The sequence below is a fragment of the Microchirus variegatus genome, assembly GCF_963457635.1.
Source record: "Microchirus variegatus genome assembly, chromosome: 8".
Lineage (NCBI taxonomy): Eukaryota > Metazoa > Chordata > Actinopteri > Pleuronectiformes > Soleidae > Microchirus > Microchirus variegatus.
This window is the reverse complement of record NC_139809.1, coordinates 6,365,585-6,509,763: the sequence shown is the minus strand read 5'-3', so window position 1 is coordinate 6,509,763 and position 144,179 is coordinate 6,365,585. Positions and strand designations below refer to the sequence as shown.

At 40.9% G+C, this 144,179-nt stretch overlaps 2 protein-coding genes across 3 annotated transcripts; one reads left to right on the top strand and one right to left on the bottom strand.

Annotated features, from left to right (window-relative positions):
- Positions 1 to 36,872: 36,872 nt before the first annotated feature.
- LOC310930678 (T-cell surface antigen CD2-like) lies at positions 36,873 to 37,910 on the top strand (the record flags this gene model as incomplete). Its single annotated transcript, XM_083893720.1, has 1 exon — positions 36,873 to 37,910. One exon carries the CDS (start codon positions 36,873 to 36,875, stop codon positions 37,908 to 37,910), a length of 1,038 nt encoding a protein of 345 aa, XP_083749846.1.
- Positions 37,911 to 57,638: 19,728 nt separating this feature from the next.
- LOC310930547 (A disintegrin and metalloproteinase with thrombospondin motifs 20) lies at positions 57,639 to 136,280 on the bottom strand. 2 transcript variants are annotated; one of them, XM_083893573.1, is made up of 39 exons: positions 136,126 to 136,280; positions 135,558 to 135,964; positions 130,529 to 130,697; positions 121,813 to 122,060; positions 118,571 to 118,654; positions 117,328 to 117,452; positions 117,186 to 117,226; positions 116,786 to 116,891; positions 112,975 to 113,121; positions 109,994 to 110,135; positions 109,440 to 109,544; positions 101,706 to 101,851; positions 101,217 to 101,398; positions 100,318 to 100,454; positions 99,872 to 99,989; positions 96,200 to 96,295; positions 93,571 to 93,737; positions 93,247 to 93,376; positions 92,564 to 92,690; positions 92,272 to 92,482; positions 91,705 to 91,869; positions 91,121 to 91,291; positions 90,127 to 90,246; positions 88,710 to 88,817; positions 87,090 to 87,254; positions 86,298 to 86,567; positions 85,187 to 85,348; positions 83,908 to 84,084; positions 71,878 to 72,045; positions 68,201 to 68,374; positions 66,627 to 66,803; positions 65,325 to 65,531; positions 65,026 to 65,155; positions 64,118 to 64,212; positions 63,908 to 64,002; positions 63,050 to 63,183; positions 61,017 to 61,108; positions 60,764 to 60,868; positions 57,639 to 60,526 (listed from the first exon to the last, which is right to left on the bottom strand). In XM_083893573.1, exons 1-39 carry the CDS (start codon positions 136,214 to 136,216, stop codon positions 60,437 to 60,439), a joined length of 5,784 nt encoding a protein of 1,927 aa, XP_083749699.1. In that variant the 5' UTR covers positions 136,217 to 136,280; the 3' UTR covers positions 57,639 to 60,436. The 2 variants fall into 2 exon arrangements, with proteins under 2 accessions (XP_083749699.1, XP_083749698.1); XM_083893572.1 differs by lacking the exons at positions 130,529 to 130,697; positions 135,558 to 135,964; positions 136,126 to 136,280 and having other exon boundaries at positions 121,820 to 121,935.
- Positions 136,281 to 144,179: the final 7,899 nt, after the last annotated feature.

The window sequence follows — 144,179 nt, the reverse complement described above, 5'->3', positions numbered from 1 at the left end:
CTCCGTTGTCCCTTGACGGAGTGACGGACACTTAAAAAATATTTCGTGCAGTCGGAGACGACGTGGAGACGACGTAGAGGCTCTACGACAGGCTCTGCGACGACGCAGAGTCTCTGCGTAACCTACGCAGAGCACTTTACGCAGAAGTATAAATTGAGCTTAAGCTGGACCCTGTGCATGACTTCTGTGCTACTCCTAGTGATGGAGCTATAACTGTTGTCATGGCACTTCATTACCATTTCCACTGTGCGACTTCTATTGCACACTGCTCTCATTAAAACTATGATCAGAGATAATTCACTGGTTCAGCTTAAAAAAAAAGAATCAACGTTGTGACCTTTGAGGCACAGCTCTATCTAATCACAAAACACAATATACATCATTGTGAGAATTACTGAAAATTTGATATCCAATTAAAGGGGAAATAAGTAGTTTATAGTGCCATCTAGAGGAGAGGCTGAAATTTACAACAAAGACCTGCTGCTCTGCTCACCCCCTCCCTTCCCTGAGCGCTACGGTATCCGCAGCTGGTCAAATGTCGTCCTCGTCGTCTTTCTCCGTGTCAGCAGATGAGGTTCGTGAGGCGAGGGAGAGGGCGAGCTACCGCTGCCGTAGCAGACGAAGCGGAGAGAGAGGAGGCGGGACTTCCGCTACAAGTAAAGCGACGCTTGTTTTGTTCTCTCGCGTTTGTCCTTACAGGCTCCGGTAGAAACATGGCGTCTCGCTGCTAACAGAGGCTATGCAACCGCGGTCCGCGGTCATGTTATTTTACATGACTTTTTGAAACACTACGAAAATGAAACAAAAACTATTATACAGCGACTAGACAATGCAGGAGCACATAATATGTATAAAAAAGTGGATTTTGGGTTATATAAACCCATAAATACTACATATTGTACCTTTAAAGTGACGCAATGACAGAGTGAATGGCACCTCTGCTGAATCCTGACCGGGTCTTTATCACCTGCATTGGCATGACGTAACTTCAGGTTTCAGGTCCGTGCCACAAAAAGATCTCCAACATTCTAATTTACGGCATACGTCACAAAATACTTGAAAACGTCATCTATGCGTCATCTATGCAAATTACGGCACTATTTTTCTTTTGTCGTTTTTGGGGGGGTTCATTTTTTGTTTCTAATTCATTGGAAAATAAAACTATGTAATCATATTTGTATAAAATGCTATAACACGGGCTACTTTACCTGTTCTGAAGACATGTGTGTCCGTTCATATTTAAGTTTTTACATCAAAGTGACGCTCCATTTAAAGATGTAGGCTGAATGGTGGTAGTTGTTGCTTAGCAGGTAGAAACACACAGACACGCACATGGTTTCCATGACTTCAGAGGACATTACTTTGACTTACATTCATTTACTGGCGACTTACACTAACTTTAACCATAATTACAACTGGCCCTAATCCTAACCCTGACCCTTACCTCAGTAATTTACATTATGGGGACTTGATTTTTGTCCCCATGAGGAAGACAAGTCCCCACAATGTGACTGTGAAAACAGAGTTAGGTCCCCACAACATAAGGAATACCAGGCACACACACGCACATGGGCGCTGATTGCACTGGTACATTAACAGTCGTTCGTCTGTGATGTTCAGACAAACACTATTACAATATTTATGGCTCATTATCAAAAGCTGCCATGTGCAGGAGCAAAGTTAGATAAATGTTTTCAGGTGAAATGACTCGTGACTGAGAAAGCACTGATGGATGGTGACCATCTGATGAAACGCATCAATCAAACGCTTGTTATCTGCGTTTCTACATTCAATATTGTCCGTGAACTGCAGCCTTGAGCAAGACGGGGGCTGCGATTTCTGGAACTCGCTTTTCATTCTCTTTAAATATGCCTGGTCAAATAGGAGAATTGTCTTATTTTTGTCACTCAAGTCACAAAGCTGCACTTATTACTGAATATTTTGTACCATTGTGACAATATTGAACAGAAGTGTAAATGCGATGTGTCTCTGCTCCACACAACAACAACTACGTGACTGGAAATACGTTGGTGGTTGGGAGCACTGCTAGTGTGAAAGTGCTGGTTTTCCAGTTGTTGTTGGTGATATGGCAGCATACAGGAAGTGACACTGTAGTCTGCTGCTGGAAATCATTGCAGAAGAAGAGGGGGAGCTGACTTAAAGCGGAACTAGACCGGATGTTCCTATTATCGCTGTTTTTTTTGGTGTGTATCTGCGTCATTACCTTGTTTATTAAGCCCTGATGGTTCGAAACAAACAGTTCAGCCACTGCTGAGAACGTTGTGTTTTATGTAATCTCGGGGCTCAACGAGATCACTGAAAATCCTGTAATAGTTACGTAAGCAGCGGTTCTCCTGAACAACCGATTGTCCTGCTCCGGACGGTAGTCCGGGCACATCCGGGTTACGTACATTGAACCGCAGAAGAAGAATAACGTCCGTTGTGGAGGTGTTTCACGAGCAACAGTGTCTTCTGACTCTGGGTCTGACTCCGGTTTAAAGTCATAAAAGGGACTGCGGCGGGGAGTCGTGAAGAAGCTATTTTTAAACACTGTTAAAACAATGTTTTGATAATGAGGAGCAGTGCATCCGCCGTTCCAGAGGGGGGCGCTGCGCTTCTGAGAACGGATGTGCTGGATAGTACTGGCCAATCACAAGACTCTGTCTTCTGGGGGTGAAAGTTCACTCTGAAATCTCGCAGCAGAAAAACACTGTCAGAAAAGAGGATTTCTATCGGCTAGTTCACAGCAAATAGGAGGTTTTTGACCATAAAAACAATTTAATATATGTAAGTAGACCTCCATAACTAACATATATGTGCAACAGGACCACTCTATGTGACCTTTAAAGGGGGAATGACCGTGATTGGATAACGATCAGATCTTGATGTGGACACGGGGAGAGTCAGAAAATAAGAGAGACAGAGATAAAAGAGACAAGAGAGTGAGAGAGTGCTGGCGCTAGGCCTGTGGCACCATAAATAAGCAGTGTTGTACTCCGAACCAGCACCTAACTATAACTTTATTAAAGAGGAAAGTTTAACTTTAACTTTACATGTAGGGACCCAAAGTGGGAGCTGGTATTTCAGGAGAGGAGCTTGGTAGCTGAAAGCTATTCTTCTCTTACAGACTCTGGGAACCACAAGCAAGCCTCCATTTTCAGAGTGGAGAGTCGTCTATTTTGGTAATGAGGAATAATCGGCCCTTTGAGATATGACAGTGTCTGATCACTGAGTGCTATTTATGGGTATGTATAAAGAGGTTTTATTTAGGCGTTCGCTGGAATCGTTCATTTTCTTTTCGCTATGTCATTGTTTTGTGTTTTTCTAGCTCGAGGGGTTAATCCTAACAACATTTCCTAACTTGACTCATAAATCCATGCGATTTGCATAAAGTCCTGCTTCACCGCTCGCGCTCAGCGAATCTCACTTTGCTCTTAAGTGTTGTTGCCTTTCTTCGTAAGCTCGTCACACAAAAGAGGCAGCAACCACTTGGACGTCAGTTTTCCCAAACTGCCGAGCAGCTGTCAGTGGAACAAAAGGGTGTCGCCGCTCAAGTGCTATAGCGTAACGTCTGTGTGTAAGTCCCTGCCAGCGTCTCCCTCTCTTGTTCAAGTGCATATCCATCATTTTTACCCCTACACTCCTTCATTGTCTCCTGCACAATCAGAGTGGCGTGGAGTGATGCGAACACCCAGGAGACTGACGGCCCTCGAGCAACAACTGAGGCTGTCATCACCCTCCATTTTTTCCTACTTCAGGAGCGAGGCATTTTTAGACACTTGACTATGGGTCACGTGCACAGTCACAGTCATGCAGACACGCAGCACAGTGCACGCTACACCTTGAGGAGGTGTAGTTGTCTGTCAGGGATGTGTTCATCATCGCGGATATAGTCTGTCACCATCCTAATGGAGTGGGATTTGAAAATATGCCAGGGAAAGAATGAATAAGTGCTCTCTCTCCAGCTCAGATGGAGGGCGCTTGTTTAAGCGTGTGCATTTTCTACAGACACTTTCTGGTGTGGACAAATCATTCTCTTTTAGCCTGCAATGAAAAAGCAATTGAGTTGGACGATCAGGCCGAGATATATATATATACGTGGTTAACTAGGAGCATGATTCATTGTCAGGTTTAAATGTTATTCTGGGTTATATTAGGCAAAGGTTTACGCCAGAAAGGGAGCGCAGGCCTGGAGAAGATCACACGGCAAATAAATGTTCATTTCCAAAAGGTATATTATTTCATAAAAAAAACAAAAAACATGTCTTAAAGAATATTACTCATTTTTTTGAATTGCTTGAAATGGAAAAGCTGACTTTAGTCTGAGACCTTAGCAAAACATTTGTTTTTCTTTTTTTTAAATGACAAAATAGAACACAGCATTTCAACTGATGTGATCGTTTACAGACCGTTATAAAGCTGTGTTAAACAAACGGTCAAATAACTATGTTTACTGCTCTACAATAGGCCTTATTATTATTATTATTATTATTATTATTATTAACTCTGTTAAAGTCACTGTACACTGTATCTGCCCAGGACCAAAAGGCAAACAGACAAAGCAAGCACAGTAGCAGCAAGTATGCTTGTGACTTTGTGTCACATGTCAGTGACTGGATATCTTTCTCCTGAGCCATTGTTAACCACACACTTTCCAAATTAATCTCGTGTTCCTGCATTATTCTTAAAGCGGACCTAGACCGGAAGTTCCAATTAACGCTGTTTTTATAGTGTGTATCTGCGTCATTACCTTGTTTAAGAAGCCCTGAAGGTTCGAAACAAACAGTTCAGCCACTGCTGAGAACGCTGTGTTTTATTGCAATCTCGGGCTCAGCGAGATCTCTGAAAAAACTCCGGTCCGGTTACGTAAACACCGGTACTAGTCGCGTACATTGAACCGCAGAAGAAGAATAACGTCCGTTGTGGAGGTGTTTCACGAGCGACAGTGTCTTCTGACTCTAGGAGGTTTTTGACCATAAAAACAAGTTAATGTATGTAAGTCGACCTCCATAACTAACATATATGTGCAACAGGACCACTCTATGTGAGCTTTAACTCATCTCTTGTTATATAAAAAGGTAATGTTAGCTTTGAGCAGGTCAGCCATAAGGAAGAATTATTGACAGGGGGGATAAAACTTCTCAAACCCCTCTTTAACACGCACACCACCCACACTCCCTTAGCTCTAATACCAGCGTGGTCAATTTCAAATAAGCCCTCGGCTCTTTGCTCTGCAATAACACAGATGGCATTTTCCAAATCCTTTCTAGACACATTAATGTGCTTTGTTTCACATAAATGTGGGAAAATACAATTGTAAAAAAGCACAAAAGGAAAACTACCTGTACTTAAAAGGGAGACATAGACTCTCTTTTAATCTGGTAAATGAATATACCAATGTTATCCACAGGTAAGGTTCTTTGAGCCCCAGATTGTTGGATATATTGACCAATATTTTTTATTCAATTTATCAAGTGTGATTACATGTAAATACATTTTACTGTCAGTGATAAATGACCGCATTTGTCACACATGATCCCATTAGGGGGGGGGTCATATAGACTGCATGACCGGTACATGGGCCCCACCTGAGCCTGGGGCTGTGGGTCATATCGTCTCTCTCTCTCTCTCTCTCTGCTGTCGAGTTTTGAGATGATGCGTAAGGCTATTCACGACTCCCCCCTCAGGGCAGTTAAACATAGGTTAACGCGACAATGGAGAAAAAAAAAACACACGAGACTTGTTCCAATCTGTTATTATGGTGATATACCACAACACAATGCCAGACAGATGTCACCGTGTGTGAACGAGACAAATGCGACGGTGAGTGGACTGACGGGCTATCATGAGGAGACGTGAGTCACTCTCTCAATGCTCTCTTTCATTAAAAAAAAAAAAAAAAAAAAAAAGGTTATTTGCCCAAGTAGGAGATATTAGCAAAATAGTTATGGGCTAGCAGACTAGAGGAGTCTCTGTATGTGTGTGTGTAGAGAGAGAAAATATAGAAATGCAGGCAAGAATAACAGGGATGATTGTGTGTAAAATGAATGCATGGTCTCCACCACCATAATGACTAGACTGCAGACTTAAATAAACAGCTGTAAACGAGGTAACCAGCACCATACTGTGAGGAGAAACTAAAAAAGTCACATTGTTTAGTCTAAATGATAGTAGCTCTTGAAAGTGTTTTTTTTTTTTTTACAATAAAAGAAATAAGGTCTCATTGTCTCTCAGACATGCGATTAATCCAGCATAACCCCTGTTGCGCTAGAGTCCCCGAAATATACATCTGCTTGTCCATAACGAAACAACACACATATCAAGTGCACGGCGTCGTGGAGCCAAATTGGAAACCCGGCAAGGTCTGTACAGACGTATATTGGAATCACGCTCTGAGGATTTATACTCTTTTTACTTGAGCACAAAACCACAGCTGAAATAACTGAAACGGGTCCAAACCCTCAAGCAGTCAGTACCACTCCAAATGGTGCAAGACAGAAGTATGATTTATACGGAATGTCCTCCGTTAAATGTGCTATAACGGTATGGAGAAGGAGACAAAACATGCCAAAACGGTGTAGTCCTTGGAAGACAATCATAATAATCAAGCTGAATAACACATTATTCTGCGCAACACAACCAAATGAGGGTTTATTTGTTTTTTTGCGGGACAGGCAGATCCAGCGGTCGGACCAGTGCTTCTTCATTCTATCTGATCAGAGCCCCGCGGCCTGTCAGTCAGCTGTGTCTAAACAACCCACACCCTCTGTCTGAGTCTCATAGCTTGTGTTGGTGGAAGGGGGGGGTGTGAGGGTTTGGGTCAGCTGAGGGTGTACCAAAGCCTCCCTTTCTCTCCACGGTACAGTAATTTTAGCTTTTGACATGTGGAGGTCCTGGGCCCATCCATCCTCCCCCTGACAGCTCGGCTGCTTGTTCAGGCAGAGGAAAGACGGACAGATCTGGTGTATTATGCTTGCTGCTTGAAAATCCTAATCTGTGACATCATCCCCAATTTATGGAAATGTCTGGTTTGTGTCTTCGCCAGTTTATACAAGCGGTGATTCAGTGCATCTGTAGGTGGAACTTAACTCAAAACCCCTCTGCTATTTTATGTTAAATAAGCCATCCGTGTTCGTTTGCGTTACAAGAGTAACATAATACGACCCACCCGTAAGCTCACACAGAAACCCTTCCTCAGAAACACTCCTGGATGAAAATGAGAGACGCTGCTGTGCAGATGGTGTATATGAGATCAGCCAGCTGTGATAATGGACCATGTCTACTTTGAGAAGGAAGAGCAGGCAATCCCTGCTCATTGGGCTGTGCAGCATCTGCAGCCAGACATTAACAGATTACCGTGAGCGTTTGCCCGGACAAATTGAATGCCATCGATGAGTAATGGCAGGAGATTTGTAAAAAAGGGGAGATTGTCACAGCAAAAAGTGTGGACTCAATTGTTTCCAAATGCACCGGTGCGTGTCGACAATAGAGACGGGATGTCCCGATAAAAGTGAAATTCCTTCTACTTAAAAGGCAGCAGGGTCAGTTATGGTGCTACGGAACTCTTTCTGATAGATTGGAATTATGTACGTAGATTAAATCAACGTATGAAATCCACTGTTTAAACGTGGAACCAAATGAATACAGACAAAGTATCGCCTGAGTCCCACGCTGTATAAGTATACTGAAAAGAAGCAAAGCAACACGTGCGGCAAAGACCACGGTAAACAGTCAGCTGTGTGCTGAGAATGGTTCATAGTTCCCTGACACCTTCCCCCCCCCCCCAACTGGTGATGCTGCAGCTGAAAACATAGCAAAGTGACTGAGTCATATGGTTTCACTTTGAGAAATATACTTTCCTACATGTACTCTGTAAAGCTCAAGTTTCCACTTTTTTTTTTTTTTTTTTTTAGGTGTGGTCTTCTATTTAGGTCACAACAGAACTCATAGGAGAGGAATTCCCTGTGTATCCATGTGAGGGAGGGTTTTTGATGAACTGCTCACTGATTTAAAAAAAAAATGGGGCAAGTGAAGTACATGAAGGCACGGTTGTTCCTGCTTTACCTTGGGAACATAAGTGAGTGCCTTGTGCGCAAAAGAAACCGCCGCTCTAACAACGTCTCATCGAGCAAGTAAGAAATCACAGGAAAATCTCAGCTTCAGATGCGCAAAAAAGCATGCAGCTCATCATCCGTTTATCTTGAGCTGCATACCAATACCAAATCGTATTTCATCTGTGCAAAATATACACGTGTGCAGATTTAGAGGAGGAGTATCCGTGTGTTGAGAGGAGCCAGTCCAGCCAGAGCTCCCACTCATACCCCGGTCAGCTTTCTATGATGTTTAAAGAGAATGCTTTATGGCTGCACGTCCTGCTAAGTCTTGGCAAGTCATGCTCTGTAGCAAGCTTAGCCATCCCAGACAGCTGGACTGCTGAGAGAACTCATTTGAAAGGCCTGCAGAGAGTAAGCAAACTAATTGAATTAAATTTTAGTGTGTGAGTGAGTTGTTACATACAGTATCACGTAGCAATCTACTTTCAGTCGGGGACATTTTACAGTGGCACTTAGCAGATAGGAGCTCGTCTGCGCCCCGTGCCATTTCGTTTCTAACACCCATCAGTAGATCTCTAAGGTGTTTGTGCATGAGCAGGCACTTTTTCTGAGTGTGTGCCTTTGCTTGTGTTCGTTTTTTAACCAGCGGCGTGGATTAGGTCTGGTCTCTGGCTCTCGTCAGCACATGCTGGACACGTTGCTCTGAGGCCCTGCATTCATTCCGTGTTGTTTTCATTCCCCCACCTTCACGAGGTGCACAAAAAAATGTTTTCTCAAGTCTCTGCATTCCAGCAAAAAAAAAAAAAAAAAAAAAAAAAACTGTGCTAGCATTTACTTTTACACACACCTGGATTGTGGCTGTTAATATGATACCCAGCATTTTTCAATTATGCAGCAATGGCCACAAAAATATGCTCGATCTACTCTTTTGCGCTAAGTCGTTCTGGCACACGAGACTAATAAACAAACTGTCGGCGAATTATTGAAGCCATATTTCCTAATCCATCGTTCATCAGAGAAGTGTACATTTGTCTTTGCGATTAATACTGGAAATTGCTGCATGGACGTGACTCTTTACTCTCAGAGAGGCGCTATCCCTCCGTTAGCACTGTGAATTGGAACAGGAAGTGTGTCGGCCTGTAATTACAGTCAAATACAGAAGGTAAGGAAGTGGACTAACATTCCTGATCAGAGTGCAGCCTGGATAGAGGACACTTGAGACTTCCTCCAGTGCACACATTCATTTATTAGCTTTTCATTAGGCACCTTGTCCTCAGTTTGATCCCTCCTCAAATTGATCTACAGATTTTCCAAGAGGCAGCTGTAGTTTTATTTTTTTCCTCTGTTCAAATTGCTAATTGCCCGCTTCCAGAGTAAAACGCACATGCAGCCTTTACCACCATGTCACCACCAGCTGCTCTGTAAACACACAGACCATTGTTTAATCAAACCTGCTTTGACATTGTTATTCCATGTCCTAATGATGCTTTGATGTGTTTTCCCCACTGATTGAAAAGACTCGTCCCTGACATTGTGGTGGGCAGCAGCAGCAGCAGCAGCAGCAGCAGCAGCAGCAGCAGCAGCAGCAGCCGACAGGAAGCAGTTGACATGCTCTGGCACATCCAAGTCCGAGCAGCAGATGTGCACATGGTTTGAGCCGAACGTGTTGTGTCATCTCACAGCCCTCTTACTGGAATCAGACTTGGCTGCACAGCTCGTGCCCTCAGCAAAATAGCACCGTCATTTATTGACTGTCTGCAATTACCCGCGTTATTCTGTTGTGATTTCGGAGACCTGGTTTTAAATTTGAAAATCCTGCCCATGTTGTAAGCACCACTTCTATCCACTTCAACTTCACCACCATTTCAACAACAGATGGTGCAGTATGATTTGGTACAGACATTAAAGCAAGGGTTGGTAATTTGATTCAGATATTTTTTTTTTGCTGTTGAAATCCTCAGTTTTTTTAAATTGAATTTAACCTTTATTTAACCAGGGAAAAGACCCATTTAGATCAAAATCTCATTTACAATGGTCTGTAATAAACTGTAATAAAAATTAGCAATTGGTAGAATTCGGAACAACTTGCTGTGTCTCTAATCAAACTTCCTGTCTGTGCTATTGCAGTTGATGACTAGAGTCGTGACAACAAGCCGTTGGGAGGAGGTTGGATGTATCAGTTGCAATTAAGGTCGTATCCACACGGAAATGGAACAAAAGGTAAACATTATTTCTTCTTTGTTCTTTTGTAAAAGTTTACCGTAAAAAACCCAGCATTCTTTCAGGAAAATGTCTCTATCCACACGAAACCCCCCCCTCCCAAAACGGGTCAAAATGCTGTAGTACATATGCCGCGCCTGTAAGTGGCGCTGCAACGCTACACCAAAAACAGAGAGGAAGATGTTATACACGTTACAAATTGTATGCAATCACAGAAACAGAGACAAGATAAATTAAGCCAGAGGAAAGAAAGGGAAATAAATTAAAGAAAATAAAGTTAACTTAAAGCAAACACGACCAAACAACAGTGTTGGCAACTTGGTGACTTTGTCAAAACAGCGACAAATCAATCATTCAATCACCAGTTCTGCCACACAAGCGCTTAACCTGTCTCTATTTACTGAGGTCGGAGAGTCTGTCTGATGCACAGAGTCACAGACAAGAACGAGCTATGGCTGTTCAGTACAGATGGACGTGTGCGGAACAATCACTCATCTGTTCATTCAAGTAAAAAGTAGTGTCTGCGAAAACAGGTTTTTAGTTACTTTTCATTGACAGTAGTTGGCTAAACACTAATCTCCAAACAAAGAGTTTGGAGAATTGTTGTTTGTAGATAGAATGATGTCTACGTGAAAAACGCAAGGGCAGCGTGTTGAGATTTTCCCACTCTGTGACCCGTTTTCCAAAAAACACCATTTCAGGGCTTCCAAAACACCATTCGCATGTGAATTTAATGCCAATACCATAAAATAAAGATAAAATAAAAACCTATGTGTATTCACTTACACTTGTGTGTTGCCTGCTATGGCGAGGTATTCCAGACTTAACAACCCCAGCTTTAAGACGAGCAGATGTTAAAGCAAAGTGTTTATGACAATCCCCTGACTTTCAAGTGCAATCCTAAGGTTGACCTTCAAAATGTGGATGAACTGCTAGTTTTTTTTGTTGTTGTTGTAGAATTTGGTGATCCCACGACCCTTCTAAACATCATTATTCAAATAATTACAACTTAGCATGCCGTCAATAGCCTTTAAATCAAAGTATTTATTGTTTGCGCAAGTACAGCCTGATAGGCACTACGATGCCAGTTGCCTAAATGCACGTAGTTTACAATACTTTCAGATATTTCACTTCACACTGATAGAATCAGTAATATTTCTTTTTTTTTATTGATACTTTAGTTGTTTTACCCTATTGGATTGTTTATTTTTTAACCCTATATTTTAATAATTTAATTTTGATGTTAATTCATGTAAACTTATATAAACTACCCAAAGGGATGAATACCTATCTACATGCCTACCTACCTATATCAACCTATCTACCTCTCTCTATATATTTTACATCACTGGAGTCCTTTGAGTTTGTTTAAGTTTAAGTCAGAGATTTAGGATGAATTCCAATTCCTTGCTTAACCCTCAATCTTAGCCCTCAATCTCAAAAATGAGCACTCCCGCTAGTGCAAGTGCTGTCCTGATTCTCAGAAAAATTAAGTTGAGGGGTGAGTTTAAGGGCTGTATCGCCCTCAATATTGAGATTTTCCGAGACCACCCTTGGGAGCGAGGGCTACCCAGAATGCATTGCATGTTTTCACATAAGAAAGATGGCGTCGAAAGCAGGAAGGACGTCGAAGGAGTGCGATACAAATTAAGTATTTTCTTTGTTAATAGAGATATAAAAATTACGAAAACCATTGTATTATCTTAGTTTAGGCCCATATTATGGATTACTGGCGTCATTGTTGCGTAACATTTATTTTTATTCTACGATCTTTTGTCAATAGCCGGCCAGTGCGCACATGCGATCGTTTGCTATCGTTTACTTTTCAATAAGCCGTGGTGTGCGGTAACTTTTTAGAGTTGACAGACTGGACGCAGCTTTCGCGTTATTCTGCCCCCTACAGTCTGAAGACGTATCTGCATTTAAGGGGTGTCCCATTTCTAAGTGACAAAATAACCCTCAACACTTGGTTTTAAGGGCCAGTTAAGATTAAGGGTTGAGCTTGAGGGTTAAGATAGGAATTGGAATTGGCCCTTATTCTATCTTGCTTGCTTTAATCTACTTGGATTGAGACAAATAAATAAAACCTTTTGGAAATAGTGACTATGCTAAATGTGAAAATGCACTTGCCAGGATGAGGTCATGCGTTTGTGTAATATGAGTGTATATATTCAGTTATTGAAGTGATTTGTGGTTAGAGATAGGCTAAATGCCTCTGCATATCTCGCTGCCAGGAGCATGCCCGACTGTCTGTCTCATCATAACGGCAGTTGCCCCTATGGCACCCCCCGGATCACACAGATGAACTCATACCAAAGGGAATGCGCTGTCCTGACGAGGAGCTGAGATTCTAGCACCACACAGACAACCCCGACCAGGGCAGGCTTTCAAAACAACAACTCTGCCTGTTCCGTTTCCTGTCGCCGATGGTGTGATTTGTGGATGATCTGAACAAGTCTCCACTGTCCTGGCGTCAAGTTTCAGGAGACCATGTCGCTGTCGGGCCTTAAAAGGGGGAATTCTGGGGTTTTATGTTTTTATATGTGTGAATAGTACTTAAAAAAAACTTGTAGAATCGGTCTGGTGGACAGGTTTGTCCAGAAGCCACAACACGTCTCATCCAACAACTCGTATCACTCAGTGTGAATTCTCACAGACATTGAGTTGTTGCAGTGGTTAATCCTTGCATGTGATGATGCAGTATTGTGTGTCGGAGGTTTCATCCATGAACCCATCGCGACCACCAATTTTGGACGTATTCTCCCTCTCCCCACTGCATATATTTCTCTGTATTGTCATTTTTTTCTTCTACAAACCTTTGTGCGATCACTCAGTAAGCCCATTGTGATGAGCTAAAATACATCTTGAGGGAATCTCGATATGATTCACAGCTCGGTTTCCAGCGGATACGTGCCGGCATAGTTTTTGCTGCAGTATTGGCCTTTGAGCAGGAGGCTTTTGTTGTGGTGGGAAACAGCCGTGTTATCCTAGCAGAGATCTCTCTCACGTGGATTTCGGACAGTAGGAAAGCCAACAAGAGGAGCTTTTACTTGAAATCCTTGAACTGGTTCCTACTGTACCATTACATTTCCCCTATACCTTACCCTGCGGAAACGAGATCCTATCTTCGATTCACTGTGGGTGTAACCTAACCCCTATTTATTCAAGTCCATCATTACATCATATGATCAAGAGAAAGATACATTGTTGATCGTGCATCTTAGAAAAGCTGAAACTTTCCCACACCATGCACAGTAACACTTTCGATACACTGTGTTACATTTGAAAGACAAGATACTCGTCCTTTTAAAAACAGTCATACGACTCCATGCGCTGGATTGTTTAAAATAAGTGAAAGGCACAAGCTGCAGCTCAGAGTGAAGGCAGAGAAAATGGTTGCAACAGCCCTAGACTTTGTCTTGGATTTGATGTGTCGTTTACTGCCAAGAACAACTCAGCTGAGGAAAAAAACGAAAATCATTTTGACACTCTCCAAATGAGTCCCTGGCTCTGGTGGAACAACCCATTAACCGACCAAGTTTAATTAAGAATAAATCGATTTCCAGATTTATGTGGTTGTAACTTGCGCGGACGCGCTACATAAGTCATCGCAAGAGGGGCTTTTGTTAGAGTTGTGCTGCTACAGCTTCATCGATAGGTGTCTGCCCTTGAGAGGATTATCTCTAATGCACAAACGCGAGTTTAAAGGCTTGGTGTTATGGCTCAAATAAAAAAACAAAGTAAAGAAAACACAATAAACCCAAAGTTGGCCCTATGAAAAGTCTCAGCAGTGCCGAACATGTGAGGTTGTCTTTGCCCCGAGAATCGACGCAGCGCTGACTCGTATGGTCACAGCCTCTCCTTGGCCCTCAAGGCGTCTGCTTAGTTCTCAAGCAGTTGAGGGCAGTCTGCACTCAGAGCCACAAGCGTCACCACTCGGTGAACTCAGTGCCCAGGGGTCAAGGGTCGAGAGCCGGGGGCCAAGCAGCAGCCTCAGCAGCTGACAGTTATGCTTAAAGATCATACTCAGCACAATGATTTGTGAGGTTTACATAGAGCATGGGTGGAATTGTCAAACAAAGCTGTTTATGGCCTAAGTGTTTACCTGCGTCCTGTTCCCGGAACGTTATTTACAGCCTATTATTCTGAAACCACAGCACACAGGATATTAAAAAAAAAAAAGCAAAGACAGGAAGCTTTGAGCAACTTATTTACAGCAAAGACGACAAAAACAACTTCATAATCTTCATAAAAATGGGTGCATATGGAAAAAAAAAAAAACTGTTAAACAGACCACTGGAGAAAATAAGCCAATTAGCATTTAAAGAGGGGCCAGCATCAACAAAGTGACCCATTGCAAATCTTTTTGAAGAGCACTCTCATTGTGCCCGCTGACCCTGGGGTAAAGTAAACATTTCATTTGGCCTTCATGACTTGCTAGTAATTACCCAGGCTGCCCCAGGGCCTTGCTCAGTGCCTGACTGGCTGCTTGACTTTCCCAGCAGACAAATATACAGAGAAACATGGACAGGTTCACCCCACACAAACAAGGTCCATTCACAGGAGGGTTGTAAAGTCGCCGTCATGAAAGTCAGACTCGAGAGAGATTCATTGTAATGGAAATAGTTGCATTCTGGTTTTTTTGCTTCTGCATAATAAAAAACAAACCGCTGAGAACTCTGAGGATGTTTTCGTCAAGGTGACTTTGAAAGCTGTTAGGTTCTGTAGTCCTTACTATCTGCCAGTCTTGATGCTGGGTTGTCACACTCACATTGACGGCTACACACACACACACACACACACACACACACACACACACACACACACACACACACACACACACACACACACAGGTCTGACTGTCTCGTGTCCGGCTCCACTCCCTCATTATCTGTATAACTGCATGTCTGAGACCTTTTCCTCTGCGGCCAACTCAAGACTTCAAAATGCAGACTAACATTCTAGCAATGATAATTTACCTATGGGTCAAGCATAAGTCAGGCACGAGTCCTGTTCTGTGAAATCCATTCATTTAGAAGGGAAAACTCACAACAAATATTCCTATGTGGATTGTGCTGCTGATTCAGATTGGATTATTTGTAGAAATGCCACGAAGATTGTATTTCCTGTTAAACACATTAATAAAGGATGTTACACACAGATACACGGACCCATAAAAAGCAAATAAATGCTAATTAGCTACATTTTCAAAAGTGTACTCCGAGCAAATCAATGAGTGTAATACAAAAGAGTAAATAAAAACAAAGAACAAAAAGTGTAAAAGTGTCTGTCTGTCTGAGAGCCTGTCTATCAAGTGCAACTTGAGACAACTTTACAACAACAACAACAACATATCTGTCACACTTCACTTTCAGGTTGTCTCAGCACAGCGGCCATAAACAGCCAATCAGAGAGAGAGACCCAGCCTTCAGCCTAAATGGTAAATGAAAGTGCTGTTAGTTTGATGGATGTGTGTTTCCTAAGAGCCGGGTTTCCTCTTAGCATAAAAACATACATCATTTTTAATTGGCTGAGGCTAGACTGAACTTGTGAACATTTTAAATTGTTAAGTCCTCACAAATGAGCGGCAACTGCGGCAAAACCTCACAATCCTTGAATTCCATGACTTTAAACTATCGATGGATGATTTGGAAGAAATGTGTGGATGATTAAAAAAAAAGGACGGCTAAAAAGAAGATTCAAATGCAGCTGCATGGCCAAAAAAAAAGAAATAAATGAACAAATTGTACTTCCTTGTATGTTTTTAATTACAAAAAAGTTGTTGTAAGACTTAAAAATCGGCTCAAACACTCTGGAATAAATCACATACAAAGTCATGCTACCATGTGTTGTAGCGAGTGGTTTAAAGGGACTCGGGGAGAAGAGAGGCCTGAATGCAGGTACTGTTCACACGAAGCCCTCCCTGAATACATGTTTGCTCAACCAGTCACAAGTACGAATCTATGAAGACGTAGAGAAAAAAAAAAAAGTAATATTACTGCTTTCCAGACAGATTAACCCTAGGATTCAGGTTAACAGCCCTCCAGCACAGGAAATTCCTCTTGCATATGCTTTGGGGAACACTGTCGTCCTTTGCATTAGCCATTATATGAATTTTGATCTGTGCAGTAATGACCTCTATGAATGTAACTGCAAGTTAACGGGATGTCGGGGGAAAAAAACCCCCAGTCATTTAGGTCTTACAGAGGGAAGACTTTCTATGTCAGGCACATAAATGAAACATTGAACCACACAGACATTTACAACCTTTTTTAATGAAATGGCAGTAAAAACATTTAAACTTTGCACAGCTTGTTTAATGGTGGAAACGTACTTGTGTAAATCATGTTCGGTGCAAGAATAGAGTATGGGACTGGTTGTGCCACATTAGTGGACTATTTGACAAAGATAAAGATATTCCTGGAGAAACTGATAGGATTTTCCATGCTTGTGTGCACCCTGTCTGTGTAAATAAAGGGAAAGGGGCTAGTAACACTCTCTCAAGGCTTTGCTCTCTCTGCTCAGGGCCTTATAAGGAGGCTTACTGATCAACAGAGCAGTCGTCAGGACATATGATCCACAGAGACAAATGAGGAGCACTTGCACTGGAAACAGTGGGCAGGCAGGCAGCAGGCAGGCCGGGGGAAGGGGAGCTCTCATGGTTAACCATCCCAAATATCACTGACATCTCACAAGACACTTTCCAGTAAGCAAAAGAAGTAAGTAAAAAATAAAAAAAAGCTGGAGGTGGCGAGCGCATCTGGAAGACGGTATTTCGAAAAGCCATTCATTTTACAATTACTGTCTAAGTCGAAAAGTTTAATGAAAACTTCTGCTCTTACTCGGATGACATTTTTGAACATGCTGGATCAGCTTTCTCTGCTCATGTGCCAAAAAGTGTCTCCAATTCACTGACGCCTGCTGGGATGAGAAGGTGCTGCTGATGTCACAGAGGCGTGGAAGATGAAAGGGATGAAGACGTTCATTCCCAGGAGCCGTCGTTGACAGCGGAACTCACGTTCAGGTCAGGACGGCTAAGGATCATCCACGCGGGGTCCAGACCTTTGCGGTCACAATCAGGGAAACAGCTGCTCCCCCCTCTCCCCCTCTCCACCCATCCTCCTCGCTTGTCACTCACTCTGCTTAGCAAGAGCTGAGTCAACTACACTCCCTTTACCACCGACCACAATCCCAGACAATTTACTGTCACGTCTGAGCTTACACCATCACTGGGAGCATTAGCAGCCTCGGGATGATTGCAGGGTGACTGTGAGAAACCTACGTGATGAGGAGTTTTCCGAGGACATCTGTTTGTGAGATTCTCTGTTGGTGGTATTTTCTCGGTCGTGCAACGGAACACTGAGAGAGCGACGATGAGAAGTCTGATTATGCAGGTCTCTGATGCACGGTCTCGGGTGGAACAGTGGGGGAAAAAAGTCAAGGAAGACGTGAAGGAGGTGTGGGAGGAGAAGACCACCGATTGCACCAGTGGAGTGATGACCCAGCGCCCTTATCAGCAAGTGTGTTTTGATCAGCGATCACTCAGTGGAGCCCCTATAGGTTCCACATCACGTGAGCCCAAGGGGGTGAAAACCCTATGAAGACACGCTGTTAAGACACAGTGAGTGACAGCGCTGTGCTGCAGCTGTGCACCTAGCAGGCCTCGCAATGAGCAAGGCAGGTGTGAGGAGGACCAGACCACCTACACTCTGAGTTAAGAGGACACCCTGTTTGGTGTTCACCTCCCACGCAGTCCCCTCCTAAACTATGCAGGTGGACCAACACATAGCAATCAGCTGCGAGTAAAGTAAACGTGTCCTATCTGTATTATTAGAGTTATCTCAGCCTGTAGCAGTGTTTGACTGGTTGTCAGAATGTGAACTATTAACAAAAGGCCCTAAAAGAATCTACAGTTACAATGTGGGTTTCTATCTGATTCTTCTTCTCTTCTTCTTAAGCCTAAGTCATTTCTCCCAGAAAATGTTTCTCCAGACTTGCTGTTCCCCTTCTGTCCACCAGATGTCCTGGGACTTTCTGCCCCCATTTTCGCTCACTTGTATTTCAATCTTTGTTTACCTGTGTAACAGCTGCAGTACCTTCCTCTTCACAACAAGAATCCAAATGTTTTCCACCCAGAGATTGTTTATTCCATTTATTCTGGACTTGTGAACAGGCATCTGTCGCTTTATATTGGTCCGTATTTATGATGCTTTTGCACTTTGTTTGAATTATGTATTATTTGGTTTTACAGACTACTCTAGGAGGGAATTATAATTTCTAATCTCATGATAATACTGGCCAAGTATCTACCTCTTGCAAAAGGAAAGCTGTGAAAACGTTAAATGTCTGCCCCAAATTTAATGTATTTTTATCATTTTAATATTTATAAATTTACACCATTCTTATTTCATTATTTTTCATAATATATTTTTTTGTCTATAACCTTTAACATTAACATTGTTTATTTGTTTTTGATGTGATGTCTGTGTAAATGACGTTGAATGAATCAAGAACTAAAAAAAAAAGGGATGACAAAATGGCTGCAAAGTACGAAGCCCCCAAAGTGACATGAGAATAAAAAAATGACGGAAAATAAACAACTTGAAATCTCGAGTTTCCAAAAAATTATGACATTTTTTTATTTTTTTATTTTTAAATCTTGAGTTTCAAAATCGAGATCTTGAGTTTCTAAAGAAATATGAAAAAAATGGATTATTTACTTTTTTTTCATAATTTTTGGGAAAGTTGAGATCTCGACTTTGGAACTTGATATTAATATATAAGTTTTATTTTCATCATTTTTTTTCCTCGTCATTTTATAATTTTTTTTTCTCATGTCACTTTGGAGGCTCCATAGCAAGGACTCCGTGACTGTTCATGAAAATTGATTGAACTAATTTCACAATAGGCACTTTGTATTTGGGACAATTTATATTTACATATTTACTCATGAACGCCGTGAAATATGCAGCAAATTGCAATAACCTCTTTGCATCCTCTGATAACAATCATTGACATCCAATCAGCTTCAAACATCACATGTCATGTTGACAGATGATCTTATTATAAGTATATCATTAGCATGATTGGAGGATTGACGAACAAAGTGTCTGAACACAGCCATGAAGTGTTTCTCATGCTTTAGGTCCTAGAAAGGGATTTTGTATTGCAACAACAGGCCAGAGAGTCATGATACATAGGTTCAGCATGTTCTGTAATCTTTCCATGCAACTTTTAGAGACATTTATTTGATAGTTTTCTGCCCTGAAGTCATGATTTACGCAGCTAGTGGCCTCTCCGTAAAACAGAGGGAGCAGACACACACCGCTCAAGGGCTCGTCATTCATCTCATCGTCGCGGGGACACTGACAGCTGGCCTCTGTGACGGGACAATGACTTTGTGGAGGAGCTCCAGCAGTGAGATGTTGGCCAGTGGCCCTTTCTGATACAGAATGAGACTCTCTCTCTCTCTGAAGGGGTTAAAGTCTTAATCCTCATCTATTCTCTACGGCATAAGGATTAGTCAGACAGAGTTAATAAGCACACCTTCAGGTTAGAGACCAGTGGACTATCCCTGCTCTGTGGCTGCTCAGCCTGTCCTTTTTTTTTTCTGTAAACACTGCGGGGCCTTTGCTGCCCTCGTTAGCCAAGAGGCCATTTTGGTCAGTGAAGGCCACATTATACTTCTCCGACTGCTTATGCGTTATCCGTCTGCGTCATCTGTCTGCGTCACCACGGAGACGCCTCGAGCCTTTATACTTCTGCGTCGTGGTGACGGACACGCGCTGCAATTTCCCGCCCGATCAGTAGGGGTCGCTGCGCAAGGTTGTTCTGCTTCAGGCTACAGTGAGCAATGGCGTCCGAGAAAGAAAGAGAGAGAAAGACTGTTGTTGTTGAAACAGTGGCCGTTTCTCACTTTTCTGTGTGACGGAACGCAGTTTTAAGATACTTTGAGGCGAGAAATTGGCCATTTAGAGTCTAAACATGTGCTGTGTGTGTTAAGATATGACGTATTTATAGTTTGGCAGCGGCGTTATCGGCGGGGATCAGCTCCACGTGTGTGGACGCTCGGTGCTCACTGTGAGCCGGCACAGAGCAGCTTAGCTCGGCCTGTCCTGAGGACCAATCGCAGCTCTTGCCGTCTCCGTTGTCCCTTGACGGAGTGACAGACACTTAAAAATATTTTGTGCAGTCGGAGACGACGCAGAGGCTCTTCGACAGGCTCTGCGTCGACGCAGAGTCTCTGCGTAACCTACGTAGAGCACTTAACGCAGAAGTATAAATTGGGCTTGAGTGACCACCCTGATTTGAAAGCGCTTAATGCAACAAAAAAAAAAGAACAGATTGTTTGAATTGTCCCTCTGCACTTTATGCAAATGCATTTGGTCACCACTTAACCTCTGAGCGAGGTCACTGGTGAGATAGAATTTGCACTCATTCATATAAATATTATGCAAACAAGCACACAAATGGAAGGATTTCTCGGCTCACGCTGCTGACCCTGAAAAGGGGGTTTTGTTTGCTGCTGCTCGGCGATGTATAAATATTCAATTGCCTGTTAGCCACGGCTGCTGCTAATCCACAACAGAAGTCGCTGCCAAGTTAGAACATATTTGAGGACAGCTGGATAATAAATCATAAGAGCTCAAACAGAAATATACCAAAGGGCTCGCTGTTTACGCCTTTTGTTCTGGAGCAATGACGGTCGTGACCTCAGGCTCGTGAGACTGGGTCAAAACCCACCATGAATTTCAGGGCCCAGACTGCTCACGCTTTGAAGCGAGCGACATGAAAGAAGAGCAGCAACAACAAATCACAACTTTGATTTAAATGAAACCGCCACATAATGAAACGTGTGATTGATTTTTGCTATTTTTTTTTACCAGTTTTTTTTAATTACAGCGAAACATGTTTTTTATGTGGTGCTCATTTTGATGATTGAAGTGACTTCGGCTAAATGTGCACTTCAGTCTACTGTACTGTACACACTGTGATCACTATCAGGCAGTTTAAAATAACTTTATTTATTGTAACGGTGGAGCAGTGTTTAGCACTCTCGCTTCACAATATCATTATATTCTTGTGTAGTTGAATGGATGGATGGATTCTGTATGTATATACATTCTTCTTCTTCAAGAGCTTTGCCTGCAAACATGCTTGATTTACAAGCTGTAATCACAAAAGCTGACATTTATTTGACCATTTTTATAATGCAATAAAATATTAAACTGTTCAATGGCGCAAGCCAGTTAAATCTGGTATGCTGTTGGCTACTATTGCTGGAAATAAACTGTCCATCTCTTTTCGTCTACGACCAAGACTGCCAGTCATAACATGACTTGACCATTGACTATACTTGAAAAAGAAAAACGTTGAAATAATAAGAAATAATTTGTTGATCGAGAGCATGTGTCTGCGGAGTCATCGTCAAAGTGCATCATCATCAAAAACAGCATGCATTCTGATTGGTAAACTGTGTACCAGTCGGCAGCCAAAAATTGACATTGGTCCAAAAAAATAAATATCACAATATAAATATCACTCTGTCAAATTCTGTTGCTGATAAGAAAGCTCACGTTGACGGGATTCTGGTTTGAAAAAAAAAATATTACTAACAAGAAATGTGCACCAAAGCCATAATGTAGCCCTCCAGGTATCACTGGAATCTGTGGAATGGCTAAATGGGTTTTTTGAGGTTGTTTTGAGCTTGCCTTGATGTATCAGTCATCCCACTCAGTCGATGTAAAAGAGTAGCCCCGTTTAACTTGTCAATCGTAAAGGATTCGGCGTAACTGAGAAGTACTTTAACTGAGAATATCCATCACTGGTCATTTGGACGTGAGTGGCCCAAAAGGAAAGATCCAGGTGGGACTTGAGTGCTGCTCAGGTCAAAGTAAGTTAATCCTCAATTTATGTTCTGTCAGGGGGCGAAATACACTACGCAGGATGTCAATAAAAGATGCTGTGGGCTTTGCGGGGTTGCGTTAATCCACAGTGAAACCCAAGAGGCCTCTGTCACCGAGCCTTGTTTATTACTGAGGCGATTAAGGTATTGCATTGGAGAAACTTTGATCATGACTGCTGGCTGCTGCAAAGCACAAAGGCTTGAGCAAAAGCCAAGGCAACAATTATGTGCCGACAGAGGGTCATTAGATAGAGGGCTGGTTGCCTACATTCCAGATACCCCACATCCCTGACCAACCACGCAGGATCTTTGATGATATCATGCCCAACTCTCTCTTCCTCTGTACTTTGCCACAATCATGCCAAGCCATTCTGCCTATAATGTGCTGGAAAAACCACCGAGAGCCACAATTCTCCCACAACTGAAGGAAAGGAGTGACTTGACAGGAAGTAGTGTTCACGGTGAACTAAAAGTAGGAACTACTGTGAGAATCTGGGTGGTTTGGTCCAAGGAGAGTGACTCAGATACACAGATACTCAAATACACTCTGACCTAAAATAGCTGCAAAATGTTTTGTGGCTGTTTTTTATTGCGGTTTTAATGCAGATATATAGGCATCCAATTACAACATTAATTAATTGAATTAGTGAAATAAAAAAATATGGGCTCATATGTTCTCAATATGTACTTTGTTTTTGATCTCATATAGAGTTACTGGCACTAATTACAGATATTCGTGATATCTGTTTGGTCAAATTCGAGCTTAAATAACAAATCAATACGGCAACTCGTCTTCAATAGAGTGTCTGATTTGACATGAATTAACTCATTATTTTATTGAACTTATTTAAAACACATTACTATGACTGGCATCAGAAAACAGGCAGGTGAAAAATGATCTTTTAAAAGATTATGACAATAAGCAAAAATGACGATAAAAGCGGTCATTGTAAAATGACCAATTTTCTTCTTAACTTTTTCCTTCAGCTTCCAAACTGCCGCACGTTTAATGTTTATATGGCCAAAGTACAAAGTACTTAAAGTAGCAGATACATTTGTTTTGCATTAGCTTCTTTTTAGTCCTACCTTGAGCCAGCGCCTTTGATGACCTTGACTGTTTGGTTAATTTGTGAGATACGGTTACATGCCTGGTGACTCTGCTACGGGTCACGGGGATTAATGATTTGATATTGAATAAGCCTCTTAAGTTTACTCTGTCTCCACTTGCAGCGTGTGTTCCTGTGTGTGTGTGTGTGTGTGAGAGAGAGAGACAGTCAGTCTTAATTAGAGCATGAAATCAACAGACTGACCTTTGATCTATCTGTAAATGTTTGCCCTCTTGACTCTGGTCCTGAGGTGAACTGGGTTCAGAGCATGTCAGCGCAGGGTCAACGTAGGGAAGTGGAAAAGAGCGTAAAGGTTCCGTGCTTCTTTTAAGAGTCCAATAATTTCTGACTTTTGAGTGCTGAGGACCGTATAACTGTTAAAATGGCTCTAAATTCACCAGATAGGACAATGAAAAAGGGACAGGAGGGGGAAAGAAAAACATCCATCATTAGCTTTAATGTCTTCACCTTCACCTTGTACAAAGTAGGGTAGACTGAATCTTAAGCTGCAGTGAAACATTCTCGACCTCCTTCCATTTTTTTCTTGCTAGTCATCCGCCTCGTATGCTTCTGTAGGATCTGTAGTCTCATAAATCTTTAAGCCACCGACAAAAGTTCCAACTCAGCAGTGATTGTTGGTGAATAAGCAGCAGTGACTTACTAATCAACAACACTCTTTGAGTCTGATTATGACACAGTATTATTCAGCCCCTGCAGTGTTATCCACCCACTTCGTAGTTATTGTTTTCAGCTGGCCGGGGCAACAGCGATCCAAAATCCTGAGCATTCATTATAGTGCGTCTCACTATAAACAACGCAGACAGACCCACAGTGTTTTGGTTAAAGACGGGACTGTGACATGACTGGCGGTAAATCATAGCTCGACTTTAACCCCGTGCTCTTCCCCAGAAGCCACAAAAGCCGACAGTTTGACGAAATTTAAGGTAAATAAATACAAAGTGTCTCCAGACAGTTTGTTTGTTTATCTGCAGCTGCACCAGTAAACATTTTGCAATACGTGTCATGTCTGGGGACAGATGAGGGACATTAGGTGCGACAGATCAATCCGGTCACAGAAAATCTTCACTCCCACAAAACTAAATTGCTTTGTCCAAATACGTCTTTTCAGTCATTTCTAGTTTTGTGTTGGTAGTTTTGTGTTTTTAGTGTTTTTTTAAATGTATTTTTTTGATGGGTACTGGAGTAAATGGAGATGCATCAACACAGATGTTGGCATGAGATGTATCTCAGGCCAAGAGACAACTATGGACAAGTCAAATGTCCCTTAAATTTCCCTTAACTCTAGAACACTATCGCTCAAATTCAAAACACCATCATTAACGCCGGGTGATTTTTTACCCAATTTAATAAATACACCCAATAAAAATCACTTGTCATCAAAATATATCAAAACAATGACAATACGTGACACATTTGAGTAGTGCTCTTTTATTTTAAACTGTGTCATGTCTAACAAAATGAAAGAACATTATCATCAAAATGCTCCAAAATTACTGGAAAATTAGGAATTTGGGAACAAAAAAAAATAAAAAAAATAATGAAGATGAAAACTTGGTTTTCATGAAAATCACATACATTTATTTGCTCGGGTGAAAACCACCAGGCAATGGTGTTCTAAGGTTTAATATCTTCATTCCATAAGCAAATGTTACTAACGTGGAATAGCTTGAACATTGTGCATTTGATCCGTATTTTATTGCATCTTACTGCTTTTTTATTCTTGTGTGTTGTAAATATTTTTATATTTATCTGGAAATTATTCTAAATTTAAATTTAAATTTATTTTTATTTTATTTTATTTTATTTTATTTTATTTTATTTTATTTTATTTTATTTTATTTTATTTTATTTTATTTTATTTTATTTTATTTTAAATTTTATTTTATTTTATTTTATTTTATTTTTATTATATTTTTACTCTACTTTACTTTATCTTATTTTATTGTATTTTATTAGTGCTTCACAGTTGCACAGAGGGGCTTGTTTTGCAATGTCATTTCACTGGGGTGTACTTGTACATCCACATGTGACAAATAAAAATCTTGAATCTTGAATCTTGAATCTAAGTAAGTAAAACAAAAACAGCTAATGAGCCTTTACACTAAAACACAATATGACCATACTGTGAGTATCCTTGAGAGCTGTTCTCTTTTGCACTGAGCAAAGAAAAACAAATTTACTTCAAGTCGCTCTATAGGCCGATGTTAGAACCATAGGAGATATTGTGTCAAGGCTTTTGGGAATGTTTTCACAAACACGGCAAGATTATTCTTGAACTCTAAGTTACCTGTGCTTGTTAATCTATACTTGACATTACCACAGGTCGCATGAAAAACCCTCTGCCCTTTCCGTCATTGTTATTTCGGATTACAGAGGGGATTTTATTGGGTTTAATGCTATTTATTAGTTTTGGCTATAAATGGCAGGCATAGTTCCCATCCAGATTTTTCTTTGAGAGGCATGGCAGTACTAATGTGACCTGAATCCAAAAATCATCGAGGATCTTTTGTGAAGTGTCTACAGTAACAATAAATCTGCTCCCTGCAGACATTTGATTCCAGGCTGAAAATATGTACAGTGTTGGAACAGGTTATTTTTGTCAATAATGCTACGCTTTATACCTCTATCTCCATTCCGTCTCGCTCCCTCTCTTCTTTGGCAGATGGACAAAGTGCAGCCTTATTTGATCAGCAATGGTTCCAAGGCCTTTGCCCCATGGCGTATCCGGGCTTTACAGTGTGGCTCAGAGAGAGAGTCACATTTTTCAGCTCTCCATTAGACACTAGATTTACTATTGTACGCATTTTACTCTGATTTGTAGTTACAGCCCACTTTGAAATTCTCCAAGTCTCACACAAGACTGAAATAGTAGTGTATTTCTTCTGTTTCTTGTCGGCTGTTATGGTCAAAGTTGTTCGTTTCTCTTCAGTTTTTTTGGCGTTTTGCCTCAGTAGTCAGCTTAAATTTGTCAGCTTATATGGTCTTGTTATCGTCAACACAGAAACGACCTGGATTTTTTTTTTTACCATATTATATTTTATTTTTATTCTATTTTTTACTCTTATCTTACATTTTACTTCTTTTTACTTATATTAGCGCATTTTGTATTTTATTTTATTCTATTTCTTACTCTATCTTACATTTTACTTCTTTTTACTTATATTAGAGCGTATTTTTACCTTATTGTATTTTTATTTTATTAGAGTCTTACTTATATTTAGAGTGTGATTTGTTTACCATATTGTATTTTATTTTTTACCTTATTTTAACTCTTATCTTTACGTTGTCTTTCTTCTTACTTATTATGCCCTTGCACATTTCTGCACCTCTTGTCGCCTTAATTGAGCTGTTGTAAATGTGTGTTTCCCCCCCGGGGGAGGAATAAAGTCATTCAATTCAATTCAATTCAATTCAATTCAATTCAATTCCAACGGACCAGGGTTCGAACCACGGTTCTTATTGCTGTGAAGCAACATCGATAACCACTGTCCAATCGCCGTGCTGCATGTGTAAGTGCAGTGCAATACACTGCTGCACACACATCAATGCTCTTAGTAGCACGGGGCACTTGTTTAGGCTGCACCATAGACCAAGCTTTAACTTGGATGTTTAACATGCTCCAATATGCTCCTGAGATATTTCAGTTGAGCTGTAGTGAAGACTTTCAAATGGAATTGAAGGGTAAAAAGCTGTTGTTGTTTTTTGTTTTGTTTTATTACAAATAAATGTCTTTATAGAAATTATTATTATAGAAAGCAATGTGACACATTCAAGTCCATGCACCAGCCTCATTATCATTTCTTATGCTGAAACATGAAGCATTTTGCCAATGTGCTGTCAGAGGCAAAAATACAGATTCTTCTGTATTCTTTCTGATGAGCTCTGGACCGACATGTTATCCTCTTCCAAGACCTTCAGTCGGCCAGCTGGCCCTTCCTCTGTCTCTTCACTTTACCTGCCACCGATACACAGAAGCTTCTTCAGTAGAGGAGAAATACTTGGCAGGGTTTTGTTGCCGTAGCTCGGTTCCAACCCCGCGAGTTAAGAAGCACGAGGATTACAAGGAACTGACAGAACGGTTCCCTACATTAGATTTAATCCCGCCTTTCAGTGTCTCTTTGTATCCACAGACGTGCCAAGTCTGTGCCGCTGCCGGGGGGCAGGACATCATACCAGGGTGCCCGAAATCTGTTCAGCCTACATAAAAGTGATGCAGCCGAAGAAAAAAGGTGACCCCTCTTCTCACTGGTCTTCGTATCCTTTAAGAAAAGCGTTTCGACTGCAGTTCTATGGTAAATGAATCTCTGGTTGACAAAGATAAGGTTCTCTCCACAGGAGGCTTTTTAAAGTCTTTCTCTTTGTGTGTTTGGGGATAAGATTCGATGGTAAATAACTCTTTTTAAGCTAAATGAGCTTTTCTGAGAAAATTTTGTGTGACATTTGTGAGTAATTTTATTTTTTTTTTTTGGTGCGTGAGAGAAGCAGATGGACAATTGAATCATCCTGAAACACACAATTCTGGGAATCGTCCACACAGCGTCCATGCGGACGGTTGTGAAAAGTAACTCAAGATCATTAAATGGCTATCATCGTGGAATTCAATGATGGTGGTGTGTTATTGAATCAAAGGGAGTGTTGTCATACTGCTTGCTCAACATCAAATCAACGTCTGAGGGAAAATTGTAAATATTGAATAACATGCTTGTCAGTTTGACAAAATAGAAACACAGAAAGGCGGGGGGTGTCTTTTTGGATCGGAGCTGATGCAGACAGATTTCTGGAAACACCCGTCGTTGTCTTACTCACACTGCAGACGTGTGCAGACAACTGGCCAAACGTTTTATAGCACTGGGAAGAAATAAAGATCACTGTCAGAATTACTGGTTTCCTTTTTGCTTATCCTGTTTCGTAATCCAAAAAAAGTCGCCTGTGCAGATTTGATCATGGAGACCACACCCGAGCATCAATCCAGCTAAAAACTGTCCGGCCTCAATGGCTTAAAAGCAACCTTATCACCAAACCAAGACCACCGCATGTCTTTGTTGACTCAGATTCAGCAGATATGACCAACAGCTTTATCTTTTGGATGTGAGACAGTTTGCCGATCTCCTGATCTTTTTCTCACATTTGAAACCACATCAGAAGCTGCAAGCTATTCAAATCAGGTCAAGATTACGGCGTCCTGTCTTCGTGTGAGCAAATCAAAGCCAGGCGGAAGCAGGAGAGAGGAATGATGGATGGCCCGACGTATAAACATGGCATGATATTTCCAGAAATCAAGGGCTGTGAAGCCTGTTTACTCCTCCAGCTTTCAGTGCTTCAGTGAATTGGATACTTTAGTTATTTTCGTACCTTTTAAAAACATGGATCCAGCCGATTATCAGGAGACATTTAAGGTGATCGTTGTGTTTGGGGTCTGGCTGCTTTGAGACAGATTTAATACCAAAGCTTCACGTTTCAAATTTGATAGCAAATCTAATTTTATACCAACGTTGTTTGACTCATTGTCAAGAGCTTAAAACTAACCAAAAAACGATGTTTGTTCAGCAGCTAACTTTCACATCTTCTTCTGCAGACGTGAGGGTTTGTTCTGACTCAGAGCTTCAATGAAGAAGTACAGGCACAACCAAACTACCCTTTTTATAAAAACTTCATTAGTGGGCAGCTGTTAAAGCTGAGTCATTACACCAGCTGTTGGTGACGAAGCAGCACAACATTTCCTCTCTGAATGACCCCTTAGTGTAAGGAATAAAGTCAAGGTTTCAGAAATACTGTTTATCTTTACTTTCATTTAGTTTTACATCTATACAGTATTTAACTTTTATTTCCCATTCATGGATATTTAAACTTATTGTCTCTTAAATATCTATCATTGATATGTTTCCCAACTTAAAACACGATGCTATTCACACTATGATGAAGCATTGCTTAATTTTAGTTTGCATCATTCCCAGACATTTGAATTCAATTTGTAGTGACACGTGATAAAAAAAATGAAAATGTGTTCAACAAAGCAAAAGGCTTCATAAATGGGCTTAATCATTTTCCACCACTGACAGAGGGGCCGAGGAAAATGAAAAAGGGGTCAAGGAAAGAATGAAACATTAGAATCACTTAGCAAAAGATGTCTTTCTTATAACATCCAGGTTTGGCAGGAACTTAAACACAAAGAAAGACAAAAGGAAATACTCTGGAACAAGTGGGATGCATCATCTGTTGGAGATTAACTGTTCATCCATCATAAAAGAAACATGTACACCACAGGATGACCTTCAGGCGAGCGCAAATGACATAATCTATGGTGAAATCTCACAAAACAAGTGTTTGTTCATTCTCCCCAGCTGTCTGACAAACTCTGTTTTAACTGAATTTCTCGGGCTGCCTTTGAACTAAAATCTTGTTTTGATAAAAAACAGGCAAGTAATTGGTGTTTTTTTTTTGTTTTTTTTTTAAACTTAGTCATGTTGAAAATGTAGTTTTTCATATAATACATGTAATTAAGCACATCTACAGCAACTGGACGGAGAATTCTCCATGTCTGGCACTTTTGATCAGCTTCAAAACGTCCATCCATCCATTGACCACTTTTTTAGTTTGGAGCTAGTCCCAGCTGGCATGGGGTGAAAGGCAGGGTGCAGCCTGGACAGATCAACATGTCCATCGCAGAGCCAACATGCACAACAACATGACAACCATTCACTCTCTTAATAGGAGTGACTTTCTAGTAGAGAAACCTTTAAGATGTTCTTGCAACTTCCTTTCCCATAGGTGACCCTCCAACCAAAAATGATACATGACAGTGTCCCAAAGGGTGTCCCTTAAAGGAAATGACATTCAGTGCAGTATAGAAATGGTCCATCTCCGTGATATAAAGTGATGCTGTGCTGTAAAGGATATTCCTATATACAGTAAGTACACAGTACACGTGTGAATGTGAGAAATTACATACTACACCGCTCTGCAGTAGGTGCCCTTTTTATCTTCCCCTCTGCCCTTCCAAATGTCTGTTCACGCCACTGCATTTCAGTCTAATATGCCCCTACAGTTTAATTTGGCTTTCAGACTCAAGTCATTAATGCATTCACTGCTGATGATGAGTGAATGATAGGTCTATCTTAAATGTTTGTGACTTGGCTTTCATCTGACTCCCTTTGGTCAAAGTATGAACATTGACTCTTGAGTGTCTGTGTTAGCACCAGCTCAACTTTGTTAACATGATCTTTCAGTTATATGTGTTTTTTTTGTGTTTTTTTTTTAAATTCCCTGTACATTTTGTAGATGAAATGTATGTGCATGTTGAAACCTGCCTTGGAAACTGTGTTGTATAAAAATAGTCATGGCCGTTGAAACTCAGGTTTGGATGGCAGAAGCTACTGTCAGACGTTTCTTATATTTCCACAGAGGATTGTGTTACCTCATGGCACATGCTGGAGAAATACTGTGTTGCAAAGAAATGTATGTTCATGTTCCTACCTATGTTTGTTGCAGCTCATTCGGCTACTCTGCGTGCCAAGCTAAAAATGGCCTAAGAACCTCCGTAGAAAAAGATTGAATTCTGTCTAAACTTTTCTGCCACTCAGCTCCCTCTCTCTCTCTCTGTTTGGTACTTGTAGTGTGGTTGTGCAGTGTTGTTGTCAAGGTGCTGTATTCAATTCTTTCACAGATGTCTGCGAGTGTTCCCCGACAGCCAAAGGGCCTTTCCCCATGGTCACAACATAATGATTGGAATAAACATCAGAGATGCTGCGCTACAAGCACAGACTGTACGAACGACTATATACGTTGGCAGCAATGTTTCTGCATCTTCAGAAGGTGCCTCAGGGTCATGACCATTTCGCCCCATGGCCTGGAGGCCTACAAATATAATATGACATAGCCTGGGATTTTAGGCATAATTTGAAAAAGTAATAGACACTAAACATTGGATTTTTCCATAGGCCATATATTAAAAAAGGTGGACATACTGTGGGTGGTGAAAAGTTTCCCCACTTTGGAGCTTCAGGAAATTGTAATACATTTTGTGTACATTTAACACTCTCTAAAGGCCCTGGTTGACTTGTGCTGGCACCCGATGGTGAAGTGGGATACTACAGTACCCTGACGCGTGAGTATACCAGTATAACACGGGCTTAACACTGGGGAGTGTAAATCTGACTGGAAAGCTTTTTTTTTTTTAACAAAAACAAATGATTTCAAAAAGTTATGAATCAAGGTTTTTTTTCAAAATAAAAATTATGATTCGAATGTAACACGTTTTTTTTTTTTTTTTTACAGTGTAGCCACAGAGGGATTTTTTTAATCCCGCTAACATGTTGGGGGTAGACAACAGAGAGCAGATGCCCCGCAGCCATAAAAAGTAAAAAAAAAGTAATGAAAACAATCTTCTTCTTTTGTTTACATTGGAACTCCTGCAGGCTGATGGGAGGTAGGTTTTGGGGGTCATTGGTGCCCCAGTGATTCTTTTCTAAGCGTCGCCTCCATGTGCACATCAAAGGTGCAAAGCATCAGCAGATAGAACGGTCACAGTGAGCAAAAACAGCTGGGTCCGAGCAAAACAAAGATGATATAAGCAGCTTCCTCTTTGGTGTCGGCACCGGAGAAGTCAGCAGTGATAAGCCTCAGCCTATATTGTTTTTGAACCACAGAATCCCCCCCTCCTCCTCCTCCTTCCACCACCAAAACCAGACAATTTAGAGACCCATGTAATGCAAAAGGAAATATAAACTGTGATCTCTTGAACTCTGCCAAAAGGAAAAAAAGGCCTGGCTTTTGTCTATGGCCATTTTTGGGAAGTAGTGGGAGTGACTTCAGCTTGCAGGGACTGTGATCTTTGAAACCATTTTAAACAATGTCGATGTGTCAGCGGCAGAGAATGATGGGAAGAATAAAAGATTCATCTCATGTGTGTGAAAAATCGAGCACATTTTCGTCCCTTTGTTCTTTTGCTCATGAAGAAGATATGCAGAGTCAATTTCAAAGTCGGGCCGCAATAAAAAAAAACGACCGTGATTAAAGTGTACACTTCCTCAAACAAATAAGACCGAGTTGTTAACATCTGTCATGTTACGTCTGATCTGAAGCGACTCGCGATGTTTAAACCCTCAAACCAGGACGCGTTGGACAGCAGTGGAAATAAGACAACACCGAACTTGATGACAGACACCGCAGCATGCACACGACTCCCTCTCAGCTGACTCAAACAGAGAGAAGCAGAACAGACTGAATGGTCTACACAGCATTTATGGGACAATTTCCCGTTGGATTTATCTCACAATGCTTCAGGCCTGAATGACGAGGGGGAAAGCAAGGATCCATTCCATATTCAGGGGAGCAGAAGTTCTCATTTTATAGTCTTGGTAGTACATGAGAGATATTTACTTTTTTATTTACTTTTTACCTTGTTCCTCTAAGTCTGAAGCTTGAGTCAAAATGACAAGAATTGGATGGAAATTAGCTTTTAACATAAAAAAGTGAATGTGTTCCCTTCTGTCCATCTTCACTGGATTATAGAGATCTGCTCTTCAATGACCAAAAGATTGGACCATTATCTGTATTTATTACTTTCACCAAGGATGACAACTAAGACAAGTAGAAGGGTGAGGTGTGGTGTGAAATATTGGAGCAGAACCGATTGAGGGTCGACATATGATTCTTTTTTTCCCACCTGTTTTAAAATTGAAAGATGTGTCCAAAATTGCACAGATGAGTATGAAAAAAAGTCAATTTGATGCAGATCCGAATAATGTATTGAATATGAATAATTGTAATTTGTTATATTTGGGAACAAAATGTTCACAGCTGGTGAACACTTATAGCGTGCCAAGATTTATGGCTATTACTTTATCCCAATGTCGCTGCCCAAATGATTTGCATATTAATACACGTGTTTGCAGTGACTTGCACAAAGCTTCTTTCCCTCCAGATCAAGGTACCAGCACTTGGCTCAGAGTGACATCACTGTCCTCCTGATTACATCGACTTTGGGGAGCTAACAGGAGGGGCCAACCAGACCCCGCTCATCCCCCGCGGCCATTTAGAGCCAAAGCCATGTCTGCTGAAAGTGTGAGTCAAGGGTCTCACAGCCAGGCCGTTACGCCTCCATCTGGGCCCCTGAATTAAACATCAGCGAGGCAGATGGGCTCCCAGCCTCAAAGCTAGGAAGACCTGGACCTGAGGCCAATTAGTCCGGGCCAGGTCTATTCAGACTTACTTTGTAGCCAATTAGGAGGGCAAGTTACAGAAGGGGATCAAGAGGGATGAGAAAATAATTGGGTTTGATTTAACAGCATGTTCTATTGTACTGTTTGCATTAAATCAATGAGATTTATCCTCAGCAATGATGATGAATTCTAATTGTATATCTGCTTCTGAGCAACAAGAATATTTGCTCCCTTTGTTTATTATATGAGATAAAACGGAGAATAAACTAATAAATAATCATTATTATTATTATAATAAAAAATATTCCATTGGATATGTTGCCAAATAGTGGGAGTAAGCAAGCTGCCATTGCCCAAGACCTTGCACCATTTTTGGCTACTTCTACAGTCGTAATAAAGCCATTGCCATTTTGCCAATTTACACTCTTTAAAGGTTCTGTTAGTAAGTTTCAATCATGTCAGTAATGAAACGATGAGGGGAAATTGTTATTTTTCCTGTATTTTCTCTCTTCTCTCTTCTATCTCATAGCTGTAGATACTGTAGACACAAACCTCAGCTCACTTCCTCTTCTCCAACTCTTACATCCATCTAGTGTGAGGAAACAGTGCAGACAAGAAAAGGACGTGAAAAACTGACCAATAATAGAAGTGAAGAGAATCAGCCGAGTTGTTTTCCTCTTCTTTCACTGAACTGAACTGAATGTGACCTTGCATTGTAAATTTCTAATTTTTCTTGTGGAAAAAAAAACTATAATGGTAAATATTTCACTTGAATTAAAATTGATCCGTCGAGAAGTTACAAGGAGAAAACTTAATCTTCAGTAAATTGTGACTAGAAAAATAAAGAGTATAGTATTATAATATAGCCCTTTTTTCTATTGTGCTGGCTAGCCCACATCATTCTATTTCTATATCTATATGTGTATATATATGTATACTTTGGACCGTAGGGATGTTTAAGAATGTTCATAATGTTATTGGATAGGACTTTTTTATTCTTGTTGGGAGAGCAGTGCGATACACTATATGAAAATGGTTATAATTCCTGCATGGTGCATTCATCAGATGCGAATGCAAAGTTTCTTGAGTTAAACACTAAAGTCAGTGCTTTGATTAAATTAAAGCTAACTCTAATGTAAAAGGCAATGTGATGAATCAGTTGGAAAACAAAAAACAGCCCTAAAACATAATAAAGAATGTATTATCCCCTGCATAGCAACTTCCCCCATAACGTGCTGTTATTTATGAGTGAAATCTGAGTCCACCGAAAAAATGGAACCATGTACGAAGAGTATTTCTCAATCCATTTTTCTTGTGTGAGTCGCGCTAACTCGATTAGGAAGCGGGGGAAGTGCTGAAACAGTGAAACGCCGGGTCATGAAACTGTTGCGTCTGACGACCTTTGTTGCATGTGTGTTAGCTTCTGGTTTCAGGTTCTGCACGACGATAGTGGTACTTTGGATGTTGATTAAAGGTCACATAGAGTGGTCCTGTTGCACATAAATGTTAGTTATGGAGGTCTACTTACATATATTAACTTGTTTTTATGGTAAAAAACCTCCTAGTTGCTGTAAACTAGCCGATAGAAATCCTCTTTTCTGACAGTGTTTTTCAGCCGCGATGTTTCAGAGTGAACTTTCACCCCCAGAAGACAGAGTCTTGTGATTGGCCAGTACTATCCAGCACATCCGTTCTCAGAAGCGCAGCGCCCCCCTCTGGAACGGCGGATGCACTGCTCCTCATTATCAAAACATTGTTTTAACAGTGTTTAAAAATAGCTTCGTCACGACTCCCCGCCGCAGTCCCTTTTATGACTTTAAACCGGAGTCAGACCCAGAGCCAGAAGACACTGTTGCTCGTGAAACACCTCCACAACGGACGTTATTCTTCTTCTGCGGTTCAATGTACGCAACCGGATGTGCCCGGACTACCGCCCGGAGCAGGACGATCGGTTGTTCAGGAGAACCGCTGCTTACGTAACTATTACGGGATTTTCAGTGATCTCGTTGAGCCCCGAGATTACAATAAAACACAACGTTCTCAGCAATGGCTGAACTGTTTGTTTCGAACCGTCAGGCTTCATAAACAAGGTAATGACGCAGATACACACTAAAAAAACAGCGTTAATAAGAACTTCCGGTCTAGTTCCGCTTTAAAAAAGGGCAGAGATGGGAAAAGGAACCGCCTGTGACCGAGGTACATCTACGATCTAAAGCACAAGCATGTCGCAGGTCTGCGCCTCTTTTTAAAACTTGGATTTGTGAACCTGCTGCTTTCAACTCAGCACACACACGTTCCCATTTGAGTCGGAGGGGGGGGGGGGAAATCCTTTAAGATATAATCTTTACAACATTTGTAAGTAGGAATTCATTGCACTCAGCTCTCGGTTCTCCAAATAACTGGCATTTTACATCAATCTATTCCCTTAGGGTTGGAAAAAAGTGTAATGATGGTGAGGCCCGAGAGAAACAGGTGTTCTTCTTGTTGTGGGTTTTCTTTGAAGGTGTTGAGAGTCGCAGAACAGTGTGAATCACTGCTAATAGCATGGAATTATAGTTGTGGGGATGCAAAAATGAACTCATCGTGGTACCTGAGCCAAGTTACATTTGTACTTTACAGGGTTGTTTGTGCCACGAATTGTTTCACGCAACAATGAGAGGTTTACTGGAAAGGCTGTAAGGGATTTACTGAAAGCGTACTTGATTATAATGGTTGGGTACATTTTAAAGTAAAATGTTTATTTAATAATTTAAAAAAAAGTTTTAGATTCAGTCAATTAAAAACCTGGGAGAGCTGAAATGAACTGTCACTTGCAGACTTTCTGGATTATACCAACTGGACTATTGATATCAGAATTTGACTGTATTTGTCTGAGAAGTACCACCAACAAAATATCAAATCTAAAATTAACAAACAGGAAATTTAACATAAATACAAGCTGCATTTCATAATTTGTGAACATGAAAATGTGCTTTTTAAAAACAGAAGTTAAACAAAATGTCACCTTCCCTTTAGTGTTGTTGTTTTTTTTTTTTTAGCAATCTTTTGACCACAACTGTGTTGTCATCGGGTCACACTTAATGAGACACTGACTTACGTACATCAGCCATATCTATTTCTAAACACATAGTCCTGTGATTGTAACAGCAATGGAAAATGATGACATTACACATGACATTTATCAACTTCAGGGAACTGAAAGCAGACTCTTGGCTAATAGAGTTTCCTTCCTGCTGAAGGTTTACTCCTCTTGGTGGGCATGACGTTTATTATTCGAGTGACAGTTGTGGGTGAAGTAGCAAACGTGAGGTCTCGTCTTGATAGGGTCCGCTTCTCGAGCACTGCCTGAGTAGATTTGTGTGTGTGTCTAAATTAAGGACATTTGGGTCTCTCCTGGTACATCATCATGGCGTGTTTCGCCGCCACGCTCGGCATCGTTATTCTTTCAGGACTCGTCGAGCTCTCTGCTGCAAACAAGGAAGCCTGCGACGTCTATGCTGCAGTTGGACAGAGTCTGACTCTGCCTTTCGCCTACAAGGGACTGACAAACAGCTACGTGCTGAGGTGGACTCACAATACCACAATAATCTTCTACAGACAGAACGGCAGAGTGTCTGTCGGAAAGACGGAGGATGTTTCAGCGACTGGAGCTCTTCTGTTAAAGACCGTGCAGTTCTCGAGTGCAGGAGATTACCGCGCCCATCTTCTGCATCCAAACGGCACTTTTGCCCAAACGTGGAACGGCCGTCTCTGTGTCTTGGACAAGGTATCGAAACCTAAACTCACTTACGTCTGTGACTTCAAGTCCAGTGCTGTTAATTTAAATTGCAACGTGGCCAAATCCCCAGGTTTGTTGTTCTCGTGGACACTTGATGACAAGACACTGCAAAGTGAAGAAAGACAAACGTTGAGTATATCACTGGCACACCTGAGAGGAGAGCGGAACTTCACGTGCAGTGTGGCAAACAGATTCAGCAAAGAGAGGAGTGACACTGTTCGTCCAGCCTGTAAAAGTCCATCACCATCACCGCAATCGAAGGTGCTTTGTTTTAAACCTGCGGTTGTTGTGGCAGCCATAGCAGGAGGAGTGACTCTGATTCTGCTTTTGCTCGTCGTCATCATCGCGTTATGCTGCTGCCGCAGAGGTAATAAAACACAGTTGACACCGACAGGAAAAGGTAACGTCAGAATGTTCTCTCTAAACAAGCAAAGGTCAGAGTCCATCGGCCCCGACTATGAGACCATGCACCCGACTGAGAACAACTCTCTTCCGAGGCATCAGCCTTCTTCACCGAGAGCCTGTTACCAGGAAGTGTCTCAGCCTGATGCGACGCAGAGTGGAAACAAACCTCTGGATCTGCCCACGGCTGCTGAGACAAAACAACCTTCACCTGTGCCCAAACCAAGGACCAAGAGTCCACATCAAACAGCTGAATTGACCTGAAACATGGACCTGTTATTGTGACCCAATGTAACTGAACCAAAATCAAGAAACTCATTTGCGTCTACATGTTTAATCTATGTCATTTCATCACTGTAAAAGTATAGTGACAATATAAATCTTTAAGCGTGATGTGACTTATCTAATATGCTGTGTTCTTTTTAAGTCCACAACCAAAAGTGTTATTTTTTTCCTTCAACCATGTCTGTGCAACTGGCTTAAAAATAAGCTTTTAAATTTTGTATTTAAAAAAAAACACATTTACTAAAACAGTGCGACACATCTTCATTTACGGAGAATTGGACTGCTTTGTTGCTTTAATGACTACCTCCGCCTGCAGGACTATGAATGTGGGGTTGACTAAAAATAGTGTTAGTGGCTGTGAGAAGCTGTGTGCTGATAGTTTTGAAAAAGCATTCACGGTCAACATTTTATTAGCGCTTGAATTTGAATTTTTAAATTCAACCTTTCAAAACACATACGTCCTTATCTCGTCTGAACAATTCAACAACACATTTCTGTAATATAATGGCTTGTAGTAAATAAATGCGAGGAATGATCTGTACATCTCTCATTTGTACGGCATCTACTTTAAGCGGCTCGTCTGTGTCAAACACTGCCTGTTGTTCCAGCGTTTTACATGTCAGCATTCTTGCGTTTATTAAAATGTGCTTGCTTGCAAGAAGTTATTACAGAGGGGAACAAAAAATCAATAGAGGAATGGATTAGCTAAGGCAAATATCTGTTATCTCCGACGGGTAAGTGGTAATCCACACATGAAAGTGTTTGCTCTCTCGCCTAATGCTGTGTGACAGCCACATAATGGAATACCCCTGAGCGTCATCGCCCAAAACTTCCAAGCCAATGTCATCTTTTGTCAGGCCCTGCTCTGGCTCCTGCTTCCATTACATGGCTGAAATTTCGGTCCAGCTGGCAGGGATCTGGCACTAAAGCTGGTATGTTGCATCCTGGAACAATGTCGTTTGTCTTTCTTGAGAGACGCTGAGACTTGGCAGGCAACGCGCCAACTCGCTTGAACCTCACCACCAGCTACAATTCCGCAATGATATTCGCAGACAGAGAAAGCAAAGTACACACGTGCACATGGGCGTGTTTGTGTGCTCACCCACAGGTTATACACAAGGGAGTGTGTTTCATGACACAGCTTAATGAAACATATCTCATATGTCATTGCCAGATCTGTCCTGCTGCGGGGGGAAATGCTTGTGAAATGTGTCTAATCAGTGGCTCTTGGAGTCTAGAGGATATACCCTTTTGATCTTTAAGTGTGTGTGTGTGTGTGTGTGTCCAGGAAAGGGGTCAATTACCCACGGAAAAGTATTTATACTCTTGTTGCCAAGTCTGGGGAGGAAATACAAACCAAATCAGAAAATCAGAGGTCAGCCAGCACAGTGGGCCTTTTTCATCAGATCTGTCTGAACGTACAGATACGACGATGACCGGTTAGCATTCTTGAGCAAATTGAGCTCTCTGTGACCTCAGTCTTTTTTTCTGAAACTTGTCCAATGTCCACTATGTGTCATTCAAGATGGCAGAAATGTAATATTTTACCCATAATGTTTGGTTTTCCTAGCCTGAAAATTGTGTACTACAGGCTAAGGACTGTGCTTTAACAAAGTCTGCTGTCCTATGCTGCTAAGTCTCATGTATTTTCCAACGCTTATACACAAAATAAAGAAAAACAACAATGTCCTTTCTGGTATGCAAAGGGATTATAGTTTCCCGACATGGTTGAGAAAGGGAGTCAGTGAGCGGAGGATTCCTCCATTTATTACAATCTGCAGCCACATCATCAAATGTCACTAATTACCTTTGACGACCACTTGTACTTTTCAAGTAACTTCTGTTCTTCAAAAGATATTCCATAGGATGATTTAAAAAAAAAAGCTGAGGTTATAGTGCACGAAATGGTGTTGATTCAATTTTCAAATATCTATTTAAACTCAAAGTATCAGTGAATACTCCAGTCCAGATTATTTTTCTCCTCCATCTGTGCACCTCACACGGTTTTTCGCACCTTTTTTTTTTTTCATACAGCGCATGTTAATTTGCGGTCTGGCTCTGCACAGTCTGTGGCTGTCTGCTACACACTAAATTAATTTGAGGAATCAGGCAGCACTAATTATTAATGGCAGCAGAATATTTTCCAGACCTCATAAAGATTTAGCTCCTCACAGATACTGGATGTCTGGGGCCGATGCTGAGAGCCCAGCAATCGTCAACATTTTACTCCACTTAAAGGTGAAGTAAGTAGTTTATAGTGCCATCTAGAGGAGAGGCTGAAATTTACAACAAAGACCTACTGCTCTGCTCACCCCCTCCCTTCCCTGACCGCTACGGTATCCTCAGCCGGTCAAATGTCGTCCTCGTCGTCTTTCTCTGTGTCAGCAGATGAGGTTCGTGAGGTGAGGGAGAGGGCGAGCTACCGCGGCCGTAGCAGACGAAGCGGAGAGAGTGGAGGCGGGACTTCTGCTACAAGTAAAGAGACGCTTGATGTGTTCTCTCGCGTTTGTCCTTACAGGCTCCGGTAGAAACATGGCGTCTCGCTGCTAACAGTGGCTATGCAACCGCGGGCCGCGACCATGTTGTTTTACATGACTTTTTGAAACACTACGAAAATGAAACAAAAAACTTTTATACAGCGACTAGACAATGCAGGAGCACATAATATGTATAAAAAAGTGGATTTTGGGTTATATAAACCCATAAATACTACACAGTGTCCCTTTAAGTCATAGATTGTGTCTCTGAATTGTGTCTTTGTCTCTGAGTGGCAGGTTTATTGAGAGATTTGTTGTTATGCTAGGATGAAGCAGCTGATTTTGTTAGTCATTTTGAACGCAACATATAGAAGCTACAATATTTCCACACGCTGTTTTACAGAAGCTTTGATGTGATGAATGGCAATTTTTCAGTTTGTTAGCTACTGACACTAGTGCGATTACATGCATGTTAAAAGTCCGATTTTAGTCTGACTAAGACTAAAAATCGTCTTTTTCTTAACGCCATGTAAACATGTTAGTCCGACTAAAATCGAGCTAGTCTTAGTCGGACTAACATACCTGGATAATGCGATTCATAGTCTGATTACTCTTAGCCAGACTGGAGTTGGACTAGGTAGGTCTGCACATGCACCAACATTTCCGGAAGTAGAAGGTGACGATGTATAAACTGCGCTGTAAGCACACTAGCTTATAGAGAGATACAGCGCCGCCTTTAGAGGCACAGTCAGACATACACAGCCAATAAATTGATTTTCTCCTCTGCATTTATACTCAGACTCGGCAAGTTGCCCGTCTTACTCAAACTACAGCCTGAGCTCGATTAAACTGTGTATGTAAACTGACTGACTTAGCGTGAAATTAAAGTGAACCCACCAATGAACTGCATGGTAAACTATTTCAAACTGTCACTCGCATCAGATTTTTTTTTAAGACAAAGTCTGTGCTTTTACTTATATACTAAGTTTAGCATTTAAGCAAGTATGTTTTTGCAAGTCTTTTGCTTCACTCAGTTTGGCTTTGTTTTGCAGGTGAAGGATGTCGGGAAGGTTTTACAGTGTTTTTGTGTCCATCTTGAAGTGGAATGAGGGAATCACTCTCAAACATTCCAGCAGAATTAGCTGCAGACAACAGAGGGGGGGGGGGGGGGGTCACCTCCAGTTTACAGATTCTGTAAAGCAAGCCTGTCATTTCCACCACAACCACAGCTCTGTAATAAAATGCTTCTATCAGCCAAATTACCCATCTACAGCCTTGCACCTGATATTAATCAGATGGATGGAAGAAAAATTCCAGCTCTAATAAGCATCCTGTGAGCACAGACGCCATGTGCCTACAGAGATCAAACATTTCTCCAACATTCTTGGCTATTTTGGCAAAAAGAAAAAAAAAAGAAAGAAACAATCTACCTCCTGCTGCTAAGCATGTGCATTATGCACAGTAAGACCCTCTGGTTTGACATGCAAGGCAAAAACATTTAAGATGATGCTCTCAGATACATTCTCTATACAACACACCAAGAAGACATCATTTGGATAGTCGGACGCCTTTGTCTCCTCTCAGAGAAAAAACCATCCGTTCAGCCTTATTGTGTGTGTGGATTCATGCAGCGATGACAGCATGTCAGTGAAGAGCCATGCAACAATAGGACAAGATGAGAGAGGTGTAGAGGTGCGACAGAGGGGCCATCAGCACAAGCTTTTGCTTTGGCTATGTCGTGTCTATCTAACTAAGATCATCAACACAACACAACGCTGGCCTCGCTGTGTGGCCTTGGTGTCTTCAAACGTCTTTGAAAGATACACTGCATTAGAAAACTGCCTTGAAAAGTACTTTATCATTGAAACAGATTAGAGCCTCGGGGGGGGAGGAAACAAAAGTGTTTGCAAATTATTTATTGCAGCCATGGAGACAAAGTGGTTGGTTGGATTGCTGAGGAATTCACGTAAACACAAATTAAAGCTGAGCACAGCCAATAATAGACATTTACAGAAAGTAAATTATTAAAGTGCCAGAGGCACATACACTTTTTTATTATTCTTATTTAGTTGAAAAAGCAGCTTTTTTTTGCAGAAATAATGAGACATTTATAACAGACTAACAGTGAAGTGTATTTTTAGAAATCCTGTGAAGTCAAGAGTGGTCACAGAAAAAAAAAAATCTAAATTAGTACAATGGAAAACTAATAAAAAGTTACAAGCCTGTTACATGTGATATCATAAATAGCGATTGTTAGGAAGAAACTGTACAATGTACAATTTAAGTATGAGCACATTGACGCATTGCTGTCAAATTAGATCACATCTAGTCATGTGTCTAATAAGTCTTCTGGGCCAATCACTCAAAATCTTGGTCCTTATGGCAGCAGACAGATTGGTTAAAATGGCCACTGATTCTGCAATCCGTGCCAGTAAATGTGTCGCAAGCAGCTGGGCACTGTGTGTGGATGAGCTGTGGTACCATATGGAGTGCTAAAACAGAATCAGATATCCTACTGCTGTAGCATGGCATGTGAAAAGCTCATTCATTTTGTTTCTTCACAAGAAGATCTTCTGACACAACAGTTAAAAAGCAGACAGTTTCTCAAACAAAAGAAATCCTTCTTTCCACCTCAGACACAGATACTCAAGGTACACCCAGGACAAATGTCAACGCTATTACATGCAGCACAACTGTAAAAACAGATAACAACTCACATTAAGTCTATTTTTTATTTTACTCAGTGGCAGCTCCTGAAGAAAATTTCAGGGGGCGGGGCATTTTTTTCTGATAATGATTGAGGTGACCCATTTAACAAGTGCATAAAGTAGTATCAATCAAGTATCAATTTGACCAAATTTTTTTTTCAGAAAATGGTCACATTTTAGACAACATAGTATAGTATGACGTTTTTGTCACGTTTTGGACCAGAAAAACGTTTTTCAAAAAAATGTTTCGATTTTGGACGACATAGTATAGTATGTGGTTTTTGTCAAATTTTGGACCAAATTTTTTTTTCAGAAAATGGTCACATTTTAGACAACATAGTATAGTTTGACATACTACATAGTATAATATGACGTTTTTGTCACGTTTTGGACCAAAACAATGTTTTTCAAAAAAATGGTCCGATTTTGGACGACATAGTATAGTATGTCGTTTTTGTCAAATTTTTGACCAAATTTTTTTTTCAAAAAAAAGGTCACATTTTAGACGACATAGTATAGTATGACGTTTTTGTAATGTTTTGGACCAAAAAAAGTTTTTCAAAAAAATGGTCCGATTTTGGACAACATAGTATATAGTATGTCGTTTTTGTCAAATTTTGGACCAAATTATTTTTTTCAGAATATAGTATGACGTACTACATAGTATAGTATGACGTTTTTGTCACGTTTTGGACCAAAACAATGTTTTTCAAAAAAATGGTCCGATTTTGGACGACATAGTATAGTATGTCGTTTTTGTCAAATTTTTGACCAAATATTTTTTTCAAAAAAAAGGTCACATTTTAGACGACATAGTATGACGTACTACATAGTATAGTATGACGTTTTTGTAACGTTTTGGACCAAAAAACGTTTTTCAAAAAAATTGGTCCGATTTTGGACGACATAGTATATAGTATGTCGTTTTTGTCAAATTTTGGACCAAATTTTTCTTTCAAAAAAACGGTCACATTTTAGACTACATAGTATAGTATGACATACTTCATAGTATAGTATGACGTTTTTGTCAAGTTTTGGACCAAAAAAACGTTTTTCAAAAAAAGTTGTCAGATTTTGAACGACATAGTATATAGTATGTCGTTTTTGTCAAATTTTGGACCAAATTTTTTTTTCAGAAAATGGTCACAATTTAGACAACATAGTATAGTATGACGTACTACATAGTATAGTATGACATTTTTGTCACGTTTTGGACCAAAACAATGTTTTTTTTAAAAAATGGTCCGATTTTGGACGACATAGTATAGTATGTTGTTTTTGTCAAATTTTTGACCAAATATTTTTTTTCAAAAAAAAGGTCACATTTTAGACGACATAGTATAGTATGACGTACTACATAGTATAGTATGACGTTTTTGTAACGTTTTGGACCAAAAAAACGTTTTTCAAAAAAATGGTTCGATTTTGGACGACATAGTATAGTATGTCGTTTTTGTCAAATTTTGGACCAAATTTTTTTTTCAGAAAATGGTCACATTTTAGACAACATAGTATAGTATGACGTACTACATAGTATAGTATGACGTTTTTGTCACGTTTTGGACCAAAAACACGTTTTTCAAAAAAATGGTTCGATTTTGGACGACATAGTATAGTATGTCGTTTTTGTCAAATTTTGGACCAAATTTTTTTTTCAGAAAATGGTCACATTTTAGACAACATAGTATAGTTTGACGTACTACATAGTATAGTAGAACGTTTTTGTCACGCTTTGGACCAAAAAAATGTTTTTCAAAAAATGGTTCGATTTTAGACGACATAGTATAGTATGTCGTTTTTGTCAAATTTTGGACAAAAATTTTTTTTCAGAAAATGGTCACATTTTAGACAACATAGTATAGTTTGACGTACTACATAGTATAATATGACGTTTTTGTCACGTTTTGGACCAAAACTATGTTTTTTTTAAAAATGGTCCGATTGTGGACGACATAGTATAGTATGTCGTTTTTGTCAAATTTTTGACCAAATATTTTTTTTCAAAAAAAAGGTCACATTTTAGACGACATAGTATAGTATGACGTACTACATAGTATAGTATGACGTTTTTGTAACGTTTTGGACCAAAAAAACGTTTTTCAAAAAAATGGTTCGATTTTGGACGACATAGTATAGTATGTCGTTTTTGTCAAATTTTGGACCAAATTCTTTTTTTCAGAAAATGGTCACATTTTAGACAACATAGTATAGTATGACGTACTACATAGTATAGTATGATGTTTTTGTCACGTTTTGGACCAGAAAAACGTTTTTCAAAAAAATGGTTCGATTTTGGACGACATAGTATAGTATGTCGTTTTTGTCAAATTTTTGACCAAATTTCTTTTTTCAAAAAATGGTCACATTTTAGACAACATAGTATAGTTTGACGTACTGCATAGTATAATATGACGTTTTTGTCACGTTTTGGACCAAAACAATGTTTTTCAAAAAAATGGTCCGATTTTGGACGACATAGTATAGTATGTCGTTTTTGTCACATTTTTGACCACATTTTTTTTTCAAAAAATTGTCACATTTTAGACGACATAGTATGTATGACGTACTACATAGTATAGTATGACGTTTTTGTAACGTTTTGGACCAAAAAAAGTTTTTCAAAAAAATGGTACGATTTTGGACAACATAGTATAGTATGACGTACTACATACTATAATATGACGTTTTTGTCACGCTTTGGACCAAAAAAATGTTTTTCAAAAAAATGGTCCGATTTTGGACGACATAGTATAGTATGTCGTTTTTGTCACATTTTTGACCACATTTTTTTTTTTAAAAATGGTCACATTTTAGACGACATAGTATGTATGACGTATTACATAGTATAGTATGATGTTTTTGTCACGTTTTGGACCAGAAAAACGTTTTTCAAAAAAATGGTTCGATTTTGGACGACATAGTATATAGTATGTGGTTTTTGTCAAATTTTGGACCAAATTATTTTTTCAGAAAATTGTCACATTTTAGACAACATAGTATAGTATGACGTACTACATAGTATAGTATAACGTTTTTGTCACGCTTTGGACCAAAAAAATGTTTTTCAAAAAATGGTTCGATTTTAGACGACATAGTATAGTATGTCGTTTTTGACAAATTTTTGGCCACATTTTTTTTTCAAAAAATTGTCACATTTTAGACGACATAGTATGTATGACGTACTACATGGTATAGTATGACGTTTTTGTAACGTTTTGGACCAAAAAAAGTTTTTCAAAAAAATGGTACGATTTTGGACAACATAGTATAGTATGACGTACTACATAGTATAATATGACGTTTTTGTCACGCTTTGGACCAAAAAAATGTTTTTCAAAAAAATGGTCCGATTTTGGACGACATAGTATAGTATGTCGTTTTTGTCACATTTTTGACCACATTTTTTTTTCAAAAAATGGTCACATTTTAGACGACATAGTATGTATGACGTACTACATAGTATAGTATAACGTTTTTGTCACGCTTTGGACCAAAAAAATGTTTTTCAAAAAATGGTTCGATTTTAGACGACATAGTATAGTATGTCGTTTTTGTCAAATTTTGGACCAAATTATTTTTTCAGAAAATGGTCACATTTTAGACAACATAGTATAGTATGACGTACTACATAGTATAGTATGATGTTTTTGTCACGTTTTGGACCAGAAAAACGTTTTTCAAAAAAATGGTTCGATTTTGGACGACATAGTATAGTATGTCGTTTTTGTCAAATTTTGGACCAAATTTTTTTTTCAGAAAATGGTCACATTTTAGACAACATAGTATAGTATGACGTACTACATAGTATAGTATAACGTTTTTGTCACGCTTTGGACCAAAAAAATGTTTTTCAAAAAATGGTTCGATTTTAGACGACATAGTATAGTATGTCGTTTTTGTCAAATTTTGGACCAAATTATTTTTTCAGAAAATGGTCACATTTTAGACAACATAGTATAGTATGACGTACTACATAGTATAGTATGATGTTTTTGTCACGTTTTGGACCAGAAAAACGTTTTTCAAAAAAATGGTTCGATTTTGGACGACATAGTATATAGTATGTCGTTTTTGTCAAATTTTGGACCAAATTTTTTTTTCAGAAAATGGTCACATTTTAGACAACATAGTATAGTTTGACGTACTACATAGTATAATATGACGTTTTTGTCACGTTTTGGACCAAAACAATGTTTTTCAAAAAAATGGTCCGATTTTGGACGACATAGTATAGTATGTCGTTTTTGTCAAATTTTGGACCAAATTTTTTTTTCAAAAAAAAGGTCACATTTTAGACGACATAGTATAGTATGACGTACTACATAGTATAGTATGACGTTTTTGTAACGTTTTGGACCAAAAAAAGTTTTTCAAAAAAATGGTTCGATTTTGGACAACATAGTATAGTCTGTCGTTTTTGTCAAATTTTTGACCAAATTTTTCTTTCAAAAAAATTGTCACATTTTAGACAACATAGTATAGTATGACGTACTACATAGTATAGTATGATGTTTTTGTCACGTTTTGGACCAAAAAAACGTTTTTCAAAAAAATGGTTCGATTTTGGACGACATAGTATAGTATGTCGTTTTTGTCAAATTTTTGACCAAATATTTTTTTCAAAAAAAAGGTCACATTTTAGACGACATAGTATGACGTACTACATAGTATAGTATGACGTTTTTGTAACGTTTTGGACCAAAAAAAGTTTTTCAAAAAATGGTCCGATTTTGGACGACATAGTAAAGTATGTCGTCTTTGTCAAATTTTGGACCAAATTTTTCTTTCAAAAAAACGGTCACATTTAAGACTACATAGTACAGTGTGACATGCTACATAGTATAGTATGACGTTTCTGTCAAGTTTTGGACCAAAAAAACGTTTTTCAAAAAAAGTTGTCAGATTTTGAACGACATAGTATATAGTATGTCGTTTTTGTCAAATTTTGGACCAAATATTTTTTTCAGAAAATGGTCACATTTTAGACAACATAGTATAGTATGACGTACTACATAGTATAGTATGACGTTTTTGTCACGTTTTGGACCAAAACAATGTTTTTCAAAAAAATGGTCCGATTTTGGACGACATAGTATAGTATGTCGTTTTTGTCACATTTTTGACCACATTTTTTTTTCAAAAAATGGTCACATTTTAGACGACATAGTATGTATGACGTACTACATAGTATAGTATAACGTTTTTGTCACGCTTTGGACCAAAAAAATGTTTTTCAAAAAATGGTTCGATTTTAGACGACATAGTATAGTATGTCGTTTTTGTCAAATTTTGGACCAAATTATTTTTTCAGAAAATGGTCACATTTTAGACAACATAGTATAGTATGACGTACTACATAGTATAGTATGATGTTTTTGTCACGTTTTGGACCAGAAAAACGTTTTTCAAAAAAATGGTTCGATTTTGGACGACATAGTATAGTATGTCGTTTTTGTCAAATTTTGGACCAAATTTTTTTTTCAGAAAATGGTCACATTTTAGACAACATAGTATAGTATGACGTACTACATAGTATAGTATAACGTTTTTGTCACGCTTTGGACCAAAAAAATGTTTTTCAAAAAATGGTTCGATTTTAGACGACATAGTATAATATGACGTTTTTGTCACGTTTTGGACCAAAACAATGTTTTTCAAAAAAATGGTCCGATTTTGGACGACATAGTATAGTATGTCGTTTTTGTCACATTTTTGACCACATTTTTTTTTCAAAAAATGGTCACATTTTAGACGACATAGTATGTATGACGTACTACATAGTATAGTATAACGTTTTTGTCACGCTTTGGACCAAAAAAATGTTTTTCAAAAAATGGTTCGATTTTAGACGACATAGTATAGTATGTCGTTTTTGTCAAATTTTGGACCAAATTATTTTTTCAGAAAATGGTCACATTTTAGACAACATAGTATAGTATGACGTACTACAAAGTATAGTATAACGTTTTTGTCACGCTTTGGACCAAAAAAATGTTTTTCAAAAAATGGTTCGATTTTAGACGACATAGTATAGTATGTCGTTTTTGTCAAATTTTGGACCAAATTATTTTTTCAGAAAATGGTCACATTTTAGACAACATAGTATAGTATGACGTACTACATAGTATAGTATGATGTTTTTGCACGTTTTGGACCATAAAAACGTTTTTCAAAAAAATGGTTCGATTTTGGACGACATAGTATAGTATGTCGTTTTTGTCAAATTTTGGACCAAATTTTTCTTTCAAAAAAATTGTCACATTTTAGACAACATAGTATAGTATGACGTACTACATAGTATAGTATGATGTTTTTGTCACGTTTTGGACCAAAAAAACGTTTTTCAAAAAAATGGTTCGATTTTGGACGACATAGTATAGTATGTCGTTTTTGTCAAATTTTTGACCAAATATTTTTTTCAAAAAAAAGGTCACATTTTAGACGACATAGTATGACGTACTACATAGTATAGTATGACGTTTTTGTAACGTTTTGGACCAAAAAAAGTTTTTCAAAAAAATGGTCCGATTTTGGACGACATAGTAAAGTATGTCGTCTTTGTCAAATTTTGGACCAAATTTTTCTTTCAAAAAAACGGTCACATTTTAGACTACATAGTACAGTGTGACATGCTACATAGTATAGTATGACGTTTCTGTCAAGTTTTGGACCAAAAAAACGTTTTTCAAAAAAATGGTTCGATTTTGGACGACATAGTATAGTGTGTCGTTTTTGTCAAATTATGGACCAAATCATTTTTTTCAGAAAATGGTCACATTTTAGACAACATAGTATAGTATGACGTACTACATAGTATAGTATGATGTTTTTGTCACGTTTTGGACCAGAAAAACGTTTTTCAAAAAATGGTTCGATTTTGGACGACATAGTATAGTATGTCGTTTTTGTCAAATTTTTGACCAAATATTTTTTTCAAAAAAAAGGTCACATTTTAGACGACATAGTATGACGTACTACATAGTATAGTATGACGTTTTTGTAACGTTTTGGACCAAAAAACGTTTTTCAAAAAAATGGTCCGATTTTAGACGACATAGTATAGTATGTCGTTTTTGTCAAATTTTGGACCAAATTTTTTTTTCATAAAATGGTCACATTTTAGACAACATAGTATAGTATGATGTTTTTGTCACGTTTTGGACCAAAACAATGTTTTTCAAAAAAATGGTCCGATTTTGGACGACATATATAGTATGTCGTTTCTGTCAAATTTTTGACCAAATTTTTTTTTCAAAAAAAAGGTCACATTTTAGACAACATAGTATAGTATGACGTACTACATAGTATAGTATGACGTTTTTGTAACGTTTTGGACCAGAAAAACGTTTTTCAAAAAAATGGTCCGATTTTGGACGACATAGTATAGTATGTCGTTTTTGTCAAATTTTGGACCAAATTTTTCTTTCAAAAAAACGGTCACATTTTAGACTACATAGTATAGTGTGACATACTACATAGTATAGTGTGACATACTACATAGTATAGTATGACGTTTTTGTCAAGTTTTGGACCAAATTTTTTTTTCAGAAAATGGTCACATTTTAGACAACATAGTATAGTATGACGTACTACATAGTATAGTATGACGTTTTTGTCACGTTTTGGACCAAAACAATGTTTTTCCAAAAAATTGTCCGATTTTGGACGACATAGTATAGTATGTCGTTTTTGTCAAATTTTTGACCAAATTCTTTTTTTCAAAAAAAAGGTCACATTTTAGACGACATAGTATAGTATGACGTACTACATAGTATAGTGTGACGTTTTTGTAACGTTTTGGACCAAAAAAACGTTTTTCAAAAAAATGGTCCGATTTTTTGGACGACATAGTATAGTATGTCGTTTTTGTCAAATTTTTGACCAAATTTTTCTTTCAAAAAAACGGTCACATTTTAGACTACATAGTATAGTATGACGTACTACATAGTATAGTATGTCGTTTTTGTCAAATTTTGGACCAATTTTTTTTTCAAAAAAAAGGTCACATTTTAGACAACATAGTATAGTATGACGTACTACATAGTATAGTATGACGTTTTTGTAACGTTTTGGACCAGAAAAACGTTTTTCAAAAAAATGGTCCGATTTTGGACGACATAGTATAGTATGTCGTTTTTGTCAAATTTTGGACCAAATTTTTCTTTCAAAAAAACGGTCACATTTTAGACTACATAGTATAGTGTGACATACTACATAGTATAGTGTGACATACTACATAGTATAGTATGACGTTTTTGTCAAGTTTCGGACCAAATTTTTTTTTCAGAAAATGGTCACATTTTAGACAACATAGTATAGTATGACGTACTACATAGTATAGTATGACGTTTTTGTCACGTTTTGGACCAAAACAATGTTTTTCCAAAAAATTGTCCGATTTTGGACGACATAGTATAGTATGTCGTTTTTGTCAAATTTTTGACCAAATTCTTTTTTTCAAAAAAAAGGTCACATTTTAGACGACATAGTATAGTATGACGTACTACATAGTATAGTGTGACGTTTTTGTAACGTTTTGGACCAAAAAAACGTTTTTCAAAAAAATGGTCCGATTTTTTGGACGACATAGTATAGTATGTCGTTTTTGTCAAATTTTTGACCAAATTTTTCTTTCAAAAAAACGGTCACATTTTAGACTACATAGTATAGTATGACGTACTACATAGTATAGTATGTCGTTTTTGTCAAATTTTGGACCAATTTTTTTTTTCAGAAAATAGTCACATTTTGGACGACATAGTATAGTATGACGTACTGCATAGTATAGTATGACGTTTTTGTCACGTTTTGGACCAAAAAAACGTTTTTCAAAAAAAGTTGTCAGATTTTGAACGACATAGTATAGTATGTCGTTTTTGTCAAATTTTGGACCAAATATTTTTTTTCAGAAAATGGTCACATTTTGGACGACATAGTATAGTATGACGTACTGCATAGTAAAGTATGACGTTTTTGTCACGTTTTGGACCAAAAAAATTTATTTCAAAAAAATGGTCCAATTTTGGACGACATAGTATAGTATGTCGTTTTTTTTTCAAATTTAGGACCAAATTTTTCTTTCAAAAAATGGTCACATTTTAGACAACATAGTATAGTATGACGTTTTTGTCACGTTTTGGACCAAGACAATGTTTTTCAAAAAAATTGTCCGATTTTGGACGACATAGTATAGTATGTCGTTTTTTTTTTCAAATTTAGGACCAAATTTTTCTTTCAAAAAATGGTCACATTTTAGACAACATAGTATAGTATGTCGTTTTTGTCAAATTTTTGACCAAATTTTTTTTCCAAAAAAACGGTCACATTTTAGACGACATAGTATAGTATGACGTACTACATAGTATAGTGTGACGTACTACATAGTATAGTATGACATTTTTGTTACGTCTTGGACCAAAAAAATCACATTTTGGTCGACAGCATAGTATGCGTTTTTGACAAATTTTGGACGACATCGTAATGTGTGTCTTTGTTTTCAAATTTGGGACAACATACCATAGTATGACTTATTTGTCAAATTTTGTTCTCGAACAAAAAACCCGAAGAACCTTATGGCTGCTCCAGTTTGAAAAGAACAAGAACATCTGCAGTAGGAAAACAATTGAGCATGGAAACATATGTACATATGTATGTTGCATGTATGGTCTGTTGTCTGTGAGAAAGAATGGGCTCTGCTCGATCAAGCTCACAGGCCTCTTGCTCGTGTGAATTCAAGAAAAGAAAGGCGACATTCTGTATCTTTTGAGGTTTAATACACCCAGATGACAAAAGGCACAACAGTGTGTAAAAATCTGCAGAGACCTCATTTGATTGGAGTGTTAAGTCATTAAAAATAATAAGCCTCTCCTCTCCTGTTATCCACAGTCCTGCTGGCCAGTTTCACACAGTTCACAGCTATAGCCGTGTCTGGCCTTTCCGTCATTCCTCCCTGACATGGGGCAGCATTTTTCAGGCTTAACAGCCTCACGTTTTACAATGAGAAAGTATTTTCTGTGATAAAACGGCTGCCACTGGTCATAAGGTGTCTTTCATGAATGATGGTCAGCAGACTTTTATGATCTATGAACTTTTTTCTTTGTTCAATCTGAAAACCAAACCGTTGCTTTGGCTGCATAATAAATACTCAATACAAAATGTCATTCAAACAATACCTTTTTGTGTGTTTTTGTGTGAGTCTTAAATACTATACTTTAAACTAACTTGTATATAAAATACAAATACCCATTATGAAATAGGTGTAATGGCCTGTCAGCTTCACACAACTTTCTCTGCATTTGTCACTACAGAAGTATGTAGATCGCTTGTCACACTGCGCGCATCTCCATCTCTTTCTGTCAAGATAGATGGAGGCAACAGCAACATTGTGCAAGTAAAGTGAGACAGCTGTAGAACAGGATGAGGTTATGACTGTAATCACAACGATGTAGCCAAGAAAACCTGGCCATTCGGCAGTTTGAATGGATAAATGCTTCTTGGCCTCGCTCACCTCTCTGTGCTCCCTCAATCGGGTCCAATAGATAGACGTATTGCTTGACTGAGCCTGTTTTCAGATCAGAGCCTACAAATAACGTGACATTGTCTCTGACCAAACAGAGGCAGAATATTTACATCAACATCAACAAAAATCTCACAAAATTATGCAGCTTTAACAAATACGTGTCTTCTCCTTGGATCAAACAATTCAAGTCCATTTTTTTTCATGTGCACATGGGCTATTGGCACATATTTGTGGACCCCTGGGGTCCAACACCAACCCCTCAACCCCCCTCCATACCCTCTCCAGTTGGACCATGCCCATCTCTGAAAGAATACCACCCAGCAATGTGGTGGTCAGCTTAGGACCACTGCTCCAGTCCCCCCCACACACACACACACATCGCATGCAGCTGTTAGAAAATGGACACTATAGACATGTAATATTACACCAAAAATAATGACCTCATTCAGTCTCAGTCAGTTAAAGTCAAATCTGACACGATTTCCTTCAAAAGTGCTGGCAGCCAGGCCGACGGCGCAGTACATAACACCTACGAGGCAACGTGACAACAGCTTCTACTCGCTAAACTACTGAGGGCCCAGTTGGACGTGGAGATAACTGCATAATCGTGTGTGGGTTTTCATGGATTTCCAAGCAGCATCAAAACTGAGCATGAAACTGATACTCTTCAAGGCCAACTGCTTCACTATAGGACGTGTGAGAGTGCGAGTGCGGGGTGGCTGGGTGGGTGAGAGTAATGCGAGTATGTGTGAGGTACTGTATACAAGGGTTTAAGCTCACTTAAACAACCGCCTCTTAGCAACAGCGACCTCCAATAATGTGGACCATCCTCCTTCTCCACTGCAGAACTGGGAAAATTCATGTTTGCGTCCACTGATGTTGCTTCTGTAGTTAATTATCCACACTGTAAAAAAGGCCGGAGTTCATAACATATTTAAAACTATCTATTAAGCCACAGCAATCACTCAGTGAACATTGACACAATCGCACGGAAACCGGTTTTCTAATGAGCAGCCTCAGCATATAATGACACTAAACCAGACCTCCAAAAATACCATTAAGACAGGACTTACTTACATATTAAAGACAATTGTAGAAATGATTGATGAAAATGTCTTTTTCCCATTTGCATTAGTGTCAAGAAAGAAAGAAAGAAAGCCATAAACTTAAGTGTTGGTTTCCTGATGCTTTGCCACCATCTACTGGTGAGCGATAGAGGTGCGTGTATGTTTTTGCAGTGAACTTCATACTGTATTTACACACTAGTTTAGTTTAATTCCATTAAAAGTAAGCGCAATACTACTGTGAGACCAATGTGTTTGTTGAAAACCAAAAATATTAACGTAATATCGTTATTTGTTTGGCAAATGACAAACGGAATTCACCAATTGTTACCCAAATTTGAGCCGGCTCTCTGTCAAGCATAACAATCAACCACTAAAACAAACATTTATGTTCAGGAATGCAAATAATTAACCATAATTCGACATCTTAGTCAGGAAATAATCATGTACGTTATTATTTTCTCTGTTTTTTTTTTGTTTTTTTTGTAAAACAGTGCATTTGAAAATTCATGGATAACAATAATAATCATATTTCAGCATTAAAATTATCACTTTGGTCAAAGAGCTTCTACATATTTGTGTATTAACCATAACAGAAACATTAAATAGGATTTAGGAGAGGGAATTTTGAATTTTTCTGGTCCAAAATTTGACAAAAACGTTATACTCTACTATACTATGTCGTCCAAAATTTGACCCTTTAAAAAATAAATAAATAAAAATCTGTTCCAAATAGGATAATTACCAGTGCGGTTTATTTAGAGCAGCTGTGGCTTTGGGTGGTGATCTAATAAATGTGTAAAGCTCTGCAAAAAGCTCTGTTTGCTAATTGTTCATGTTGTGCATATATATCATTACATTAGAGCCTTCATAACATGACATAACTACATCCAAGGATACATCTAAATTCAACTGCATATTTCTAATATAACGTCTGGTTTTAGACACTAGGGGTCACTGTTTGCTCAGTTTATGAGAATAACATTCAGGGGTGTTGCTTGCCTTTTACTGTGCACAATTTACCAGCATTATGATTAACTGTTGAATGTTCTTTAATGTTTTCTTTTCGACCTTCAGAATAAACATGCATTTTATGTGCCGATATATCTGCAAATACTAGATACATGGGTATTTTATTGCCTTGTAACTTGTCTATCAAAGACGGAGCAAGATAGAAACTGAATGCGAGTCATTTCACTCCAACTAAAACAAACACCCCATTAAAGTGAACCATGTCAGTGACGTGTTAGTTTGCATTGGCTTTAATCAAAGATTGCAAACGTGTGTTGTTTCAGTCATTTTAATACAGTTTAACGCAGTTTCTCTCTCTCTCCCTCTCTCTCTCTCTCAGAGCAGGTTGCAGCTGCAGATTGCACTGGAATGTCTGCACGCTTACCTCAAAGCAGACTCTCAGTAAACACAGTAAACATCAACCATCGCTGTCTTTTATGAGGATCCCCGGTGCATGTCTGTATTTTTCAGTTGAAGTCATTAAAGATGTCTGGTTTGTGCACACAGCACAACAGGCCACGGGAAGCCTGGAAAAGAACCCGAGGTACAGCTCGATTTCACCGGAGAACTTTTGAGGGGAGTTGTTGTCGTGCTTCAGGACTCTCCCAAATCCTGAGATTAGATTTTTTAGGAACCAAGGCAGACTTTTGGCAAGCAATCAAAGCAGCTCTTGAGGGACCACAGTATCTGTTTTCATTTAACGTACAAAGCTATCTGTGTGCAATGAGCCCTGGAAAAGTGGCTTGTATATAGACAGTTGGCCTTTTTCCTGAAGTACCTGCCCTTTTATTACGGAGTCATTTTGGTGACACAGTCACTTGAAATCGGTACTTTCCAACTGAAGTTTGTTAAGCTTACAGGGGGGGGGGGGGTTAGCTCATTCAATGATTTTGACATCATTGAATGAACAGTGACTCTATGGGCAGCTGATCTCTTCAGCGGTTTCCAGATCCACCAGAATTTGCACTTCTGTGAGAAGTGGACTTAAAGGTCACATAGAGTGGTCCTGTTGCACATATATGTTAGTTATGGAGGTCTACTTACATATATTAACTTGTTTTTATGGTCAAAAACCTCCTAGTTTCTGTAACCTAGCCGATAGAAATCCTCTTTTCTGACAGTGTTTTTCAGCCGCGATGTTTCAGAGTGAACTTTCACCCCCAGGAGACAGAGTCTTGTGATTGGCCAGTACTATCCAGCACATCCGTTCTCAGAAGCGCAGCGCCCCCCTCTGGAACGGTGGATGCACTGCTCCTCATTATCAAAACATTGTTTTAACAGTGTTTAAAAATAGCTTCGTCACGACTCCCCGCCACAGTCCCTTTTATGACTTTAAACCGGAGTCAGACCCAGAGTCAGAAGACACTGTTGCTCGTGAAACACCTCCACAACGGACATTATTCTTCTTCTGCGGTTCAATGTACGTAACCGGATGTGACCGGACTACCGCCCGGAGGAGGACGATCGGTTGTTCAGGAGAACCGCTGCTTATGTAACTATTACGGGATTTTCAGTGATCTCGTTGAGCCCTGAGATTACAATAAAACACAACGTTCTCAGCAATGGCTGAACTGTTTGTTTCGAACCGTCAGGGCTTAATAAACAAGGTAATGACGCAGATACACACCAAAAAAAACAGCGATAATAGGAACTTCCGGTCTAGTTCCGCTTTAAAGGTTTTTGCGTCCTTTAAGTACAACTGAAACCAGGGACGTTATGTTGCACCCTGCACCACTAAGTGAGTCCAAATGGAGACACAATCTGGCAACCACAAGCACCAGCGCTGCTCTTTATTAACAAATGTCACTGATGAGGCAAAACCTTTCACTCATCACTTTTCTCATTCAATACTTTTATTTTAAACACGACATAAATCAACCCTATGTCAGCCGTAAAAGCACGTTTTATTAATACCTAATTTCCGACAGTGTTAGTACATGTAGTAGCATGACATACAGTATTGGTATGATTAGTAACCATAGCACCAGAATAAATCATTCATTTCCTTAAACACAGGCTACACACATACTGCAGGCACATAATATGATTCTTAAAAAAAACATCTTTGGATAAAGCGAGGCGAACCAGAACACTATTTCTCTATTCAGTACAATGCCCACTCAATATTTTAGCACACGGTTTACAATTCAAGTATGAATAATAAAAATACACATATATATCATAAGTTACAAATCTTAATGGTTATTACAAAAAAAAAACATGATTACCTTTCTACAAAATTCATGGCACATAGTGCATCAAGTATTCTTTAAATTTCTGATACAGACCTCATAGAACAATTGACCATCATAAAAATATTGAATGACAGTCAAAGGTTTTCTAGCTGCTCTCTTTTTTTTTTTTTTTTTTTTCAGCCATCATTTCCATCAAAAGAAGCTGCATTGTCTGAGAAGAAGAAAAATAAAATAATAATCTGCATCTATCATCTGACTTTGGTTAAAGCTTAACAATGGGAGTACCAGGACGTATTTAATAGGATCGTAGTAGTCTTCGTGGTGAAAGGTTGCCATATTTAGTCGTGCAATTCAGCATGCGTCTAATTAGTCGAAAAACCCCGTCTGTTAGAGTGAACTGAAACTCTGTCACAGGCGGAACGTGTTATTCCCAAAGCGAGTGTTTGTCCTTCTCAAGATCAGAGGTAATTACAGTAGATCACAAGCACCATTGAAAAGATCCTCACCTAAGGGTTAGTGGTTATACGGACTAATACCATCAGACAATGGCTTCTCTGCTGATAGTAGTCACTGTACATTAACGTATCTACGAGTCAATACAGAATAAATATGGTCAGACATAAATATATTACAACATATATCTCAGTAGAGGATGGAGGTTTGTGAGAGGTAGGGGTTGCAAATACCTACGATATATAGGCCCAAAGGAAGGTGTGAAGTAACACCGTTCACACTTGATACTGTGTTGCGGCATAAAAAAATGAGAACTTGTACGTGTGCACTAACACTAATAAAAATCTAAGGAAAAAAAAAGGAATTCTCGTGGTTTGAAAAAGTCACAAATATTATTAAACAAATAAAAAATATATATTTCAGTTCTTTCCTCATGGTACTGGTGTTTAGTTTTGTCTCTTGACCAGTTACAGAAAACAGTCACCAGTTGAAAAAAAGTTTCTAGTTAATCCTTTCTAAAGTAACAGAGCCACTAAACCAGTTCTTGCATTAAAAAAAAACAAAAAAAACAACTAACTGTGTATGCCAGTTCATCAATTTTTTCAATTTTCGTTTGACACAGTGAGGCACGACAAATATTCCACTATCAATGCACCAATAGTCTTCAAATCTAGCACCAAGTCCGTAATACTGTTTCAGCCCAGTGAAGTGAAGTGAAACGACGTGTGTCTCTCAGAAGAGTTTCCAGGTGGTTTAGGAGCTTTAGACTAACTATTAATAATACAAACTGGCACATAGTTATTTCATGTCCATGACACTGCTGACAAACTAAACTAAACTGTATGTGGATGATTGCTTCATACATCTAAACGAATGTAAAACAAGGGCCAACACACAGCACAGCACAGCTCAGTGATCTATCAAACACTACTTTTGTGCACTGCCGTTCAAAAGTTTAGGGTCACTTAGAAATGTCCTTATTTTTTAAGGAAAAGCACCTTTTTTTCAATGAATATAACATTAAATGAATCATAAATACACTCTATACATTGTTAATGTGGTAAACGACTATTGTAGTTGCAAACGTCTGGTTTTTAATGGAATATATACATAGGTGTATAGAGGCCCATTTCCAGCAACCATCTCTCCAGTGTTCTAATGGTACATTGTGTTTGCTAATCGCGTTAGAAGGCTATTGAATGATTAGAAAACCCTTGAAAACCCTTGTGCAATGATGTTAGCACAGCTGAAAACAGTTTTGCTGGTTCTTTGACGAAAGGGCAAAATTATTATTTTGAGTAAAATCATTATTTCTAATCTTGTCAATGTCTTGACTATATCTTCTATTCGTTTTGAGTGACTTTTAATGGAAAACACAAAAAAATTGTATAGGTGACCCCAAACCTTTGAACGGTAGTGTATGTTCTGTTTTTGTTTGTAAGTTTGTACAATACATACTTACATACGAGACCAATGTCTGCATGGAGCACATCGTTATCACTTGAGGGCTGCAAAAAAGTAATGTAGGTAAGTGGATGTGATTATCTCTGTAACATGGAAGGAAACAGATATATACATGTTAGTTCCAGGCACTACATGGAAATGATACCAGGAAAGGTGTCAGAAACCAGAAAAATAGCTTCACAAAATACCACAGAGGGCAGATTTGTTTTCCAGATAACAGAGGCTAATTCTGGTTTATCGTCTTTTGCTTGTTTGATTTCCCAATACATTGTGAAATGAGATGTCCCTTTGCATGATCCATTACAGTGTCCCAAAACAATAACACTTGAGGTTTTCCGAGCACAGGTGTGTTTGACAGCCACGTATCTGCCTCCTCTTCAGAGTTGGATAAAGGAGCTGACAGTTGTCCCTGTGGCACTGCACGTACACAGCGTCTTCTATGATGTAGCTGCCGTGTGGGATGTTACTACAGTATTGTAGAATGAGAACTGTTTGATGCACCTCGACCACTCCCGTAGACGATTACAGGCTCAAACAGATTCCTGACATCGTATGTGTTCCTGTTCTGCTGTCTTGTGGGTAAAAATTTAGGGGGTTTGGTCTCTGCATGGCCCTCAGTAGACTTCAAGGACGAGGCCGTTGTGAGCCTGGGGAATGCACTTCCCACAGAAACCACCGCAGCGACCGTAGATTCTTGTCCCGTCCTACAAACAAAACAAAACAAAAAAAAGACAAATGAGAGGGGGAGAGAGTGGGCAAAGGGCAGCTTCATAAATGTCGCTGGGGATTCCTCTTCAATGAATCAGATGGAAATACAACACGGGAATTCTGATGACATTTTCAGAGATACTCCGAGACCCAACATGTAGTACAGATATCCCAGTAAAAGACAAAAAAAAACAAAAGACAAGCATTTTTGAAGCTATACATTAGTTTCTTACCTCAGATCTATGGACTTTGACGGAAACATAGTTGCCCTGAGATGTCCACTTGGTGGCCTCGGACACTTTGAGGCTGGTGCCAATCAGATTAATGCTGAATTGGCCCTGTGAACATTATTGTATCAGACAGTTATTTCAGAGCAGTCAAGAATTTTTCCTATTTGCAGAATAATCAAATATTTGGTATATTTGACGTTCGGGGGAACCTTTTAACATACGAGTTTGAGGGCACGATGTACAGTGTTTCACTGACCTGTGGACACTTGGCTGCACTATAACAATCTCCTGCCGTAGCAAAGGGCACAGGTCGTCCGAGGAGGGTCTGGGAAAACTGGAGGTCCGTGACTGGTGAAGAGAAAAGACGCAGATCCAAAGTCACTTTGAGAAACAGCAGAGGTTTGAGTAGAGGCAGCTGTGCAGAAATATAGTATAACCAAACACGGGAGATCAGCTACTACAGTGTATGCAATTCTATCTCACTGCAGAGCTGATGTCACTTCATTGTCACTTATCCACACAAGTTTCTTACGTTGAAGTTTGAATCTGAAAGCATCTCAAATACTTCAGATTCAGTGTTAGTGTAACTAACAAGCACATTTTTAAGAATAAAACCTCAATGTATGACCTTGTTATGACGTCAGAGTTGCTGAGCTACTGAGTTTATCTCTCTGCTTTTATGCACAAAATATTAAACTACCCTAAACTACAACAGTTAAGGCTTTTTCAAAACCTTCTCAAAATATTTTTAAGACCTTATCGCCACTTCAAGCTGTAATCAGCGACACATATTTAACTTACAAAACAGTTTTAGTTTGCAATATATAATAAATAATTTAATGCGATTCGTATAAAAACATTCATCCATACTTTTTGGCAGTCAAACTCTATGAACAAAATTTAATACATCATGAAGACTCTTTTAAAGGGGTCATATTATACCCTGTTTCTCCAAGTTAAACTAGTTCCCTGGTGTCCTAATGAACATGTCTGTGACATGCTTTGGTCAAAATACCATAAAGATGAAGCACCACAGCAGTTCAATCACTCTGCCAAAACAGCCCTGTTCAGAACGCTCAGTTTAGTAGAATCTCTTTAGGTCCACCTTAAGAAAAAGTAAAACGAAACTTAAGGGACAGGAAATGACATCAGCCACAGAGGCTACTGGGAGCTAACAGCAGTTAGCATTTGGAAAAGTGATCATTTGCAGGCTCTAGCAGGCCGTCATATAACATGTGTCCACTGGACAGATAAATCCTCTGAGGCTGAAAGTTTGTGTAGAACTCTGTGCTGCACTGTGGAGCCAGTGATTGTGATTGTGATTAAGACTATTTTAATAATTTTTAAGACCTGTGGATATATTGTTATGTATCTCAAACCCTTTTCTTTACATTTTGGATTCAGTGAATCATTACGTTGGCTCTGTCTTCGGTTTAAATGTTTAATCATTGTCAGTTTACTCTGCGTTGTCATTCATGAAGGCCCATGACAAGTACTTGACTTCACTTGAATTCATAAGGAACACTGAAACAGTGCCTCTTCCTAATGATCCATTCATCTTGAACTCATTACCCCCCAGCTCTCTTCCGCCTGAAAGCCAAATGAGTACCATGCAGAGGGAGGGAGGGTGGGAGGGTGGGAACATGTGCTGTCAAGGCCCAAAACCAGAGGAGGAAGAAGATAGGAGGATGACTGTGTAAATTCTAATCCTTAAACCTTAACCAACTTCTCTCTCTCACACACACACACACATCCACACACATCCACAAACTCTAATCAAAGGCATACTTGGACACAACAGGGAAGGTGGAGCTGACTGTTATAATGAGCACCGCCTGAAGACGTGTGTGTGTGAATATACGAGACGTGATCGCTTGCGAAGTGTTTGATAATGATGTGACAGCAGCGCGTACGTGCTTTGTATCGTCGGCTCGCGTGCTTTCGCCGCTAGAAAGGACGTGCGAGGCAGCATCACGGGCGTACTGTGTGTGCCAGAGAGCAGACACGCATGTCTCGATGTGTACGCATGCATGCATGCATTCCATTATTCCTGCGCTCATGTGTTTGGCCCCGAGAGGCCCCCGGTTTGAAGACCTCGCCTAGTGATGTGAGCGTGGAGCACGTGGAGAGGTCATTATTTTTGATTTCAGAGGCGGTGGTTGTCACGTATTGCATCGTCAGCCCAGACTTTTCGAAGGAGGTCACATCGGCACCGAGTGGTGGAGGCGTCCGAGAGGTTAAAACAGCACCAGTGTGTGGTCTCACAACAGTCAAACAGTAATTACGCACGCATTATTCTCAGGGAACTCAGGTCCAGACGGATTTTGTGGAAGACCGTGTACCCGGCCGCTGAGTAGTCGCTCTTGCAATCGCAGTCTTGTCTTCGGCTGCCGTTGTACGGGCATTCAAAGGGGTTCAGCAACCTTTGTGTGAAGGACAGACAAAGAGTATGTGGATTTATTTAAGACAAACACAACAGCAATCTGAGCACACACACAAAGCTACACTGCCGTTCAAAAGTTTGGGGTCACCTGTACAATGTTTTTTGTGTTTTCCATTAAAACTCACTCTTATATTCATCAAAAGAGTTGCAAAATGAATAGAACATAATAGTCAAGACATTGACAACATTAGAAATAATGTTTTTTTTTAACTATGCCTGCAAGTTAGGCAACCTTTTAACTGTGTGTGTGTGTGTAATTGTGTGTGATCTGTATTGTACTATTGCTGCACAACAAATTGCCTCATTCGGGGACAAATAAAGTACCTTGACTTGACTTGACTTTTTTATTCAAAATAATAATTTTGCCCTTTCGTCAAAGAACCAGCAAAACTGTTTTTAACTGTGCTAACATCGTTGCACAAGGGTTTTCTAATCATCCAATAGCCTTCTAACGTGATTAGCAAACACAATGTACCATTCGAACACTGGACACCTATGTATATATTCCATTAAAAACCAGACGTTTGCAGCTAGAATAGTCTTTTACCACATTAACAATGTATAGACTGTATTTCTGATTCATTTAATGTTATATTCATTGAAAAAAAAGTGCTTTCCCTTCAAAAACAAGGACATTTCTAAGTGAGCCCAAACTTTTGAACGGTAGTGTTCTCCTGAACCTGTCACAGCTGCATTATACACACCTGTGTCCATACACCTCAGAGAAGTTGTCTGTCTGACCGCTTCGCAAGGTCACGTACTCCTTGGGGAAATCGGTCTGCATTTCGGCACAGTAAATCTATGGCCAAACACATTTTAAGACAATACAAAATGAGAGCCTGCAGAGTCGTGATGTGTGTGTGTGTGTGTGTGTGTGTGTGTGTGGGTGATGCTGTGACAGAACACACACAAACCTGCAGGATGCGGGACCTGACTTTGAGGTAGTACTCCCCATCGATCCTCACTCCCTGCCTCATCTGGACCTCTCGGCAGGAAGCAAACAATTGACCTAGAAGAAGAAATATGAGCAGAGGAAGGAGAGTGAAGACGGAGAAAGGTTTGACATTGAAGACCTTTTCAAAGTCGTGATATTTAGGGTTTGTTTTCACCACTTTTTGTTCATATGACTTTTGTCATGTTCATGCCAGAAATATTCAGAAAAGCGAATAAAGTAAAAACTACTCCTAGATCAACCTTGTCTTCTTCTGTGAGAGTGATAATGTCTCGTTTTTTTGTGTGAGCTTTGTTGTCCCGGCTTTGCTGTGTGAGCTCACATGACGCAAATTAGCATTAACACTTGACTGCAGAGCTGGCCGTCACCTGCACATCGTTTTGATTTCGCTGGAGCCTGACTTGGCAAAAGCGAAACAGTCCAGTGTTCCAGCAGTGAAACATCTGATATGTGGAGGCGCGGAACCTACAAAGCCTGGCCCGCAGCCGACTTCTATATGTGTTTGGACGTCCTAGCACACAGCCCCGAGGGCGTTCTGAAAGACTATCCATATGACAATTTGAAAACTGCCGACTGCCTATTTATTGTTCCAGCGAGTAATCACTCTGAGAGGTTTTAAGTGAGAGTCGGCGTTCTGCTTAATGTGTGAACACAAAGCAACAAGTGGACTTTCTATAAACACAATCAGACACGGGGTTGGCTGCCATTATACTGTACTGCACAGTCAATTTAAGACCATTACTCTACACATTCCATGTTGGCAGCAAAAGCAGCTGAAGAGAAGAGAGGAGAAGAGAAGAGAAGAGAAGAGAAGAGAAGAGAAGAGAAGAGAAGAGAAGAGAAGAGAAGAGAAGAGAAGAGAAGACTCACATTCTCTGTCCTGACATGCAGTTCGAGACTCTGGTCTTTCTGATGGACGGCAGTGCTTGAACGCTTGGCCTTTAGACGTCACACACTCCACCCTGCGCTCCATCACTCCTGCGCCGCAGGTCTGTGAGCACTGACACACACATAGACACACACAAACACACAAATAAAGCTGCAGCCAAATCCATCTACACAAATCTCAAAATTCAACAGCAGAACTGTGAAGGTCACGGGTCGTTCAAATGTCCTGTATAATTGACGTTTAGCCTCCTCATTGGCCGAATAAGCGCTTTCTGTGTCACCTTGCTCCACGGGCCAACTTTCCAGTAGGTCGTGTGTGGACAGTCCCTGAGGAGGCACGGCCGGTTGCCAGGTGGGTGAGGCTGAGGGCAGTAGGTGCTGGCAGAGGACGGCTGGGACGGAGTGTACAGGTGCGCCGCTGATGAAGAGGCAACTGCAGAGCAGGAGACGATACGCTGCTGGTAGCCAACGCCACAGCTGGCAGAGCACTGAGACACACAGACACACACATGCTGACAGTTACCAATGCTGGCATGACTTACTGTTTACACAGAGCAGTGACATCAGATACAGACGTAAGAAGATTCACTATGGCACTAATTACTTACTGTTTATAAGAATCTATCTACGTTTTTTTTTTTTTTTTTTTGCCTTTAACCCTATGTGTGTATAGTAGAGCTGAAACAATTAACCGTCAACTATTTTGATAATCTATTAATCGGTTTGAAGCCTTTTTCATTATTAAAACAAGATTTATCATTGTTTTACTTTCTTAAATGTGAATACTCTCTTCATTTCTTTGCTCCACATATCAAAGAAATCATTAAAACTGAATCATTTTGGTTTGTGGGCAAAAGAAGACGTTCGAGAACATCGTCATTTCCAGGTTTGACAAACACTGATCAACGTTTTTGAACATTTTATGGACCCAACGATTAATCGGTTAATCAAGAAAATAACCGACAGATTAATCAATTACGAAAATAATCGTTCATTGCAGCTCTAGTGTGTACATGTATCTCTTTTTTGCCATACCCCTTGACCTTGTCAGGATCAGTAGTCCTCATGGAGACCAGAAACCTGACCCTAATGAGGCAGAACCTCACTTATAAGGAAATGGTTAAGTTTAGGGCTAAGATTTGAATTATGGTTAAGTTAATGTTAGGGATATTGCTTTGTTCAGGACGAATGGAAGCTTCTCTATATCTATTCACTAAAATATTGTGATATTTCATGTTGTGGTATTGTATCAAATTTCCAAAGCTCTGTATGGATGAGGAAATACACTTTGCAGTTATTTTATGGCAGTTGCTCTGTGTTTCATTCAAGTATCCAACAGTAATTGGGAGCAGGCTTTGGCCGTTTCACTCTTCTATCTAGGAACTAAAAACTATACATTGTTATTTTACTCTCAGAGTTTTCTTTAAACAGACCTTTTCACGATGTGGGATTGCAATAATATTATATATGACAGTATGCCAGTATATCACAGTGTAGCATAATGTTTCCCTTATTCTTGCCAATGCACAGCCCAACAAAGAACTGAAGAACAAGAACAAAGTCACTTAATCCTTTATTCCCACCTGCGACCATTCTCCCGTGATCCACGAGTACTGACAGGGAATTCCCTGGCATCCTTGGAGTGAGAGAGGTTTGGACGATGGGTCACAGTAATCACCCTGGACGGGTGTCATCATCCTCCCTGGGCCAGTACAGCTCACCTTCCTGGATCTCATGCCCTCTCCACAGGTCGCATTACACTATTAAAAAAAAAAAAAAATCCAACAACAAAAAGAAAAAAAAGTCAGTGAGGGTGGAGAGGAGCTGACAGAGGGGGGGCAGTGTTGTACTTTCAGCAGCATCATCATCATCATCATAGACGCCTGCTTTTATGTTTAGTTTCCCAGATGGCCACACACAGAGACTCCAACAACCTTAAAGCTCAAATAGAGTGGTCCTGTTGCACATATATGTTAGTTATGGAAGTCTACTTACATATATTAACTTGTTTTTATGGTCAAAAACCTCCTAGTTGCTGTGAACTAGCCGATAGAAATCCTCTTTTCTGACAGTGTTTTTCTGCTGCGAGATTTCAGAGTGAACTTTCACCCCCAGAAGACAGAGTCTTGTGATTGGCCAGTACTATCCAGCACATCCGTTCTCAGAAGCGCAGCGCCCCCCTCTGGAACGGCGGATGCACTGCTCCTCATTATCAGAACATTGTTTTAACAGTGTTTAAAAATAGCTTCGTCACGACTCCCCGCCGCAGTCCCTTTTATGACTTTAAACCGGAGTCAGACCCAGAGTCAGAAGACACTGTTGCTCGTGAAACACCTCCACAACGGACGTTATTCTTCTTCTGCGGTTCAATGTACGGATGTGCCCGGACTACCGCCCGGAGCAGGACGATCGGTTGTTCAGGAGAACCGCTGCTTACGTAACTATTACGGGATTTTCAGTGATCTCGTTGAGCCCCGAGATTACAATAAAACACAACGTTCTTAGCAATGGCTGAACTGTTTGTTTCGAACCGTCAGGGCTTCATAAACAAGGCAATGACGCAGATACACACCAAAAAAACAGCGATAATAGGAAGTTCCGGTCTAGTTCCGCTTTAAATTGGCCCGGTTATATTTTATAGAATATTTAAAAATGAGAACTAGAATCAAGACTGTGGAAGAAATCTGTGTGTCTGTGAGTTCTCAAGGACAACGCAGACAAGAATCTGAACACGCCAAACACATTCCTGCAGCAGGAGGACTGTCCTCATCTGAGGACATTAGAGATAGATGAGCCAAGAAGGGGGAAAAAAAGTGTGGTGGGTGGTGTGACACAAAGCAGCGATAATCAGCGGGAGCGAAGAGACGATGGCTTCTTTGAGGTTTGATACGGCGCAAAGTGCTGACTGATAGTGATCAGAAAAGCCCTCACAAGTGACGCAAGGCAGCACCTGCAGGTCGACGTTTCAACGGTGCAGATAGAAAGGGAGAGAGAGAGAGAGGGAGAAAAGTGGAGAACTCAGCCAATAAACAACGTAATACGATGGTTAAACATCTTTTACATCTGTTTCACACTGTGAACGAGGAAACAGGGTGTGTGTGTGTGTGTTGGGGGGGGGGGGGGGGGGGGTTAGCAGTGAGTGAGACTCTCTACTCACTTCCTTCCATTCACCGGCGACCCAGGAGAAATGTGTGCACTCTGCAGTTTGGCACGGTTGGGTCACAGCGGGACGCTGGCGAGCATCACAGAGATCCTCTCGGACCCGCCCGCTGCCTTTGAGCCTGCAGTTAACGTCTCGGGTCTGAACTCCCGCTCCACAGGTGACAGAACACTAGTTAAACAGACACACACAACACACACACACACAGAGGGGGGAAAAAAAGGGTCAGTCAGTTTACAACGTGTTTGTTCTTCTGTTTCTCATTCGACAACAGCTGCGAGGATATTATCCGCTGCGAGTGCAATTATATCATTTTTCAGGGCATTCCAGTGGAGGCTGCACATGAACTGTGAATGTACAATTTCTTGAGTGTCTCTGGAGAAGAGCTTTCAAAGTGTGATTAAAACAAATATAAACCCAATGATTGATGATGTTAGGGTAATACTGACTTCGAGACCTGGGGAACTGTTAAAAGAGAGGACGCAGCTCAGCGTGAACCATGCAATTTAATGAGAACTTGGTAACTCTTTATATTCAAGAACACATATTCACTATTAACTAGGTGCTTACCAACATGCGGTTAAGTAGCATATTAGCCCTTTATTAGTAAATATTAAGCACGTATTAACACCTTATGTAGGAAAAATCTTAATTCACGTCATAATGGAGGTTATGTAGAAGAAGGTGTTAATACGTGCTTCATAAAGAGCTAGTATGCTACTTATATATGTTAGTAAGCGCAGAGTTAATGGTGAATAATATGTGTTTCTTAAAGGAGTCATATTATACCCCATTTCTCCAAGTTAACCTAGTTCCCTGGTGTACTAATGAACATGTCTGTGACATGCTTTGGTCAAAATAGCATAAGGATGAAGCATCACAGCAGTTCAATCACCCTGACAAAACAGCCCTGTTCAGAACGCTCGGTTTAGTAGTATCTCTTTAGGTTCACCTTAAAAGTAAAAAAAAAGTAAAACGACACTTAAAGGACAGGAAATGACATCAGCCACAGAGGCTACTGGGAGCTAACAGCAGTTAGCATTTAGGAAAAGTGATCATTTGCAGGCAGATAAATCCTCTGAGGCTGGAAGTTTGTGTAGAACTCTGTGCTGCACTGTGGAGCCAAGAATAGAACTTTTTCGCCGACTTCCAGTTTTCGGATACTGTTGCCCTTGCCAGCACTATCGCGTGTTTTACGGACATGATGATGGATGGCTTTGATTGGCTACATTATTTCTCCGTAAAGATTTTTTAAAAAGTCACTTTAATGTGACGGCATTTTAAAGTGTTTGTTTGGTCCGTAGTGTCCGCGCAGCTGCTTTGATGCTCCTGTAACGTTGTGCTTAAATAAACCAAAGCCAGTTTGGCACTTCCTCGTAAGTCATATAACTTGGTTTCACACCGAGGTCTGATATCTCTCTCATCTCTTTGATGTGCTTTTGAGAAGCATACCTGCACACTGCTGCAGAAGCACTCTGCAGAACCTTGAGATGATCAGGCTGATCTCCACCCGCCCCCCCCCCCCCCCCAAACAAATTCACACAGTCAGAAAATCTGCACATTATACAGCGAGGATCAAATTTCCCGAAAACCTTCCAGATGTATTCGAGTCGCTCGCTTTCTAACTGCAATTATATGTTATCGTTGCGCGGCTGAATGTGAAAGGTCAAGTCCTCGAGTTTGGAAAGAGAACAAAAAGCACCACAGGAAATCTGACCATTAAATCAAATATTTCTTTTTTACAAAGGCTGAAAATAGAGCCTGCTGTGTAAGTGATCCTAGTCACTGCTAAAGAAACCTCACTTTGTATTCACGCTGTGAAACTATACATGAAAATTACTTTATTAAGGTGATTTAATTCAAATAAAAAGATATTTTCACGCTTATCTTTTGTGATATTGAGTCATATTTAATATATATATTTATATATTTAACTCATTTTTAGATCCACCCATATCACCCACGGTCAAATAAAACCAGAATTCCACACTGATATAGGCAAACAACAGAAGTTTCTATATATCATTATACATTTTTTGGGGGGAATTCAGTTAAACAAATGTTTTATCAAAACTTTAACATATTACCACAGGATTACAGGTGGTAAGCGAATCATTTGGTGAGTAATTTGTGCATCCTTGGAAACCAGTAATAAAGAGAAGCCCACCCTCACTTAAGCAGCATCACTAACCCTGCTGCCCATTACACCCCCCCGCACATCAGAGGTGACTGCGAGGGCCGAGGAGCTGGGGAATAACTTAAAACAGTGGGTGCTGAGGTTCCGAAGTTGTCACATGCACGGATATGGAGATATAAAACATGTCTTTATGCTCGGGCTGAGGATTTCATGGTTGTTGGTGGTATGTGGAGGAACGATGATTGCTTCCAGACACCGGCGAAGGAGAGAGTGAGAGGGGAGGAGTGGAGGAGGAGGAGGAGGAGGAGGAGGAGGAGGAGGAGGACACCCTCAAAGAGTGGGGAGAGTCCAGTGGAGGTAGACGAGGCTCTTCGTCAAACTTTTTTTGGGGGGTTTTTACGCATAACAAGTTCGTTTCTAGGGAGAGAATATCCTTCGATGATGAGATTTATTCTTTCATTACCTTTGAAACGAGGACAGATGAGATTTTATTTTGTCGATTTATTTGTCTGGTCTGTTGAGAAAATTGAAATCAAACAAAACAAATCTCGTAAAATATAAATCTTCCCTCTCGTCGGATGAAAATTTTCATCTCATTTCAGAGATTATGAAAAATAAATCTCATCTTGCATTAGCAAATAAAGAGAGAGTTTTTTTTTGCAGTATTATGTGTTTCTGAGCAGTCTTTCCAATATTGTGATGACTTTGATTTTAAACATTTCTCTACCTCCATGACCTCAGTATGACTTTGAGCCCAAAAAAACGACATGGCGGGTGCACACAGAGGCTCTTGGTAGCAGATACCATGTCGGCTCCATGATGACTGTGACCTCAAGCCCCCCCCTCATGACTCCTCCATGCATGGCTTTTACCTCACATGAGTCTGGTTGCACTCATGGTACAATGGCGACAGAAAACCTGTGACGCTTCAGGACATTTTGTCATTTCGTTCTGAACGCCATGCTTTCATCTGTAAGGGAGGCCAAGCTTTTGCACCGCAGCAGCAGCACCTCTGGATATTCTTCTTCTCTATGTTTCATATAGCACGGGCTCATTTTTGCATTTGAGCAACAAACAAATCCGTAATAAGATTTGCATGAACGGGATTTTGTATGTCATGCAACAGTGGTTCTGACATGGTTTCTGGTCAGCACGTGGTCTGAAATAAATAAATAAAGAAGCTTCCACAGGGGAAAAACTCCTTCTGTGTTTCAACCACTACAATTCATTTTCTTTCAATATTTTTTTACACATATGTATACACATGCAGTACGCTACATAAACAGGTGTGCAAATGTGCACCCTCCCTGTGGTGTTTAGTGCACGCTTAGGGAAATAACACATCACATTCAGGAGAAAGAATAAACTGCGCTGCGATTGGACAGGTGCTCCGTGTGTACACGTCCGACATCTGCAGCCCCTGGGAAGCAGTTAGTCCGTGTTTGTGTTTGTGTCTCAGTTGCTAGCGGCAGTTACTGTTCTCGTTGGGGGCCCCGAGCGGCTATTTTGTGAGCCGGAGGAGACAGAGCAAACATACCTCCTTCCACTTATTGGCTTTCCAAGTGGGGCATCCTTGCGCCCGACAGGCTTTCCGCGTTTGCGGCCGAGGCAGATGAACGCAGTGCTCCTCCTCGATTTTGGTCTGATTCCGCAGGACGCAGGAGATCTCCCTGGTCTTGGTCCCTCTACCGCAAGTCACTGAGCACTGAAGAGGACGACAGATGAGTGGAGAAAGGTTAATAGATGTATATCTCTACTGAAAGTGGTTTTTAAACAAGTGTAAACACTTCAACACTGCATTGAATTCTGATTTAATGTTTTGATCATTTATTACGTTGTTTAAAGCTGTTATGTGTAACTACTTTGGTCTCCATGAATGGAAATGATGTAACATTATTTGGATCCAGAAATCCTACCCCTAAATCTGAAAACAGGCTCTGTCAAGCAACACTATCAGACCTGACTGAGGGAGCCTTGGTGTGTATACAGTGGTAGTTGATACTTATTGTTGGCACTTCTTTGAATATTGAATTGAATCATTTGCAGTCGTCTCACTTCGCCTCTGTCTTGACATAAAACAAATGCCACGTGACTTTGTGTGAAGACTGCAGCTTCAATATTTAATTATTAATGATGTTATTTCATTTCCATTGTGATGTATTAAGTGCAAAATTCCTTAATCGCATTGAAGAAAATGTTATACTTATGTACACAAAACAGAGCCACTGTTCCATTAACCTTCCTTGTGCCAATACGGACAGATCTATACATTTTCTTGTTTGTTTTGAAACACAACACTGACACACAGCCATGGAAATGAACATCGGCGTACACAAATATTTCTTCTAGTTCAACGTATACAGGACTTAGAGCTGAGCACAAAAGCCCGGCAGCTTCCTCGGGGCATTTCACGGCCAACTGAATGCACCGTAAACAAATCTAAAGCTCAAACGGATTCCGAACCGAAACCTTTTTCCACCGAAACACTCAGACACACACACACCGAAGGAATGCGAGCAAACTATTTAACCTGTAAACACGGGAATCACTTTGAGAGCGGCTGCGAACGGCAGAGGCTGTGGAGAGAGAGAGAGAGAGAGCGAGAGAGAAAGAGAGAGAGCGAGCGAAACATAGATGCATGTGTGCATGTCGAGACATTCATCTGGTACCAATAAGGAACGAACAAATTCTTTCAGGAAAGCTTGAGAGACGCTGAACACTGATGGTAGGAAAAAATCAGCGTAATGAATAAAAGCCAGACACCCTGATGAAAGAGCCCTGAAAAGGTCTTTAGATGCCTTGAGATGGTAGATAAAAATATTCTACAGTCCTTGGTCCCTGTGAGGCCAGACAGCAATTACAGTGCTGGCTATTTCTGTTTGACTAGAGAGTGCCTCTATATATATATAATCTGGCTCTAAAAATGAGGTCCCACATTATAAACATACATTTGCATTAATATCTCAGAATGATGGAACAAACACAACTTTTTCTTCGCTCCTGGTGCTGGTCTCACTACGAACGATGGTTGAATTATGTCTTTTCGTACACTTTCAAACTTTTAAGATTTGAACCCTGTTAAACAACAAGCCACCTTCTACCCTTCTGTGTGGTGTGGGGCAGCGGTCGACGCTGCACACACATGCAGCAGCAGCAGCAGCGAACGCACAGTGTAATTACAGAGGCATTTTAAACACAGGGCCCGGCTCAGCTGACAGAGAACATCAAAGCCCGAGGACAAGACCTGAGTGACTCGCTCTGAGCACGGCAAGATTCACAGACCCGGGCCGCCGCCGCACAGAGCGCACTCATTCAAAAATGATAACAGAACTCTGTCTACCTCGGACAAAAAAGTAGAGACGGGGGGGGGGGGGGGGGGGGGAAGGGGTTAGCCCCTCCTTACTGCTGGAAAAAAAAAAAGGAAAAGAAAAGGAGAGGAAGAAAGGAAATCACAGCCATACGGGCTTATGCTCCCCCAGCTGAACTGTATCCGCGCTTTCAACGGTGAGAGAAGAGACTCTATATGGCGACGAGCTCCTCCCTCCCCGCTCCCTGCCTCATCTGTCAGCCATTAGTTAATCAGAGCCGCTAAGACGGAGCACAGAGAAGCTGGCACAAGGCGTGGGACCAGAAGGACAGCTTCACCTCTGAGAGCCAGAAGAGGGCAAGGACTCTGGGACCTCGCTCGTACCCTGATCCACAGCTGGGCTGCTTCACTCAGCAGCAGCCACTCAGGTAAGACTTTTTCATGTACCACTCACTCTCAGCTGCTCCCAGGTTGTGACAAGTTACTATGTCGTTGGTATCTGCTGCTCTCTTTTTGTAGTGGCTGCATTTCGTGACTATAAAGGTGTGATTGTTCTGATAATTGGTGTTTTAGGATAACATCGTATCGTCATTTTGACACTTCTTAACTTTGTGTATGTTGGATTCTAACAGGTTGGTGACTTGGTGTTGTTCTTACGTCTGTCTTTATGAAAGAAACACTTTAATACATTTCATATTTTCACACCATCTAGAAACAAACGGGCCCTCCCACATTGGAAAAAAACTTGTTTGAGTTTCGTCTACACATAATGTGGATCACAATGAAATGTAATGTCTCGCGTCGCTTTAAATCTGGCTTTAAAAAAGTTCAAAAAAACGATTTAAACCAGCTTTTGTGAAAAGGGACAATGATGTATAATGAACAGATGCATCTGGGTTATTCTAGTGTCTCCTAACTGGCATTGTTGATGACACAGATGCAAAAGAAACCACAAATTCAAGCCTTTAAACGGTCGTTTAAAACAACACATCAACCAGTTTGATGCAGATCAGATGTAGCTGCCTGGGTTTGTATAAATGACCAAGATGTCAGTTCCTAAAGACGCAGACTGGTAACAGATATTCTGTCTTTGTCTATAGGGCTGAGAGATACCAAGCTCAAGATGACCACACCCACTTCTTCACAGTACACAGGTGAGCCAAAAAGGGACACATGGAAACGGTTTAACATCAGAAAGAAAGTCGACTTAATATCTTGTCATTCGGCCAATGGCGGCAAAGAAAACGGTTAACGCTTCACAGAGAATTTCCATCCATCTGTTCAACGATCAGATGCACCGATCACTAAGGCCTTGAGCTGTACCGTAACATATTTAATCCTGTGAGAACCATAATTACACTATAAAAGAGGTTTTGTAGGGTGATAAAAGCAGAATCCAGTGTGTTTTCATGGATTAATAAAAAAACGCAGAGCCTCTTAAACATCATGCCCGTTCTGTCAAAGCAAAGGATAAACTGACTTTCATATCGGGATTGGGTTCAGCATATTTTTTTTTTTTAGCTCCTATGATGATGCCCTACAACATAGTGTGTGATTAGATCCAGCCGTGCGACAAAAATATACCTATAATCGTCGTTAAATGGAAAAAACTGCTAAAAGGTGATTTAAAGCACTTTCTAAACAAGACCATATCTTAAAAACACGAGAGCCAAGGTCGAATTCCAGGCACATTGCAGCACACTCCTAATGCAAGAGGATGGTAATACCAAGCATATGGCAACTGGGATTTACATAGACTCTTCAAAAGAGGTCGGTGCTGACCTGGAGCAAGAACAAACTTGCAAGTGAACACCGCGTTAAGGGAGTGTAGAATTATACCTCTGGGCTACACGGTGTCAAGGTTGTCTGTCTGCTCCTTATAAAGCCGACGTATCGCATATGCAGAAAATTATCTACGCCGCTAATGATATTTGTTAGAACAAGCAAGCGTGAATGCGCTCGTAGATAGTGTCATCAGTATCACTGTGTTCTCTGTGCGCAGGAGGGAGATTGAGACAAGAGGGAGGAAGATAAAAAAAAAAAAAAAAAAGTCCTGGAACATCGAGGCTGCTTTTCTGTTCAGTCTTGTTTTGCGAGAAGTCAAAACAACACATGTTGTGAGAGTGAGAACAGCTGGCGAGAGCGACGTCATGGGGCAGAGGAATGTCAGAAGTCATAGATCTTTTATCCATCAGGCTGGAATAGCCACCCAGACCTTTTTCAAACCAAGCTCAGGGACAACATGAGATTTCCAGCAATGGTGTTTGTGACTTATCTTGTACAATACCTCGTATTGCCAGACATTTTTGAACAGTGGAAATCATAGAATGTGTTGAACAGGGACAAAAAAAAAAAGAAAAAGGGAATGCAGTGCAGATTAAGTGTTTCCAAATGCAAAGTATTTAGTAAGTAGTAAAGCTTAAGATGAATTTCAGATGGGAGAAAACGTTTTTTTGATTATTTGTCCCAAGATATGTGGAAATAATTTCCTTCTTGTCCCAGCAAATGCCACTCCTGACAGTGCGCTTGTGATTGGCTCAAACCAAACAGCATATTCTGAAACTCCGTGCCAAAGTATGACATTGCCATCTCCGAGGAGTTAAATAAACACCTGGTCGAGTAGGCATATACAGTTTCCTTTTTAAGTCAACACCACTCAGAAAAAGATACACCAAGCAACCATAAGTCAAAACGAAATGACAAGTTTTTCCGTTTGTCTAAACATTCCACTGACAGCGTTTTCCATTACCACGTTAGACTGAAACATCCGCTAGTGCTTACATGAACACCACGCTGCACATGGACAAAGAAGATTTAAAAAAAAAAAAAAAAAAAAAAAAAAAAATCCAATTCCTGATGACAGTACTTGAAAAATACAAAGGGCGCAGGCCAGCTGTAAAGTTATAAAGTTGTGACCTTTGACACAACACGTCCAAGTCTGACTCCCTCTTCCTGCTAAATGTTGCACAGCTGCTTTTTTAATCTGTCAGAGCAACTAGTTTACCACAGTTTGCAAACAGTAAGGGATGGAAAAAAGCTCAGAGAAGTGGATCTTACAAGACATTACACAGAGGGAAGTCAACCGACAGTTATTATTACTATTATTAATATTCACATATCTGCTATATGTGTGTTTTATTACCACATACAGTATAACACTGCATCTGTACTACATCTACTACATCTCTTTTTGAAAGGACTCTAATAGGTGTCTGAAATAACACATATCATGTTTTAGTAAAGTCCTTTAAGATTCAAAAAGGAGGCGCTTGGAGATTTGCCACTTTCTGCAAATAGGGCAAAAGAAAGAGCCAAAAACTAGTTTAAATGCCAAAACACTGACTTGAAGCCGCATGAAATAAGACCATCAAACGCCTATAGAGCTGCTTCAGTTGATCAATTAATCACTCAGAAAACATCTCATCAGAAATGTTTACAGCTGGCGGTTATTAGTCTGAGTAAAACTGTCAAACATTTCATGTTTTCAGTTCCTCAAATGTGAGGCTTATTTGATCTTACATTACAGTGAATGATGTACATTGGATTTACTGTTAACTGTCAGATAAACAGATGTATCACTTAAAACTCTAAGACATTTGGGAAGTGCAGAAAATTTGCACTTTTGAATGCTGTTTTTTTTATTTTTGTTACAAGTGGCAAAGACGTGGAATGAATGTTTCAGATGAGTGAGAGCATCATGTTCACACTCACAAGCTGAAATGTCCTCACGCCTGTGGTCCAGAAGAAGCATGAAGAACCTCTTCAGGTAAGTAACATCCAGAACAAGGTGAGTACAACTGATCCCAAACCCTCTCCAGTGTTTGCTGAAGCCTCACAGGAGCAGAAGTTTATGAAGAGCTCACTCTACACTCTTAGAATTAAGGGTTCCAAAAGGATCCTTCAACAAGGGCTGAGGTTCTACCTGGAACCATTTGCTCCAGAAAAAACTTTTTCCAGAAGAAAGGGTTTTTCAAGGGTTCTTGGTAACACTAATGGTTCCAGTAAGAACCATTTTGATCCAGAGAACCCTTTAAAACTCCTTTCCTGAATAAAGGGTTTTAAAAGGGTTCTTGGTGGAACCTTTCAAAGGGGTTCCAGATAAAACCTTCATAAAAAGGTTCTACCTGGAGCCAAAAAGGACAAGCAGAAGACCCTTATATGGTTCTACTTAGCACTTTTATTTCTAAGAGTGTATGTTATAGTTGAAGTGAAGAACCATTAAATCCATGTTACTAAACATGGATGACAACACCTAATATATCAAAGTCACTCTCGTAAACGAGATATTGAGTTTCACTTCCCCATTTCACTCCATCGGCCAGATTAGGACCAGGCCCCGTAAAGTATAAGATGAGAAGAACATCTGTATCGGTGGAGTCATGAAAAGTTTCTCCTCGAGATGGAGCTCGGCTTAAAACAACTTCATAATGTTTGACAAAACAAGTTGAGGAGAAGCAGGCGCTTTCTACCAAAAAGTGTCAAAGTGAGGCCATGTTCCCCATCATCGGTAGTTCTTGGGGTAGAGCGACCTAAGTGCTTCCAGACATTCGCGCTCTGTCTCCTTTAATTTCATCTCATTGCATCTCTTCAGCTCTGACCGACCACATCAAGTCACATCTACCCTCCAAGGTTCCTCACTTCCCACTGTCCTGTGTAAAATGCAGTGTGCTTCCAAGTCAACTCCTATTTCTTTAGGTCAGATCTTGTCGCACAACGACAAGATCCGTATCATCGTTGAACTTCTCTTTGAGCTACAATGAGCTGCGATGATGTCTATACACTTAGAAATAAGAGTTCCAAAAGGGTCCTTCTACAAGGACTGAGGTTCTACCTGGAACCATTTGCTTGTGAAAAACAAGGTTTTTCCAAGGTTTGTTGGTAACACTAATGGTTCCAGTAAGAACCATTTTGATCCAGAGAACCCTTTAAAACCCCTTTCCTGAATAATGGGTTTGAAGAGGGTTCTTGGTGGAACCCTCCAAAAGGTTTGCAGGAGCCAAACAGGGTTCTCCTATGAGGACAAGCCGAAGAACCTTTATATGATTCTACTTAGCACTTTTATTTCTAAGAGTGTATTACAGTGTGCAATATGGTAGCCATTTTTCCTTCGTGTTAACAATGTGTTTGACCAAAGTGAACCTTCCATTGCTAATGTGAAAGCCCTGCTTGATCCTGACTTGATTAATTAACATCTCACTACAATCTGTTTTTGCCTGCAAAAAAAAAAAGCAGGCCACCGTGCTCGTCTTCAACCCAGCAAATTGAACAACTGAACACTTTTGCTTTCTCTCAAAGGCCCAAAGTAAAACATTATCTCCCAACTCAGATTCTAAATGAAGGGCTTGGCAAGAACCACAATGGAGAGGACTCGGGGCATGGGTGGGCTGACTGATCCAGCCACTGCTTTAATTGGTCACACTCGACTGGCACATGAGCAGGATGAGGAAACACACAAGCTCAATGATGTCATGACCAACTGACCCCCGGGGGTGACAGGTTTGGAGAATGTTCTTGCCCACAACCCTTGGGCCAAAGTCAAATACGGCGATGTTGCAGCATGTGGATTTCATCTGAAGCAGCGTGATTAGTTCACAGATGCTCAACTGTGATCCCCCCCCCCCCCACCATGGGAAACCCACTCTGGACAGGAAACTGCATGTTTTTGTAAGCAACAAACAGGCATAAATTACTAAAATGGTGCCTCCGTAACCAATTTATCACACACAGAGCCTCATTGTTTTTAAATCTTCAAATTTTGACCTCGACATTGCTTTTAAGGTAGTTTAATGTGTTCATAATATTTACATTCTGCACGTTTTTTGTCTTAACTGTGTGTCTGCTATACTCGTGTTGTGCAATAAATGCGATAATTGTTTTGTGTCCTTTTTTGTACATGACAAATGTGTTTTAATGACTTGTGTTTTGAAAATAAATCAAGCTGTCGCAGCACAATTAAAATGATCAAGGGTCCTGGAAGGAGGAGAAAAAAGCTCATTTTGAGATTGTGTGGGACTTGGGATCCAGACATAAGTGAAAAAAAAATACTCCTTGATCGTGTTTATCCGGAAGCTGTACATATTGGTAAATGACGGTAGTATAATATTCTATGACAGTAGTATATATACTACCATCATTTACCAATGTGTACAGCTTCCTGATAAATAAAATATCTATTAAACATATCTATTTACATGTATTTAGGTTTAGGGAGGGTTTTTAAAAAGTGAAATATTAAATATTTGGCTTGACTAAAAGTAATCTTATCTGCAGAAGTGTAAGTGTAAGTGTGACTTTTTCTACTTTGCTTTAACGACATATAAGGATTTTGTTGGTGCACGACTTCTGAAAACTGATGAGACTCACATTGTTGGTGTAACACGTTTGCATGAAGCAACATCTTTGTGGAAAAAACATGAACACCAACAGAAGAGGCCATTACACGAGGTAAGACTACGACCTATGAAGCCGTGAGTAAAATATTTATGAAAAGTTTTGTTGGGAAAAACAAACCACTGTAGCCTACGTTCTGTAATGTCACTGAGACGACACTTAACTGTAAATTAAAAAACATATATAAAAGGTTTTCTGTATCATATGTATGTCGATAGTTTTATGATTGAGGTTATTAACGCTTCAAATTCAGTTCGAAACTGATACATTTATATATAACTGCAGGTTTTAAGTGTATTCAATTAATGATTTACTGCATTTGGTAAATGAGACTATTCCTTTTGTCAAATTTACTGCGAAATTTAGTTATGTGGTCTTGTGGATGTTACTAGAAGTATATTGCAAAATAAATAAAATACAACGACTGTTAAAACACTACTTTTAAGGTGCTTCAAAAAACCAATATCCACAATATTCTGCATTGAGAGGCTTTACTGGGGATGTCTTTTGGATCACTTCATCTAAACAACCCATGCCAGCATGAATTAATACTAATTACCAGCGTAGTAAAAGCCGTCTTCTGTCAGTCTTGTGCCAAATGCATTACAGAGAGCTCCATTAATACAATGGTAAACAGATGTGCCACCCAGTGCCAAACGTTGATTTGGCCTGTGTACGTTTTCTCCAGGGAGATTTCAAAATAAAACGTTGAAACACATGAAGCCTGCAGTGTTTTTACACTACATTATACCAAGGTATGTTAAGTACAACAGATACTACAGGAATGGATTTTTCCAAATGCCTGCCCCCACCCACCCCCACCCACCCACACCCACACCCCGACCCTGAATTGTTAAAGATTATAGGGAAAAAAATAGTGGAGTCAATTGAAGGTCACATACCAAACTACCACTTAATGACCTGCAAGTCAAGTATTTGATTTACAGTAACTCGTGTACACACACTACACTGCATTATTATAGTGTACAAGTATTCGACGCACAAAGTTTCCTGCAGTACCCCAACAAAAACTGCTTCTATGTCAACACAATAAACTACATATTAAAGTATTGTCAGTGTGTTTTGTCTTCCTTCCACGATGCTGTTTCCTAGTGAGACGTTAGGATTTATGTGCTATCCTTCAGTCCTGTACTTTGTCTTTCCAATAAAATATTGCATTGAGAAAACAACACAAATTTCAGTTTACGTTTCTTTAATATTTTGTACAATGGGAAAACGGCTAATTCAACAATTAATGATGTATTTTCTTTCTTCTTTTTTTTTTTTTGCATGAAATAAATAGCAAACGAACAATAACAAACCGACATAAGTGAAATGAAGTAGAGTTGCCACCTTGAAAATCGGTAACTTTGCACCATATGTTTTGAACGGACGTGAAACTGCCATGGCTGAGGAGTCTTGGTTGTGGAATTCTTGGTTGTAAATGACACAGTAAGAGAAGCAAAGGAACAAAGACGTCCTCGCCGAAGAGGACACCAACATAAATACAGACGCCAGGTGCAACACTTCACTTGAATTATGTGTCATGATGACTTTATACTGCTTTATCCAACATGTCATTTAAAATGTGAAGACTGAAAGAGTCTGTAAAGCTGAAACTGTAAAGCTGCACAATTTGCAAGAAAGTGTCTAAGTGCTCGACTCAAAGCCTATAACACAAAGAACCATAGATCCACGATGAGTGAGAGCTGCTGGTTGTGTGTGGTGTCATCAAAAGGCGTCCCATTTGCTCGTAAAAGCAAAAACAAGGCAACGAGAGCAGCATATCGTGGACATAATTGTAAAAGGTCCAGTGTGTAATATTTGGGAGGTTTTATTGGCAGAAATTGAATACACTTTCCATATGTATGTTCGTATAAGAGTATAATCACTTCAAAAAGGATAGTTTGGCTTAGAATAAGCATAGTTTGGGCAAGTTTACGGAGGCCACCGTGCCGGAACAGTATATTCCAGCCAGAGCATTCGTTTTGAAGCATAGAGTTACAACATGAACAAAGAAGAATGACATCTTTCCTGGTATGTGAAGGCCACCATAGTGTCCTGACATGCTTTGGGAAAGGGAGCGATATGAAGCATACGAGTCCTTTGATTGTTACTTTCTCAGGATTAGATGCCACTCAGTCTTACACACCGGACATTTAATCTAAAAATCCTCACACTTTTAATGAATACTGGTTGATCGTAGAGATAAAGATGTACAGTGTATGAATTGCTTAGTAAGAATGGGAAGCCAAGCTGAGGTATGCCACATGTGTTTGCTTAATTTATGCAAATGTATGGGACTTATTGAGTTACTGCAAACACTCATAGACCAACGTGATGTTTGTGTATCATGACAAATAATTCAAGTAAAAATGTTCCATCACTCTAAACTGGAGAGAAAACATTGAAGCTGAAACGACTAATCATCTCTTATAAAAGAAACAAATAAATAAATTTAATCTGGAAAAGAAATCCTTCAGAAATACAAAAAAAAAAAAAATTAAAAATTAAAAAACTGGCCAAATGAATAAAGAAGACACAGCAACAAATGACAATAACTTTATAAAGAGGAGGTATCTGTGTGCTTTGCTTTGTTTTATGGACATAGACATGAGGAAAGTGAGTGGCTCAATTTACTGCACTGACAGTTTTATGCTCAATAAGCCACACCGCTGCTGCTGCCTGTTATCGATAAACTCTTTTAAAGCCTGAAGATGTAAGAATAAAACTCCATGTTCCTGATACACTAACTAACTAACTAACGCCGTCCACACGTAAGGACAATAATTTGTATTAATGCTTTTTTTTGTATATGAAGTAAAAAACGGGTGAAGGAAAATGTATGAACGGTAACTTACGTGTAGTTTATCAACAATTACAACAGATATTATACATGATTCAAACTAAAAATATCACTTTTATGAAAAAATATTTCCTATAATGTTCGTTTTTTTTTATTAAAAGGCACTTTGTTTTAATTTAGTTTTTGGATTTTGTTTTTAAGGTTAATTTACATACTATATATACTATTTAATTTCATAGTTTACTTGGCTACAAAGACAGTGTAGGTAATTTCACATGTTTAAACCCAGCATAATATGCTAGACTGTATTTCAGCTTAAGTGAAAAAACAACAACACACACACACACACAAAAACAGCAAATAATATACGAATGAAACATGACTTTAAAATATTTTCCTATGTACAAACTGAACTTACTCATAAAGAGATAGGAGAGGTCTGACCAAGAGCACCAGCAACAATATTAAATATAATATTCATGTAAAAGTGGCTTAACAAAATCATACTGTACAAAGATACGTATACAAAATAATCTGCTGCTGTTCAATAAAGGTAATAATATAAACTCTTATACACAAATATACACTTGTGTACTTCAGATACATGGTGAAGACAGCAATAACAACAACATTTACTTCAAGCCTCATGTATGAAATAAATATGTTCTAGAGTTATGCCTCTACAAATATACGGCAATGTCGGGCAGCACTGTCCTGATTTAATCTGGAGCCTTGGCTCAAAATGGGATCCATGTGTTTTTCATGATCCCCAGAGTGGAGCAGCGTTGTGTTTTTGTGTATTTTCCCCCTTTTTATTTATTATTTATTTATTTCTTTTCTTGATTCTAATCAGCACCATGCCACTGCAGGGCCCGGGTGGGTGGGCTGGAGCGGGGCAAACCAACGCAAGTGTCCCCATACCCAGCTCTCACTTCAGGAGCTGCAGTTTTTTGGCATCACAAGTCACACTCAGTACAACAGGTCAGAAGTCATTTCAGCACACACGATGTCTACTCACAGTGACGATAAGTGTTGGGAGGAAAAACGAGTGAGTACTATCATACCGGCTTCCATGGTTGACGGTGCCAGGAGGCAGAGCCGGGGCAGGGCTGCAGGTTGCACTGCTCCATGTCGGGCGGCTTTTCCAGGATGTCACAGTTGTAGTCGTTGAGCCTCTGACCATTGGGCCGTTGACACACCACGAGGCGAGTCCTCCGTCCTCCACCACAGGACTGGTTGCACTGAGGTTAACAAAGGAAATTCTGTTTAATGATGTCATATATTCATACCTAATAAACAGTTATTTTACACTCATACGTATGTTTCCATGCTTATTTATGTCGAGTACATCATTGTACTAATGTCCCAGTATACGAGCACTAGCAGGGAATCAAGATCATTCGACGATCATTCGACGATCATTCGCCTCCACTCTACTAGGTGGCGATTAGCCGTTGTCAGGTTAACCTTAAACATACTCTAAAACAACTTCAGCAAGAGACTTCCACTGACTTTAATATAATGTGCATATTTATAAAGCTGAGCTGAATTAAGTTGACCAAGCGCCAATTTGGTTAGTCCAAAAATGCAGTGGTCTGGATTTCACCATGTTTTTCTTGTTGTTGTCTGTGTACAGGCTTCTTCTATTAGTTCCAGGACAAACTGTAAAGCAGAGCTATACAATTTCAGAAACAGGTGGGCTACGAAGGAAAATAGCAGTTGTTTTGTGGGCTACACAGAATATTTGTCAACAAAAAAAAAAAATATTATAAAAGAAATCTGGTAAAAAAAGTAAAGGTAATGTAAAAAATAAAAAAGTAAATAATAACAATAATTATGTCCATTAGCTCAGGAAATGATGATTTTATCAACTTTATTTCACTTTAGTTTGGCGAGCGACATCGCGATGCACTTCAGTTCCACTATCGTGAGTGTCTCTGACCTCTCCAGAGAGTGCAAGAGCATCGTGAGTGACTCCTGTTGCAGCCAATCACAGCCCAGCCCCATGTTATATACGTACCCACATTATGTGAGAGCCGTTCAGACTCAGTTGCTCTATGAATTTAAGTCAGCTTCATTTACAGAACGTAAAAATTGCCTGCTGTAGAGCATCTAATCCAGTTTGGGTCGTATGTTAGTCTGACTTTGAGAAATTCCATTTGGTACAAAATCAGTCAGGCTAACGTTTACATCTATGGTTTTAAAGTCTGGTTTTAAAAGGCACAAGAATTTACACCATGCACACCTTCTGACTGAGATTTTATAAATGCCTAAAATCCTAAAGGAGAGAGGAGAGAGATGAGTACATGTATACAAGATGTACTACTGTGATTATAACCTCACCTCTCCCCAGACACCATAGTTCCACAGAGGGCAGGGTCCAGAGTCACAGCTCTTGGATTCGGCAGGTTTGACTCTCTCATCGCAGTAGCTGTTGCTGCGGCCGTCGGCATCCTGACAGACGACCACTCGTCTCTGGAAACCTCCGGCACAGGTACTGGAACACTGCGGAGCACGAGACGTGTGTCATGAGGACAATGTCACACAGTTTACATGAGCCTAAAACAATAGAAAGCCATTGGGAAAACACTAATACAATATAATACACTAACCAGGACCACCCTCGTACTTAAGCAGAGAACATGAGCCCATGAAAGAACAATGTGTTGTTTCTCTGTATCCAATTAAAATGACAAATGTCCACTGTCAATAGTAGTTATGTATGTCTAGGGAGGACAGCACAGAGTGATCTTGCCTGCAGTCCAGTTCATAATGTGAGAATGATGAACTGTGTACAGGGACAGCGATTGTCTCTGTTCGGGGAAGATTCTTCTTCTTCTAAAAGTCATGAGAGGAACATGACTTTTAGAAGAGGAAGGCGGGGGAAAAAAAGCAAACACAAAACATCCATCACCCGAGAGCAAGATTAACATGATTGTTAAGATTACAGTTAAATGACACCTTTGACCCCAGAATAGAACTATGAAGACAAAACTATTTAGAGAAGACAAGACCCAAACTGTACATTAACTTTTTTTTTCAGCCAATGAACTAAGGATCTGGGTTCCACAGTTGCAGTATAGATTACTGATGTCTATACTACTGACACTCTGCAGTGCATGCAATGAAGTTTGTCCTTCGGTCCTGTTTGTAAAGTCCTTTACCATGTATGGTCCTCTGTGCTGGGACGTGAAAACATCTGCTGCTTCACCCCTTAAGTTTAATGTGTTCACAAGAGTGTGTTTACAGACAGACAAACGGTGGCAACATGTTTCACATTCGTCCCATGTACCACACTGGCCGCACATGAAAGCTTCTAAAAGTTCCCAGTATCGGGAGCCATCTTAAATGCTTTCCTGTCAATGTAAAAGTCTAACTGGGATTTCTAAACTTTCACTACAACACAGGCATATACTATATATCTTCTCCAAGATCACATGTTGAATAAACATACTGCGCCCCAGGGTCCAGTCCGCCACTGGTTGTCTGCTGACGGCACATTCCAGCTGCTGTGCCCTGGATGATGTCCGGGGTCCTGGGGATAACCGTACGGCTGGTCGTTGATGCGTTGTCGGTGGTAAACTGAGGAACAAGGTGCGGCGGTGCACTCCTGTTCGGTCACGGGCTTTTCATCGGGGTCACAGAAAGACTGGTCCACTGACTGGTGGTAGTTGGCGCAGACCACCTGTCTGGTGGTTCTGCCGACGCCGCATGTGACTGAACACTGTAGCAGAGGGAGAGATCGGTGTCAGGCGCAGATGTGGGGCGGAGCAACAAACAAACAATTAAATAATGAAATAATTAAACCCTCATTTGTATCCAAAACAAATTAAAGCTAATAATTCATTTTAAAGTGAAGACACATTGTGCACAGAAGCCCCCCCCCCTCCTGAGTCTAAAACTGTGATTAGAAATCAACTTAATCTAATCTAATGAATTTCAGATTTTGTCCTCAGAGAAACTTTTATTCACATGAACATATGATTATACAATCATGACAGAATCGCTGTAAATAATCTCTGGCTCTGCCTCACTTTCATTTAAACAACGCCACCTCTGGCCCTTTAGTAACATCAGCATTGAGCATTTTGGCTCTTTCACCGTGTTGACAATCACAAATCAAGAGTAAATTGTCTGGTCACAGCGGTGCCACATGCAAATGCCCTCGGTGAGTCATTACTGAGGAGTCACCGTGGTGAAATGCAGCTGCATCGATTGGACACGGTGGAGAACTTTTTTTACTCACAGGAGACCACTCCCCGGCACGCCATTGGCCGCAGGGGCTGAAGCAGACCGAGTTCTCTGGGGGGCGTGGCAGGTGGACGCAGTAGGATTCATCGGCCACGCCTCCCTGGGCGTCTCTGCAGCTGACGTAACGCGCACGCTTTCCTTTGCCACAGGACACGGAGCACTGAGGGAGAAGATATTGATATGATAATGTTTCTGATTAATCTCGACGGATGATGCTGTTCAGGTTTTCCAAATCTAGGGATGTAGGTCATGTCTCAAGGATTTGGTTCTAATCTGGACACAGATTCAGGATTTCTTAAAAAAAACAATACGGTAATCGTGTGAGATAAGAAAGTGTGTCAGCACTGTGAGAAACTGTGTGGCCTTGGCAGAGTTTTCTTTTAGTCCAGATAATATATCGCAGAACTGACTGGTTTTAAGTGATAGGTGAGCTGTGACGTTATAAAAACAGAATCTATGGATTATAACATGGCTACAGTAGAGTACAGTACAATAGTAGAGATGTAATCACCATACTGTTTAGTGTAGGGTGAAATTAAGAGTCTACAATTGCGGAGAACAAGAATTTGAATTTAAATAACCTTTTCCGTTGGAAATATATGGAGTAAAATAAGCTTTCTTTCTGCTTCAAATAATCAGTCTCTGTGCAGTGAGTTGGCAGGATTTTCCATCACATCCATTATACCTTAGTTCTTATCCAAGACAAATAAACACCTTTCCTCTTGACCCTTTCCTTTCTGCTAGAGCTTAAAAGAATCAACTGTAAAAAGCAGATGTGTGTGTGAGACTGGGCTTAAGGTGAATTTCTTGACAGTTTTTTTTTGCAACTAAGAGTCATGAAGTGTCTCTCTTTTGACCTTTTACTTGTTTGTTATGGAGCTATACCAAAGTCATCCCCAACTGGACGTCATAGTAAACGTTCCTAAAGTGGATGAATTCCTAATGCAATCAAATGGCTCCAACTCAAACAGGCATGTTAATATACATCTCATATTAATGACAGTCTTAAGAGGATGGAGGTTCTGCTGCTCGTGGGGGAATGTGTGCATGTGGTGTATGTCTCTTTGTGTAAGTGTGTGTGTGTGCAGGACCACACTGGTGCTGGCCTCTTTGACATGGGAGCTCACAACAACTTTCAGATTGACAGACGTAGAAACCGTAGACCTGTGTTTAGATGAAATCTGGTTTTCATTTGCATTGAGTAACAATGCAAAGTATTGGAGAGACAGAGGGGCCTCTCAGTCCAGACCGTGGTGCCCGTCTCTCACACACACACACACACAGGCATATACATATGCGTGTGTGTACACTACTGTTCAAAAGTTTGGGGTCACCTATACAATTTTTTTGTTTTCCATTAAAACTCACACTTTTATTCATCAAAAGAGTTGCAAAATGAATAGAAAATAGAACTAGCAAAACTGTTTTAGCTGTGCTAACATAATTGCACAAGGGTTTTCAGGGGTTTTCTAATCATCCAATAGCCTTCTAACGCGATTAGCAAACACAATGTACCATTAGAACACTGGTTTCTGATTCATGTTCCTTCAAGATATACGTATAGACTAATGTGGCTCTGATAGATCCATCAAAGCCTTGTTGTTTGTTCTCTTACCGCAGTCCAGGAGCCATATCTCCACTGAATCAGGAGCTGGGCTGAGTTGTCAGGACGCGACGTGCTTTGTATCGGTGAGGCCCACGGACATCCTGGCAACTCACAGTCCTATTGACACAAACATACGAAAACAATGTAATGAGCTAAAAGCCACACATGAATCCCAAGGCAAAAGACTGAAGCACTGGGAGTAATTACGCTAAAAATACATCTGTAGGACCAAACTCATGTCCACTTATACTTTTCATTCGGGGGGCATTACCAACTTTCATTGTTTATTTACATTACCCAGATATGCAACGTCCACAGGGACGTGACCTCAATACCAACAGCTAAAAAGATCACTTATCTGGAGACTGAAAGGTCATCAGTTCAAGAGTCTCCTGCCTTCAGTGTCCATCACTGTCTAAACCCCTTTAAGCAGTACATTGATATACTTCAACCACTCAGGCAAAGTGCACGGCAGCCTTATGGTCTTTGTCCACCTTGACACCGACTATGACTTTGGGTGAAAGCAAAGCAGGGTAGATAAACATCTGAAGAGGCCGCTGATGTGAAGGTCATATGCATGATTTTTACTGTCTTACAGTGATAATCAGCAGATGACTATCCTAAGATAAAGCATCAACACGACTGATTTTACTAAATTTACTAATGGAACCAGACACTAAGTGATCCTGAAATATAAACACATGTCACATAGTTGCTAAATAAAGCTTGATTTTACAAATACAATGCCCAGTTAAAGTATTGCTTACAAGAAATGAGAACTGAGATATAGTCATTTGGCCCTGGTGGTCGTCATCATCAAATATAAGTATTAAAATGATTAAAAAGTTGATTTTGCATAATATGGGACCTTTAAGCTTTATCAATTCTGGGCATGGTTGTATTTTTTTTTTTTTAGACAACTATCATTAACCTCTTTTCTTCTTCTCTTCTTTCCTTGCAATACAGTACAAGTGCTGTCATTCAGCCATATTTAATTTTAAATAGTATTGAATCCCAATAGGTGAATGAGGCTGTAATGAAGTGATTTGTTCCCCAGCTAAAGACCTGCAGTGACAGCTCCACCTCAGTATGACTCTCTGTCTTCTAACACTGACGTGCTCAAGGTAGCTCACAGCACGGATCGCATAGTGTTTTTATTTGGCCCAGTTTCATTTTATCACACTGTTAATAAACATCATCATAACTGTAGATAAATAAGATATAGTTCCTTCATGTCACCTCTAGAAAAGTCCTGAAAAACTTATTTTACACTAATTGACCAGCACAGTCAAACAATAATTGACTGGCTGAAGAGCAGAGTGTAGTATTTTTCAGTTGTGTTTATCAAAACAAATATTATAAATATTATACATTTAGTTATTGGGGGGTTGCTACATGTATGAATGCTTGTTTGTTTGGTCTTTACCTGACTGTCTCTGGGCCTTGCTGCAGCATTGCACTCTCTGTCATCTACCGTGTTACCGTAGTTCCCCGACACACACCTCACAGCTCTTATCTGGTAGCCGTGGCCACAGGTCACCGAGCACTGAAAGACAAACATGACAGACATATTTTGACCCACAGATACATAAGGGGGAGAAACCCAGTCAAGTGCACGCTCTATATCACAATCTATACATAAGGTTTGTTATTGTTGATATCTTAGACAGAGCCTCAGTGAAGCCCACATAGACGTCCGTGGTCTCAACGCGACCTTTGACCCAATTCTTGACTCGCGTTCAAGGGCACGTTTACATGACAGGAGCCGAGGAAGTGCCTTGGATTATTTGAGCAGCAAATTATAATTGCACAGGCCTTAACAAGGCGATTTATCACAGCTCAGTAAACACTGCTATCTGACCTCATGCACGTGGGAGGATATAACATCTACGTGTGTAAACCAAACTATGAATGCTCGAACAGAGCAATTCATATACTGAATGTTTTAGTCAGTTTGTGCTTTTGTGTTTAACAGAAACATGTATAAGATGACGTGTGTGTGCATGTGTGTGTGTGTGTGTGTGTGTGTGTGTGTGTGTGTGAGAGAGAGAGAGAGATAGAGTGTGTGTGTATACGCTGTGTATCAGGTTTAGTCTACAGGATATGAGGGCAAAGTGAAAGGAAATGGCAGCTGGAGTCGGGGCACACTCCTCCATAACTCGCTGCTGTATCAGGTTACACACACAGAGACACTTGAAATATCCACTATGTCTCCTCCACATACTCTCTCTCTCTCTCTCTCTCTCTCTCTGTGACTACACACACACACACACACGTCTCAGCGTAAAAAGATATGAATCAAACTTGGCTGCAAACCACACATGAAATCCATTTCCCGGGTCAAACACTGCATCAAGTCACCTTGCCCCAGTGTGCATGTGCGTTATCTACTGTACGTGTTGCACGTCTGCAAGACTCACCACTCCCCAGACGCCGACCTGCCAGGACGCACACTCGGGCAGCTCACAGCTCCCCACCGTTTGGGGTTTGCTGGACGGGTCACACAAGTGCTCACTCAGCTTTTCCTCCGCGGCTCCCATGGTGCAGGACACTTGCCTGTGTCTCATCCCTTTCCCACAGGTCACCAGGCACTGAGGCGTGGGAAGGAGAGTAGGGAGGGTTTTTTTTTTGGTCAGGTGTGGGATGCACGGTTGTTCCCATGCTCACTTTCATAATCAGAAATCCAATTCTTAATAAAAAGTCAGTTGATGGGAAACCCTATTGTACATGTCCTCCCACAGTTTTGCCGGTGGGAGTGGACAAAAAAAAGAGTAATACCTTTAAACTAAAATGATTAGAGGAGAACATTAATACCAACTGCTTACTGTGTCAGTAAAACATGAATATAGGCTTCATAAAAGCGTGATTTACTGGGTTGTATATTGGACGTACCTTGGTGTACATACCTGCATTAAATTATAATGTTGACATGGTTATATAACATTATCCTTTGGCTTTTTTGCTAACCGCTGTTGACAATGTGGAGAATCTGTGTGTCTCCTACCTCGCTCCACTCGCTGATGGTCCACTTCGGACACGGCTGGTCGTTGCATGCTTCAGTAACCACCCTCCTGTATTCATTGCACTCGCGGTCTACCAGCCGTCTGCCCAGGTTGTTCATACAGTAAGACTCTCTGCTGCGGCTCCCGCGTCCACATGTCTTAGAGCACTGTTCAAAAGAGTAAATCAACCATTTTTTTTTTTTTTAGCCCAATCAATCATACATTTTCATCTGTATTTCACATGTAGAGAAAAAGACAATGTATATATATCAAGAGGCCACATTTGACTTTAATGACCCCAAGAGACAATTTATGCCCACATTGAAGGGAGGTCAGGATATACGTCACTATACAGGTGCACTATAGATTGACCTCATGTGCAAAAAACATGGAGTTAATTAAATCTCATGTGTATGTGACTTACGGCTTCCTGTATCTGAAAGCAGATTAACTTATAATGCAGATCACAAAAGACGCCACACTTTTCCTCTTCGCATAAAAGCAACAAAGATTTAATATTTAGGGTCATAAAATATGTCCCTAATATATACTTTTCACTGACTATATACCTGTGACCAGGCACTGTACTGCCAGTTCTTCAGCAGACAGTCCCCATGGCAGGTCTCTCTGGTCTGAGGTTTTGCAATGTCTCCACACATGCTGGCCTCCATCCTTTCACTCTGTCTCTTCATCAGGCTGTACTTCATACACTGAACGTCCAGACTGCGGTAGCCTGGGCCACATTTGGCAGAGCATTCGCTCTTTCCAGCAACATGCCACCTGTGTGAAATGAGACGTAGAAACATGTATTTTTTTTTCTGCTTGCAGTAATTGATATAGTATGTGTCTTGAAATGCATACCTGACTTCACAGTCTGAGTTGCAGGAATCGGCAACAGCAACAGGACGAGGTACATGTTCACAGCGTTGGTCCGACACCTCGAGGTGATCACTCTTACGCACACATACTGACTTTCGCCTCCGCTCACCTACACACACACACACACACACACACACACACACACACAAACAATTAAGGAGGGAAAGGCCAACGCCTCAGGTTGATATCAGTCAACATCTGGCTAAAAACAATATATCATATTCCTTCACCTTTCACTGAACTGAACCAGCTTTCTGACATCATCTGTGCCGGGCTAAGACCCCACAAACTGATATCTTTACTGAATCCCACTGTGACTCACTGGGAGTCTGACTCGCTTATTTCTTAAAGAAAATTTAAGGGGCTTAGTTAGGTTAAAGGGCAGGGCAAGGGGAAGGAGCCTGGAGGGTCACATTTGGGTTGTTGGGGGACATTAGAGTAAAGAATTACTCTAATATGCACTGACACTTCAGTCTGTGTCCTTGTAATAGGAGCTGTATGATTGTTACATTTTACACTTTATCCATTTCCTACTAAGGGCAACTGTGAACGCTGACTTTTGCTGAATTAAACCCACCACCCTATATGTGGACAAACACTTTTTATGTGGCTAAAGCCGAAGAGAAATGATCATACTTCTTTTTGAAACTAAGCTGAGATCTTACCCTGACAGATGCGGTTGCACTCGAGCCACGGGCCTGATGGGTCCCACACAAACTGCTCCTTGTGCTCCTCGATCGGTATGTTAAAGGAGTAACGGACATCTGGGTTATAGAGGTTTCCCACACACAAGACCTGTGAGGCAAATTGGGAGGGAAGCAATGTCAAATGACCTTTCTTTTGCTCTTTTATTTAGCTTTGCGTGTGAAAAGTAAAGCAATGCAGCTAAGGCATCTCTATAATGCTGTATGACAAGTAATAATATGATTATATGGTTATAATACTCAACATAAAGACTTAAAAGACAATGCGGAACTTCCTCTTCATACCTGTAGAACAAGCTCTTCCTCGATGCGCTCGGTGCAGTTGATGCGCTCCACTTTAGTGTCCGAGCCACTGTAGTCAATGACAGTTCCCTTAAAGTTGATTTCCCTTTTGAACATGGCAACCACAAAGTTCCCATTCAGGAGGGCATTGGACTGGCTATCAGATAACGCTGTGGAATGAGAAAAAACAGAAAAAACAACACGATTTACTATGAAAGCGCAAACGGCACAAAACTCAAAATGTGAAAGAATCGAGCACAAGTAAAGGAATCTTTCTCCTGTGTAATTGATGTTTCAGGAATGTTTAAGAGATGCGTCACTTATCGTTGCAGGTTATTTGTTCAACGCGGCCTCTGACTGGCCGTCCTATTGTTCTGCAAAAATCATTGTTGCAGCAGATCCGCTGAAACTAAATTGCATGAATTTGGAGTCAGACTGCATGACTCCTCCTAACGACTGGCATTGCAGTGTAAGCAAAGGCTCTCTCCACTGACTGCTAATACAAACAAGCGCTAACGCACAAACACAAATAACATGCACACAAATGTATGAACAGAAACACTTGGCAAACTAGCACATAAACACTAAAGGAAACACCCACCACCTCAGTTACCACCTTAGGCAGTATGGGTTCAAAAACATGCACTTAATTACAATCTGAGCGTGCACATTGAAACCATGTAACTGATTAAAACTCTAGATGCAACTTTGTTTACACTTAAGTCTGCACATAGCTTGATGCCAGATGTCATATTTCGACAAAAAACCCAGTGGGGTTTTAACAATGATCTACAGACTCCGGTTGTCGTCACTGATGCTGTGCAGACACACGGAGTGAACTTCAACAGATATAAACATCTTCTAGTCTCTCCTCTTTTGCTTGAAGATGCGATAATTTTTTCAGGGGAAAAATATACTTTTAAAAGTAATGTATGACAAGCTAGTATGTTTGCTGTTGATACATTACCTTAATGTTCTGATAGAATAAGGCAAAAAAAAAAAACATTGCTGTATTAAAGCTGAACTAGAAAAGCACTCGGAAAGGGCAGACCTCCTTGGCGGAGGTCAACTATGCCAGATTATGATGGTTAAATGGCTTGTTGCAGGGAGATTGGGGGCCGTCTCCACTCCCCCTGCCGTCTGTTAGAGGAAAACCAGTCTTGCAAGAGTCCTCATAATCAGGAGGTCTCACGAAAGTCTCCGGTCTCGCGACACTACACACACACCTCCTAGCCAGCTATCAGCTATAAGATCAAGGCAGCTATAGCATTATCTTAGACAAAAGAAGCAGAGAAACTTGTTGTCAGAGGAAGCGGGGAAGAAGAAATGACTGACTGACTGACCGAGCGAGGGGCCACACACGAGTAAACATCGGACCGGTTTTTATTCGAATGGCGAGAATTTAAAAACACAAAGCCTGCAAAACGGTTGCTGACCGACATGGCGATGGCTCCATAGCTTGTGTTCGCCAGCTCCATAGAAAACAAATGCACATGGATAAAGTGAGGATAAAGTGGTAGACAATGAATGAATGGATGGATGTAAAAATATGTACTCAGAAACTGTAGGAGCGTCCAGACTCAAAAAAGTTCTGCTTTAAATGTGTTTTTCCCATTGTGGACTATGTTTCTTGTAGCACAGGTGTGCTCTATTTGAGATATTTTAAAATAACAAAATAAACAGGCTCAACAATGGTTCGCCCATAAATATGCATCTTTTTCTTATTTGGCTTATTTTTCTATGCCTATGTTGTACAAAAGCACTAAAAAGGTTATAAAAACAAAAAGTAAACTATTTAAACAGTGGCCATCTAGACAGATGGTGATTGTCTTAAAACCCCTTTGAAATACTGCACCAGTATCAGTGATAAAATTGGCAGAAATGTGCAACTACCTTCACTACAGACAGTACCCGCAGTGGAACTGTGTTACTCAGCGATGGTGGGGGTCAACCTTCTCACAGCAGTGTGGCAACGAGGCCTTTGCCAGATGTCTTTTCAGACTATTTGACTGAAAACATCTTGAACCTCACTTGAATCACAACACAGGCAAACCCCTTTTCCCTGTGTGTGTGTGTGTCTCGCTCACTCTCACTTTGTCTGGCTGTCTCTCACGTGCAAGCACACAGACAGAAGCACATACACACACTGTCAGAGCCTGGTGGGTCCATCTAACCCTACACCCCAATATCTACTTTCATGCAGCCTGAGGCTCCACATGCCTCTAATTAGCACCTATTGCTGCCTCATTTATCTTTCTTGGGGGCTGACACTCCATTTGCTTTCCCAACCAACCGTCTTCGCCACAACCAGATGGACCAACGCCCCAACACATTTCCGCCATAATACGCTCAGTACACATGACAGCTTCCTTTCATTTTATAAGAAACAAACTGTTTGACAACAGTTCAGCCTATGTCTCCTGACCCTCCTTCACTAAAACCTGCTTCAGTAGATCTAGGTCACTGGGTCTGGGTGGTTTATAGCTGTGTTAGGGAATAAAGACACTGACTTATGGGATGGGAAATAATGGGTGTAACATATACATCTTATTAGGCTGGACTGCTTCCATTTTGGATAGAGTCTTCCGATTAAAACTGCAAGTTGATACAGAAACACAGAGAACACACTCACCGAGGTAGTTGTCGTCTTCTGGCTTTCCTGAGTAGCTGACCTGCTTGATATCTATATTGGTGGCTCCAGCTGGGATCCGCACCACTGTGTTGTAACCTGAAGAAGAAGAAGAAGAAAAGACAGAGTCTCTAAAAGGAACACATGAAGTCACAGCCTTCATTTTCATAATAGCTTCACTATGGTAAACCAAGCCCCAGTGAGGGAAGTCCACTTCCAACCACAGGGGATTTCAATGTCACACTTGGAAAAATACAAAAAAAATGGTCTCTCCTCTCAAATAACCTGCAGGAGGCCTTGTTTTAGTCTCAGAGGCCTGACCGTAAAATAATATGTAATTATTCTCTGGACCTTCCTTTGGCCTGTAATTACTACACCGTGCATGTTGCTCCATGATAAGAGCATGAGAGAGAGCACATGAGAGTTAAGAGGCAAAGATATTTCATACAGTATGAGAATGACTTGGGTATCAAAATATCTAAAGCAACAAGGTCTCTGATCATCCAGTATTTGAATTTGCCTGCTGTTGTTTCAGCAAATTGTTTTATTAAATTTATGGCCTGTCATTATAAAAGAATTTGCATTTACAATAAAAAAAAAAGCCGTACTTGTAGGAGTATTTGCTACAGATTATTATCAACCCAGTTACAGATGTAACATTTGACAGTTTAAACACGAGGAGCAAATCATTTGAAGAGAGAGAGAAAAAGATGAGAGACGACGCGCAAACACAGCTGCTTGTTCAGCTCTTATCTCATCAGCTACGTAGAAGCGTGCACTGAACAGCAGCCAAAACACCAGCTGCTGGTTTTAGTGTTGTGGCTAATCAGCGTCTTTCTTGTTTATAGCAACACTTAGAGAATTGTAGGATTTTATTCCCACTTCACCCATGATGAGTTTGGTGCAGAAACAAAGCATTCACAGGTGTAATAACAGCAGTTCCTGTCCTAAGAAGACAGGAGACGGTCACTCGTTTCATTTTCATCATCAGTGAAGAGCTTCAGGATTTGAGACAACTGGTGTCATCTGGCCGTCCAGTTTCTAATGACTGTGTTCCAAAATAAAACGAAATTGGTGTGAAATTAGCCTGACACCTTAAGCCACTCGAGGGCAGCACTTGGTTTACATATCTTCCTATCATCAGCCGTGCATGTACACACCCCCCACACACATGCACACACGTCACTAAAAAACGTTATCCATTATCAGACCACACTGTACAAGAGACTGTACATTTCATTCATCACTACAAAGGAAAAAGAACTGTTTTGTATCTTCTTTCACAATAAGACTTAAACCATCACACATGGATTTCCCCTTCTACCGCTTTAGGAGTGTCATGTCAAAGTCCCTCCTTAACCAGTGGGGACAGGATAAGCTCCTAAACACACAGTAAGAACTTCAGAAACCGCCTACATGGTCCCCCTCTGAGGAAACATGGTACCCACAAGGCCCCCCAGAGGCCTCTTAGATCCCACCAGCTTAGCTACTGACCATACACACAACCCTCCACCACCGCAAAGTGACCCAGAAATGAACAGTAAACACACCACCGTAGGGAAGGGGGGGACGGGACACACTCAAGCATTCTACACTTGGGGAATGTTGGGGTTTACCTCAAACATGCTTCTCTCTGCCAACAGCAAGAAAGATGAGATAGTGCTAATAGCCTGCAGAAGATAATTAGCGGGCATTAGAGTAATTTTTTTAATATTTGTGTTGCTTTTGTTGATCTGAGAGTCATACAAGTTGGAAGTTGAGAGTCCAAGAAACAAACTTCTCTGTTCTTTCAACAAAGAAATGCATATATTCTCACCCTGACATCATGAAGTATGCAGGTGCTGAGGTTGCACGATGAGTTGCAAGACGAGCAACTCTCTTGGCCAATGTTCATTTTTATTTCTGATGCCCATCATCTGATTTCAAGTCATCATTTAAATTAGGCTTGAGCCCTGATTGCTTTAACACATTTCAGACTTATATTTGGACAGATAACTTTAGCAGTGCTAAAACTACACCAATTGAAATATGAATGTATGATCCTGGCAAATACAATAAACACGAACATCTAAAAACCTCTCTTGAACGAATGTTGAGACTTGGAAGACTTCTTGACTCGACTTGACTTTCCCCACAAGACAAACAGACGGCTGTGGTTTTATCTCAGACTTCAGTTTGTCTAGTGTGATCAAACGACGAACAGTCGAGGCAAACACAAAGATTGACACAAGAAAAGGAATGAGACAAGAGTAGAGACAAAGAAAGAGAAAGAAACAACAAACACAAAAGGACAACGGGGTGAAAGACTCAGAGACAGGACCAGACCCAGGAGCAGAGGGATATCCTGTCTGTTCTGCGCTCTTTCTTTAGGTTAAGTCAGGTTATTTCCAGGGCTGAGTTTGGTGTCTGGGTCTGTTGAACACATTTATAACCCCCTTAATTAATGAAACCCCTTTTTAAATGCCCACTGGGGACAAATAAAGGTTTTCTTTTAATTGAACTGTATTGAATTAACCATAACTTAAACAGCGAAGGTTAAAGTACCTAACCCTAATCTTGACCTCACCACATTTCAAATCTTAGCTCTAAATGTAACCATTTTCTCAGACCTAAGGCTCTCCTGTCTGGTCCTGACCAGTCCTAAAGAGGTACGAAATACAAGTACGCACACATACACACACATGCTGGTTTTGCATTCATTGTGTGGACACTCATCAACATAATGTATTCCCTAGCCCCTAACCCTAACCTTAAATGTGCATAATGTAATAAATCCAAAGCAACTGACCATAAAATCCTCCTAACATGTCACAGAGACTCAGGAATAACATTCATATAACAAACTGAACTGAACTCACCAACAACAACAGTACAGCGGGTCGCCAGTTACATCTGAGCTACAATGGCGGAGAAAACGAAACCTAAAAGACTTTGGTATTTGAGTTTAGTAACCGTTTTTGGCCACATTCTTACATATGGCACCTTTAACCATCATTACTAAATGCCTGACCCTAACCTAATTCGACCCTAACCCTCAAACCAGGTCTTAATCTTGAAAAAAGCTTGTTAACGTTGTGTACACCAACCAAAATGTCCTCAGAAGGTCAAAATGTCCTCACAAAGATAGGTTTGCTTGACAACTGGTAGAAACAGGTAAAAAGCACCTTGATTGAGATGTTAAAACTTGTTGCCAAACCAATGTAAAGTAACAAAGACACATGTTTATGCTGACGATTGTGCGGTTTTCTTGCCCAGAACGTAAAAAAAGCTGTTGGATCCAATCAACAGTTGGCTGCGTCGCAAAACAGTGCATAAAGCAGGATGGTTCAAAGGGCCGATGTCGGGTTTGCCGTATCTTCTAGACAGCGACTGATGTGTTGATCAGTTTCTGAGGATTTAGACGACACGAGTGTTCTGCATCTTCCCAAATTTGGCCGCGACGCATTATTGTCACTGAAATATGTTTAAACATAACCAGACATGACATCAGTGGTGAATAGGAGCATGAGGCATGTCAGTGTTTGCAGCCATGTGGAACTATTCTCTATGGCTTTGTGTTTACTGTGCATCAGATAAATCATACCTCATCTACAGCAGCTGGTTACTCACAGCATGTAGAGTAGCACACAGCTATAATAGTGTGCTGCAGATCTAATTTCAGCATCGGGGACTTACCATACTGTGCATCGTTGAAGGTCCCTGCCAGGGTTTTACACGATGAGTTGTCCCCGCCACACACGCCACACTTGTCATTCCTGGCCTTCGAGTTGAGGACGTGGTCACAGCCTGCTTGCTGAGAAGGCAAAGAAGATTTATGATTTGGAATGATTGGATTGAATAACTGTAGTTTTGCATGTAGAGCAGGAAATTGGCAAACATGTGAATGCACTAATCTGAAAAGTCAAGATTGATCCATTGCAGTAATTACAAAGAGTGAAGACTGTGTAGTTGTATCATTATCTTGTTAAAGCGGTTAAGATTTTGCGTCGCCATTATCGTTATCATTATTTCTAATCAGCTAAAACTGACAGCTGATATAAAAGTTTTTGTGCATCTGTGTGTGTGTGTGTGCGTGTCCGTGGGTAAATTTCCATCACACAAGAAGAAAGAAACTGATATACCCTGCAGAGGCCTTGAACACAGATGTCGTATGTGTCTGGGCCACACGGCGTACCATCAGTGACGCGGTCCTTCAGCTGATAATATGCCGTAGTCCCAGCCACACGGCAGAAGAGCTTACATCGATCCTTCATTAGTACTGCAAGGAAGAAGAAGAAGAACCTAGCTCATTTAGTTCATACGGTTGCTGGAAATAAACACACTGAACAATGAGATGAAAACCTAGAGATGATTTCATCAACTGCTGAAATGTCTTGATGGTGTACCGGCTCTGGGGTTCAGCCTTTTTGCTTGTACAGAACCATTTAAATGAATGAACTTGCAGCAATTTAGACATGGTGGTCTATGCCAGATGGTTATCTTATGTGGCTGTGCAAGAAATCCCAGCAAGGAATGAGATATGGCTGCGAGAGGGAAAGCTGCCAGGAGGTTTATATGGAGTTGCAATCTTTTTTCTTTTTTTTTTAATGCTGTTTAGTATCAAGTGAAGGTTTACCCTGGGCCACCTCTTATCATGGGTGTAAGTGATGATGATCTGCATTCTTATCCCACACATCCGTCAACAAGCATTTTCACTCCATGCGCTAACATTTCAATACATCACAATGGAAATGGATACACACACACAGACACACACACAGACACACACACACACACACACAGACATCACAATGCTGCATGTGTTTTAGGCCATAGCATACCACCTACGCACAGTGCAGGAGAAGTTTACACGGGGCCAACAACTGGTAATCATACGTGAAATGAATAAGTGGGTGGAAAATCAAGTGTGATTTCAAAACGACAACATGGAGTATTTATAGTATAGTTTGGATTTACAAAGTATCCAGGCTGTAGTCACCGCAAGACATTTAAATTACATGTTTTTTAGTGCTGTACTCACTGCCGCTGTATTTGGGGACCCAGCGGACGGCGGGAGGTAGACCGTTGATGTTGAAGTGCTTGCCGTCAAAATGAGAGCACTGCTCCTCGCGGAAGTCTTTGCGTCCTCGCGGACATGGCTCAGTGTTGCAAGAGCGGAACTTCATCCTGCGGCCCACACAGAACTTGCCACCGTTCCTGGGCCTAGAGTAAGCAAAGATTAGACGTCAAAGACCTTGTTTCACTGGAGCTTTTATGATTTCAAAACCAACAATATTTACTTTAGAATTCACGGGGGCATGCTTTCTTTATCCGTAGTTTAAAATCAAGTTGAGACTCAGTGAATCTGACGCACAGGCTTGCTACCGACTTAAGCTTGTTTATAAACTGCGATCATGCCTGGCTTCAGATTTTTACTACTGCTCTCCCTTGTGCACATATTCCAATTTCCACGTATATATAAACAGAACGGGATGGCTTTGGTTGTCTTAACAGTCTGAGTCCTGCTTACTCAGGCTGGTTGCAGTCTCTGCTCGTGCTGCGGGTTCCTCCTCCACAGGACCTGGAGCAAGCACTGTAGGGCCCCCAGGGACCCCATTCTCCATGAACTGGCTGCAGGTCCAACTCTTTATTCACGCACATTCCGTGTCTGCAATACTACATGGAGAGAGAGAGAGAGAGAGAGAGAGAGAGAGAGAGAGAGAGAGAGAGAGAGAGAGAGAGAGAGAGTGAGAGAGAGAGAGATTATGTTAAAACCAATGACTGCAACACCTGCAGCCCTGAAGACAGACATGGTCTGTGTGGATTTCTAGTGCAGATTTAGTGCATGCACACAGCTGGGAGTGGCTTTGGTCTCTACCTTCTTAATCCTCTGTTTAAAGCTTAAGCTATATTTTTAAAAGAAATCCGGATCCAGCTATTGTTTACCCTCAGGGAATGTGTCCAACTCCTCCAGCTGTCAAAAGAGAAACTGAAGCATGTGCGGGAGACACTGCCCCAGACAGAAATGGAGAAAGATACTGGGTTAAAGAAAACTAACAATCAACCGAGTTGCTACACTGTTCATGACACATGTCTCAAGCTTAACACTAAATCCGAAAGAAAATAATGGTGATGTATACCATATAAAACAAAATAAATTGTAAACAATGTTATACATACAGTCATGACATTAGTCCAGCAACAAAGAGGGAGAGAGCATTTGAAAATCAAACCAATATCCTATGGCAAAGACAAAAGAGAAAATCCAGACTAAATAACGCAGCAGTGCGACAGAAAATAAGGTGCCAGGTATCAAACAGTGTGTACCCACTAACCAAGAAACGCTAACACTCTTTTCATTAGTTAAGCACGGCAGGCCCATTTCCCTTTGTGTGTAACCAAATCCGCTTCCAAGAGACTGAGATATCGGAGGGTCCTGTTCTCAGAAAGAATGCAGGACAAGACGGCGTCTGTCTGGGTACGTAACCTGCCGTCCGGGCACACAGGCACGGGGAGCAGTGGCACCATGATAAGGAAACTCTAGAGTTGTGATAACAAGAGGAACAGAGTTCATTACTGGCATCAGGAACTCCCTTCTCCAGACCACTGAGGTGCACATCATTAAAGCTGAAAAAGGAGTACGCTCTTGATTGATAACCTCGGTTTGTCAGGTTGATGAGGACGTTATTTCAATTAAAACGTCTATATTTTAACTGGCCCACGCACCCATTCCACTGCAAGCTATCTCCTGGACCACTTAAAAAACGTACAACTTGCAGCCTGTACTTTCAGAGAACATCTGCAAAAGTGCAAAGTCAAACACAAACACACAAACGTACACAGAAATGTGTGCCGCTGCGTCTACTATCCTGGCCTAGTTTCCACGTGTGTTTTACACTCTTGCAAGTCTAATGATGTAGTGTGAAGTCTGTGCACAGTGACAGACAGGTGTTACCAGCTGCAGGGGAAAATCTAAACAAGACACAAACATAACCCCGATCTGGGCAATGGCCTTTTCTTCCTGTCTGACTCTGCTGTAAATGCAAAAGTTGAGGCTCTGATAAAGAAGAGTGGAAATGTTGGAAACAATCAAAGAGACATATTTTAAGAGTAAATACAGACTCTTATCCAAACTATCCCCTCTCCTCATAGCTCTCACATCCCCATCCCCCACTGCAGCTTAAGAATGGAGAGCGCGGACCTGAGCATCCTCTCTCTTCTCCATTGTAAACCGCGAGAGCCACACAGAGACCACCACAGTGCTACAAGGAGGCGGGTCCCATGGAGCTGTCAAACACAGGGTGGACTGTCTGTCACAGAAGACCAAAGTCCGTGTAAGCCTCAGAGGCATTCCACTCCCCCCGCTGGCACCCTGTGTTTACAACCGTTTTGTTTGGCTTGAAAAGGTGATGTGGGTGAAAAGAAGAAAGAAGGAAAGAGGGGAGTGGAAGGGGAAAAAAAAAAAAACATCTGTGCGAGATGATGTACGTGCGTGTGCGAGTGCGTCAGCGCGAGCGCGCTCGTGACTGCGTGTGTGTGCATGCATGCACATGTGTGAAGGAGGGTGGGAAGAGATTGGAGGCATCTGGGGGCCACACTCATTCCCAATTAGCCTAAGTGCACAAACACACTCTTTGAAAATCTGGACAATCTTTCCTAGAAAGATTGTCAAAATGTGCCCTCACTTGAGCGGGACATTTTAACTTGTTGTGAGAGAAACCTGTCCAGCTGTGACCAGCATGTGCTTCAAATTAGGAATTTCACAAAGACACACGCAGGCTCACCAGCACATGCCAAGATGGGTGTATGTATGCCCACAATCATGTAGCAATGACTTGTTGTTTACATACTTACTTAACACAAATGGGCACACACACACACACATGCACAAAAGCTGTCGCTATTTATTTTAAATCACATGCCAACAATGTAAAATACGTTTTGGGGCCCATACAGCCGTACCGAGTAGCCACCAGCAAGCTTTCCCTGACAGCGGTGAGCTGAGGACAGCAGCATCTGCTCTGAGCTCTTCAGCTGGCTGCTCTGGGAGTTAGCACCCTGTAATTGCCGGGACAACTCTTGCAGGGAGCACCTCATTTCTGAACCCAAGTCATACATCACTGCAGGAATGAGAAGGTAGACGACTGATTTAAAAAGACCTCCACTCTTTCATTTTAACACAGCCAGTTCCAAAAGGGATCGTCTTTCATGTCGTGGTGTCTTTTTCTCATGGTGTATGGATATGGAGTTCACTTAGTTTGGCCTTTGCCTGCTGGGGATTTGTGTCCATGTCTCTGTTGATTTGCAACAGGCCGTGTCTTCACTACGACGCACACAGATCGACAAATAGCATTGGGTCATAAAAGTATTTAGGTGGTCCACTGCTGTGCATTTCAAGTTTAACAGTAGTGGTTATAATAAGGTAGATCTACACTGATCCATTTCTCGAATTAGTCCAAAATTTGGTTTTCCCTTGAGCTGAAATGGTGTCACAACAGAACGAAAGGAAATGATTAGAGGGCTTGGATATGGTGAGAAAGACAGCCAGATGACCCCGACAGACCTTTCATTTACTACATCTCTACTCCACGCTTTGTTTCTCCCTGTGATCCCCCCCCCTTCCTCACGTTTCCAGGAATCGTAAGGGTTATCATTAAAGTGAATGAGTGGTTTGGTGCCGTCAGCTGTTCCACTTTTACTGGTCGTCTTTCACACTTTTTTTCGTCACGTCTGTACGACAACTGAAGAACAAATAGAATCTGTTCCATTCATTCAAATTTTGTCCATAAAAGAAAATTCAGACTATTTATGTTTGAGGATTAGGCAAACTGGACACCCACAACTGACCGGAGGTGAGAGACCTCGTAAAGGACTGGTGACCGGTCTTGGGTTTACCCTGCCTTTCACCTTACTGTATGTCAACTTGGATTGGAACCAGCGACTCCAACGACTCTCATGTGCAGTATAATGTTGTAGAAGATGAATGAATGACGTGGTCACACACCTTGAGAGCATATAGGGCAACATGAGCATTGATTAAGCAGTCTGCACAGCCAACAATGAGAGATCCACTCAGTGGCGACTGGACACAGCAACTCCATCAACAAAACTGTACTAAAATGCTAAAACAACAATCCTCCTGTTAGCTCATGTCCACAGATATAGTATGTCTTCCGACGATGGTAAAACAAAGTGGCGACATCCTGCAAATATCCACAGATTAGCCGAAAGTGACACCGACACCAGTCTCGCAGTCTCGAGCTCCAGTATAGAGATATGCACACTCACACACACACATACACACAAATACACAACATCATACGACAAGTCTGTCAGGCTGCCAGCGAGCTCCAGCCAACACTCACCGCCTCAGCCAGCAGACTCCATTCTGCCCTGGCTTCACTTTTCAAGACCTCACTATCTCACTCTAATTGGCTGAAACTGGAGTGGGTCGTTATTCCTTTCGAAGGAATGTTCTAGAAATTGAAAACAACTTGTTACTAACCACTCAATTAAGTCCTAATTAAGAGTATCTGACAAAGATTTCTGAGTTTTTGTTCTACAAAAAAAGCATTGTTTTGAAAGTACAGTACATTGTTCAGCAACAAATGCCTGAAGACAAATGGGTTTCAAGGGAGCGTTGAGTCACGACAACGCCAAAGAGGAGCAAAAATGAACAAAACTGAGAAGAATCTAAACTTTGACAACAACACGTCACAGTCTTTCAAACCTCAGTCACAACTTTTTTCCCCCATGCACCACCCACTGAGCGATGATGTGTGTGGAGAGAATCAGTGACGGGATCTAAAGAGTGGGAATGTGCATACGGGGCCAAGTAGGCCCCAGCAGTAGCTTGAGGCACTTATTGATCAAACTAGCTGACACACACATGCACAGTGCACGCAGATACACACATCTGCATGTGCGTGTGTGTGTGTGCACTTAAATGTAAAGGTTAGGTTGTGCTGCAAAATTCAACAGACGGGAGCATCCACATGCATGTACTTGTACACGCAGTCAAACAAAAAAAAAACACAAAGAGAAACACACACAGAGACACACACAGGCAGGATCCTTTTGAAGAGTGAGCGGGGATGGGGGGGGGTGTGTGTAGAAAAAGAGAGGATAAAGGGGAGGGAAGGTGGTGGCAGTATTTATAGACAGCAAGTGATGGGATGCCCTCATTAGTGCATGGCCCACTGAGCGAGATGACATACGCCGCCAAGGGGTCATGTGACCGCATTACTCACTCCGGCGGCCTGTAAGAGGGCCTGTTGAGTAACAGAGAGGGAGAGAGAGAGAGAGAGAGAGGGACAGTGGGGGGAACGAGGCAGAAGTGGAGGAGGGAAGGAGATCCACGAACCATGAACACCGCCGTACCCATTACTCTGCTTTCAACTAAGCTGTATACAAACAGAAAACCTCTTCATTTACGAGACGTGCCGCTCGCCAACGTTTGGAGCACTGACCTCAATTAATCCACAACGTGGTTTCATAACATAAAAGAACAAAAAAAACAAAACAAAACAAAACAAACAATGCAGGGGCAAGAGGTGACCGTAAATGTAGTTTTTTTTTGTTTGTTTTTTTTTACACACAAAAACATGTCTTCAATGTAATTGCTTAGAAGAACATGACAGGCTTTGGGTTAATGATGGGCCAGGAAAGTTATGTATCTGCAGCTAGACGTTAACCATAGAGGAAGCCTCCCGCCACACACACACACATACATACACAGAGACCTAAAGGTGGAGGGCTCGACCCATGACCCTGAACCTTATGACGTCTTTGTGGAAAGAATGAGCGAGGTTTCAAGAGAAGATGGTGCTTCTCCTGCTTCATGGTCACAAATCCATCCATCACAAACAGTGTACCAAAAATCACCAAGATGTGTCTCCATGGTCAAATGCAAGTCCTCCATGTTTCACTTCTATTTCTATCACTTCTTTTATTAGTATGCAAAGCAGCTAACCCCTGCTCATAGACTGTATATAAAAATGGCCCAGTTTGAGTTTCACTCTGCCTGAACTGAATGGAAGTCTGTGGGAAAATGAACCGACTTCTCACTTGATCTATACATCATGAATCATTCTCCTGAGGATGTAATGTCTTAATGCTACCTTGCTTTACCCAAGATGACGACCTCCATCAAATCGTGGCTTAAAATCATGCTTGACGGAGAAGAAAACTCACAAATAGATACTTTTTAGAATGTGGAGGGGAAAAAAACACACACAGACCAATGCAAAACTGACACAAGAGAATCAAAAAGGGCAATCTAGGATTAGCAGATTACCAGACTTTTGAGGCTGGCATGATGACGAACACAAACATTACTTGCACACACACACACACACATACACTCCACAGAGAGGTACCACATTAAAGCACTCTTGTATGTGCAGGTGAGTGCTAGTGCAGGGTCCCCCCCCCCCCCCTCTCTTTCAACTCACACTACTTCAAACGGCCTCCTGCATGAAGATGAGACTAGGGCCTCATCACTACAAACAAAGGTGGTGCCTCTCACACACACACACACACGCACACACACAGACACACACAAAGAAATGAAAGAACACTGTTTGTGCATTTGTTCCGACAGAAAACAGCCACCATTAAAGATCAGATATGGTTTCAAGTCGTTCACGCAGCTTCGGGGATTGCACAGATTTGTGACCCGATGGTTGGTTGGACTGAACTATCTAAAAAAAAATAGAGTATGACTCTTCATGTATCACCATCATGAAATAAAATGTCAGTTATTATTACATGAGTTGTAGGATGGATGTAGTTTGACTTTTTCAGCAAACTGAGTGACACAAGTGAGTGTTATTGTGTTTTGCACAGCAAGAGGCGGCGTTACACTGTACTCAAAAATACCAAATCAGAATTCTTTCGCTGGTTTTAATCTAAAAGTCTAGACCCCTCTGAACATGCAAATTACCATACAGTAAGTGTTTACAGGGTTCCAATGAAGAGCCAGCCATCCAAGGCGGTGCAGCTCAGTCAGCTCCAGTCGGGTTTGCTTGTTAAAGCAAACCACTTGCTGTGATTAAACCAGCAACATGTCTCCTCAACGGTTTTTTCCCACATGCACGCTGAGAGCAGTGTGGGAGCAACAATCCCAGGACCATTATTTTGCCTGGTTGTTGTAGTTGGATTAAGATGTTAGCTATCACCTGTTGATGAGGGAGATTGAACCAGATGAAAGGCTATTAGAGACAGAGAACTTAAATGAGCCCACACTGCAAAGGAGGGCAGGGGGTTAAGGAGACGTAAACACTCCTTCTCTTTTTCTCTCTCTCTCTCTCTCATGCATGTTCCGAATGTTAAACACCAGCCCACCACATCCTCATCCCACCCCCGCCGGTACCTCCTCCTCACTCTCCTCTTCCCTCCGCTCCTCCCGCCTCCTGCTCTTCAGAATCACTGATGTGAGGTCTTTTGTGAGAATACTGGCTGGCCTTAGCCTAGGCTCTGTTACGGCCTGACCACTGACCCACACACTCGCCTTTTAAAGAGGTTTTAGGGTCATGGGTTCACAACAAGGTGACTCAACTGTGAACGGCGGGCGGCATCCTCTTTCAAAGAGGCTACATCTTCACCTTTCCCTCTCAAGAACGTCTCTCCCTTTTTTTTGCCCCATCCCTTTTTTTCTTTTCCTTTTCTTCTATCGTTCCATGTTTCCTCAGAGACTTGTCGGTCATCTCAGCCCTAATTAGCATATTGTCCCAGCGTGAGGAGAACATGAAGGCTAATGGGGGTTGGGGCCCCCGTAACAACTCTTATGGTAAAGCTTCAAGTTTCAAACTAAGGCCATCAACCTGACCACATTTACATGGGGTTTCTGTGACCAGGTTGCAGACAGGAGACTAATGCATGATAAAATATTCCTGTTTAACTCAGCGGAGGAAGTGAACTAAATGGGAAAGGTAAAATGTGCCTCGACTGAAATGAGGCCAGTTGAAGCTTTCAAAACAGTGCTGATTAGGGAACAGCAGGGAATACATTCAGAGTCTTAATGTTCTGTATTTACATGGTGCTTTTCTAGACTTGGCTTTCTCTCAAAGGGATCTATTGTACATTATTAGAGATATTAAAGAGATGTACATGTACCTAAACCCCCAAACTAACTGGCCTCAAGTATCCACTGGAGCTTTGTGTCATTCTCTATACTTCAACATGTGTGAGTTTTAGTGTATGGAACCAACGATCTACGATCTACTCAATGAACAGCACAGAAGCCAGCTGTAGACCAGCTTACCATTCCATGTCCACAGTCGGTCCCGTCAGCCAACGGCATGTGCTGCGTGCGGCATCCTTTGTGGTCCCCCTCTGCACTGGTACACCACAACCTCTTACACTGTTTCTAATCGAGAATAAAAGGAGACACAAGCAAGTAATTACAAGTGAAATCAATTGAAAAGCACTGACATTTATTGAGCTTACAGCAGACTATAACCACCTTCTTGATTGTGAGAAGAAGTGTGTGATTAAAGCTCTCTAAAACATGTTTACTGGTATCATTGTGGGTTTCATCCTTTTTAATATGATATGGTTAATAATATTTCGGCATAAGTAGCGGTGAATGGACACTTATTTTGTGTTTTAGTGGTTCCCAGATGTGAAAGCTGCATATTAAAAGCCGCCATCTGATTGTAATTAGTGGCTGTGCAATCAAGAACGGGGTGAGTCAATCTGCCCTTGTGTTGAAATAAACGTTATTATGACATGGACCCTCAGTTTTTTCTGTATATCTAAGCAGGAGACACCTATCACAGATCCACCGTGCTTTGATTAGACAGCGAGCAATCTTACCATGTAGGGGCAAATTTGGGAACCGGGTCCAAACATCAGTTCACACTGTCTGTTGGCGTTGTAGATCTGACCAGGTAGGAGGGTGGGCAGCTCGTACGTCCTGCCCACAGGCTCGTCAAGGAGGCACTCCCCATAGCCGGTGCTGTATACAAACGCATAAACACACACAGTTCAGTGCTGGTTTGAACATTTCCAGAATAAGCCGGTGACTCCGAAAAAAGTATCACCACGTGTCATCTCTTTCATAGGAACAAAGTAATCATCTCTGTGTTATTGTCTGTGATCGTCCTCAGATGTGCTTTCCCCCCTGTGGGTGGTCTGTAAATTTACCTAACACGGGGACTGATACCACTTCCTCTCAATGACCCGTCAGTAAATGCTGTGCTGTGTTTCATGTCATGTATGACACGGACTGAATAAAACAGCATAAAATATTTTATTTCTCTGGGACCATAAAGCACCTTGATTAAGTTACACATGGGTACCAGAGCCGATCCTGTTCCATAATGACAGATTGCGCTGTATATGAGCCACACCCTGTCTCACGACACAGTAACAGAGACAACAAAAGCACAGCTGGACTCAATGTAAGCAGCAACACTCTGCATATAAAGTCATGATCCTTTACTCTTGAGAAAACGGCACTAGACAAACATCCTACGAAGAAGAGCGAGCGGAGCCTCAAAGGATCTGCTCTTTACTTTTTGAAAAAGGAAACTGGCAGATGAGGCCTGCGTAGATGTGTCATTACACAACATGTCTGCGCCGCGCTGACAAATTTCATCCTGGACTGAGCTGCTACAGCACCTGTTCTTACAGCCACAGCTGATGTGTCAGGCCAATAATTACACAGGATTATCCTGAGTTACCGTCACTTTGTTTCTTTCCCCTTTCATTGCTCGATGCCATGATGCAACACGGCTGAGTTGCAGCGGGAAGGGCTGCACAGAAAAGATAAATCAGCGGTGTGGAATATACTGTGAATGAAAACCACAGAGAAGCCTGACAGTTCCATATTATAGCATCTTTCAGCAGTTGGTCATCTGTCTAATCAGTGTCCTGGAACTTAATGGAAGGATTATTAAGACCACGACAGACAGTAGAGGGAGATGTGATCTCTACAGTCTGCCTTCACGATGTCGACTTTAAGAAAAAAAAGTTTGACCTCTGAAGCAATTTCTTTCTGGCACCACATGAGATTACACACCTGGTAGCCCTTGGGAAACTTTAAAGTGATTTTATTTTTACAAGATGTTTTGCAGTTAGCTGTTGTGTGCTTGTTATAAAAGGCTAAACAATAATAGTTCCCATGTGCAATACTCTGGGCTATGTTTTCTGGTCTAATCATACAGAGCATCTCTCTGCACAGCGTTTGATCAAGAAGCATCAACTTAAAAAACTGCAGTAATGATTTCATGTCTTCGCTATACATGGAGATATAGCACAATGTAGTGATTAAAGTTGGATTTGGATTAACATAAGGATTCATCTTGATTTCATTTAGAAAAAATAGACAAAAGGTATTCAAAAGTATTTAAATTGTGATCACTGTTAGAGTGGAAAGGCTTAAATTTGACGCTTGTAATGGAAAATAACAGGGCTTGACCGCTACTAATGATAATGCGGTTACAACCCCCTGCAAACACAACAATTAGTGGGAGGCAAAAATGATCATTTTACTTTTAGATTTTGAGACTCAAATCAAACGGCCAGAGAAGGAATGAATGGTTGCTTTATGTAGCAGTTGGTGCATAATAACACTACACAAAAGTGGGACACTTTTCATCAGCTTTCAGGTGCGGGAGTGTAGTGCACATTTATTACAGCAACAGTGAGATAAGGGGGAGAAGGAGGAGGGGGAAAATCCTTCGCCTTTCATTTTTTTTGAAAGGCTAAAACTGGTAGAAGAATGATGCAGATTGAATTTGTTCTTCGGGGAAAATGGGCAGTCAAAACACTGACGTACTTGACCTGGTCAGCCCACTGTGCAGGAGTGGCACGGTAGAAGTGCTAGATCGAATCAATGGTCCACATTGTTGACTGGAGATGGACTTCAAAAGCACTTGGACTATGGTCTCAAGGGCCTTTCCCACCACTGTGGCTCCCACACTTTTGTAAGTGAAGTGCTGCTTCACTTACTCTTTACCTGCATTGTATTTTTTAAAATGTCCCACCGATTTGATAAATGATAAAATGCATTTTACATTTACATCACGCTCTCACTGTTTTTTATGCAGCTGCACGCAGAAGCACATCAATCAATCCTAATAATAAAGAGATTCATGAAGTTTTCCCTTTAAATTTAGCTGAATGTTCCAACCACTCAGTGCTGAGGTCATCCTTAAAACTCCATTTGAGGCATCGCCTAACACTGAGGCCTGGAGATGCATCTGGACAACAAAGCCGTCCATTGTGAAGGCCTCCACAATTAATAGTGGAAAGATTAAAGGGTCACGTCCAGGGACGATCTAATTATAAGTGACATTTCCCATTTGAAGGGACACCCTTTAGCAGGATCAGTAACCATAGTGCAGGGGAGCAGAAGGTGAATCAGTTATTGCGCCGTGTTACAAGTTCTGGTGTGAAAAGCAGTGTGGTGACTAGATTACTGTTTGCCCGGCATCTTGAGCTGAGCGGAGAGAAAGCTGAGGGGCTGTCTAAGATCTATCACTCAGGTCAGCCGAGGAAGACCCCCGGATTCAAACAGGAAATACTCTTTCAACACCAGGCAATAACAACTCCACATAGTTTACACTGAGCCGACCTTTCCAATGAGCACTGGGAGAGATGGAGAATACGTTTGTTTAGCTGGCCATGTCAAAACAAGTTAAGTAAGTTAAAGGCACACTTAAAAATGAAAAAGCAATAATATGAAATTGGAAAAGAAGGCAAAGTGGCATTGCTTTCCCTTCCTGTAACCAGTAATTTGTTGTGATTATAGATCAATTGAGAGTTGAAAAAGGAGAGCTAGCGGTACCCACTCTAAAAACTCTGTGATGTACTTGCGACTGCACTTGGACCATGTCCAGGGATTGGTGTCATAGTTGAGCGTGGGAGCCATGACATGGTACTGGTGCTTCATTCCGGCCTCACGACATTTTGGGTTGTCATCGTGGGGCATGTTGAACCTGGTACAGAGAGGAAAAAAGGGTTTTAAAGATGAGAAGAGGGATATGAGGAACACACAGCTGCTTTATGGCTCAGTCATCGTAAGAAGAACAAATGTCACAAGATTCTCATTCAGCCATTTTTTAAAGGGGGATCACCCGACACTTTCTCTGCTCACTTCCACACAAAGATGCACATAGGTTGTACCTTTCTATCCACACTTCCATATCTGGGCTATCTCCCAAACATTTATATAGTAAAACTGTTCAGCAGATGCTGAAAAAATCTTAATCGAATCGTTTCCAACGTCTCACCCTCAAGGCCAAAAAGCCAGTGAGAATCCAGCTCACCTCTAGGTCACCACTTAGATGTTAAAGGTCACCATTTCACATTCTCAAAGGGCTTTATGCAGACGGCAAAGCAGGGACACTAACACCACAGCACATCAACATACACTCTTAGAAATAAAAGTGCTAAGTAGAACCATATAAGGTTCTTCTGCTTGACCTCGTAGGAGAACCCTTTTTGGCTCCGGGTAGAACCTTTTTATAAAGGTTCCACCTGGAACCCTTTTGGAGGGTTCGACCAAGAACCCTTTTAAAACCTTTTATTCAGGAAAGGGGTTTTAAAGGGTTCTCTGGATCAAAATGGTTCTTACTGGAACCATTAGTGTTAACAAGAACCTTTCCCGAAGTAAGTGTTTTTCAGTAGCAAATGGTTCCAGGTAGAATCTCAGCCCTTGTAGAAGGACCCTTTTTGGAACCATTATTTCTAAGAGTGTACACAGATGTGTTTTTGATGAGTCCTAACCACTTTATAAACAGCATATCGTGTAGGTATGTCTATAGAGTTCCAATTAATGCTTCCATTTAGCTCCTTTCTTGGCGACTTTTTTAGATTATTTCTTCAGTGACGTTAAGAAATGTAACTTAATCATAACCAGAATACTTCCAGCCAACGTCTTTTTTGAGCTGCGTTCTGGCTTATTATTCGTTATTCACGGATACACATAGTACCTTGCACATACATGAGCACATGTATTTACGCACAGAGAAACCCATGCAGCTGCATGATGTCTGAGATGTTTACAACAGGATGTGGGCCAGTGCTGGGCTCTGGACTGTGACTCAGGGTCAATCCATACCACGACATGAACAAGACTTAGCATGGCTGGCATGAGGCCCACCCTGCAGGGGCTGAGGGTCTGAAGGAAAACACCCCAGGAATAATTAAGCCTCTGGCACAGTAATGAGGTCTGAACCCACAGACCAAGCTGTGGGCTAATGCTGACAAAAGCTAATCTGGCTCAAATGGATTTAGCAAACCCTCTCACAGTTGAGGGTGCATCAAGGTGATGCAGAAAGTGACAGGGAGGTTCAAAACAAAAGTAATCAGCTCAATACTTTGCTGCAACGACGTAGACCAAATAAAACATACGCTTAACACAATATTGATTTCGTGATGAGAGAGCCTTTTAGTGTAATTGGGTCATCAATTGGCCAGTTTGAGCCCATCTGTTCGGCAAATTTAAGAGACAGGAGTCAATGACAGTGGGAGTTTTCCATCTACAGCACTTAATTATTAGCATCCTCAATGTCAATACTTAGTAAAAACCTCTCAACAAAATCAATTGCTTTGCTCTTAAAACATCACACCCTCAGTGCCGCGCTGTCATTAAGCTCATTCTAAGCAAGAAAAACAGATTTCTGTGTTAAAATGCTCTTAAATAACTGAGCAAAAGTCATAAAAGTTGCAGAAAGAATATAGAGATTGATTCCAATATATCAGTATATTACACAGCTTTACTCCTTCAGGTAATCAGAATAATGCAGATTAAGTTTTGTGGTATAGCCTTTTATATTCCAGTTAAAAGGGTTGGCAGCTTTATGATCAGTATGATTTATTTGCGATCGGTCATTTAAAGCCCTGGCATCATTTGATGACAAACTTAATAAAGCCTAATTTGTGCCATACCTCATCTGGACATCCAAAAATGATGGCTACGGTACTATTAATAATCACACATCTTCACAGCCATTTGTGAAAGGCTAAACTTAAGTTGCAACTGTTCTGTAATCAGCAATGGTCTCGTGTGGCTCCCACTACCTGACACCGGCTTCCCAGAGCGTTAAACACCCGTGCCTGTGAATGCAGGGCGAGAGGCAGAGCCAACTGAGCCTCCAGCTGCTTGAACTTTAGCATAAACAGATCCCCGCGAGATGCAAGCGAATAGGGCTCGTAGACTCGTCCATCTGGCTGCCGCTCTGGTGTGTTCTTTCCAATGGAAGAATGTGTGAGTGGGACTGAGGAGGGAGAAGAATATCATTCATTCTCACCCAGTGGCTCAGAAACTCACAATGACAGTGGCTCTTTCTATCGTGCACAAAAATGGGAGAGGCAGACCGGAAAGAAAATCTCACACTCACTTTCACAACTGTACTGTACGAGGGAGGTGGGCATGGATGTGCTTTGTTTTTGTCCGAAAGTAAACGTGTTCAAAGAAGTAAAATCTTCAGATCTAAGGCTAATAGTATTTCTGAAATTACACCATGAAATCAAGCGAACTAGACGACATGAGAAAGACCACAGTTAGTGATTCATGATCATTTTACCGAAGATAGACGTTGGCAATAAACAGAGCTCATATGACAGATAAACTCATGTGGTTACGAGTTAATGAGGATGTGAGTGTTTTGTTTTTTTTCACTTCATACGAGTGGCAATATTTGCTTGTTGTGAAAACAGCCTCTGGCAGACGAGCCTGTTGTGATAATACTGACTTACTGACGAAGAGAACAAATTTAATTTGATGACAGTTTCACATCTTTAGCTTCTTTTGTGGCCTGGGAAACACCGGCCCGGATTCAGCCAACAGCAAAGAGTGTGTGACAATGAACCACGATGTTGCCGAGTTGGCATGTGCCGTGGAAAAGTTGCACACACACGAACCCTATTGACGACGGCCAACAAGTATCCAGAGCATTAATATGGATTCCTAATTAAAGTGTGGAAACCAGATCTGGTGTCACATATAAACTGCAGAGTTTCTCAACACACAGACGCTCTGTCCAGACGACAATGTCGTAGTTGTATTTGCGTCTAAATGTCAAATTGTCCGTCTTCTGATGGCTGTCTAAACAGTAATCTCTCTTGCTGACAAACAGTGACATCGATTCAACACGCTGAATCGTCCAATGGTGCCGCACAAGGCTTAAGATTCTTGAAGGGCTTTCGAATCAGGACAGAAGAAAGTCACTTTCTTCATGTAATATTTAGATGGTACCTTAGTCTTCCAAATAGTTTAAAGGTTGCGTATTCATGCTTCTGAACTCGTCAGCCTCTGGAGACAAAGCTGAGTATTATTGAGCCTTATAGGCTAGTATGTAATTAGAAGTCAAGTTTTCACTTTATTATGGTTTGCACCTGCGTCTCTTCTGTGCCCTACAGCTCTCAATAAGAGAGCTTTTGTTGGTCAAGTTTGGCTGAGTGGTGAGACCCTTTATAGGCAAAAACACTGACCTTGTCAGGACAAGTAGAGACCAAAACCTGATCCTAATGAGGATGAACCTAATTTCTGAAGAACTTGTTAAGTTTAGGGCTAAGATTTAAAATTGTGATTAGGTTTAAGTGAGGGATTAAAGCTTTGGTTAGTCTCTCTCCAAATGAATGGAAATCACAACTTACACATGACCCAGCTCATGAGCAATGGTGAAGGAGGCACTAATTCCATTTTCCTCACTGATGGAGCAGCTCCGGTACAGGTCGCACATGGTCCCCAGCTCCGCTAGCCCTGCAGGGTCACGTACACACACAGAGTAAAACACAGACAAGCACAGAGCCATTTGGAAAGAAAACAACAATTCTGCTTGAGTGTTGAAAGTGATTACAGAGTCTAAAATTCTGTTCCATAAGAGAGATTACCAACACCATCTACTCCCTCTCTCCCTCCCTCTCATTTCTCCACCTTGCTCCCATTCCGCTCTGTCACTTTAATATTGTAAAACTTATTGAGCTGTGGTTACCAGAGGGAAAGTTAAGTGGTAGAAACTTTAGGTGGAGATATTTTGTCAAAGCAAAAGCTTACCTAACGTGTCACATTTATCTTTCGCACGGCAGATGTCCTCCCTAAAAAAAACACACACACACACACACAGAATCATATTACTACTTTCTTTGAGCGATTCGATTATTTTGCTATGAATGTGAGGGTAGAGGAGAGTATGGACCTTGTGATGAGAAGTGCTGTGTCATGGTGAGAGGGGTGGCCGTCATCCGGGACATTTTGGCTTTGCTGCCAAACGCAGAAGTTGTGGAGAGTGGTGGCGGCATTGAAGCTCACTGTGGGCCCTTCCTGTTTGGGGTCAAACACCAATGGGGATGTGACTGGGAAAACTGAGTATAAATACATAAATGTCATAATTGTAATAAGTAGGCCTGGGGCTACAGCTACAGCCTTCAATTTTAAAGGTGAATAATCATTCAAAGGTCCCATATTATACCCTATTTCTCCAAGTTAACCTAGTTCCCTGGTGTCCTAATGAACATGTCTGTGACATGCTTTGGTCAAAATACGATAAGAATGAAGCACCACAGCACTTCAATCACCCTGCCAAAACAGACCTGTTCAGAACGCTCTGTTCTCATTTTTAAAAAAAAAGAAAGAAGTAAAACAAAACTTAAGGGACACGAAATGACATCAGCCACAGAGACTACTGGGAGCCAACAGCAGTTAGCATTAGGAAAAGTGATCATTTGCAGGCATGTATCCACTGGACAGATAAATCCTCTGAGGATGGAAGTTTGTGTAGGACTCTGTGCTGCACTGCTGAGCCAAGAATAGAACTTTTTGCAGACTTTGCGGTTTTCGGATTCTGTTGCCCTCGCCAGCACTCTTACGTGTTTTACGGAAAAAGACAAAGGAGACAACAATTCCAGGAATTTAGCACATTGTGACACCCTAGTGGTCTTTTTTCACACTTTGCAACTAATAGGACCTCCAGAGTCCCAAATATAAGGATTTAAATTATTAAAAAGTTGATATTGCATAATATGGGACCTTTAATATATCCTGTTATGTTATCCTGAGTAGGATAATAGTTAATAGTAATAATGAACACCAAGGGCTGCAAATTAAGACACAGGAGATAAAAAATTAATAGTTAGGTCCATTTGAAATCATTGTGACTTGAAAAAAGTATCAGGAAAACACAATATAACTGTTCAGGAATCAGTTACAATTACTAAACTCTACAAAGTCTCTCCAGCCATATCTCCTGTGCAGGTGGCTTCCTGCCTCACCATAGTACTTTTTTTTTTTGCTTTTTCCAAAGAGACCTCTCTTGAGACTGGAAACTGACAAGGAAGACAGTGTCCTTTCAAACATGACCCACAGTGAAAAGGCCAAGCCAGGGACACCTGCACTGACGTCAACATGTCGGAGACAGGTAGCGTTCAAGACTCTGCACTCACCTGTTCATTGTGGACGACGACTAGCTTGACAATCATGATGTTGATAAGGTTCCCAACGCTGGGATCCCTGTACACTGCTGCTACCTGTAACAAAGACAAAACACAGGACAAAAAATGCAAACCTGCACTGACACAAACTGGAGATGGATGGACAAAAAGCAAGCTATTCTCCTTTTTGTTTTAGTTGGAATGAGAAAAAATAGCATTTTCATTTTAGCTCTGTGGGGTTGAATCAAAATAGTCACAGTTCAGTTCAGTTCATCTAAGTCAAATGGGGGGAAGTCTGTTTCAGGGGAAGTTTAATCAACTGAGCATTAAAACCAATTTCAATCCCCCCCACAGACCTCTGAAAAGAAAAAATAAACTGAAATCTGGATTCCGCAGCAAATGTGAAACGTCAGCAAAGCTGGAGCTCAGAGCACATTTTGCACATCCTGTCACGGTCAACCAGCAGCTCCCAAAGGCTGTGTGCAGCCTCCTGACAGGAACTTGTTAGTCCATTATAAACATTTACTTTGTCGTGGCTCAAGGGAAGGCAAAGGTAGCTCAGGCCTGTCCAGAGTGGGCAGAGGGAGCCTGTCCTCAGGCTGTTCTGCATGCTCTTGCTCAGCAATGTGTGTTACTGTATCAATATCAGTGCAAAAAAACTAAATTGGGGGGACTGCAGCTGGACCATAACAGCAGAATCTCACGTTGACAGTTAGCCAGAAACAAGCTCTGAAGGGGGAGAGAAATCGACTGAGAGCTGAGGAAACCATCAAGGACACGAGACTAATTCATGGAAAGTTGTGTACCTTGTTGTCTTTCACTACAATTTTAAGATGGTATCAGAAAACAGAGGGTAAATAATAACTTCAGCCACATCATTAAAACTGTTAAGGGGTACACTCTATAGTAATGACAACTGACGTGTGTTTGTGTGTATTACTATCGAGAACATGTAAGAACTATCGAGAAAATGTTAGAAGAGTGAGCCCATGAGGCTTTGGGTTTAGCAAAACCAGCACTTAAAAACAGTCGCTCAAACTTTGTAGATTTCTCCTTTCACACTGAAAATATACAATTTTGGCTGGTTTGGTTAAAAAGGTTAATGTAAAGTGACTCAGAGACATTGAGTGCATTTACATGCACACTAAAAAACTGATTACTGGCGTTATTTAGGTAACTGTAATAAACCGTTTAAGGTGTATACTTGTCTCTCAGAAATCAGATCGTTGACAGAAACCTAGGTGTGTTAAACATGTTTTACAAAAACCGATAAAGGCAATAACTGATAATGAAATCAGTTTATTCCGTTTACATGAGCACTTGAATAACCAGATAACTACAAAAACCCGATATTAATCTTTTTTTTTAGTGTGCATGTAAACGCACTCAATGAATTGAAACATGGAAGGAAAACGACATTGGACTTCAAACCTAGCAATAACTGGGCTGGCATATTGTGTTCCAACACTGACTACACCTCATCATCCTCACTGAAGGATACGCCACACCACTGACAATCATTACTCCACGTCAGTTATAAGAAAGAAGATCACTGTGCTGAGTTAGGATTTTACTAATTAACTGTGGTTGATGAAGTAACATGTTTCCAACCAAAATGCCAAAGTCTACTGTTGTTAATATACTGTAGAGACTGGAAGTCACAAAACCCACCCTCAGCCTCAGGTTTTGAGTTGTAAGTATAGATTGGCCAACTCACCAATACAGATGAATCTGACTATTTGAAGTAATCTAGGTGCCATTGCTGCAGTGGTCTCTCCCTACAGTCTGAATTTAAGCTCTCTTATTATTGTCACTTATTCAACGTGCCTGCACAGTTTAGCATTCTTTTTTACAAGTAAGTCAGGGAGAAACTGCGCAGTTGTTGGCTGCTCCAACAGTAGTAGTTGGATGCAAAAATTAATCTTATAGAAATAGAAAACTGTGAAATTTACAAGCCATTACATCATGGGTTAGTACCTCCGTGTACAACTGCAGCATACAACATAGCACTTAATTGAAACGTCAGTGAAACACTGCGGCCTGCCGCCAAAATAACAGCAACCCCACTTAACAGTGGAACACACAAATCAGTCATTAGACTCGTCTACATTATGTGTTGTTAATGTCACTGACTTTTAATTAAATTCATTTCAAATCCAGAGTAAACCAGGACTATTTTAATTTTGTTCAGCTTCGAATGAACAACAAACACAATTTCCACCTCCACTGTATTAAAGCTCAGCTCCATTTTAAATGGCTTAATTACATGAGGTTAGTCCAGGTGAGTCTTTGAAGTCAAGTTCAGCTGTGGTGAATTCATTCTGCTGACAGTGCTGAACCTAAGGGAACAATGTAACCATTTCACAACAGAGGCTTTGAAGAAAGTTATGAAACAGACGTCGATTGTAGGCAACACATGCAGCTATTGGATAAAGTGCCGTATGGTGCGGACGTATTTTTCATCAGCAATCAGGCTAACTTGATCCCGCTTAGAGGTCAAGTCAGGCAACTGTTGCACACAATCAATACAATAATACCAAAACCACAGATTGACCCAAAATCAATCTTTCGGCTACAACGCGTTTAAAGAGGACATTATACCCTATTTCTCCAAGTTAACCTAGTTCCCTGGTGTCCTAATGAACATGTTTGTTACATGCTTTGGTCAAAATACCATAAGGATGAAGCACCACAGCAGTTCAATTACCCTGCCAAAACAGCCCTGTTCAGAACACTCTGTTTAGTAGTATCACTTTAGGTCCACCTTAAAAAAAGTAAAGTGAAATTTAAGGGTTGGGAAATGACATGAAAAGCGATCATTTGCAGGCTCTAGCAGGCACATTGCTGTCATATATAACATGTATCCACTGGACAGATAAATCCTCTGAGGCTGGAACTTTGTGTAGAACTCTGTGCTGCACTGTGGAGCAAAGAATATAACTTTTTCGCAGACTTCCGGTTTTCAGATACCGTTTCCCTTGCCAGCACTCTGTTTTAAAAACAAAGTGGAGCTCCGCGAGACAACAATTCCAGGAATTTAGCGCACTGTGAAGTCAACATTGGTTGTTTTATCTCCTGTACTTAGACTGAGGAGTCATCTTTTTTACACTTTGCCAACTGAGGGCCTCCAGAGTCCAAAATACAAGGATTTAAATATAATAATTAAAAAGTTGATCATACATAATATGTCCCCTTTAAAGAAAAAAACAAAAAAATTTCGACAAAAAAAAAAAAATTTGAAACATTTTACTTACTACTGACATGATTGTAAGGATGTAGTGCTCCAGGTTGCGTCCATGATGACGCGTCATTTTGGCATCCGCTGTCACCATCAGCTCAACATAGCGAGGATAGGAGAGGAAACGCTTGTGCCTGCGTGGGGATCTGGAGTGTGTGAAGTTGTTTTCATTCATGTGCTCAACTTCTATTACGGCCCTGAGAGACTCCAGCTCCTCTCCCATATTTCCGCTGTCCTCAAGAGAGATTGGCCTCTTGGAGTCTTCTGTTACGAGAAGAAAGGGAAAAAAAAGATGGCAAGTGAGCGGTGAGATGGTAAAACTGACTCACTGAGTTTAAATCTCAGCACCAGAATTAGCCAAAACACTAATCTCTGAATAATTTAGACACTAAAAACAATCCCTTTTCACTTTGCTGGTTACAAAGTGTGTAATCTGCAAATTGAAGTCGGACATGACCTAACACACTTGCACATGCACTTAAGACCATGTGCTATAGATCATTTAAATAGGGCCAAAAGAGTTTTTAGGTCAGGTAATCCCTGCTGTCTGAGCACAAGCCACAAGAACAGAGAAAATCACATCATGGCATTTTATCAATCAGTGAGGAACTACCCTCATTGCACACTCTATACAGACACATATGCAAATAAAGAGAAATTAATGACATTGTGAAAATGTGATGTGATTACCAATGTTGAAAGATTACAAATATAAAATACACCAATGTCTTCAGAAACAGCCTCAGATGAGGAAAAAGAAACGTCAGCCATATGTCACGTATATTCTCAACTGGATTTCTCTCTCAGCTGAACTGCACGTGTTGAGCTGGCTTTGGGTTACAGATTCCTTCACCATGACCGAGAAAAGTTAAAAGGAGGCAGAAGCAAAGACAGACTAGACTTAAGTGTGAAAAGGTTGTTTTACTGGACAAAGGGAAATGAGGAATGTGCAGAGGTTAGAGCTGATGCAAGCTTCATTATAGTTAGACAAGGTTTGTCCATAGATGTGGTTCATCTGACAGAGTTTGGAAACAGAGGCGCAGGTAAAGCAGGGGAATAAAAGAATAATTCAGAGAAAACAGCTGAATAAATTCAAATGCATTTCAGTAATGCATTTCATGATTGGCATAGTTTGAAGTCTGTCATCCTCAACAACCTCCTCAGCTCTGGACAACTCGATTATGGTGAAGAGTTCCTTTGTCTCTTGAAACACTCAATCTTTCCAGACAACCAGACAGAGACACACTGTTTGTAAGTGTTAGGTCAGAGCAAAGAAAAAAAAAAAAAAACATCGAGCACTCCATGATTATTCAAGTGATGCCCCCAGTGGGGACACAAGGCGGGCCGTGATTCCCTGGCACAAAGGCACAAAACACTTGATGCCATTTGGCCCAGCCTGATGCCAGCACCGTCAACATTCAGGCCAGCACCAGGCCTGACTGTGCTGCGTGTGCACAGCCCAGGTCAGAATGGAGCTTTGTATTTTCCAGGAAAAAATATCTCTCCAAGGCCAAACCCACTACCCTAAACCCCTTCAAACCGCCTCATCACAGCAGACAGTCTGACATCAAAGGGATTATCAGAGTACAGACGAGCATGGAGGTAGATCCAGATAAATTGGTGTTAAATCTTCGAGCAAGTGCGTGAGATGAAAACTGAAAAGAACAGGAGGAGAAGGTGAAACTATGGTCTCTGTTATAATAGCCTTTGAATCAGTGGAGATTAGCCATGCACAACCTTTCCCAAATCGCCTTAGGTTCAAATCCCCCTCTCACTAGGTAGTGAGCTGCTACTTACACAATGAGAAGACAGGGGTGACTGCCCTGAACCACTGGACACACACATGACATCACTCTCTTGGCAGTGGGCACTAAATCAACATCAGCAAATATGTGTAACACTCTGAAACTGATTACAAAACGCAACATATTGAACCTCTTTTTTATTCTAACAAACATTTCATCAACACATGTCTATAAAACTGAATAATAGAAGAATAAAGTGAGGTCTGCACAGTGTAATCATTTATTAGTGCTGTGACTTTCTTTGGCTCCAGAATGCACATACCTCAAATAGGCCAACAAAACATTCACTTTTCTGCTCCAGCACCAATTTGACTTGTAAATAACACAAAGAATATTAAAAACAGTCCTATCTCTAAAACAATAACATGCTTTCCAGCTTTCAGCTACCTAGTGTACTGTGCAATTTCTGTTTGTTTTAAAGCATATATGCATATACACATGTGAGCCTTTGTTTATAGTCATTCATTGATGTCAAAGTATGCATTTCGATGGTTACAGTGTATAGACTTCATGTTTGGACCCATTCATGTAAGACTGTCTGACGTAGATCAAAGAGCTGCTCTTTAACTCCCCTTCAGTGTTCTGTCAGAAATATCAAGAGCTCAACAGCGGGGAACACAACATTTCATTGTTAAACTAATTAACATTCTTTTACAATGGCCTGCTGAGAGTTAAAGCGGACTGTTTCCCTGAGTTCCGCTTAAATAGATAGTATACTTTAGTTTTAGCAAAGGTAGTGCCTTGGTTCTATACAAGGTCAGACACAAATTCAACTGGCACTACAACTCTAGCGTGAATAATGTTGACACTGCCGCAGACAGAAGCACAATTAAGTGTAATTCTGTGGCTAGACACAGAGTAGCAAGGGCAGCTAATTGTTGATGCTGAAGAAGGCTTTTAAAAGTGAAGTGGCACTGGCTTTTGACCTCATCGGAAGATGGTGAGCTTTGTACACTTACAATGCTCTCAGAGTTCAGTTGTTATTTTCAGTTCAGAGACATGCTGAAGACGGCATGGTGGTCAGCTGAAGAATGTGTTTGGAGTAGCAGACCTCCTTTGAGGAGACAAAACACCACTAATGGATCCCGTCTCCTAATGATAGGCCAGGGGCGTGGAGTGTTGTCTTTTGTCAGGATCAAACTAAGATACCTCTCACGTTCAGTTTTGAGGAAAGTTGACCTTCACTAATTGACTCATGACATTCAAAATGTAAACGTCTCTAAACGTCTTTGGCCTGTTCTGGTACCGTGAGACTCAAATCCCTTAACTCATTAACAACTTTGGTGAGTAAATATGATTAGTGAAGTGGAATTACAGTTAAATTGTGGACATAGGTCACTATGACAATAGAACAGAGGAAAGTCATTTGCAACAATACTCTCCAACAAACTTCATCGTGCTGTCAAGGTTGATAAGTGAATAAGAATAATAAGTACCGTCATCTGCAATATTTTCAGCAATACTTTTGCCTCTACAGTTTTGAGTGATGTCTGGCATCATATGATCAACAACAAGAGCCACAGGCGATGACATTGATATTTCACTGGCCACTGCCGTTTCCCAGTCCACCGCAATTGGGAACTGTCACTCACCTGTCACCCGCTCTCACCTCTGACTGTCAAACGTGCCAATATGCAGTCAGTGACTGTCGCTCAACTTGGTCGAACTATTCCAATCAGCCACCATCTGTTAAGAATGCCCAGACAGTAGACAGTGGCAGAAAATAGGCCCAGCTGGAATCTGTCACAGGAACTCCCAATACAACACATTGGGTTCAATGGGGCTGAGGCTTGAGGGCAGGCAAACACATGGCAGCTATTAAAGTTATAGACTGTCTATAGCTGCCCGGCCATGTTCAGCCCTGTCCAGACTCTCTGTTATCTTTAAATCAGATGACAGTGAGTGCAATGGACCATATTATTAGCTGTTTGCACTATCTGTCTTGCAGTGTTACGAAATATGAGGCAATGATGGGCCAAAGCATCATGCCTGTAGGGAAGACGTTCACATTGCATAAAACTAATAAACATGTTGTCTCAAGACTGACAAGACAGTCAAACAGAGCGCAGAGTAAAACACATTTCTCCGTTTAATTGACAATTAAGACTAACGCCGTCATCCTAGACCACCAAAGAGAAAGTCCATTCAAAGGGACAATCAAAAGACAGAAGGTATTCTGCTTCTTGTTCTGTCCAAGTAGTAGCAAGACAGTGGGTGACAAAGCTACTTCAGAGACGCAGGTGTAAAAGCAGAAAGACAGGCAGTGGGAGCTCAAGTAAAGGCTGGGGCTTTTGCCAAGCTCTGGAGCAAGACCGACAGGCACATGCAGCGCAGACCCAGGGCTGCTGAAACATAAAGAAACTCCTCTCTCCATTCCTCTGCACAGCTCAGTCAGCAATTCCCAATACTAGTGGGGTGCTTCGTCCACTGACAGGCCAAGGAGATGACAAGCTCTCCTGACGGATTCAAGCACACACATGCAATCCATATCTTTTACACACAAATACCAAATCCTTAAACTCTTCTGCCTAGTAGCAAAGGGTGCTTCCTGGAGGAGGACTCTATCTGTTGAGGGGGCACAAGAGCTCACAGAAGGCCGTAGCATTTTGGAGTTGTCCGACATTCACGAGATCCACACCATGTAAAGTCAGATCTTAAATATGAAAGAGGTTGACTTGGACTAGTTCATCACACCCAGACTGGCCACCTTTCCTGACCCGCTGTGAAGAACCAGAATCTCTCCAACGGAGTGCCAGCAAACAATCCAAACAAGCCCAGTAACCATGCACCTCTGGGAGGGGAAAATCTCAAGGTCACATCCACCCGTCCATTGAGTGGCACCAAACAAAGAGGGAAGTGAGGTCACAAGCAACAAGTGCTTCCATTCACTAACATGAAAGCGCAAAGGGAGAGCGGGCAATGATTCAAGTCGGCTAGTTCAAACCCCAAGCGGGGGAGGGCATTTTTCCATGTAAATGAACCCATTGACCAAAAACCTGATGCTAGCATTTGAGCCACCACAATGTATACACAGTGGGCACCAAGAAGGGGATCATATACAATGATTGTGTTGAGGGTCAGGGGGGTTCTGATGCCCTGTGTGCCAAGTATTGCCGCATCAAGAGCCACCTGTGGAACATTGATGTTTTGATGGATTTTCAGCTGGTAGTGTTTGCTATCAAGACAAATATGACACTACACAGGTTGAGACTCACAGCCATCGCCTTTCACGCTGTCTCTAGTCTTCACATGGAATTTTAGAAAGCCTAAAGGAGAGAAGAATCTGCCCCTATCTGGAGACACCCTCATCCCTGTGGCTATCTCGATCGAAGATTCACATGCAAGCTTGGAGACAGATACCCTGTAGAATGTAGCATTAAAGGTAGGAGCTGTGCTGTGATTCCTGCCCACCGAGTTTCTTACCCAGGGGCTCTTAAAAGGAACAGGAACAGCAAGCCACTCAGTGACTTAAAAGCATTAATCACCCCCCAACAGCTATCTACTCCAGAGGTATTCCAAACAGCAGGAAAGTCACTAGGGTTGGCTGAAGGAGAAAGAACGCTGGTACAGAACTTTTCAACGTCAGTCAATGAGACATAGGTTTTTTTGATCCCTTATACCACTTATTGGCAGTCTTAATCTGACCCCGGGACACATTTTTTTAACTAGCTTGTACAGTAAAGTGATGCTGTAGTGCTTTATCAACAGTGCATGAACACACACAGTGAAGAAAAGCCGCTGAAGACAGGTATTTTGCAATGTCATGTCCGTTGGAATAACAAAGCATCATTTTCCATCATTTTCCATCATCAACATGTTAAATGCCCTCATAGTTGTTGCTCTTCTAGTTTTTTGACACTTCTTAGTGACGGCATATGTGTGGAAAAAGTCGGTCTAAAACTGAAAACAAATCTCTCAATTTATCTGTGGGGATATATAGCCTTCCTCTTCTTTCAACACACGTTTGTAAAGGAGTGCACAGACTGTACAAACTTTGGAAACATTTCTTGTCTTTTGATACAGGCATCGCAGTCGTGTTGGCCCTGTGCACGAGAGCACTACAAGATGTATCTATATCTGAGGTGAAAGCTTATCTCCCCAAGAGCACTGTATCTTTCTGCTCATGCACATTTTGTTTCCTGGAGATCTGTATGATAAAACACAGCTTCTTTCATCTTTTGTCATTTTCAAATAAGACCTTTCCTACTAGGGTACAAGAAAGAGAAGGGGGGGGGGGCAGCCTGGCTAGCAGATTGAAGTCATTGTCATTAAGCATTTTCATTCGCTTGGACCTTCAAGGCCGCTAAACCTGCAAACCAAAACATGTCAAACCCCTCATCACTCAGTGCTTACATTTCCAATTGAACACAAAGCCTCTCTTCACATGAACATTAAGTGGAGAAAGAAATCTTAGATAACCACAAGACACTGACAGAATTGTTTTACAGCTACGTAAGCCAAGTAGAAAAGGATATACAGTTGTTGATCAGCTTTGTGTAGCAAGTACGAGTTTCACTGTAACCCTGTGAATCCTCTTAAACAAACCGCTCTTTAACCTTTTGCTGAATCATACGAAACGTATTAGACTGTATTGATTTCCAGCCAGGAGATTGAGGCAAAGTGTCTGAAATGTCTTTTAATTTTAAAGCTCATCAGGGAGCAACTCCACTGGTGGCAAAAAGCAGTATGTGAGCAGTAAGTCTACGAGAAAATGACTCCAATTCTCACTAGATTCATACTGTCAGTAAACTTCTTCTGAGGAGTATGTTCTAGTTCTAATGTTGCTAGTTGCAAGTCTTCTGCAATACACTATACTGTCCATTTGTAAATGATGGCTCCATTATGAGTAAAATAGACAACAAAGCACAACATGTATCAGGCATGGACACCATGTGATTAACAGCTACACCTGGTTTCAGGTTTAAGTGGATGTGCAGTGGAAGAGCTCTTAGTCAGGTTCACCCCCACCTTTCCAAATATGATTTCTGCTGGTTTTAAAAACCCAATGTGGTGCTAGCTAAAATGTTAAACTTTGCATGTCAACAAACCAAGCGATGTCACAGTAGGTCGCCACCTAATACAAACTGGTACAAATGTAAGCTTTAAGCGCACAGTCAAAATGTTCGTCCTACAAGATCCAAGTCGTGATTCCTCAGCAAGCAATAATTCTTCTTCTGTTTTTCCTCACTTTTTCTCTCTCAGCAAATTAGGCAGTGGTTAGGAGCCCTATATTTAGCAGGACATTGGTGTAACAGAAGAGGACACAGGGGACAGGGCAAGATGGAAACAGATGATCCGCTGAAAGGGAGAAGCCGAAAGAAGAAGAAACATTGAGCAGCTGATTTGGACTGATGAGGAACACTTAGAAAAAAGGGCCTGTAGTGAAAGGCGTACAGAACAGTAGTAAGGCCACAGTACAGAGCTACACATCCACCTAAAGAAATACATACAAATCCAGGAGTCAAATGTCCACAACCATAACCAGGACCCACAACTACAAGTATTTTGCAAGCAGAATGGCACGCGCCAAGCCAGTGTTTATATCTAACCTGCTAGTAGCGGCGTGTACTACAGGGCTGTTAGACTTGGCTCGGTGAGGCCTTCAAAGAGTCAATTTATCACTGCATCTGGAAAGGGGCCGATCTGATAAAACTGAAGAGACGCAGCCTGGGACACCTCATAGTCCCAACGCCAACCCTGCCAGCTTCTTTTAATACTGCCGCTCATTGTTTACCTGCTGCCCTTTGATGAAGCCCTACAGGTGTCATATGCACATGTGTAAATGTGTATAGGCTTATACTTTATGTTAGGATTTAAAAGGTCTAGATAGAGAGTACTAAATAACTACTAACTAACTTGCAAAGACGTAAACGTAATTGAATGTGGATATTCTTAGTATATGAGAAGTCAAGGGTCATTCACCAAGCCAACACTTATCCAGGTCTTAAGGGAGAGTGTGTTTAAAAGAGCTTCAGATTGGGGGCTGAGAGATTCTCAGCCTCTGTTTACCACACACAGACTGAGTGAATGAAAGGGCAAAACATATGAAGTGGGTATTGGCCTGGCCGATCGGGCCGGTCTAAGTTCTTTAAACTGCCGCCACACACAATGGTCACCACCAAGCAACAATGCCTGGGTTCAGACAACAAGCAAATCAAGTGGCCTGTACATAAAAGATTTATTGCATCCAACAACAAAGGCCGCCCACAGAGCTCGCTGCGAGGACTACTCAAAGGCCTCCGATCACGGTGAACTCCACTAGGTCGCCGTGCTTTCTGTAGAGGGCCTCTCCACCACCCAAAGGCCTCGACCATAAAACGTCAAATGAAATTGGAGGAACTTTCAAGCAACCTCTCAAGCAGAAACCCTCTCCAATTCCTTTCATTACAACTGCAAACTAAAAAAAAAAATGACTAAGAAAACACTCACAGCGTTCAGACCTCAGCCAAGGCCACTCAGTTTCCCACAGTGTCAATCACTTAAGTGGTGATCCTTCTCTGGATCACCCCCAAATTCAAATTGTGTTGTCCTACATTCCAAGAAAATGTCATCAAAACCCACCCTCTACATTTTGAGTTATGCTGCTCACAAACAAACAGACAAGCACAGCCAAAAACATAACCTCCTTGGCAGAGATAAGCTGAGCTTCTGATACAGCTTCAGGATTGAATGTTCCAGCGGAACGTGAGTAAAAACAACAGACAGTGCCTGTGCTTAATTAAATTGAGTTTTGAGTAACACCCCTTAATCAAGGCTGAAATCTTTTGGGTATCCTGCAAGCCAAAGATCGTGACTGAGTATAATTTTCATTTTAAGGCAGTGTTTATTGCCATGGCACACAACGTGAATTCAGGTCACAAGGAGGTAAATGTTTGTGGGTAAAATTCAGACAGTGGTTACAGGCAGTATAGTTACACAGTCTGTTACCTGAGGCAGCACAGGGCTCTGTGTTGTTGCTGGTATTCGAGAAGTTCCTCTTCCTCTCGTGTCGGTAGATGAGATGAGGTTTGTTGTGCTCTTCATCATATTCCTTCCCCTCGGAATTTAAAAGAGGCTCCAAGTAATATTCACCATGTCGCGTTGTAAAAGTTCCAATCTAGACGAAAACACAAAAGTTGTCATTGATTAGATTCCATAGGTTTGTTACCTCTTTAGAACCCTTTTTGACATAAATACTGATCTTGTCAGGACCAGTAGTCCTAATTAAGCAAAACCTGATTTCTAATCAACTCGCTAGGAATAAGCATTACCTGGTTACGGATTAGGGATTCTGATTTGCTTAGGCTGTCCAAATGAATGCAATGTCCTTAGAAGAATAGCTAGACAAACCTCATCGTGCATGTGTGTGCACGCATTGGCGGCTTAGCTTCATCCAAAGAGGTTGGGGTCTAATTGCAGTCATTCTGTTTTGCCCTTGAGCACCGTTGTGCACATTATTTCCATGATTTGGAACAATCTGTCTTTTGACATGTGCATATGACAAGAGCATGCTGACTCAAAAAGGTCAGAGTATAGTATATCTGTAGCAATTTACTGTCAGTCACTGTTGGAACTGAAACCATGATAATCAAATGACAATTAAGGGCAATTTCAATGCCTTTATCCGTGATTTTGATGCGCAAGTACACTGTCATTAAGCAGTAAGCCTTTTCACACATTTATGCAGTAGCTAGTGATTCAGAATGCTTGTTATAGTTATTCCCCTGACACTGGGAGGAGTGACATCATCAAATGTGGACAGAGCTGCTGACAGAGGAATGCTAATATTGATTTGGCAGCTCAGTCCTTCACAAAAGCTTCTTAGCTCACTTTGCCATGAGGCACAATGGTGTTTGTATGGTAATTTCAGTTGCACACTTACACAAGATATTGGACACTGGAATGTTATCTTTACAGCAGCATTATTCCACTGCCATCCCCGAAGGCATGGACATTTGGCAATGGAAAATGTACAAATCGGATATTGGAAAACATGTAGAAACTGTGTGCGTGCGTTTCCTCTAGTGAAGGATTAGTGAGCTCATACATATGTCTTGCACTTCCTCTTCAGTGCTTCAGGCCTTGATGGCTGACACAGAATATCAACAAATGCAAGAAATAGACTCCAGAGTTCAAATGTGGCACAATGTCCCCTGGCTCTAATGTTCAACACTTAAGTCTTTTCATTGTAGGGTAATAAGTGTAGTTGTATTAAAAGGAATGATTTAACTGGAACCGTTATTTTCCTTAGCCTTTGTCAATGAAGTTGTTAAAGATGTTTGGAGCACTTTAAGGACTAATTGCCGATTTTAGGTTAAAATCTGTTTTCTGTTTTTCCTAATTTGTGCAATTTCAAAGATTCTATTGTAATGCCAGCATGAAGACTGCATGTTTACTTTTAACCTCACATTCTGTGTTAACTATTGCTGAAGTGATCCAAATGTAATGAATGATTTATCACAAAAAACCCGATAGATGTTTATCTGTAGCATATCTGTAGTTAGTCAAGTTTAACTTGATAATTAAAGCTGAGCCTTTCTGAAGTTCCCAAAGACTGGAGAGACAAATGCTCTGTTTAGGCCATGGAAAGGGCAGAGTTTTAGGGTTTCCCAGCATAAGCTCAGCAGCAAATCTGGCAAACGTTTGAAGGGACACAATTGTTGCTGTTCAGTACTGGGTGCTGAAATGGACCTTACAAGTAAAGGAGTCCTGTTGGGAGCAAGGTCCCCCTCAGGACATGAATGGAATGACTGTTGGCATGCATTTGTTTTATTAAATCCCACAGGCACTTACATTCAATAGGTGCCGCTGAGTCATCCACAAGTGCAACACACAGTTGCAGTCAATCTCTAAAGTTAAACAGGACATAAAGATGTCCTGAGTCTGATCTTTGCACAGAGATACCGGTGCTGGGATGAGGACAGCCTCATTTTCCAGGAAAGAGTGACTTAACACACATCTTCTATTATGTGAGTGAACTGAGAGAGTCAGCTTGTTCGGGGGAATAACATTTCCCACAGTGTGAGCAATCCTTAAGTCTCCCACTACCTTCATTGGCAGTTGTCTCCTCTTTAACAGTCTTTCTCCTCTTTCCTGCCCGTCACAGCTCACTTTGAAAAGGCCAAAAGCTCCTCAGCGACCCCCACAATCCCCCCCGGGGCTGGCTTTGAGCAACTCTGGACAAAAGGGGAACCTGCTTTTTCGAGAATGACCCCTTTGTTTTAGAGCTAAATTATTCCTTAATGACCTCATCCCAACAAAATGTGGCTGGCCATTAAGCCCCAGTGATCAGATACGGACACATTTATGACCCAATAGCCTCTGGCGCTGTCTCCATTGTCCTGTCATTCTCAATGAGTGATGATGCGGATAAGCAACAAAGATGGCTTGAAAAAGGATGCAAACATGTTTGGATAAGCAAGTCATACATCAAAGTTGGGCAGAGGGGCAATTAAAAGCTTATTACCCTGATAATACCTCATGTCTTAAATTGCTAACACAAACAGTTGCGGCAATCGGTTTAACCACACTACTAGATAATCCACGATCATTGTTGTAGACTTTATTAAATACGCAAAATAGGTCCATAGCACAATATAAAAACAGACATCATGTATAGCTAAAAAAAAAAACACCATTATGCCAACGTTCCAAAGTGGGACAATCACTACATGCATTGTGAATGCCCTGGTTCAAAAAAAGCCAAAAACTGCAGCTGACACCTACTCTGTGCCATGCTATCCTGGTACTGTACACAGTGCACCAATCTAAAATAAGGATTATGTCACTAATAAAAGTTATGACATGGGGAGGAGTCCAGGGCTTTGGCTCTGACTGTGTTGCAGTGGCCGGCCAAACACTCCCACCACTCACAGTCCTGCTGGCGCGACTAAGGTCAAACCCCTGCCCCTGGACCAGTAACCTTATGTGATCCATGAAGTCATCGCCTTCAACACTTCTAACATTCTGTCAAGCAGGAGTCAGCACGTCATATAGTATAATAGGGCTGTAAACTCATTATAATCCAATAACTCCATCACAGCCCCTAAGATCTGTAGATGTGATAAAGATCATTTCTGGAGGTGCAGCTGGTGATTGGCCCCCAATTAACCAATTACATCTATTAAAAGAAGTGAAACAATGAGAAATTAAACTCCCATCACAAAGTTTCCATACCTGGACAGACAGAGTCTCAAATAACAAGATGTTAAATGTTCAATAAAACATTTAAAAAACAGTCAAACAATCCCATTTGGGAAAGTTCAAGCAGCAAATTAGTGACGGAAATTATGATGTGATTATGAAGATTGTATCTGTTTGAGCCTCTCCTCAGTGGTCTGACACACAGATCAGCCTTGTTGGAGCTGATCAGGGCTTTTAGTATCTCTTGCTAAAAGGCACTTCAGATCCAGTGCCACGGGGGAGCTTAAGAGGGCTTAGCTTTGTGTCTGTCACTGCTAATTTTCACACATTCAGAAATTCGAACAATATGGAGCGTTCTCTGCTTGTTGTTCCAGGTTTTGGTGTGGTCTGGTTATCACTCCCCTGAGGAATTCTGGGTAATTACCAAAACACTGTTGGTGGCTCTTTATGACGTACGCCTGTGCGATGTTGCACCAGCCCATCCCTCTGTAAACCACCCTGAAACTTTTGCGGGTGCTTCTTTGCGTTTCAAGACATACTCCAACCTGTTGCAGCCTTGCAATCTTGCTTTGCAATCACTCCCAGTGTGCAGCACCTGATGTTGCATGTAAGACCAAAGCTTTAAAATACTGTTATAGTGAGAATCAAACAGGAATCAGCATTGTGTGTGCTGATTTGGCAATGACTTGAATGCAACAAGCCTGCATTTACATTTCAAAAAAATACACACTGTAGCTTTAACGGTCTAGTGTCTAAGAATTAGTGACATCTAATAGTGAGACAGCTCCCGTTTCCCCAAGTGCATCAGGTAACTATGGTGGCTTTTGAGCACACCAGAGAAGATGTTAACACTCGTTCACATCTCTCTCCACTCTACCACTCTTTCTTATGTGTTGGTCTATGCATTGGGTTTATTCATCACAAGACCATTTGGACTGCTGTGGAAACATGTCAGCCTCCAGAATGTCACACCCATACCTTCAGTGCATATGCAAGGCCAGTGGCAGATCTGGGGACAAAGGCAGCCCAGCCCTGGGGACTGAATTTCATGTGGACCCTCGATATGGCTCTAAATTAGTTTTAAATCAAAAAGGCACCAGTACAGAATCACAAGTTTATCCCATTAGGACAACGAGTGAACATCACATTTCTCCTCTGGGAAAAACTTCCCACATTCTCATACAAGTATACAGGAACATCCTTCACAGCACAGCATCACTTCCTGTCACAGAGATGGACATTTTCTATGCAGCACTGAATATCATGTCAGGACTTGTAAGGACACTCTATGGGAACTTCATAACAAACTCTTTTTGACAGGAGACAAAGTTGCGCTGCATCACTTCTCTCCACTACAAAGACACTCCTTTAGAAATTATATTTTTTTATGCATGCATGTTTCACTTTAGAGGCAGGCAGTAGTAACACTTCCATGTTTCTTCATGTTTCATATTTCTAGATGGGCCTTTAACATGCTTCTTGTGACTCAAAAGGCAAAGTTTTTGTCCATTCTCCCCCTCTGTGCACGCCACTGTACAAGGCTTATTCTAAGGCTGCAAGAATCAAATATGTTTATTTTATTTTAAAACGATTATATACTTATACAAACATACTTATGGGTAGTATATGCATATGTGAGCAAATAACCCAAATGGGGCCTAAGTCATTTTATCCCGAGCATTATCATCATCATCATCATCAGTATCCTCTCCCTCCCAGTGACATCACTCTTATAACTCACCACACACTTAACTTAACGCATGAATGGAACTCGATGAGATGTGAGGAAGACTTCTGAAGAAAAGCTCCAAAATTAAAGGGGAATAATACTCACAAGGCCAGTGCACAGGCTGAAGACTGCAGGATACGCGCTCTTGGCGTTGACGTGTCCGCGGAAAAAGCAGTGGCGCATATCGCTCGGGTCGTGGAAGGAGGAGTCCGTGGAGTTGCTGCTGCGCTGCTGCTGCTGCTGCTGCGCTCCCAAGTGAGTCACCGTGTACGAGGGCGCGATGAAGCTGGAGTCTGCGCTCAGATTGAGATGAAACTGTTCCCCGAACGCATCAAGCCTGTAGTGAACGCGCACGCCCGACAGCTCGTCATCATTATTATTGTCGTTATTGTGACTGTTCAAACTTCTCCGTCTCCTCTTGTAGTGCAACGTGTGTGGGAATGACTCTCCGAAGTCATTGACGCGCACCGGGGTGATGATTTCATACGATGACAGCTGTTTGATGAAACTTTCTGCAAAAGAAAAAAGAAAAAGAAAAGTTGCAAGACAGAATTTAGACTTTAAGTGGCCGCATTGATGTCAAAGCTACACACTGACAACCCATACTGTACTATATAACCAGGCATCCCTGTGCTCAAACACCACTTTCTGATAAATCAGTGCAAACTTCTACCTTGTTTTGGATGCAGTCGGTGTTGCCGAGTGTCGCGCACGAGTGCTGACAGATGACACGTTAGTCCAACCAGCCAGATTGCAAACTGCATGATTCCCCGCGCGAAGAAAGCCGGACCGTCGTCTCCAAGGCACGAACCCTCTTCTCTGTCTCTCTCTCTCTCTCTCTCCCCGATCGGCTCCCCCCAAACTCCCTCTCCCTTTCCCCGGCTTGTCAGCAGCAACAGGTCGCGGGCTCCGCGGAGGCTCTGCGCAGCGCAAGTCCTGCAAAGTGCACTGGCCTCATCGCATTGCTACACATGCATCCACCACCCCCTCTATAAAACGAGACCTACTTGTGACACATTCATCCCCTCAGGCGAAGAAAAAAAAAAAAGATGCTGCCTAATGTAAACTGCGGTCTATACTGGAGGAAGGGATCTGTGCCAAGTACGCTTTCCCCTCAGCCATCCCTACAACTCCCCGCCGAGCAGCCGGACCACTCACCGAGAGCAAAGCAACGCCCCCTTATACGAGCCATGAGCCAATGGTGAATGCGCCAGTTGTGAATGCGCATCGACCACAGTGCTGCAGCGTTCAACCCAGAATTCTGCCAGTCTGTGTCTGTGTGAGGATCTACTGAAGCTGCACAATCATCTGGAAGTCAGGGTCTGAGCTGCAGACACAGTGGAGGAAACAACACACTGACCTGATTTTATGATAAAAAAAAAAGAAAAAAAAAAAGATAATCTGCTTTACATAATATTGACTTTATCAGGGGTTCTTCAAAGTTTTGATACCTGAGGGCCAATTTAGGAACCCAACATTGGACTGAGGGCCGCCAAAGGAAAAAAAACCAGCAAGAAATCCCATTTGTTATAATTTTAATGACCAGACCAGATTGGTCTGTATCCAGTAATGTCCAATAAACATTTAACAAGCTTAGTACCTCCTGGATTAAAACTATCAACTGTATTTCATTGCGGGCCGCCAGAAATGTTTCTGCGGGCCGTCACTGGCCCACTGGGCCGCACTTTGAGAACCAATGGATTTAATGTAAGCATAAATGGAATGTGACACCCATAAGTAAAATTATTTATGTGTACACTTTAAAACAAGACCTGTTTGTTTTCCATATGTTTATTGTGTATTCAGGCCACACATTAAGAAAATTTAATTTTTCGAGTTGGAACATCATGTCGAGGTTTAAGTCGACATATCGAGATTAATCTTCAAATGTCAAGAATGTTGAGGAAAATTGGAATATCTCGCAGATTAGGACAGACACTGGGTGTCCAGGGTTACGACTTGAGTTCTGCGCAGTCGGTAGCATCACAAAAGAGAGAGAGAGTCTTTTAATTTATTGTAATATATTTTTACTACTTCCAGTCAAGAAAAGTCATATTCCAACCACATCTTAAATGGACATGTCGAGAAAAAATGTTGAGATTAAAGTCGACATGCCGATTTAAATGATATCACAACTTCATCCTTGATATTTCAAGTTTAGTCTCGACATGTCGACTTAAATCTCGACATGATATTCCAACATTATTCTTGATATTTTGAGTTTATTCTTGACACGTTGAGCTAAATGCAGCAAAGAAAAAATAAGTGAATTTCAAAGAAACTCCATTATATATGCACCAGAGAAGGGCTATGAACAGATTTAAAGACAATTTTCTTGTGACATGTCATGTCAAATGCAACTCATGCTTAAATACAGTATAATCATGGCAAGGTAATATAACTTTTTGTTTAGTTTCCGGCACATTTCACTTATATTCTCAACTGAATGCTATATATGGTTGTAAACGACACAGATTACAGTGAGAAAGTGCAGAGTTTAACAGTCCAAGACAGTATTTTTGAGTTTTTTACGTATCTGGACGTCACACTTCTTCTCTGTGTGTTGTTATTGGGGCCTCTGTTTTTGGTAGCCCTTCCAGCCGTTGCAGTTGAGTAACACAGGAAACTACAAACCCTTTATAGAAATATGCTGCGTTTTTAAATCTGGTTTGTTTGTCTGTGTTCCCAAGAAGAGCCCATTTGAACACTTTTCCATCATACTGACAACCTGTTAAATCTACTGTTTCTGAAACTGTGCTATAATGGGTTTAATAAAAGAAGGGTTCATTTGAGCAGTGGACACCGCGTCCCGTTTTCCTTGTACTACAACAAACTTGGAATTAAGTGCATGTCAGCCTCTCAGTTCGGTCTACAGAGATAAGGCATATAATAGTATGTCATTAGGTCCATGTCAGGCCTGTTGTGTCTTTATAATGTATTGTTTTTATTAATGCATCCACAGTGTTGTGTCATTATGACTCATGGGAAATATTTAAAATAAAAAATAATTAGCACAGAGGGCACGATGAACCATTCCTCAGTGTCATCTGTTGGAGGAAGGAGACTTCTTTTGGCCATGATGTGGTCAGCTTTCTCGTTAATCATTTAGGCACATTAAGTCGAACACAAAGTTGATGGACGTGTGAAAAGAGCCCCCGTTTTTCCATGTCCTTTGAAGACTAATGTCACAGCATTGTGAGTAATTAGACTCGGTGGGCTCACCGGAAACACTTTTGAATCCTGCGAGCTCTTTCTTTGATGCTAAACATCGACCATCCAAGTCATGGCTATTACTTTTTAAAGGTCTCTCTCTCTCTCTTCTTCTTCTTCTCTTTCTCTGGACTTAAAGGTTTAATGGACACAATTCATCTAAAAATCACAGAGTGGGTCTATAGCAGCGCAAACTTTGGTTTATTGTGTGTTTTTGCTGAATATCAGATGCGGTCGTGTCATTATTGACAAATATCTTTTTCAGTTTTATCGACAGTAAACACTACATCTACTTTGATGAACCTTCATGAAGCGCACATGAACTGAAGCAGAAAAGAGGGGGGAAAAAACGAGAAGAACATCTGGAAGCAGTAAAAACCAATAAAACAACAAGATTTACAAATTTTCTTCTCTCGTCGAGAATGCATATGACAGAAATTGGAGAAATTCAAAGGCTCAGGAATAAGCTCATTGTTAAAGTCAGACCGGCTATGAAGTTATTGTTAATCTATCCACTGTAAGTTGTCTGATGCCTCCCTGATGTGTAATTCATTCAGTCTCCTCGCCTCCTGTGAGGCTTTTCATTCTGCTGTTCTTTCATCATTAAAATCCAAGACCATTCAAAAAAAAAAGTTTAATTTGACATAGGAAAATAATAAAAAGAAAAAAAATATGAGCATACTGTATGTGGGTTTGGGAAAGCAGTATAAATGGTTAGGAAAAAAATAAATGTGAGTTACCATTTCATCAAAACGAGGGTTAGGGCAAAATAAGATGAAGGTTAGAGTTTTTTGAGTGTACAGCTGTGCACTACAGGATGTTCAACTACTGGAATCCCACGCTGCTTGGTACACAGGTCCCAAGGCCTTAAAGCCATCACTCCAACTTCACCTCAGCCACTAAACCGCTAACTAGCGTTTGTCACATTTTAAAGTTGGCGAAATGATTACACTGGATGGGTGAGTGCATCTACCCCACATGCTCATTAATGTTCCTCAGATGCCTCGGTTAATGGATGAAACATCCCCAATCCCTGCCAGATGTACGAGCACATGAGTCAGTTTTTCTGCCCTGGGCCTCTGTATATCGTGGAATCCTCCGAAATAGGGAGTGTGTTCCCTCTGAGAATCTGTCTTGTTCATAAGGAATATGCTGTGTAAAAGAGTTCCAAAGAGCACCGTTATTCATCAATCCCCATTAAGCTGTGACACTTGCATTTCTTGTATATCTCAACCAAAATGCGGTCGGACGTTTTGCCCTCTGTATATGTACACATTCTGAGGTCATTGCCTCAGCGATCAAATGACAGGGTCTTAGGGTTTGTTGGTTACAGCATGTTAACTGTCTCGTCGTCTTAAACAAGTAATAATATATATGCTGCACTGGCGCTCTTATTTGCTTGACCTTTACAGTGTAAAAGGGAGTTTGAGGTTTGGTGAAAGCAGGAATTGTCTGCCTCTTATATTAAGACGCAACATGTTATTGTCAAACAATGAATTCAAGATGAAAATATCTGTAGTTAATGTATCGGCAGCATGTCTGCTGACAGTATGTAGAACTACGATGTGAAAGCATGTGCTCTACATAAAATGAAAGAATATGAAAAATATGGCTGAGGGTTTGTCCCCTTCTGGACACAATCAACCAAAGCAGACATTAGTGGGAATCGTGCATAATCCATGGTACATATGACTTGGTTTGTGGAGCTGAGCATAAAATATATAATGACATTTTTACTCCTATTCTGATATATTAATATTTTCTCTGAGGCTCGTTTTGCTCAGCTATGTCCTCTCCCCTCTCTGTGTGTGTCTTACACATTAAATCATTTGTTTTTAATTTCCCTCAAAGGTTTTTTTGTTTTTTTTTATCCTTTTGAACATAGTCATTCATACCATGCTTTGTTTGGCATGGATTTGTGCCATTAAAGTAATCTAGCACTGGTACTTCATTGTTAAATGATCTCAATTAGCCGCTGTAATAAATTCAGGGCAAATTCAAGTCTGAATGCGAGTCTCATGACCCTAGTGTTGGAGACGGAGTCACTCGAGTATGTCAGAGTTGGGGGCCCCATTACCTGAGTCTGTGTCACCATGGTTGAATGAAGTTTCAAGACGGGCTCCAGTACATTAAAAAAAATGGTCTACATTAAACACAGATGGCACAATTAACATGTAGTTTTTTTTTCTGACAAACACAATAGAACACACACGCACACCGCTTAGATCTGAACAGTGTAGATTTCTTCATTGTGAATGTCAGATGTGCTCCATAAATTCACAAAACTAGTCAGAAGACATTGCCTTTGGGGAATAGCGAGGAACAAAAAAAGCTGACAGCACTACTGTTAGGCATTTCATGAAATAAGCAGACTACACATTTGAATGGAGTCGGTGCGTGAATCTGAGTCCTAATCATCAGTGCTCAAACAACTGGAACACCTTCCACTTCCACCTGTTTGTTAGCACAAATATCTAATCAGCTAATCACATGTTGATAACTAAATGCATTCAGGCACGTAGGCATGAGCCAGATAAACTGCTGAAGTTCAAACCGAGCATCAGAATGCAGAAGAAAGGTGATGCAAGTGATTTCCAACGTGGAATAGTTGTTGCTTTCAGAAAAATCTACAAAAATCATGCACAACTATCTCTAGGCTTTTACAGATTATAGTCAGAAAAAGAGAAAATACCCAGTGAGCAGTAGTTCTGTTTTAATTGCTTTGTTGGTGTCAGAGAAGAATGATCAGACTGGTTAGAAATGATAGAAAGGCAACAGTAATTCAAATAACCACTCGTTACAACCGAGGTATGCAAAAGACCAACTCTGAACACACAACAGAAGGACTAGAGCAGAAGAAGAAGACCACCCCAGGTGCCACAACTATGAGTGTAAGTGGCTGATTGGCCAGTGTGTGTGTAAAATAGGAAAAATAACAATATTTTTAAACAGAGCTCAGAATGCTACTACTGTACACTCAAACAAAAGGCAGACAGCAATGGAAGCTCTTCCATTGACATTGACATTGTCAGGTGATTTATCATCCTAAGTTCAATTCCACCTCTTCTGTTTTTACACCAAACTTGAGCAAAGCACAGGCCTGAGAGCTCAAATTGCTCCAGAGTCACTCTCCCTCTCATGGTTCAATGGGTATGAACTCCTCAGTCATAACAGTGATATATACCTCCTGATATACATCAGGCCCTTGTCTTTACCAGCCACTCCCTGCAGTGTTGCAACCTCTGCTTTCTTCTTGGACACATATTTGCACATGCAAGTGGTCTCCTTTGCACTGATCGTAATAATGACCACAAATAATGCCTCTTCACAGGAGGGTTTACCAAAAAAAAAAAAGTACACATTGTTGTAGGGTAGTTTGACCAAAATGTCATCATGGTAATTTATAGAGCTCAGCGAAACTAATGCTAAACTAAGAATTGCATGGCACATGTTCTCTAAATATTGTACTAAATTGTGTGCAAAGAATAAACTGAGGTTGAATGCAAAGTCACTGGTGTGTAAAAAGCAGGTTACTGTGTCACTGAAGGAGTAACCATAACATAATGGTCACACCTCCCCCTTCTGTCCTATCTCTGCTCCCACTCTCCTTCTTCCTCCTCCTCTGACCACTCAGGTGGTTCTCATGGTGCAATGATCAAGGAGCTTGGTCACCTGAGACTTGTGTCAGCTTGCACTGCAGATTAAGCCCCCCTGTTGCACGTTGCATACCACCCCCCCTCCCAAAGGAGGCTTCTGCCCCCCGACTGCCACAGCGAAGCTTCATAAGCCACTGAATTCCAAGTGGCCTTTAAACACAGTGGTCTGTCAAACTCTTTCCTGCTCCCATTGAGTGATGCATTGTCTGTCTCAGCCCTGCAGACGGCCGTAAAAGACAATGCCAGAGCAGCACTCCATCACCACTCTCCCGAGTACTGTCTCGTTGATGAATCTTTATGTTGTGGTGAAATAACAGAAACATGGTATGACAGAAAACAAAAAGATCCCTGTTTGATGGAACAAATGAAACAATGAGGCTTTCAGCTCTACATTGGGATGACTGCAGTTGTGTTTTGTCAATAAATGGCGAGATCCCGCAAACACAAATTCTGTATTTTGATATCCTCTCTTGTTGGCAGGGTCAGTGTTTGTTCTGCTGAGGTCATTATATTGCACACTTTGTACATGCAAACGTGAGTGTTAGACCTTACATTACAGAACACTGATTATACTTGCAAAAGAACAAACTGGGAACAAGATGATCAAACCTCATTGGTTTAACAAGTACGTCTAAATTCAAAGACTTAAAAGTGTTTAAACAGCACTGTCTTGGAAACAGTACGTCACGGAGACAGAATGTACTTGATACTAGAACTCTGTAACTTGTTCTAAAAGCTGTAGGGAGGATCACTACACAAATAGTTGATTGTTAAGTTTCATCTCCATGTAAAAAATGACTCATTCTGAGACCAAAACTCTTGGTCTTGACCACCTCCCACTAGATGAGCACAGACAGACGCACATGCTTCTTCCTGCCCAGACAGTTGACATGAGGCAATCTCTCCATCTTAGGTTTTTAGACATGTATGTGCAGCTGTTAAGTAAAATAACCAGTAGAAGCACACACAGTATGTTTACATGCGCAGTCTAACCGAGCTAAGGCCATAGTCTGACTAAGAAAGGCAATTGGACAACTTGCCTTGTCCAAGTATACAAGCGGAGAAGAAAATCAAGTCATTGGCCGCGTACGTCTGACTCCACCTCCGTAGGTGGCGCTGTATCCCTCTATAAGCTAATGCGTATTGAATCAGTTTCCTGTTGACCTTTACGTCACAGAAAAACAAACACCAAACGGTGAGATGAATGGTGATGTGGATCATTCTTCTCTACTCTGTGGCTTTAGTTCTCGCCAACACCATCGTTGTTTGTTGTTCTTTTACGGCAACAGTACTGCAGTTTCTATCGTCTCGTTCTACTTAAGGGTCAAAGACAAGCGAGGAAATTTTGGTGCATGTGCATGAGAACACTAAGTCCAACGAGAGTCTGATTAAGTCAGTCAGTAATCAGACAATGAATCACATTATCCAGGCATGTTAGTCTGACTAAGACTAGCTCGATTTTAGTCGGACTAACGTGTTTACATGTCATTAAAAAAATGGGATTATTGTCTTAGTCTGACCAAAATTGGACATTTAACATGCATGTAAACACACCGACTGTCTCTCTGAACTCAGAACTGAACCTATGAACATGTCACCACTCAGCACTCAAGGACCCAACATGTCGACTTGCCATATGTTGAAATGAATATGTTTCTACGACTGATGATAATAATAGTTTTTGGGAACGATGAAGGCCGTCAAAGGGACTGGTGTCATAAAGACCATATTTAATGCCATCACATGATGGTATCACTTACTCTAAAATGGGGAGACAAATCTTACGGTCAGGTGACGTGAGTGAGCTCACATTTACTGCTTAAACTGACTTTAAAAAAGACCAGGCACGAACAGAGTGGGC

Excerpts from the sequence above, each read along its gene's own strand:
- LOC310930547 (XM_083893573.1), bottom strand. The coding sequence starts at position 136,216 with ATGCAGTTTGCAATCTGGCTGGTTGGACTAACGTGTCATCTGTCAGCA. Across the intron at positions 109,545-109,993 it reads CCCAAATTTGCCCCTACATG|AAACAGTGTAAGAGGTTGTG; the intron begins GTAAGATTGCTC and ends ATTCTCGATTAG. Across the intron at positions 100,455-101,216 it reads GGTCCCCAAATACAGCGGCA|TACTAATGAAGGATCGATGT; the intron begins GTGAGTACAGCA and ends TCTTCCTTGCAG.